Below are 134,946 nucleotides of genomic sequence, written 5' to 3'. Positions count from 1 at the left end.
TGAGCCATCATCAAAGAGATGATGCCAAGCATCTCATCAGTGACTGTTAAGTGCTGCCTGGGCAGCAAGGCGCAGGTGGAGCATCGCATGCTCATGTATCAGGTGATCTCTCACTCGATGTCCTGGTGCTCTCAGGCATGGGACACCTTTTCTTAAAGGTAGGTTATCACATAAAAATAAAAGCCATAGCAATGAGTTTGGTAGTCTTAAACTTTTATTTAAAATAAATTACAAAGGAAAAATTACTGTTAGCATGGATCTTTTTCCCTCACTTATTAACTTAGACAATATTAATATTCTGCAGAAGACAGTTTGGGAACCATTGGGCTAAGAAACAATGAAGAGATCATAAGTGTATTTTTAAGGAAGGGACTTCGAGGTCCCATGGCAGGGGCTGGCAAACTTTTCCCTAAAGGATCATACGGTAAATATTTTTTACTCTATGGGGCCAGACAGTCTGTGTTACAGCCACTCAGTTTTGTAGCTGTGGCAGCAGCCACAGGCAATACGGTAAAGAATGGGCACAGGGGTGTCCCAATGCATCTCTATTTACAAAAGCAGGATGGGGCTAAAATTTACCAACTCCTTTCATGGATACAGTATCCCAGAATCTCTTTTAGCTTTCTGCTGCCTGCTGCCATTAGACACACTCGTTGTTGACACCATTATACATCTGAAAGCTGCTTTCAGGGCTAGCGACTATTCTGATGAGCTATGTCAAAAACACACAAACACAGTTCAAGGTTTTGCAAGACACAGAATTCTGCTGTATCCCAAATACTGTGTGTTAACATTGAAAAATAAACTATAAACTGAAAGTTAGTTACTACTTCTCTGGACTTAAAAGTACGTAAATATTTACAGTATACAGAATAAGACTCATTAAAAGTACTGTATATATTTTACTGGTTACTCTGCATCCCATTATTTTTTTACTGAAGGCTTAACGAAGACCTAATGAAAACATACTCTCTCATTTTAATAGGTTTATTCCTCATATAATAGCTTTTAAAAAGCATAATTAAATGGAAAGGTAATGCAAGTTTTAGGACCTCTAAAGAATGCTGGCTTTGTAAGTTTAGGCATTCAGATTTAGGGTCTGCCTAAACATTGCTACTTTTGATTTAAGCTTTATGATTTGGCTGCAGAGTGAGCACGGGCTCCTCGTGTTAGATCCTGACTCTGAATGGCTTTCCTAATGACAGCTAGAGAGCAAGGTACCTGGGTGAGGAGCCCTTCCTTCTGTAATCACACTCTCTGCCCTAGCAGCTTGAAATGCAGACTCTCAGAAAATAAAATTCAGGGATAGGGTGGAAGGGGAGTAACCAAAAGCCTACAATGAGAAAAAGTTAAAACTAGACACTGCAAAAGCAGAACTAACTACAAACCTCTTAGATGACCATTCCTTACAATTGATTTTAGAGCCAGGCAATGCAAATTCTTCTTCACCGTAATGCCGATCTTAAGAGTGAAGTAGAAGGTGCCTAGCATAAGGGAAACACTAATATTTTTGTCCTGTTTACTACCCAGGTAATTTCATTGCTTTGAAATGCTCCCCCTTCCGCTGACTTCATAGAAAGACATTAAAAACTTTCAGAAATAAACCTAACTTTTTAAAGTACAGCCATACCTTAATGTCTCTAAAATTAAGCATTGAAAGTAATCTAAAATGGAATTATACATAGAAGTGTTACACCATGACTTTTTGCTGTAACGACTCTTGTCTCAATAACCAAGCTCCTAAGGTTACTAATGTTTGAGTGGCCATTGTTTACTACGTGCCAGGAGCTGCTAAATCTTTCATAGATTGGCTCATTTACTCCTCAGAACAAACCTGAGAGTCAGAGACTATCATTTATCCGCCCCCACCAAGCAGGGATAAAGAAATAGACACAGAGGTTAAGCCACCTGCTAAGTTAAAACATCTGTGAAGAACTAAGAACAGAACCCAAAAAGTTCACCTACAGAGCCCACGTGCTAGTCACTGCTGTGTGTCCCTGAACACTCCTAACTTCCCAAGCACTCGAAACACCTGGTACCAGGGGTTGGCTGGTGCAGAGAGAAATGACCAATGATGGGTCGCAGCTGCCAGGAAGTCAAGGGTCTCAAACTGGTGGCAGCAGCGGCAGCAGGCCCTGCTTCTCCATTGCTAGGAGCAAATGAGACTGTCCTTCCACAGTCCCGAACAGAATTTGGTGACAGAGAACTTTATGGAGCCGTTCGCTGGGTGACCTAAAAGCTTAGGATCCCTCTCCTTTGCTGCCCGAGAAGGACGCAGCGGAGTAGGAAGCTTTGTTATCAGGAAGGGGGGCCTCATCCCCACCTCTTTAGAGGTGCTTCCCCGAATCTCTTGAGGACAGAGATCGTCCTCTTTAAAGTTTCTGTTTGACTCCCTGAAAATGGCAGGGTGGGGGGGACCCTCAACTTTTGTCTCTTCCGGTTAAGCTGACAAGTAGCACAACCCACTCACCCCCACCTCAGGCGGTTCTGGCTTTGAAAAACACCCTTGGGGGCAGGAAGGCTGAGGAAGAGCGTAGTCCATTCACAAAGGCAGGATGGGCACGGACACCCCATCCAGCATCTGAATGCTTTTTTCAACAGTCACCTCAAACTGCAGCCTGGGCCAGCTGTCCCTCGGCTTCTCCTTGTCACAGGTGCGAGCTGCCCGCGACAGCTGGGGGCTGGCTTTCCTTCGGCGTCCACCCTCGCCTGCGGAGCTCCTCTTATGTCCCTGGGCGGTGGTCTCAGCTAACAACCACAGGAAAAGGACACTATCTTTCTCCTTCGTCTCCATCAGTGATGGCGAGAACCGTGTGGCTGGGCTGTGGAGCCTGCGGCCGCCCTTTCACAGAGCGCAAGGCAGCCTCTCCAGAGGGCCACCACTGGGCCGCTGCGGGGCTGCGGTCCCTCCCGCATCCGCACCCAGGCCTGAGCAAGGTCAACAGCCAGTCCTCGCAGACGGGAGTGGGGAGGAAAGAAGTGGGGAGGGGAAGCAGGGGGGAAGGGGGAAATGAAAACAAAACAGAGGAAAGAAAGGAGGATTCGGGACCGGGTGATGCTCTCAGCTCGGGGATATTGCCTGTGCCTTCTCCGCAGACATCCATTCGCAGCTGGGGCAGCCGCTCATCTGAAGACACATTTAGCGCTCTGGGGCACCCAGCTTCCCGTCTTGCACTAGCTTCTTGAACTCGCCAAGTTTCGTGATCCTTGCAGCACTAAGTTCTCACACCTTGAGGGTGAAGTCCTCCTCTTCAGGGCTCCTGGCGAGGCTGCGACACCAATAATCCCATCCACACTCTCCCCGGAGAAGGGAGAAGAGATGGTTTAAGGACATTTTCCCGAGTGTGCAAACGGTGTTTCCATTTCTATCTCTGGGGAAATTTTTGTCACTTGACCACATGCAGAGACCTTCAAAGGAGTCTGGAAATTATGATTTCTTTTTTTAAAACTGAAGTAGAGTTGATTTACAATATTGTGTTAGTTTCAGGCATACAGCATAGTGATTATATTTCATTCTGGGTTATTACAAGATATTGGGTATAATTCCCCATGCTGCACTGTAAATTCTCATTGCTTATCCATTTTATGTTCGGTAGCTTGTGTCTGTTAATCCCATATGCCTAATTTGCATCCCCCTTTTTGGTAACCATAAATCTGTTTTCTATATGTGAGCCTCTTTCTGTTTTGTATATAGTTTCATTTCTATTATTTTTTAGATTCCACATGTAAGTGATATCATATAGTATTTGTCATACAGTGTTTGTCTTTCTCTGTCTTACACTGGGTCTATTGAGACTTGTATTTGAGATTCAGATTCTAAAGGTGAGGTGAGACTAGTTCAGAAAGTGCAGTCTTAAACATGCCCAGCAAAGATCATTCCTTACATGGTATGTTCTGGTTACCCATGGCTGCGTGCTAAGCCATCTCAAAGCAATAATCCTCTCTGTGTTCAGGATCCATGGGTCAGGACCTTAGGTAGGACTCAGCTGAGTGATGCTTCTGCTCTCGGGTTTGACTGGGGTCACGCAGTGGCATTCAGCTGGCAGCAGCCAGTCCCTAGTCTGAGGAGGCTTTTTCCACGTGCCCGAGACTCTGGTGGGCACAATATGAAGGTTGGTTGAGTGGGCGTGCTGTCCCTCCCCACGCATTCTCAGGGCTTCTCCACACAGTCTCCCCGGCAGGTAGCTGCTCTCCTACCTGGTGGCTTAGACGCCCAGAGCAGGCGATCTTTGCAAAAGGGGAAACTGTCGGGCTCTTAGCAATCAAACTTTGAAACTGGCATGACAAGCCTTCAAATGCAAGAGAGGAGACATGGGATACAGATGCCCCATCCTGCTGGAGGGATGGCCAGACAACTGTGCCATCCTAAACCCGCCCTCCCGGGGGGGGGGTGCTCGGCAGGGTCCTTGTGCTCACTCTTATGAAGTCTGAATCACAGCGCTCAGACTGTAAAAGCAAATAAATAAATTTTTAAACATCAGATGTAAGAAATACCCTGGAGAGTTTTCCTAGATACAGATGACTTATAAAAAGCTAAGCTATTGGTTGTATCTACATTGTAGGATTTTTCACAGCAGCGGCCAGAGCGCATGCTCAGTGGGGCAGGGGGTTGGGGGAGTGCACGTAAGGCCCAGAGGGCATGCTCCAGACAAATGCACGTGCAAGGCAGGGGCTTGCTGGGAATAGTGGGAACACGTGCGAGGGAGGCATAGGTGGGGAGGGTATTGGGAACACGTGCGAGCTGGGTGGTCAGCTGCAGGCAATCAGGCCTGTGGAGTCCAGCTCACATGAGGAGGCAGTATGGATGTTGAGGACTGAATGTCTGCGTCCCCCGAATTCAGATGTTGAATCCTAACCTCTAAGGTACTAGGTATTAGATGGTAGGGCCTTTGGGAGATGATGCAGTCATGAGGGGGGAGCCCCCTGATGGGATTAGAGCCCTGATAAAAAGAGACACCCCCCCCCAGAGCTCCCTCCATGTATCAAGATGCAGAAATGCCATCTGTGAGCCAGGAAGTGGGTCCTGCTCAGATAATTTGCTGGTGCCTTGAACCTGGACTTCCAGCCTCCAGAACCCTGAGAAAGCAACCTCTGTTACACCCCCCAGTCTGTGGTGGTATTATAGCAGCCCAAATAGACTGAGAAAATAGCCTGAAAGGGAAAGGATGAGAATACAAATTCTTATGGCTTCAGACAATTAACAGAATTTGGGCAAAGACTGATAAGACCAACCTAGAAATTTCCAATCTACACATAGACAGAACTAAATATAGCACATATGCAGAAAATGACAGGTAACCTGTCACCTTAGAAATGATCCTGAAGAACCAAACATAGATAAGGTTCAGCATCCCAAAGTCTCTCAGGCACTTTTATTTTCAATAATCCTTGAGTGAATAATTCTATAAAACCAAGAATCACAGCCTTACTAGCTCCACAGACCAGAGCTTCAGCATAAGGTGATGCACATCCTAAAATTCTGATCGTAGGTTAAAGCAGAGGCAGTGAAAATCAGGTGCAGTCCACAGGGATGCACGAAGACTGAGTAAACTAGATACTTCTAAACCAGCAATACCCTAACTTCCGCTGGGCTTACACAATGACTCTCCAAGGCACAACTAGAAGAATGCCATTCAAACCTGAGGGGTAATTACAAACAGTAAGTGCAAGGCCAGTGATAACCCTTGTGGCCCTTAGAAAGAACTTGATCTACACCTAAGTACACTAATCGCCATACAAAAATGTAGGAGAGAGGGGCTCTTGTTTCTTTGCTTTGCATTAAACATTCCTAACTGCCACATGAAGGGGAAAACAATTTGCTCAATCAGGAAACAAAGCTCTTTAAGAGACCTAGAAGGCCCCAGGGAGATAATATCCTCAAAGAAGGGTTATGAAATAAAAAGCAAAACAAAGCAAAACATTGATACCATGATAGAAATGGCCCTACCACTTGAAAGGCTAGTGTCTCTACTACAACTACAACGGTAAAATAGGCCCGAGGTCCAGCACAGCACCCTAAACCTACGTGGGGTCTTTCTTCAAGTTTTTTCTAAATTTCTACTTAATTAATTCTCAAAATGTCTCTGGGAGAGAAAAGAATTCAATTGTATTGCACTTCTTTTAACAAATAAAGAAAATGAATGCACAGAGGTAAATTTCCACAAAGGTTAAAGATAGGGGTCAAGTACAGTACTGTATTGTTACAACTCTGAACTTTCTTCCAAATTCATCTAAACTGGCATGAGATTAGAGTGCAAGAATGTATTAGACCTATGAAAGTAAGTCATGTCCGAAATGGTGAACTCTACCCAGAACCTGCACAGCCAGAGCTCTAAAGGCCTGTGTTTGAAGCTGCCTGCATGACCAGCACTACAGTGATCTGCTCAAGGTCATGCCCTGGCCACTTGAAGAACCCAACCACATGAGTGAGGCTCAAGCTGGACTAGCTCTCCAGTGAAGTATGTTCTGTGATCATCTGTATCCAGGCAAAATTCCAATACCTACATGATCTCAACTGCTCATCACAAATTCATCCACTTGTGCTGAACCGGCCAGGCTATGGGCTAATGTTTGCAACTCATATACTTGTGTGGTTCTAAAAAAACTTTGGAACAAGAACCCCCAAGATCAGTTTCTGTTTACATAATATTTAGTAAACAAATTTTCACAAGTAAAATTTCTGCTGTGAAACACAAATTTTCAGGAGCCCTGACAAAGTACAAAATGCACACAAATCCACAGAAAACTTGTATTTAGCTTGGTTCCACATTCCAGACACTCCAGTTCCCAGGAACGTGTAGGTCTCAAAATAATAATAAGGTCCCATACACTAACAGTAAGTCTTTGGTCCCGTTTCACAAACCATAAAACACTGCCTTGAAGCAGAAAAAACCCACACCCCTGGGGGCTGGAGGATGGTTAAGAGCATGAATTCTAAAGCCAGACTGCCCAGATCTGCCTCCCTGCTAACTTGAGACAAGTGACCTTAAACTCTCTCAGCTCTAATTTCCTCACTAGTACAATGTGGATGATGACAGTACCTCCCTCCTGGAGTAACGGGGGATAAAATGTTGTCAACATGGAACTCACTGGGGAATGCACAGTAAGCATGTCAGCCATGTGATTAAGTACACAAAATCCACATCAAGGATTTACCAAAAAACAAACAAAAGACTTACCCATCTATAAAGATCACTGCTCTTACCCACCTTTGAGGTATTTAAACAACAAACACTGTTGAGTAGGCATGTGCAAAGGATTTGGTCTGTGACTCTCCAACTTCTCAGGAGAACCCCTCTCATCAAGCCTTCTCCACATGACCCCTCCAGTCTCCAACCCTAGCCATGCAAGATGATGATGGACTAAGGGCTAGGGCTGCATGTCCAGGATTCAAATTACACATATTAAGTCAGGGAAATTAGTGCCGCTCAAACCTCACTGTGTAGGCGACTCATCAATGATCTTGTCAAATGAAGATTCTGTCTTCATGGGTCAAGAGCAAGACCTGAGAAACTGCATTTCCAACAAGCTTGCCTAATGCTGCTTTGGGGTGAGGATGGGGGCTTGAGTGAAAACACCACAGGAACTAAAACTAAATTCAGGTTTGGGGAAATGGGTTGCCTGAGCTCAGGCTCCCAGACCCTCTCCTCAGAGAAATCTATGCCTAGACCCACTCAGGAAAGGTCCTACATACAGAAATTGCCCTACAGGTAAGGTCCTCCAGGAGGCAGATCCAGACACACAGGTTTCATGGTCCCAAATCCTGGCCACTGCCAAGGAGGAGTCCAAGGCACTGACAATCTTGAGCAGACAGGTGTGTCTGTCTGTTTATACCCTGAAGCTGCTGGTCAGAAGCCTTCTCATTAAAAAAAAAGACCACTGCCTACCAGCCCCTCCAAAGCCACAGGCTCACACGCAGCCCGAGACTGAGGCTCCCACCCACATCACTGACAAGAGCCCTTCCCAGCTACAAAGCTGTGTTTGCATCACACTCCAGAGTGTGGGGCCAGCTGCATGCCCCTAGACTGCCAAATCCACAGTGCCACTATTTGTTTTTGGCTTTTCTTTCAATGCAACACATCAAAACATAAAAATAAAACTCAACATAAAGTTATATTAAGGAAATCCATTTTTTCAGAAAGTAATTTAGGGTAACTTTTCCTGGAATTCTTGCTGTTCCTGTTTAGAATGATTTTTTAAAAAAATTATGTTTTAAAATTAGCTTTTATTATGCTGTCTTCCCAATCTATTAAGACTCCAGGAAAAAAAAATCATTATGAATTCCAATTCCATTTTATATCAAGTTAGAAATATGAGTTTCCTGAACATTATAAAACCCTGATAAAAGAAACTGAAGACAAATAAATGGACAGATATTTCATGTTAATAGATCAGAAGTAATATTGGTAAAATGTTCATACTACCCAAAGTCATCTATTTAATGCAATTACTATCAAAATTCTAATGCATTTTTACAGATGTTGAAAAAATAATCTCACAAAACCATAGAAGACCCCAAATAGCCAAAGTAATCCTGAGAAGGAATAACAAAGCTGGAAGCATCCTGCTTCCTAACTTGAAGCTATATTACAAACTTCTAGTAATTAAAACAGTATGTTTTTTGGCATAAACTCAGGCGATTGACAAGTGGAACAGAATTGAGAGCCCAGAAATATACCAAGGCATCAACTAATATTTGACAAAGCAGCCAAGAACACTCAATGGGGAAAAGGTAGTCTCTTTAACAAATGGTGCTGGGAAAGCTGGAAATCTACACACATAAAAATTAAACTGGACCCCATCTTGCCCCACTCACAAAAATTAACTCAAACAGATAAAAGACTTAAATGTAAGACCTGCAACTATAAAACTCTTAGAAGAAAACATAGGGGAAAAGTTCCTTGATGTTGGTCTTGGCAACAAATTTTTGGATAAGACACCAAAAGCACAAGCAACAAAAGCAAAAACAAACAGGACTGTATCAAATAAAAAGCTTCTGCACAGCAAAGAGAGCAGTCAGCAAAATGAAAAGATAACCTATGGAATGGGAGAAGACATTTGCAAACCATCTATCTGGTAAGGGGCTAACATCCAAAATATGTAAGGAACTCATACAACTCAATAGCAAAAATAAATAAATAATCCGACTAAAAGTTGGGTAAGGGACTTGAACAGACATTTTCCTAAAAAGACATACAGATGGCCAACAAATACATGAAAAGATGCTCAACATCACCAATCATCAGGGAAATGCTAATTAAAATCACAATGAGACATCACCTCACACTTGTTAGATGCCTATAAGTAAAAAAAAAAGGGGGGGGGGAGGGTTGACAAGGATGTGGAGAAAAGAGAACCCTTATGCACGGTTGGTGGGAATGTAAATTGGTGGAGCCACTGTGAAGATTCCTTGAAAAAGATAAAAATACAACTACCAGATGATCCAGAAATTCCACTTCTGGGTATTTAACTGAAAAAAAATGAAATCATTTTCTCAAAGAGATATCTATACCCCCATGTTCATTACTGCATTATTTACAATCACTGAGACATGGAAATAACCTAAATATTCACTGACAGCTTAACAGATATAGAAGATATGGTGTATATACACAATGAAATGTTACTTAGTCATAGCAAAGAAGGAAATCCTGTCTTTTGCAACAACATAGGTGGAACTTTCACTTATGCTAAGTGAAATAAGCCAACAGAGAAAGACAAATACTGGATAGTGTCACGTAGATGTGGAAGTTTAAAAAGGCAAAACTCAGAAACAGAGAGTAGAATGATGACTGCCAGAGGCAACCACTGATCTGTTCTGCATTCCTATGGTTTTGTCTTTCCCAGAGTGTCACATGGTGGCACTATACAGAAAGCATTGTTTTGAGACTGGCTACATTTACTCTTACGGTGCCATGGGGGGGTCATCCAGGCTGCCATGTGCATCAATAACTCGCTTGTTTTTACTGCTGAGCAGTATTCCGTGGTATCAATGTACCACAGTTTATCTAGTCACCTTTTTGGGGAAAGTAAATAGAGCTGCTATAAACATTCAAGTACAGGTTTTCATTGGTCATCAGTTTTCACTTTTCTAAAGTATCCAGGACCGGGGACTGCTGGGTCACGTGTTAAGGGTATGTCTACTTTTCTAAGAAACTGCCAAGCTGACTTCCAGAGTGGCTGCACCATTCCACGCCCGCCAGCAATGCATGAGCGTTCCGGTGGCCCCCACCCTCTCCAGCACTTGGTGTTGTCAACATTACGTTATGCCACTTGAGTAGGGCATCTCAGCATGGTTGTAATCTGCATCTCAGTAGGACTAGTCACACTGATCTATCATGTCATACTTATTTGCCAACCTTATATCCTTTGCAATGAAGCATCTGTTCAGGTCTTCTGTCCACTTAAATTGTTTGTTTTCTTAGTATGGAATTTGGGGCTATAAGTCCTTTGTAGAATATGTGATTTGTAAATATTTTCTCCCCATGTGTAGTTTGTGTCTGCATTTTCCTTAACAGTATCTTTTGCAGAGCAGGTTTTTCATTTTGATGAACTCCACTTATGTTTTTCTTTTATGAATCATAATATCATGTCTAAGAACTCTTTGTCTAACCTCAGGTCAAGAGTTTCTGAAAGTTTCAGAGTTTTACATTTAGAGGTAGGATCCACTGAGTTAACTTTTATATAAGGTGTGTTTCTGTTTAACTCATCTGGATGCTCAATGCTTCCATCACCATCTGTTGAAAAGATTGTCTGTTTTTCACTGAACCACTTTCGTGCCTTGTCAAAAATCAATGGCCATCTTTATGTGCTTCTATTTATGAATTCTTCTGTCTATTGACCTATGTTGATCCTGAGCAAATTATAACTTACTACTTACTTTAGTAAATGTTTCTTTGTGGAAAAAAATCTGTCTGGAAGCAAGAACAAACCAGTGATACTCTGTATGATGTTATTCTTCTTGTAAGGAAGGTATGAGGCAGCGCAGCCCCAAGATAGATCAATGCTTTAACGGCTCCCAGGCAAGTAAACATATAAAACTTGAACATGTCTAAGGGGAAAGCAATTCTTTTCAAAATAGCTTCTAAAGGCTATCAATGTGACACAATTTCTCCATAAAAACTCCAACAATTTAACAACAGAATGACATTCATAAAGAACTACTGAATATACTTTAATCTTATAACATAAATGCATCCTCAGGTTAAGATGGTTGGAGCAACACTGACTAGATAGTAAGTGCCTCCAAGGTGCAGCACAAACAGGTGAAAATCTGGGGCTAGTTTCCAGCAGGGAGACCCCACACAAGGATCTAATCTGCTGGAAAGGCAGATCCTGAGAACGACGCTATGACCACAGTGAGAGGCACCAGGCTGAGAATGAGGCTGGTGGCCCAGGGCCTGCACGTGGAGGCCTCAGACCAGATGGCGCTGGCGTCCATTAGCAAGGAGGCCCCATGTTGGGACCAGAGCAAACGGGTACGCAACTGTTTGGGGGAAGTGTAACATTAGTGCACAGCGCAAAGCAAGCATCTAAATAGCACAGTGCCTCATGGGCCACACTGACCCAACAGACAGGTTCTTGCAGACACCCAGGCTCAGTTATTCAGCCCCGGAAAGGCTGGAGTTACAAACTCCCACACTGAGAAGCGTCTCCTGGGGCAGCCCTCAGGGGACTCAAGGCCCCACAGCTCCTTTCCCCGCAAGAGGTGCAGTGAAGGACTTGGATGCCGACTCCCTCTTGTGGCACATGCTCCCTTCAATCCGGTACACCATAAACAACACACGTTCCAGCTTTGATTCATTCAGATCTAGGTTAAACAAGACAACCCACCCTCTGACCAGTGAAGCGAAGGGTCCACTGCAGTCTATAAACAAACACAGAGAAGAAAGACGCTACTGTCTAGTCTATGAAGCACACAGTCCCTGTGAGTTAGATGGGTTTTATCTTTCATTTCTTTGCCTTCAGAGTACTAGAAATCAAATAAAAATAGAAAGACAAGGAACCTGGAAACACAACAAAACAAATGATAATCAAATATCTGGCAGCAGTCATCTTGACGAAGTGTTTATTAGAGGGGGAACATTCCTACCTTAAGGCAGAAATATACACACATCAGCACACACCAGCTAACACGATCAAGATGTTAGTTTGCTGAATCCTCTTCACTGCACCACCACTAACTAGCACAGAACAAAATGCTGACCATACAGTGCAAAGCCCCACAGGACGGCCGCGTTTGGTAACAAACACATGAAGGTATATATTCAAAGTGCTGTCCCTTTCAAAAGGGCCCCACAGAAAATTCTCCTTTCATTCCAATGAATTAATGGCATGGCACCAAACATTTCTGGAATGTTCTCTATGCAACTTTTCCTTCTATCTAAAGTGGCCTAACAAAATTCACAAAATTCTTTGAGCTGGGAAAGACTTCAGAGATCTCCTTATTTAACCATAAATCCGCTCTGCTCAGGTAGGAGGTAAAATAAATGATTCCCAAACCAATGGTCTTTTGACGTGTTGTACCTTGTGTCTAATAATGGTACATCCTCATCTATGAAGGGTTAAATTTTGTAAATAGTTCAGTGTGAGAGAGAACTCTTTCTGGAATTAAACACCAGGTATGAATACAAATTAATGTCCCTGGCTTTTCATATATTGTGGGTAAACTAGGTGAAAGGAATGACAGACGGGAGGAAACTGACTCCTGTGACTCAGTCTGATTCCTCTGGGAAATTCGACTTAGAAAGGGAGCAAACTTTGGGTATTGTGCTCATCCTCCCCAGGGCTAGAAGCGCAGACCTGGTGCCTGAGGGACAAGCTGCAGGGGTGGGCTCCTCGTCACCCCTTGGACCCTAGGGGAGGGGAGGTGGTGTAAAACCAGCGCCTTCCTGTTCCTCCTGCTAATCCTCATCTGTACAGCAGCCCCCTCCTGACACTCCCTGGTTCCCAGGAACAAAGGCAGCTGCCTTCAGTGCCCCAGCCCTCGCAGGTCCTATTCTGGGGGCTCAGTAAACAGCAAGAGCTCCCTGCTCTCTGCCCCTCAGGCCAGGCCCACTCCCGAGGTCATCTGCAGGCATCTGAGGAGGGTCAGCTTACATGCAGAACCTGAGCAGCCCGAAGAAAACATCCTCTCCACCGGCTGGATCCACGTGGACCTGCAGCCATTTTCCTTGCTTCACTGCCCACTAACTACACCTCAGTCACATGGCTCAAGCTGAAAAAAGTGTCCGTTTGAATCTTTCACTGGTGAAGATCAACACTGCAACAGGGACTCTGTGCACATCACCATGAAAAATGAAATAATTAGTTTACCACCGATGATGCGGGTGCGTTTTCATTTTTTTTTAATTGAAGTATAGTTGACTTACAGTGCTGTGTTAGTTTCCAGTGTACATCATAGTGATTCAATTTATATGTTTTTGTGTATATATGTGTATATACACACACATATATATACATATATACACACACACACACATATATACATATTCTCTTTCATTATAAGTTATTACAAGCTATTGAATATAATTCCCTGTGCTCTACAGTAGGACCTTTTGGTTTTGCTTTTCCATTCTTGGTCTAATTTGTAAGCCGACAGCCGCCACCTGTGACCATCCAGCCCTTGCTCAGAACCCAAACTTCAAGAGCGATCAATCGTTACTAGCAGTTGGTAGAGGCTTCCCCCCGGCCCTGAGACACACTCTCCAGGGCCACGTGTAGAATTCCAGCAGGAGACACCGAATGACCAGGACGCACAGAGACAAAATGGCACCAGTTACAGGAATGAGAACCATTTTACTAAGTATCAACCAATGAACAATGTTTACCATGAACACTGATAATAGTAAATATATTTCTAAAATTTAATTGAATTTGTTCCATGATTTGCAAATAACACAGGAGACATCATAAAACTAGGCCTACTGATGATTATGTAAGTCTTTAAACGCCCTTGAACTATTTCTGTCCCTTCATATTTTTATACCAAATAAGCGTAAGGTTAGAGAAGTATAAATAATATCCCTGACAACAGCTGGGATGTCACAAGGACAGAACTTACACCCATAGGTACTGACTGACCCCAGTTTCCCTCTTTCCTCTGTATAAAGACACGGAAGTAACTGTGAGTGAGGCCTGAGTGTGCACCTGCCCCAGTGTCCCCGAGGGTCCCTGCTGCTTCCCCGCACATGCCCTGCAGGGCAAGGGTGCCCCTCCTTCAGCCTTGCCCTGCAGCTCCGGAGAGCTGACATCACCCCACGCACCACAGCAAGCATCCTCCCCGGACCCCTCTGCACCCGCAGTCAAGGCAAGGCTGGAAGAAGCTGACCTAACAGCCAGTCATCCCCAAGGAAAACTCCACGTGTCCTTCCAGACAAGGGGCCAAGGCTGCCCGGTGAATCAGCTCAGGGGTAGGGTTTTTTCTTACGTGAAAAAAAGACAGTGGTGTTTGAGCAGCACTGACTCAGGGATGGCACAGGTGGCCTCCCATCTCACCCCGACAAGGGCAGCTGGAGCAGGGTCCCTGCCTTCCACGATGCCAAGAGACCCTAAATTGAGCATAAGCCTTTGGTTCAGGCCTTAAATCAATGAGCATCACAATATGGACTTTCTCTTCCTTGATCCAAAGGGCCACCCCGCAAAGCACATGCACAATTATGACACATATTTCCCCTGGATGATGATCAAACCCAATCAGGCACCATGGGGACACAGTCAGCGGAACCTGGGTTCCTCGTCCCCTCCTGCCCCTGCCCCTGCTGTGCCTGGAACCGCCCCCACCCCCACATCCTGACCCTCTGCTCTGGTCTCACAGGCTCCTTCCTCAAACTGAAAGGGGCTTGTGTTTTACTTTCTTAAGTGTGAGAATACCCAGGGGAGAATCTTCACTGCTATCCAAACATGACAGCACGTAAACCGAGCAACGTGCCTGCAGTCAGGCGGGGAGTAATCAGGCATCCTTGGCATGGCTAGTGGGTTTGCAGTTTATCTCAAACTGCCACTGGCAAAACACCAGCCCAGGAATGTCTGCCTTTCTCTCAGAGCAGGCCTCCCCCATGGGCACTCTGCAACGCCTTCAAAGTTTCTGCATCAGAGGCAAGCATGATCCCATGTCCCTGCTTCATAAAGCAAAGTGACAAGGCCTTGTGAAACCAGGGCCCCAGAAATGAAGTAAATGAAGGAAGGACAAGCCAGCCCAAATCAGGCTCCACAGACCACTGCCTCTCCTGGTCATGAATTGGGTTCAGAGAGCAGAAGCTGACTTCTCCCTGTGGCAGGACAGACAAAGGCCACCTCCCCTGGCTCTGGGATTCCAGCAGAAGTGACGCTTCGCTGAAACGGTTAGAATTAGCAGCCACGCACACAGAACAGGCAAGGACTCACCAAGACGCCCTGTCTGAACATAACACCTGGCAAAAACAAAAGGTAAAGCACTCCATGGAAGGATCAGCTTACTCGAGAAGGAGTCCCCTCAGTGTCTGTGAGATCCTCGAAACCAGTCTCTCGGCCAGCTCCTGGACTCATGAGGCACGTCCCACACCATAGAACAGCAAGACCAGGATGGCAGAAGAGGGACAAAGCCACATCAAGGCAGTCTCACCACCCTCTTCAAAGCTGGAGGGAGGACTGTGCACCAGCTGACCACCAATGGCTGCTCACCAGCAGGTCACCCAGGGCCACACAGAAGTGCCATCCTGAAAGGGCTGAAGGGACCTCCAGGTCACGTAATCCAGCCACCTCATTTGACAACCGTGGGCCCATGAAACCCAAAGTCCAGCGTGAAGACCTCTGACCTACATGCTCTACCTCCTCCCCACCCACCTCCCATGGTGTGTATGAACACTGAAGAAATATGAATGCCATGAACTTCCAAACAACACATTTAGATTCTGAGCATAAGATGCAAGCTAAAAACGTAAAGATAAATGGTAAGAAACTTTGGAAATTAACCTAAAGACTGTTCACTGAATACCCAAAGTCAAACGTCGTCTTCTAAAAGGAGATCAGATGAATTCAGCCTCAACTATGTCTGAAATTTCACTGAGTATCTGGTGGGATCTACTTCCTTTTTCTCTTTTAACATGATTAACCCAACAACTACTTATTTCATTTCAGGGAAAAGGCTAAAATCATTTTTAAAGGCCCTACCACAAAACACTTATTGTTCATCTGTTGTATAATAAAAGGGGTATTCAGCTTCAAGCGTCTACAACACAGGTTTTGTTAAACAGCGTTTGTGTGAACAGACACGAGAACATGAAGAGACCCTTGGCCGGAGCTCTCAGAACCCACAGAACACGTTTCAGCAGCAAGAGGAAAAGGCACTACAGTGCGGGTCACCTGGAGATTCCTTGTCCTCATTGAAAAAAGCCAAGTAAACGCCCCACGTTCACCAGAAAACAAGGGAATGTATCCCTCAGAAGAGCCATGGTTTCTGCTTCTTTCTCATCACCACCAACCAACAAAAGTGTGCAAGGTAATCCCAACACGTTCAGCCGGTGACACCCCAGAAATTAGGCTGAAGAGTGTACCAACTTGGAGATGGGCTGCGTTGTTTTTAGAATCCAGGCGTGGGCTCTGATAGAAGTAAACACCTTTCATTACTGTGAATGAGGACGCTAAACCCTTCCAGAATTTTCTTTAGGGGGTAAAACCATAGTTTGTGGCAGTTAATCACACCCTTAAAACTTCACTGTCACTGCAGAAACTGGGCAGAGACGCACGCCCAAGTTCTCCTTTCAGAGATCAGCCTCTTCTTAGGGCTCAGATATGAGTATGGTGGTTGTCTGGTTTTTGAGACGAGAAGAAGGGGCATTTTCAAAGCATGATTAAACATCTTTTTCATGCAAAAACAACACTCATAAAGGGACAGTGCTACCAACTTGCCTCACACAGGTCAGCCCCGAAGCCAAAGCCCTCAGAGGCAGCGGCACAAGCCTCGCTCCGGGCACTGTGAGGGTCCGCGTGTGCCTGCGCTCCCTGGGCTCCGGTGGACGGCAGATCCAGCCTGTGGCCCACTCCCAGCGGCAAAGGGGTACGGACCCCTGCTCTCAGAGGAGTGTTTTGAGACATAGCCCACCATGGTGACCTAGGACCAGAGGAGGGAGGCGGAACTGAGAGGGGGCCATTTCATCACACGTAGGCAAGAGGAGCAGCGAGCTGGCGGCCAGTCCGGAGACCTTCTGTGTGTGAGCAGGGCTGGCAGCTCTGAAGACCACTTCCAAACCCGAGTATCCACAATGCCTACACCTGCTGGTCTCAGACCCCACTGACCCCAACATCCAGGAGGAAGGGCTGGACTAGGAAAATAACATTCTCCGAGGGCAGAGGTGGAGGGAGCAGTTTCAGCACAGAGCAGGCAGTCCTGGGGGAGAAGGGCCAAAGCCACGTGATTGCAGGGGAGCCTGAGGCTGACAGAGGGAGGAGAACACGCTCATGGGGGCAGGCGGCCAGAAATCCCTGAAACCCACCCCTCTGGCGTCACCACGGTCAGCATCACTCAGGAACTGAAGGTCTCGGTAACCCCGGGGCTTGGTCATGTCACGACTTCTACCTAGTGCTTCTGGTCCTTGGTAAGTGGAGCTCAGAGGACCCAGGGTGTTGGGTTCAGAGCAAACACTCCAGGTAGCTGCACTTCAAGTATCTGAATAATGAGCAGAATGTCACAATTTGATGGCATGGCAGGAATATTCAACACTGAAGGGTTTTAGGCAGGAGTCAGGGTCAGGGGTTTTCAGGGACCTCACTTCTGCCCAGCACGTGGAGGTGCCAAGACGCTGTCACAACAGTCCTATGCAGGGACAGTGGACAGAATCTGGTCCACCTCCCAGGACACGTGTGATGAGGGCCAGGCAGCAGCTGAGACTGACGGGGCTTCTCGGAAGTACTGGGTGGACGCGACTGCTGTTCCAAGAGGTGGAGAGGCGCGAGGAGCAGGCGGGAGCACCTCGTATCCCAGCTCAGATGTGAGCTGAGACCCAGGGTTCCAGCCACACTGTGCCGAGTGTGACCCCCCCACCCCCGGACTCGCACAGTCCCCGGGGCCACACGGCCGCTGCTCCCAAGCAGAGTTTTGCTCTTTATTTAACTTTCATTAACTTGGATTTGAATGGCCATGCTGGCTGGTGGGCAGCTGGCCCCACTTGGCCTAACCTCCCGAGGCCAGTTTCTCTACTATCAATGGGTGCAGGGCACCAGCCCCCATGTTCAGAGGATCAAGAAGGTACAGTGGGCTAGTGGTTGGAGACAAGCACGCACCTGTGCTGCTCTGGGCCCCACATGGCTGTGTTTCCATGGGCCGGGCTGGGGGTCGGGCACTGCCCACTCCACAGTTCTCAGTGCCTCCTCTCCCTCCCCTCTCTCATGTGGCCAAGGACACATTCCTCTCCAGGACTCAGGAGATCTGTCCCCTTTACCCAAGACCTGCCATGACGGAAGAGAGTAATGCTCACAGGACAACACCCATGAAAACGGGGAAAGTTCCGAAACTGCTGTCTCTGAAGGGCTGCACCTTGAAGAGCAGCTGACATGACACTAGGTCACCTGAGGCAGGTGGAGCAGACCACAGGCCAGGCTTCTTTCTCAGCCACCCGGAGGAGGTGTCTGTGCTGCGGACTGAATGCTGTGTCCCCCAAAATCCACATGTGGAAGCCCGAGCACCAGTGTGATGGAGTCAGGAGGCGGGGCCTCTGGGAAGCAATGAGGTCATGAGGGTGCAGCCCCATGATCGGATCAGCGCCCTTGTAAGAGGAGGCCAGAGAGCCGGCTTCAGTCTCAGTCTGTCTCTGTCTGTCTGTCCCTCTCTCCTCACCACATGAGGACACCACGTGCAGGCAGCTACCCATGGACCAGGAGAGCCCTCACCAGAACTGACCACGTCAGGGCCCTGACCTCCAGAACGATGAGAAATGCCTGCTGTGTGGGGTACTTTGTTATGGCAGCTGAACTGACTGTGACGCCTGGAGGGCTCTGTAAGTGTAGAGGCCCCTGATCACAGCGACACCTCTTCCCCGACTGGCCACGGCACCACCACACCAGGAGCCCCAGCTGACCACGACTCCTCCCGGGTCCTCTTCCTCCTTCTCCGACGACACTCTCCTGGGAGCAGGGAGGTTACTTCTTACGCAGGTTTTGTCATAATCTCCCTTCTTCCATTCTTTCCACCCCCAGAGAAGTGCTGCTAACAAGATAAACAGCTGGAGGCCCGGCAATGGCTCAGGGCCGAGACACTCTGCACCTGGGGCCGCTCACACCTGCAAGGGCTGAGGTACACAGCCTGGTCTTGTGACTACTCAGCAAAGCCTGGAGGATAAAAACCAGCGCGGATAGGCAGATGCAAATGCGCACACAAGAAAGCGATTCCCCAGACCGAGTTGGGATGGGATGCCTCCCTACAGCAAAGGTGGGTTAACGACTGTGAACTTCGGTTCTCCAAGGCTCATTAAAAGGTCTCCCAGGTGTGACCTTCCTGTATGACAAACAGCATCTCAGGCACCAGCTTTACCAAAACACAGGCACGTTTCAGATTAACATGCGAGGCTGGGCTCTGCGGGAAGCATCTGTAGGAAGCATCTGCAACCTCTCATGTGCCCCCAAATGAAGTTACCACTTTGTCTGCTTTACTTCGTGTGCCTAAAAAGAAAAGAAAACAAAAAGGCTGGCTTTTTTTCAGCCAATCACCTACTTTATGGTTACATATTCTAAATTATAACAGTTGATTGTTTCTCAGACAAACGCGACACAAATAACTAGTATCATTATTACCACTCCAAATATTCAGTCGCTTTCCAGATGATCAGGCAACAATAAAAATAAAGCTATATTAAGGTTTACAATACTCAAGAATAATTTAAAAATACACCCATGCTTCAAAAATCACTATTCCTATTTTGGATGCCAAAATGCATATGAAAGAAGTAGACACGCTCTTGATTTTTTAAAAATCTTACATGGAGATGACCACTTTTTTTTTTTTTAATTTTAAGAACCGACTGCTTTTGGAACTACAACAGCTTATGGTTCCAGACCGACGCTGAGGATTGGCCCACTCCGTGTCTCTTCCATGTGAAGCTGGAAAACTAGAAATACGCTTTCCAGACATGACGGTTCCCCATGGGCTCAAACACGTCCGAACACAGTGGGCAGAGGAGTCCTTCCTGCCCACTCTGGCTGGTCTCTGCTGAAGCCACCTGTCAAGTGGATAATAAATGTGAACTTGGGAAGGAGAGACTTTATTTGAAGCTTTATTGCAGCGGGGAGAGGACACTCCTGTCACAGGGGGACAGAACGCTGTGACCCCAAGGCCTGTCAGCTTCTAGGGAGGAGGGGAGGAGTCAGCAGGGCCAGGAAGGAGGTGGGTCAGACACGGGTCAAGGGTGTCACTGAGGCCAGCCTGCTCCAGGGGGATCCTGAGGAGAGGCCGCATGCAGGTCAGGGGAGGGACCTGGGGAAGGAGAGGAGCTAACATCCTGCTCCCACTGGTCACCGCGGAGCAGCATGGCTTCACCCGAGGAGGCACAGACGGGACTGTGAGGGCCTGAAGGGCCTGTGCCAGGTTCCCGGGGCAGCAGGGCCTCACCCAGCTGTCACGGGAAAAGGGTCCCCTGTGGTGAGTGAAGAGGGCAGGGGGACCCTCAGCCATCCTGCCTTGCAAACTCAGGGTGCAGGAGGGGCACACATCCTAACAGCCCTGGGTCCCGGGCCTCCTGCTGAAGTTCCTGGAGGGTTCTGCATGAGCCCCGCCCATGAGTCTCCACACTTTCCCTCACAGCACACAGAGGCGGCCGCGGTTCGGCAACACACACACCCACGACAGCCCCGACGCTGCCACAGAAACATCACCCCACTGGTCGTGGCCCCTTGACGGGCCACAGGGCTTCCCGGACTCCCCACGGGGTGCTCGCAGAATTCCCTGGAAGGTGGAGGAGTGTGGGTGGTGCTCTGGAGCCTTCCTCAGCCCACTTCCTACCCCACAGTGACAATGGTGGTGGTGAAACCCACCAGGCAGGCTATGGGTGTTCACAGCGCTGATGTGAGGGTGGTTTACTCAGGAGCAACCAGCCAGAGCTCGCCCTGCTCCCTACACGATGAAGCAACAGCAAGCAAAACAGACCTGCCCCAGGATGCCCTACACACCAGTCTGCTTGGGAAATGCTTCATGTTCACACTCTAAGCTCCGCCATGTCAATTAATGTACAAAATCTATGCAAACATTATTTGTTACAAAGCACGTAAAATCACAAAAGAAGAACATGCTGCAAAGGATGCAATGTTACTGCTCCAAACAGTAAAGTGGGCGAATTCTGTGTCTCAAACCTCAAACACGGATCAATGCTCATCTAGGACCTTCTTCTATCTCTGAGATTACTTTAATTCCTTATCCTCACAAGCAATGCATAATAATTCCCCAGAGAGATGTGAGCAAGTGTTTCCAACACAATATACATTATTAACAAGACCAGACTATGTGACTGTAATGTCATTTTCTTAAAGGCCAAAATAACAGATCCAAAGAAGACACGCTACTTCTGTCCAATTTTCTCTTCCACCACAGTTTATAAATACCTATCATCTCCTAGAAACCACTTCTCATTATAATTTAAGGCATTTGAAAGGCTGATACAACATGGTCATTTCTAAAACTCAGAGACAATGAACAGAAACGCTGTATTAATTTCCTATTCCTGCTGCTGTAACAAGTTTACAAATTTAGTGGCTTCTGACACCACAAATTCACTTCCTGCAGTTCTGGAGGTTAGAATTCTCCCTGGGTGAACCTCAAGTTGTGGTTAGGGCTGCCTATTGAGGCTCCAGGGGGAGTCTGCCCCTCATTCTTTCCCAGCTCCTGGAGGTACCACACCACCCCGACCCCTGCCCCCAGCACCACCCGGCCCCTGCCCCAAGCACCACCCCGACCCCTGCCCCCAGCACCACCCGGCCCCTGCACATCCCCTTCTTAGATGTGGACCCTCCTCCTCCCTCCAGTAAGAACCCTTGTGATGACTCAGCTCCACCCAAATAACCCAGATCACCTCCCCATGTTGATATCCTTAATTTAGTCACATCTGCAGGGAAACTGCTGGATCACATTGTAGTTCCACTTTACATGTTTTGAGGAACCTCCATACAAGGCCATTGACCCAAGCCCAGGGTGTACCTTCAGGCAACACACCCAAGCCCAGGGTGTGTCTTCAGGGCCATTGACCAAGGCCAAGTGTGTGTCTTCAGCATCAGTGACCCAGGTCAAGGGTGTACCTTCATGACCAGGGGCCCATGATGTGGGTGTGACTTCATGCCAGTGACCCACGTCCACGGTGTACCATCAGCGCCAGTGACCCAGGCCCAGGGTGTGGTTTCAGGGCCACTCACCCAGGCTCAGTGTGTGTTTCAAGACCATTGACACAAGCCCAGGGTGTACCTTCAGGCCACACACCAAGGCCAAGGGTGTGTCTTCAGGACCAGTGACCCAGGCCAAGGGCATGCGTTCAACACCAGTGACACAGGCCCAGGGTGTGTGTCTTCAAGGCCTGACAAACAGGCCAATGGTGTGACTTGAGGGCCTGTGACCTAGGCCAAGATGTGTCTTCAGGGCCAGGTACCCAGGCCCAGGGTGCTGTTTCAGAGCCAGTGACACAGGTCGAGTGTGTGCTCAGGGCCAGTGACCCAGAATCATGGTGTGCCTTCAGGACGATTGACCCAGGCCCAGGGAGTGCCTTGAGTGCCAGTCACCGAGGCCCAGGGTGTGTCTTATCAGGGCCAGTGAACCAGAACAAGTGTGTGTCTTCAGGGCCAGTGACCAAGGTCACGAGTGCATCTTCAAGGCCAGTGGCCAAGAACAAGTGTTGCCATGAATGCCTTGACTCAGGCCCAGGGTGTGCCTTCTGCACCAGTGACCCAAGCCCAGGCTGTGCCTTGAAAGCCAATGACCAATGCCAAGTGTGTGACATTACAGCAGGAGACCCAGGCTATGCGTGTGAATTTAGGGACAGTGATCCATGCCAAGAGTGTATCTTCAGGGCCAGTGACCAGGCCCATGCTCTGTTTGGGGGCCAGTGACACAAGCCAAGAGTGTGTATGTAAGGCCACCGAACAAAGCCAAGTGTGTGTCTTTAGGCCAGTAACCCAGGTCAAGACTGCGTCTTCATAGCGAGTGACCCAGGCCCAGGGTGTGTATCAAGCCAGTGACCCAGGCCAAAAGTGCATATTCAAGGCCAGTGACCCAGGCCCAGGTTTGCAATCGGTGCCAGTGACCCAGGCTTGGGGTATGCCCTCAGCCCCAATGACACTTGCACAGCCTGTTACTTCTGTGCTGGTGACCCAGACCAAGTGTGTGTTCAGGGCCACTGACCGAAGCCAAGTGTATGTCTTCAGGGAGAGTGACCTAGTCTAAGTGTGTTTCTTCAGGGACACTGACCCAGGCCAAGCGTATATGAGCAGCCCCAGTGACACAGTCCCTCGGTGTTCCTAGATACTACGAGAGTGACCGAGGCCCTGGGACTGCTTTCATGTCAAATTACACAGTCCCAGGGTGTGCCTTCAGGGGCAGTGACCCAAGCCCCCGGGGTCTTCTCAAGGCCCGTGACCCAGGCCCAGGGGAGGCTTCTGTGCCAGTGACCCCGGCCCAGGGTTGCAATCGGTGCCCGTGATCCAGGCTCGGGGTATGCTCTCAGCCCCAGTGACACAAGCACAGCGTGTTACTTCTGTGCCAGTGACCCTGGCCAAGTGTGTGTCTTCTGTGACCCAGTCTAAGTGTGTTTCTACAGGGTAACTGACTCAGGCCAAGGGTATGAGTGCAGTACCAGTGACACAGTCCCTCGGTGTTCCTAGATTCTAGGAAAGTGACGAGGCCCTGGGACTCCCCTCATGTTAATTTACACAATCCCAGGCTGTGCCTTCAGGGGCAGTGAACCAGGCCCCCGGGGTCTTCTAAAGGACAGTGACCCAGGCCAACAGTGCATCTTCACAGCCAGTGACTCAGGCCCAGGTTTGCAGTCGGTGCCAGTGACCCAAGCCTGGGTTGTGCCCTCAGCCCAAATGACACTTGCACGGCGTGTTACTTCTGCGCCAGTGACCCAGGCCCAGGGTGTGAATCAGGGCCAGTGACCATGGCCAAGAGTGCCTCTCCACGGCCAGTGTCCCAGACCCAGGGTTGCCATCAGCGCCAGTGAACCTCTCCGCCCACTCACCAGATTGTCCCCCGACCTTAAAGTCGCAGGTCGGGGTGTCTCAGCGCCAGGAGGAGCTTAGGTGGCACCTTAGTAGGATGGAAGGACTGCATAGTGCGGAGAACGACGCAGGGGGCCAACAGGTAGCCCCAGAAAGCAGACAAGACCATCAAGTGAGCCTTGTCCCTGGTGAGCCCGGCCCGGAGAGAGGAAAATTTTCTCTCCAACTTCCCGACTCCGAGCCGGCGTTGGGGGGCGGGGGGCGTGTCCGGGCGCTGGGGCCTAGCGCTGCGGGGCCGGGGCCGGGGCCGGCCGCTTCCCCCTGCAGGTTGCGTGGAGGGGGCGGCGGGCGGAGGCGAGGCCCGCGGGCCCTCTCCTTACTCCACCTCCTAGCCCCGGGTTCCCGGCCGCAAAGACGGCTGCACAGGCGGCCGCGCACGAGCTTCTTCACCGGGTGTGAACTTCCCGGCTATGCTCCTTCGCGAGGCGTGGCGCCGCCCCGCTCTCGGTTTGCAAGCGGGTCGCGCGCGGGACTTCCGCTTTGCGGGCGGGGAGCGCGCGCGACTTCCGGTTTGTGGCGGGCCGCTCGCGCGAGAGCAGGGCAAACCTGAAATCTCGCGCATGCCCTGCCCGCAAAGCGGAAGTCCCGCGCGCGACCCGCTTGCAAACCGAAAGTGGCGCGGCGCCACGCCTCGCGAAGGAGCAGAGCCGGGAAGTTCACTCCCGGTGAAGAAGCTAGTGCGCGGCCGCCTGTTCAGTCGTCTCTGCGGCCGGGAGTCCGGGGTTAGGGGTGGAGGAGGGAGAGGGCCCGCGGGCCTCACTTCCGCCCGCCGCCCCCTCCACGCAACCCGAGTGCAGAAGCAGCCGGCCCCGGCCCCAGCCCCGCAGCGTTAGGCCCGGGAGCCTGGACGCGCGCCCCCCCTCCCCCCCTACGCCGGCTCGGAGTCGGGAAGTTGGAGAGAAAATTTTACTCTCTCCAGGCCTGGCTCGTCAGGGACGAGTCTCACTTGATGGTCTTGTCTGCTTTCTGGCGCTACCTGTTGGCCCCCTGCGTCGTTCTCCGCACTATGCAGTCCTTCCACCCTACCAAGGTGCCAGCTAAGGTCCTGGCGCTGGGACACCCCGACCTGCGACTTTAAGGTCGGGGGACAATCTGGTGAGTGGGCGGAGAGGTTCGCTGGCGCTGATGGCAACCTTGGGTCTGGGACACTAGCCGTGGAGAGGCACTCTTGGCCATGGTGACTGGCCCTAAAGACACACACTTGGCTTTGGTCTGTGGCCATAGAGAAACATTCCTGGCTTGTGTCACTGGCCGCGAAAACACACCCTGGGCCTGGGTCACTGGCGCAGAAGCCATCCACAGGGCCTGAGCCACTGGCCTTGAGAAGACCCCGGGGGCCAGGGTCACTGGCACAGAAGTAACATGCTGTGCTTGTATCACTGGGGTTGAGGGCATACCCCGGTCACTGGCTCCGGTTGCAACCCGCGGCCTGGGTCACTGGCCCTGATACACACCCTGGGCCTGGGTCAGTGGCTGTGAAGACGCACTTTTAGCCTGGGTCACTGGCTCTAAAGACACACACTTGGCTTGGGTCGTTGGCCCTGAACACACTTGGCCTGGGTCACTGGTGCAGAAGTAGCACACCGTGCTTGTGTCACTGGGGCTAAGGGCGTACCCCGGGCCTGGGTCACTGGCCCTGACACACACTCTGTGCCTGGGTCACTGGCCGTGAAGACGCACTCTTGGCCTTGCTCACTGACTGTAAATAGGCACTTTGGCCTGGGACAGTCGCCCTGATACACACCCTGGGCCTGGGTCACTGGCGGTGAAGACGCGCTGTTAGCCTGGGTCACTGGCTCTAAAGACACACACTTGGCTTGGGTCGTTGGCCCTGAACACACTTGGCCTGGGTCACTGGTGCAGAAGTAGCACACCGTGCTTGTGTCACTGGGGCTAAGGGCGTACCCCGGGCCTGGGTCACTGGCCCTGACACACACTCTGTGCCTGGGTCACTGGCCGTGAAGACGCACTCTTGGCCTTGCTCACTGACTGTAAATAGGCACTTTGGCCTGGGACAGTCGCCCTGATACACACCCTGGGCCTGGGTCACTGGCGGTGAAGACGCGCTGTTAGCCTGGGTTAGTGGCCCTGATGCACACCCTGGGCCTGGGTCACTGGCCGTGAAGATGCATCCTTGGCCTGTGTCTGTGACCCTGATACACACCCTGGGCCTGGGTCGCTGGCAGTGATTCCACCCTGGGCCTGGGTCACTGGCACCGATTGCAATTCTGGGACTGGGTCACTGGCCGTGAAAATGCACTCTTGGCCTTGGTCACTGGCTCTGATACATACCCTGGGCCTGGGTCACTGGCCGTGAAGTCACACTCTTGACCTGGGTCATTGGCCTTAAAGACACACACTTGGCTTTGGTCTGTGGCCATAGATACACACTTGTGACTTGGGTCACTGGACCCGAAAACAGCCTGGGTCTGGGTCACTGGCACAAAAGGCATCCCCTGGGACTGGGTCACTGCCTCCCCCCAGGCTCATTTCCATCCACCTTCATGCAGCCTCTAAAACAGGGACACAGACAGTGTCAGCATGTACCTCTGCCTTGCACTCCGCGGGGGGGGACACCATTTCTCTAGAACAGAATGTGGGTTTTATGGAATGCAGCAACCACACCTCTACTGCCCCCTAGCTGCACAAGCCTCCAACAGCCCAAGTCAAGCTCAGGGCCACACACTAACACGCTATCTTTGTTGTTGTCGCTGTGCCTTCAGATGGCACTCCACAGAGCTGGAAGGGGAAAATATATAGCTCGATAGTGGCTTCCCTGCAGTGTGGGGGCGGACAGACCCAAGCCTGAGTGCTGGCCAGGCCACTTACAGGCCGTGACCTTGGGCCGTTCAGCCCCATTTCCAAAGCCTCAGTTTTCATGCTGCTAACCTTGGGGTGATAATGCACACCTTCGTGGCCCCCTAGTGGATATCAGTCACAAAGCTGTGCTCCAGGAACATTTCAAGGGGTTGATAAATGTTAATGTGCGCCATGTTGCATGCTTCTCCTTTTCCTTTTCCTTTTGGAAGCCTCCATTTGGAGCAAGGATGGCCAAGTAGCACCTTGCGGTGAGAGAAACTGCTTAGTGTTGCTGGTAGTGAGTGCAGTAAACATGGATGATTGCAGCTACCCTGGGTCTCAGAAGCTCAGAATGTCCTTTACATTTGGGGGATCGGCTAGCTTCCTTACTTTGGCAAGAAGAGGACCCCAAAGCGTCACATGGGCTTGGCACCCCACCCCAAGGGAAAACCAGCCCACTTAAGGTAACCTGCTGGAGTCCTTTCTACACGATTTAACATCTGACATTTGGCAGTGTCTAGCCAGCCATGGTGCTGTGTTTTATTGCCGGCCATTGAAAATAATTAGTTGGTGGCCCAGAAAACTGACACATAAAATCATTTTAATCACCAATATGGCTTTCAATTATACAGCGTAAACTTATTAACCTTTTTACTGCTGAGACTTGATTTATGGAATTTATCTACATGACCATTATGAGCAGAGATAAAAAGTATATTATCCGAGGTGCTGGCATTAACAATAAAGAACTGCTCTTCCCCGTCAAGGAGGCTTAAGTGGCGATGGTGGCCCCCCTACTAGGTCTCTGAGGATTCATTTGTGTCCTGCGATCATTCCATAATGGTTGGCTGAGGACCTACCGAATCTCTGTGTCGCTTTGTAACTTAACAGGGTAAAGTCCAAATACCTTCACATGGCTCCAGCATTAATTGGAGTTAGTTTAACCCCAACACAAACTTTCCCAGCTTCCTCTCCTAAAAATTCCCCATCCTCCAGCCCATTGTGCTTTTCACTGCTCCATTTCCTGGTCGTGTGTGTTTTCTATTTAAATAGATCCACCTGCTCCTGCCAACAGCCAGGTACACACGTCCACCACCCCATACACGCTCACACAGCCTCTCTCACATAACCCACCACAAAACACCCTTACACAATCCCATGCACACATGCACATGACATCCCCTAGAACACGACACACACAACCCACCACACACATATAATTCTCCACCAAACACCCACAGTCCCCCCACAGACACCACAACCCCTACATACACACCCACGACCCTGCCACACATACAACTTCCTAACTTTGTTAGGTGCCCCCAAACCCACATCAACAACTTCGCACTTACACAATCTCCTTCACACACACAATACACTCAGATGACCCTCCCATACTCACTCACGCACACACCCACCCACAACTCCCGAAACACACACATACACGAAAGACCCTCCCTTTCACACACACCAACGCATACCCCCCTTCTCTGATTAGAAAGCTTCTGCTGATTTGCGGGCATGTGGAATTTCTCCTGTTTCCAGGGCGAGCTGTGTCTCTGTCTCTTTCCTGCTACTTTGCTTTGCTCAGAGAGCTCACTAGGGATCAGAGTGCCTGTCACCCCGGGGACTCCACGTCCACTCCCCATCGTGAGGCATGTGCCTCATTCATCGGTCACGCCCAGGACTTAGCAGAAGGGACTGAGCTGCAGTGAAATGAGGGTACAAAGGCACTGAGCATCAGGATTTTCTCCCAAGAGTCTTCGTCTATTTCAGATGAAAGCGTGTGTCTGTGTAGGCACCTGAAGCAAAATCGAAACAAGCAACAAGAAAACACGTTTTGAATAACATTACACATAAGCTAGAGAGACGAAGGTCACAGTAGTTACAAAACAGAGTTTTTCTACTTCAGTGGTATGCGCAATGATGGCCCAGAGCAGAGAAATGGCCCAAGGAAGGAACCGCAAGAGAAGCATTTGAGTGATGCTTCAGGAAGAACAGGAAGGCTGGCTCACACAGAGGGTCTCCTGCGCATGAGAAACCTGGGAGGTTACAGGTGAGCCAGTGCCCACAGGATATGCCAAGGCTTCATCTTTTATCACCAGGGCTACCGCAAGCTCCAGAATTCCCAGAACTCATGCCCACCATGGCCAGTGTCTCGCACTCATACCCGTGCTCTGTATTGGGTACCCGGGGGCACACCCAGCACCAGGGCAAGTCCCCAGGAGAACCGGGGCCCCAAAGACATTTCAGGGGAATAGTCTCCCAGAATAGTATCACCGTAGTCATCTCAGGAAAAATCAGAATTTTGTTGGTCTTCCTTATAAGTATTTAACATTGATTTCATTCAGAACTTTTATGGGAATGCATGGTGAGGGTGAAACCCTATTCTTTTCACAGCTTAAGGACAGTAAGGTCTGAATCTTGCTGGCATTAAGGTATATATTATACAACATTAATTTTATTAATTTTTTTCACCCCAGCCAGATTTTTTCAATTCTCCAGTGGTAAGAATGGTGCCACAGTTTTCCCTGTCTCCCTATAGCCAGCCCAGGACTGGAATAAATGAACAAATTAGTTATTTACGGTCATAAGTGAACGAGTCATAAAATAAATAAATGAATGAGTACTTGGTATTCTTTTATTAGTCATCTCAAACTCCATTTCCTCCAAGGGACTTCTACAGAATCCCAGTGAAATTAAACCAAATTTTTCAACTTACTGTGTTATATTGTGATTATTAATTTATATGTGTCTCCTGTATAGGGCAACATATTCTGTCAGGGAAATATATATTTTATCATAGGAAACTAAAATCTATAGACTATTGCTATAAACTAGACAGTGAACTAAGTGTTCTACATAAGTTTTTTCATTATTTCTTATACAAACCCTACCACATAGACACTTTAACAGTCCTATTTTACATATGGAGAAACCAAGCATTAAATGATTTAAGTAACATTCAAGAACACACACACAGTAATTGGTTGAGTCTGGGTTTGAACCAAGTAGCCTGGCTCTTCACCATGAACGAATGACTCTATCAGATTAGACTGCCCTTAGAACAAAAAGAATTTCAACACTGATTCATTCCACAAATATTTGGTGCACAGCCTTCCCATGCCAGGAAATGCACTGGTCCTTAGGATAAAACTGTAAATGCCATGTGTGTGCTCCCTGCCTTCAGAGAGCTTGTAGTTCAGTGTGAGCTCAGTGATGAATCAAATAATCACACAAGTTCATGATCATAAACTGTCCTAAGTGCAATCAAAGGAGTGTACAGATGTGACGAGGGGGACGACAGGGGCAGGATGGGAACCCCCAGAAGGGCTTCCCTAATGAAGTGGCGCGTGAGCTCCAGGCTAAAAAATTTGTAGACGTTCATGAGACATTTTGTGCATGGAATTGGAAAAGATTCCAGAGAGATTTTGTTTTGATTGGCTCATTTCCTAATCCACCTTGCTCAAAAAAAAAAAAAAGATTTTTTAAAGTGGTCTGTGGAATTGTATAAAATACCCAATTTCAGGCACTAGAAGTAGAGGAGAAAGGAAAATGGCAGGACCATAAAATATGGGCAATCTAAAACACGTGACTGAGAGTCCCATACCCTTGTCCTAGGGAAACCATGAGCCTGGGGGTCACCATGGCAAGGAAAACTTCTCAATGGCTCAATTCCCAGTGCTCTCAAAATCAAAGCAGACCAGTTGCTCTGGGTGTGCTCCACATTTGGGTCTCGTGGATATGGAAGTGTGAGTCTTTCAGGAGTGGCTAGTCCAGAGGTTTTCTAGATTTTCCTGAGACAGCCTGTGGAGGTCCCAAGGGGTCTGGGCCAGCAGGACAAGGAAGCCAGAGAAGTTTCCAGCCTAGAATGGGGAAGGGCAGTGCTTACTTCAACCAGATATGTTCTGCTCTCCTCTGTTCTACATAGTTCATTTAATTCTGCATCCTATTTTTTTGAAGAAAGACTTTCAGTGCCAAAATCTAAATACATTTGGAAGCCTTGAATTCAACCCAATCCCTTCATTTGGCAGATGAGAGAAGTCAAGATGTCTCACCAAGGCCATTGGCTGGTTAGTGTCAGAGCTGGGACAGGGCCTTCCTGTGGGGCTTCCCGGAACACTCAGCATGGGCAGCATGAGGATTCTGAACCAGACAGAGCTTTCAACGTCAGCTGTCAGTCACATGCTCTGACCCTGGGGTTAACTAGCCACGATTGCATGCCTGGTAAAAACCACTTCCATGCAAACAAATACAGTGGTGCAATTTATTTGGTGTACTGTTTATTCGCCTCACGAAATCACTGTGCTTCCCATTTTCAGGGAAAATAAACATCAGCTCCACACCACCCCTGAGATTAAGGCAGAGGGGGGAACTATGTCTTAATCAGAGAAACAGTTTGCAAGTTATCTCAATAACTCTACCTGCTTGTGGTAAAGAAACACAGGGATTTCTCACTGGTCCAGGAATCCATAGTTTGTCCCATCTACTGACAGGGATTCCATTCTACAAGCCATCCGGTATGGTGGCTGAAAGCACAGCCTTTGAAGCCTGAAGCCAGGCAGGTATGAATTCAGTCCCAGCTCTGCCTCTTTCTAACAGTATGACCTCCTACAAATTCCTGAATCTCTGATACCCAGTTTACTTGGTGAACATACAAATGGTAACCAGAGCTACTGAATTCCAGTGCATTGAATGCAAAACATTTGCCTTTACAGGGTGTTTAGAACACAGGAAGCGCAGTATTTGCTGCCGTTGTAACTCTATCAGTCGCTCGCCTTAGAAATCTACCGCCATTTGTTACAACCCCAACAGAGATGATTCAAGAGATTTTAAGAGATTTTGTGAAACAAGAACAATAAAAAAAAATCAACGGCACCACATAATCCAGTCGGAGTTGACTCCACTCACAAATCATCACTTGTTCAGCAGGGGGAAATTATGAACTGTCTGGAGATAATACAGTAAAGATAGTCAATGACAATTAGAGCATAAAGAGTCTAATATAGACTCAGAGATGAATCTGGATCTTCTGTTCCACTGAAATCCATTTATTATTAAAAAAAATTCTGGAACCACTTTACCATAAGTGGGTACTACTTAGTGCTCAAGTACAATGAAATTCCACTGGAAATACATATTAAATGCAGAACAGCTACTTCAATACGCAGAGAATTTGGTAAGATTGATGTTACTGCAATGACTACCAGGTGAATACTAAGTACTTCCCTTAAAACTCCCTTAAAACTGCGTGCCTTTACTCCAATCATTCCCATTGCAGAGGGTTTCTTGATGGAGCCGGAGGGTGGGCTCAAAATCCATTTTTACTTACTTGTAATCTTGCTTAGAGCTCAATGGCTCTCAAACACTGATTAATCGGGATGCATTGTATAGTAATATTAAAAATCACAGACACTCCACCACCAATTCATTTTCCAAAAGGGTATAGATCTATGTTAACAACGAAATTTGTAAAAAGAGGTAATTTCGGACCAAGCACTAAAAAGACATTTTAATAGCCCCATCATGGATTGAATTTAGCAGAGCAAAGAAACCTCAGTTGAAGAATTAGGACCTGCCCCATTCAGACTGAGGGCTGTTAATGATTCAGGAGTGGCTACGCAGAGTAAAGGAGGTGTCTGCTAACATCCTATTTCAACAAAGTTTACTTGAGCTGAGACTGAACTTCTCCTGCACTCATTTTTTATGCTAATCACCAAGATAAATCTCTTTCTTTCTGGAATATGTGCAAATGTGAGGCCAGATTCCCATTATAAAATTTGAGGCCAAAAAAATAGGTGAAAACCATGGTTTTCTTGCCATTTGTCATGCTGTATTCCTGGGCAAGGAGGCAGGAGGGTATTACCCTGAGCCCAGAGTGGTGGGTCACTGGCCTTCCTAGCAAATGATCCAGATTCAGGTCCCAGTGCAACCACTTAACTGACAGCAAAATTCTCAGACCTTCCATTTCATTTTCAGCAAAATGCCGATAACAACCTCATCAGGTTGTGGGTGGTTCAAGTGAGACACAGCGTGTGAAAGCTCCTAGGACAAGTTTCCTCCTTGAAGGGGACACAGCCAAGCCTTGTTCCTCTTCTGCTGTGAGTTACAGGGGCCAACTTCATAGAAATCCACTGCTGCCTTAGCATCACCATAGGCATTACTCCAGACCCAAGCGCCATCGTGGGCTAGAATCCCTCTCTCTAGTTAAACAGAATCAGTTTCATCCCATGTCATTTGTACACAGACCTCCCTGCAACTTCCTAGTTGCCCACCAGGGTTTTGACCCTGCCTGTCCCCAGCTGGCCAGCCCCCTGCCTTAGGTTCTCAGCACATGGATGCAGACAAGGAACTGGGACCCAGGTCCTCCACTGGACTAGGATGGGCAAGTGGCAAAATTGGAGGAAATCCTAAAGAAAGTCTATGGAAGCTGCTAGGCACCTATCCTGCCATCTACTCTCTTAAAAAAAAAAGTTGATAAAGGTTTAGGCCAGGGTTGAAAATTGGCATTTGAGAACCAGTTACAGCTACCACTCAGAGGGTGGTTTGTTTCATTTGTATGGTAGCTCCATTTTGAAATGAGGAAATCTCACATTTTAAAAATCTAGATTTGGGGTTCATTTCAAAATCAGAAACTCTGTTCTCCACGTATCACCATTGGCTGGAAGTCAGTTGAGGCTGCCCCTTTAAATGGGTCCCACCACCCTGACTATCTCTGCCATCCCAGACATCCCCAAGGCCTCAGAGTTTGGCTGAGTTACCTCACCAAGTTATCAGTCCAGTTCCTGTGTTATTAATAGGAGCTCAATTACTTTGCAAATATTAGTCCCTGCAGAACCTCTGTAGTGCAGTGAAGCAAGACAAAGCCACAACCACAGGAAGGTGACAAGGAAAGAACCCACAGTGCTAAAAAATGAAATATGGATTAAGTCCCCGAAGAAGTTCATTACCTGAAAGACACATTATCCCCCTTCTTTTCCCATGAATCAGCACAGCCAGTAGGCATTCCTGATTGGTTTAAAGCTTTGTATGAAATATTAGGATGCCACGGTACGTGATGACACAGCTGTATCCCTGAGGGGATGGCTGAGACGGATCTGCGCTCAGCGGAGACGGGTGGAGACTAAGGGAGCAGGTGGAAATGGGTTGTAAATAGACTATAACATAAAAAATAATGGGATGTTTTTTTCCCTACAGGTTTCTGGTGCTTCATCACTAATTAAATATTGAAACTGCAAAAGGAGAAATAAAGTTTTGCAGCTCCTTGGATTGGAGGCATAAATGTAAATATTTTGTACCATTAACTGTAGTTTCATTTGAAATACACACTCCCGGTCTGGGAGCACTGAACTGAAGGCATGTGAGCTAAGAAGTGGGTAGATTTAAGAACAAGATAAGTAGCTAATGGTGACATCCTTTTTTTTTTTTTAAGGCCATAAGAGGGGGTCTGGGATTCTGCATTCCAGGGCAGCATTTTTCAAGTTTAGAAAACTGATGAGCCTTTTAAAGAAACGATTGGATTCCCTGTGATAAGGATTGCAGTCAAAATCACATCCCGCAGAGCAGATAGGCTGTCACCAAGTGCAAAGAATCAACTGGCAAATCACTTGGAATTCTTGGGTGATTCACACCAGAGAGCACTCGCTGAATCATTTATGGTTTCCATCCTCCAAGCTCGCAATGGACAGGCACTTGGGACTCTGAGGCATTGATTCTTGATCTTGGCTGGAGTGTAGGATGATCTGTAATTCTGTGAAAGGAAGCAAGATGCTTCTGGAACCACAAGAGTCATAAGTGCTTAGAGGCGGCCATCTTCCACCGTGACTGACTGTGCACTTACCTCCTCACCGTGGCTCACAGGGCAGTGGCTGACCTCATGGACAGCTCCCACTAGGAGGTCATCCTTCCTGTCTGTTCATGCAAAAATCTGTCTCTACCACTTCCCTCTTGGCTCCATGCTGCCTGTCAGATCACACAAGGAAGTGTCTTCCTCCTTCACCTCCATGGGACAACTCCACTGGTGGGACTTAAGAGTCAGAAGACTCAGTCCCCCAGCCCCTGCTCCCGCTCACAGCCAAGGAGCAGCCACTTCCTCACCTGTAAAATGCCTTCCATGACTCCCTCCTGCAGTCTGGTTTGGGGGCAACCTCCAAGTAAGATAAACTGCGAGTATTCTGGCAAATGGGAGCTAGTGTAGGGGTAGCAGGCAGACCCTACGACTCACAGCCAGGTGTCCTTATAAAGGTGAACATACAGCTTCAGTGCGTGATCTGGAGGAAAGCACTAGGGACCCTAAAATAACCAAACTTGTAGAAGCAGAGAGAATGGTGATTGCCAGCAGCTAAGAGAGGAATGAGTAAAAAGGTATCAAGTTTCAGTTTTACAAGATAACTGAGTCCTAGAGGTCCACTGCACAGAACTACAGTTAGCAATTCTCTATATGTACTTTATAAATGTGCCAAGGGGTGGGGGTGGGGTAGGGCTAAGTGGCAGAGCATGTGCTTGGCATGCACGAGGTCCTGGGTTCAATCCCCAGTGCCTCCATTAAGGGAAAAAAATGGGGGAAAATTAAATTAAAATGCTAAAAAAGAAAAAAGAAAGACAGCAAGGAAACTAGTCACTTTTTTTTAAATGCGATAGAAGAATAGATCTTAAGTTTTCTTATCACAAAAAATAATAACAATAATAATAAGGAAGAGGGTGAGAAGAAACTTTTGGGGGTGATGGATTTGTCTGTGGCATAGATGGCAATAATGGTTTCAGGGAAGTCTATCTCCAAAGTCATCAATTTGTATATATTAAATGTGTACGTCTAAATATGTACAGTCTTTTGTATGTCAGTTGTATCTCAATAAATTGGACTTTTTAAAATTCAAGGTATAAGAGTTTGCAAGAAGTGATTTTGTAAGAACTAACGGAGACCGCACATAACATCCCTGGTGTGTGTGGGTGCTCAGCAAGCTTTGGTATTTTCCTTCCCCAAGCGTTGTTATTAGATACGCGAGCTGAGTCCGGCTGAGTGAGCAGGTCTGTAGACGAGACCGTGAAAGTCACAACGTCCTCTGGCACCTGTGGCTGACACTCACGCCCTGTGATCAGAATGCTCCCCCCCCCTGCCATCCTGAGCTGTAGCTCCAGCCTCAGCCTCCTCTCTCCAGTTTAACTCACAGAAAGGGGCCAACAGCAAAGAAGAGCTCAGGCTGGAGGTGCCCAGTACAGACCCCGCCCCACGCTCCTGCCTCCTCGCGGACAGCATCACAGATTTGGTGGTGGGAAGGGTGAAGGGGCTGCCCAGAAGCCATTTGGGGTCTTTTGCCGGGAAGTAGCATGTGGGCTGTACAGACTCTTGGAGTTGGACTACTTTCCAAGTAGGAAGACCCTTGTGCTTGGAAGAGGCAAGAGAGGCCAGGGAAGAATCTCAAGAAAAAGAATCAGGGTGGTTGGGACTAATGTCCCCCTGACGTCTCTTACAGCAGAAGTGGAAAGAGAACCTTGGGGTTTTCCTTCTGTGCTTTCTGGTCCAGGGCTGGAGAGAAGGCAGCAAATAGGGGCAGAAGCCTCATTCAGGAAAAGTGTGTACAAGTGGAGACCCTTCATGGAGCAGGATAAGCAGGGCCCTCAGGCGGACATCCCCAAAGTGGAGAGGAGCAAGGATCTCTGTCATTGCACAGACTTACTGAGCAACTGTGCAGGTGTTAGCACCTCTAGAAGGAGCCAACATCATGACATGCCCAGGTGACAACAACTTATCAACAGTGATGATTAGAATTGTGTGAAGAAAGTTCAGGCCCTTCCATTTGAGCTCCACTGGGGTGAGAGATAGTAGGGAGTGAGTGACGTACAGTGGTTTATCTTGAAGGGTGCAGTCTATAAGATTTGGGTCGCATCTTCAGTGAAGAAGGCCAAATGCAGTGGTCACATCCTTAGGGAAATAACAAAAGTCCTGAGTAGAAAGTAAAGATCAGAGACCATCAAAAGGAAGCATGGGGTTTTCCCACTTTTCAGAGAGGTCAAGTAAGTGTGACTTGTGTGGTGTCACACAGCTAAAAAAGTAGGAAATGGGACTTAACTCTTGGTGTGCTTGGTTCCAAGGCAGTTGTTCTTTCTTTCCTTACCACTGCTTCCCAAAACAGAGAGGGGTGCCTGGAGGTGGTTCCCCTCTCCCCTAATTGGCCATTGTCTGAGACAGACCCTTTGAACACTTAACCCACTGCTAATAATAGACTCACACTGTCTCACCGTACTTTTTAGTCATCAGCTTGGCATTAATTAATGTTGGGAAAGAACAACCAAACATGGTAGACTGCACAGCACAAACCCATTTATTAACATTCCATCTGCATGCCAGGCACACCGCCTGCATTCAACAGAGGGGGCCAGGCTACAGCTCAACTACGGGACAGGCACCAGGCAAAAAAATAAAGCCCCACCCTTCCAAAACAACTCTTAAAATGTTCATTCACACTGGTCACTCACACGCAGCCACAATCTCATTCTCTTACAGAGCAGGGCTCATCTTCCCGACCTCTCTTCGTTGATCCTTCCTGGGTCAGATCACGTGCTCTTGCAGAGGGTGTGATCCCAACAACAACCTGGGGTGGTGGATGCTGGGGTCCCCACTTTATAGGTGTGCCAACTGAACATCAGAGAGGGTGGGGAATGGTCCACAGCCCACAGCAGAGTGTGACAGAGGCAGATTTCCACTTCACCGGGTGCCTCCCCCATCCCTGCTTTCTCCACCACCCCATTCTCCCACTCCGTCCCTCCCTCCCCTTCATTCTTTCCCCCTCTTTTCTATCCTTCCTATCATCTTCTTTGTTAAAGATAATTCTCCTTTCTCCTTGCCTCCCTCATAATTCCTTTGAAGAAGATGCCAGGCTTTGTAAAACTCCAGTTCTAAAATCCTAACAGGAATACAAATTCAAACTATTCCCATATGAGTTAAAAAGTTCCACGAGTTAAGTCGTGTTGTCAATACTGAAGGCTGACTTTTATTCTGCAGGCAGCCAAACATCCATGGATGCAATAAGTCAATCTTGAGCCCCGACTACCCACTACCCCTGGATAGCTCTCCCATGGTCCCATGGCTTTGAGGTAGAAATGTTGCTCAAAATTTTCAAAATAAATTCCTTAAACCAGCCATTCCCCAATTTTTCCACTTAATCCAGTGTTCTGTGTGGTCAAGCTGGAAAAGGCATGTCCGTCCTTTGTTGTTTTCTTTGTATCTTTCAAAGTTTGGTAACTTATCAAATGTCCCATTAGTGTCTTGACCAAACTCAACTTTTAGTGTGTCCTAATATAAAGCAATTGATTATAAATTATACTTTGACTCCTAAAATCCCTTAAGTATATGCAGATTAATGTCTATTGAAAGAAATATTTCTTATCTAGTTTGGGGAAACTTACAGGGAATATGTGGGGCTTTCCTTTTCCATGCTTCTATTACCTAATATTTTAGAATATAAAAGAATTTATGTAACATATACACACATATATATGTGCATGTATGTGTGTGTTTTATGAAGTAAAATAAACAAATCCTGCAAACCCCTCTCCATGGCTAAGGGAAAAAAAATCTCCACTGGTACTATTACTATTCCCCACCCAGTCAAACAACTCCGGAGGTAACCACTAGTATTTTTCATTTTTGTTTATCATTCTCTTACTTTTGTTATTTAACAAAAAAAATATTATTGGATTTTTCTTGTTTTTGAGTTTTATGAAAATATAACCAGACTGTAGTTAGTCTTTGGTAACTTGTTTTCTCACTTACCATTATGTTCCTAAACTTAATCTATGTTGTTTTATTTGCTATTTGTTTTCACTGCTGCATAGTATTCCAGTGTATAGTTATGCCACAGGGACTGGGGGTAGGGGAGACACTGAGTTACTATTAGTTGGATAAATAGTTTCTGTTGGAGAAGATATTTCTGGAGATAAATGGTGGTAATGGTTGCACAACAATGTGAATATACTTAATGCCCATTCGATTTGATCTTATAGATGCAAATCTCTGATACATCCTCTATATTTCCAGCCATTTTCTCCATGTTTTTAAACATTTATATCTGGTTACTTAAAAGTCTTGTTAACTAAGTCCTATAGCTGAATCACATGTGAGTCTGTTCCCTTTAACTATTCTCTTCTTGGTTTTCAGTCATGTGGTCCTGTGTTCTGGCATGTCTAGTAATTGTTGAATTCATGCTTATAAAGCTTGTAAAGACTCCAGGTAATGTTATTTCCCCCCCTAAACCATTTATCCCTCCCTCATTGAGGTAGATAGAGTAATAGTTGATCACCTCAATCTAATCAGAGATGATGCTATAGTAAGGCCGTGTCACCATCAAAGTAAATAAAGCTTAATCTATTTCCTGTTTGCCTTTATTTAAGACACAGCCTTCCAAGAGTTTCACCTAAAAGCCTGACATACTCATAACAACACCTCTCCATGACTTCTGAACGCTAATGTTCATCTCTTGAAACTATGAAGATGGTTGCTTTTTTTTTCCACCAGAGGACTTTCACTTAGATTTTTTACCTCCCACTCCATGCAGTCTTAGAATGCATCTGAGGAGAAAACCAGCTGCATGCACGAGGTCTCCTAAGTCTCTCCCACAAGCTCTACTGGCTTCCCTCTCCCCCAGTAGCAGTGTTCCATCAGGGCAAATCTTGGATTTTCAGCCTCTTGCCTGTACCCAAAACCAGCAAAAGAGGCTGCAGAAGTCAGCTCACTTTCCCAAAGTCTCAGCCACCCTTATCCTTTTTGCCTCAGCAGTTCTGAGCTGCCTCCAAACAGATAATTTCTATATTTTATCCTTTTTTTTTTTCAGTTGTTCTCTACAGGAGCAAAAGTTGCCACCAGCTACTCCTGGTGGTCTCTCAATAAAACTGTTTTTAACTTGCTGATCTACAAATCTGAGGATTCCTCTGCGTCACATCTCCAAATATCCCCTACTGGTAATTAGAGTAAAACTCAAATTACTAGCCTACTTTCTTCTGCAGGTCTGCTCACCATCTTCCCAGACTCACCTTGCGCTCTCTGCATGCCCCACACCTGCTGCCCTGAAGCCCAGCTGCAGATTTTATCCCTCACTCCAGGCCTTGGCATCCATGCTGTTCCCTACCTTGGATGTGCTGCTCAAAAAGCCCTCCTAGAAGAAGAGTCAGGCTTGACAGTATGATTCTCAACCTGATCCCTTGGTTTGGGGGTAGGTAGGGGTGGGGAGGGAGGTCCTTTATTTCCCAATACTCCTTAGGCAATTATTTGCTTTACAGCCTCAGAAAATGTATTATTCTCTCTAAGCCTTAATGCCCACACCTGTAAAAGGAGGAAAACATTCAAAGCTCTTTGTGAGGTCTAAATTAGGTGCTGCATATTTAAATGCCTGCCCCTTCATGACTGTGGGCTTCCCTCTTTATTCTAATGTATATTAACCAACAAGGAATGTTTCCATCAGTAAGATCGGCTTGCGTTTCTATGGCAATCTTCCATTTCCCTTTTCTCAGCAGCCTGGCCTCAGCCATCAGATATGTTTTGAGACATTGTACCGACACACAAACATTCCCATCTTAACAAGAACCATTCCCCCACTTAAAGCCAAGAAGATGCTCCTGTTGTGAGGTGTTATTTCTTGGAGAAACAAGAAAAAAAAAGTCCTCAGGAGCAAGGATGTCTCATATTTTTTAAACATCCTAATCCTTGACTAACTGAAGTATGTCTATAATTGCTTTTTTTTATCCTCATGTTTTATGCCCGTTATGGGGTTCTATTGTTCGGGCATCACTTCAAATGAAATTGTGCCAGTCAAAGGACATGGCATCTTTGGATCCTTTTAGTCCAGCCGTGAACTTTAGACTTAATCCTTTAGGGCACTCTTGTCTGGTAAGGTTTAATTTATATTAAATTTTCTGAAAGGAAAGGCAGAATGGTCAAAGCGAGATAGTGAGGCAGACAAGAGTCTGTTTTTCATAAATTAATAAGCATCACCAACCGCCTTTCTTGACCCTTTAAACTCTGTGAAATTAATATAAGTAGACAACTTAGACCCACTTGCCTTCCTTCAGAGCCTCGCAAGTTCACTTAAGCAATCCAAGTTTCCTTAAAGTTTTATAAGCCAGCTTTTAGAGCAAGTCCTTTGTACTTATTACTGGTGACAGTGAGCATTATGGCGGCCAATGAACCTTACTGACTTACGACCCCAATACGGTCGAACAATGTTATCAAGGGAAATATCAGAATCAATGCTTGTATTATTACACTGAGATCCTGACTTCTGCGAAAGCCCCCTGTAGACCCTTCAGAATATGTCAGGGAAATAAACAGCTAATATCGCGAGACAGTCTCCCCACAATGGTCAGAAAGTGTTTAACCACTTTCAGCCATCCTAACGCTTCTAAAGGGTGTGCGTTTCCAAAAGAAAGAAAACCCAAATTCTCGGGTCCCCAATTCTTTTGCAAGGGAGCCACATTTATGTCCACTTTTTCAAGCAACAACACGTGTGGTCTTGCCGTAGGCAGCAGGGAACACTGTTTCGTCTTCCTCCGCAATTAACAGGCTTGCATTATTAAATAGCTCCGATGGAAGGGATGGAGGTACCACGTCTTTTCTCCCAGGCACCCCCCATGTGAGCTTTCATTTGCAGCCAGAACTCGCTGGAGGAAGGCTGGGCTCACAACCACGTTTTACTTCCTGGAATTAATCATGTCACCGCTTCAATGGGAACCTCTCCTACATATATAATCACCAACTCTGTGCGTGAAATTTTTATGTAACTTTTTAAAAAATTCCATTTCAGTCATATTTGTTTTTTGTTTTTTGTTTTTTCACTACTTAAACACTCTACCAGTCATAAGAGAATAACCTATAATTATTGTGATTTTCAGAGCATAAGATTTTAGAGCTTTTCTTGCCCCCACGATAGCTGGTCAAAGAACTAAAACATCTTACTAGAATACCAAAAATGAATAGGTGAGATACTTCAGATATAAAGAATACATCCTTTCCTTTCCAAGTAACAAGAGGGTAAGCTGAAAGATTTCTGCAGTCCTTTAATGCTGGAATTTTCTCTTGTATTTTTTTTTTAATCTTTTTTTCCCCCTTCAGTCACCATACACCAGGCCACTCAAGTATTGCTATCTGTAGAGGCCGGTTCCTGAGGCTGGAAGTCTGCAGCAACACTGCATGTAAGCTTCGGCCCCAAGCACTACACTCAGTCTGAGCTAATCTGCCCAGAATTCAGCCCGGAAGTCAGAACTGCCCAGGGGTGCTCCGCAGAAGATCAGAAGGTCCTGCCTCCCTCCCTGTGAATCCAATCATCTTGCTTTTGGCAAGAAGTAATTCATATCAATTTAGCCTTTTATTGGGAAGTAGGTACTATTTAATGTTCCTCAAAGGAACCTGTTTGGGCCAATTCAACAGCTGACTTGCTTTAGGCATTTTCTAAAGAGATTTTGCCCTGTCGATGCCAGTGATCACATCTGGGAGTGGCGTGTAGGCTGAGCCCAGAGGACGGAGGGAGATCAGCCCACAGGGCTATGAAGGGCTGCTGTCCTGCTCAAGGTGCCCACAGTGTAACAGCAGAACAAGGAGGGGCAGCCCCGAGGCCCAAGGCTGGGAGGGCTTCTGTGGTCAAGGCTCAAAAGGCAGACTTGCAAATCCCCTGGGTGAGAAGTTGGGCAAAGTTGGGAGAGATGGAGAGCAGAGAGAAAGACCCAGGGCAAAACAGCAGGCCCTCTGCACTCTCTGAAGGCTGCACTCAGAGGCCCAGAAATTATTCTTACTTATATCCAAGCCTGAGTCCCCAAGGGGCAGACTGGATGAGGGTAGACAGCTGACTCAGATGAGCACAAGTGCCCTCACGATACAACGCTTTGACTAAGAACATCCTTCTCCCTGTGAAAGGCACTCTCCGGGAAAGGCGGCATCCTGGCACATCATCACTGAGGCAGCTCTACCTCCACAAAGAAGCCCTAGTAAGGAGAGTCCAGGTCATGTTAAACCACAGCACCAGCAAGCCTCGGACTCCCCAAGACATTGACGACAAACACTGTGTTTTAGGCTGGCTTGAGGGCTTTGGCAAATATTACGGCCCAGGGAATCCTCCAAACCAAGTGAAACAGAATCTCCAGGGGTGCTTTTTAAAATCTTCCAGTGACTCTAATATACAACCATGGCTGAGAACCATTTGTCTAATACAAACCTGATCTAAAGGAAAGATAAGGAAAGGAGATTTCAGATTAACTCCAGTAGAATCCCATGAAGCCCATCAACACAGGTGCCACCTTGGTACCGTGGTTCCGTGGTTCATGCCAGGCACATGCCTGACACCTTCTGACTCAACCAACATCCTGCCTATGGGCTTCTCATCAGGAAAAAAAAAAAAGCATCTATAAAATCAAATTGACTCTGAACACCCACAATTAACGCACCCGTCAGTATATCCCTCTTGAGAATGGGTCTAAAATACCCTGAATCACATCATTTTCTCTTTAAGTTTTTAAATGCCCTTGCATTTAAATGCCCTCCCTACCCCATCCCTAAATACAAACCAAAATCAAAGAGGATCACGTCCCTTGTCATAGAGAAAATTCTCCCCCACCCTGACCTGGGGACCCTCCATCCAGTCTATTAAACCTTGTTTCTCTGAATGACCATTTCAATCGCATTACCCCTTCTGTCTGATTGGCAGGTTCCTACTAATCCTTCAACAACAGTAACAATAAAAACAGTAGCCAGGACCACGATGACAGCTCACATTTTTATAGATAATTTTCTCTGTGCACAGCTCCACATTAAGCATTTTGTTTGCAGTCACCATTTCACTTAAAGCCCACAGGACCCCTCTGATGATGCTTTATGCTCATTGATGAGGGTGGGCATGGCCAAGGTCCCAAAGCTAGGAGGTGGTGGAGCAAACTTACAGACCCACACAGCCCCCTCCAGGCTGAGCTCTTTGCCCTGATACTAAATGCTTCTTTGACAACTCGGCTCAAATGTTACTGTCTTTATAAAGCCCATCCTTTTCCCTTTCAACCACCCAGAAAAGGCTACCTCATTCCGGTAGTATTCCCACCACCTCTACATTGTCTCTCAAATGGCCCTGTAACAGTTTTTTTTGTTTGGACATGTGTATTCGCTACAAGATTGTGAACTACATGTGGTGGGCTCTCAAGTTTATTCATCTTGGTTGATTCCAGAGACAGCACAGGGTCCAGCAGATAATAAGGTTTCAGTGTTTGCTCAGTGAATGAATGAATGGCCAAACAATTCGTTGTTGAGGAAGAGTTCCTCACTGTTAAAACCTAAGCCGTCTATTTATCACAGAAGCCCAGTTTTTTCCCCTTTCCTTTTCCTGCATTTTGACAAAATAAAGAAGAATGCTTTGTTTTTCGCACAATTCCCCACACACCACTGCACTTTTTCTTCTGCTTTGAAATGACAACGATGCTGGCGGAAGCCTCTGGGATCAGAAGGACATCGATCACTTTCACAGCTGGAGGCAGAGCACTTCTCTTAGGGGAAACTTTCAGCAGGGACCAGAACTTGCTTCCTCCTCACCAGGACAGGAGAGGGGTTGGCAAAAGGAAGAGTCAGCATTGCACCACAGGCTTTGATGCCACTCTTGGGGCTGGAGGAGCAAACTTAGTCTTCTACTGAAAAGCTGTCTTCCATTTCCCTTCTAAATTCAAGGAGAACGGAAGACACTGTGAAGCTAGCTCATAACAGAACATGTACTTAACTCCAGTGTCATGCAAATCTGGGTCCCTGGAGGAGAGTTTTCCAGTGGTCTCTTTGCCCTTCCTTCCTTCCTTCCTAGGGCCCAGAACACTGGAGTTCAACTGTTCAAATGCAAAGAAAAGGAAATTGTGGGTGTAGCCATCGGTATTTAAGTTTATAAATTACCAAACACCCTAAAAAAACTGTCGTCTTGGTTCAAACAGTCTTTCAAATGGGGAAGGATTCACAAATCAGGAGACCCCATTGGGAAAAGTTCGGTCAGGCAGGCTATTATCTTCAAGTACTGAAACCAACAAAACTATCTGAGAGTTGTTTCATTCTCAGCAAAATCCTGTTGGCTCCAAGATTACACCTAGAAACCTCAGAGCCACCAACTTCCTTTGGCGGATGGCAGGACCAACTTTTAGGGGCCAGACACTGAGTGCTGCACCCTGGCCTCCCTCCATACACTGCCCTCCCCTGCTGTTGGCCAAAGGCCATTCCACAGATGGGACAAGAACCCCGAGACCTCTCAGAAGTCACACTCACAGAGCCAAGAGCAGGGCCTCTGTGGTCAAGTGGATTGTGATTCAAATCCCGCTTGCTTCTTTTCCAGCTAAGTTTCAGTTTCTGCACATGAACCTCTCAGACACGGTGCACAGGAAGAGGGTCAACTGAAATAGGAATATTTATTTAATTATACGTCTAAATATAGTTTTTAATTACCTTATTGAAGAAAGGCTGTTAGCTCCAAAGGTAATCCTGAAAGTTTTATACCCCCTGGTTTTGTTTTTTCTTTAACTGGAGTAGAGTCAATTTACAGTGTTGTGTTAGTCTCTGGTGTACAGCATAGTGATCCAGTTATACACACATATACATTCATTTTCTTTTTCTTTTTCAGTATAGACTATTATAAGGTATTGAATAGAGTTCCTTGTGCTGTACTGTAGGATATACCCACTGGTTTTAATCAATGCATCTTGAAAGTTCTGGTAGCCTACAGAACATTATTTTTAGAAGAATACCATTATTACCTTATACAAATTTTGCTTGTCTGAATTTAGAACACTCTAACATTTTTAAATCCTGTTTCTCACACCTTCAATAGAAATGTGTCTAAAACAAGAGAGACCTGAGATAACTGTGTTATCACAGCCTGCTTAATTTAATGTATCCTGTTACTTGACACCACAGGGTTTTTCCCATCGTAGCACAGGGCCATTCATCAGAGTGAGATTTGGAAGGGGTGAGAGGTGTGCCTTTCTACTGGAAAGTGGAGAAGGGCTATGGTGAACATGGTCTCCTTCTCAAGCAGAGAGGTTCTAGGACAGCAAATATCTGAAAGTAGGAGATTTGGAAATGGATTCCCTTACAACTGTCCATGTATGAGAACTCCCTGGAAAACCTCCAGCTACCAGGAGCACATTTAAAGATTGCTGCCTGAGACACCATGTGCTTTTACAAGTCTTCTACTTGCCATTTAATCTGCTTAGAATAGATTTCTCTCACTTACATGCTTAGCAAATTCATACTGATCTTTGGGGACACAGTTCAAAGATTCATTAGTGGATGGCCACGATCAGTTGCTTTCCTTTCACTGTACTCCCAAAGCAACTTTCCATCCACCTCCACTTTAGCGTGTACCCTGTGACAATGTAGCTGCCTGTATTCATGTCTGTCTTCTCCATTAGAAGTGAATCCCCAGGGGTGGGGCCCCTGGCGTGCACAGTGTCTGGAATACAGCAGGTGATCAATGAGGGAAGTGGCTGTGACACCGATTCAGACACCACTGAAGAAGTCTTGGCTAAAGTAATGGTAGTTTGGACAACAGCAGTGACGAGGTGATGAGAAACAGTGGGATATGCTCACAGGTCCTATGTGATTTGAGGAAAAGACAGGAGCTACTGGTAACTCCAAGACCTCTGGCTTAACAACTGGGTTAAGGATGGTACAATTTCTTGGTGCAGAGAAGACTAGAGTGGGGAAAATTTAACATGTTGGGTAGGTTATTGGCTATATTAATATGGAGATGAGGGATGGCAGGTCAAGGCTGTAAATATGAATTTAGGATTTAAAAGCATATAGAAAGTATTTAAGACCAGAGGACTGGATAATATCACTAAAGAAAAGGTGTGCAGGAAAAAGAGATGAGAACTCTTGGAAAACTCCAACCTGATGACAAAGGGTATCAGTAAGAATGACATATTCAAGTGTGTGAGCCACTCACTAAATAAAACAGATCAAATTTCTCTGAGCTGGAGATATAGAATTGTTTATTTTTTAAATTGCTATTCTTTATTTATTTTTATTTTTGTGTTTATTTATTTAACAGTTTCCTCTTAAATTATAATTAACAGTGGTTTTCCCCATGTGTTTTGCAGAGAAAAGTATACTTTCATTCCAGTAAATATCATTTTTCTCATTTATTGTCATAATTTGGCCACAGAAACGTCTTTCTTCATGCAAATGTGTCAAACTCATAGGCAGGAAAGTCGTGTGATTTTTCTGACACCACCTGTGAGCTTCCATTATCAAGTCACTACTCGGTCTACAATTGTATCCACGCTCCCATTCCCAAAAAGCAACAGAAAATAGTGTTCTGTGAAATTCTCCTTATAGCACCTCCTTTTCCAGTTTGTGGTTATGACCTGTTTGTACACTTCACTTTGAACAGCCAAAACTCATTAAAAGAATATCAGGTAGTTTTCCCTTTGCTTGTGGAGATTCTGAGGCTCCACGATTAATGGATGGTACTTGCTTGACAGCAATGTTTATTTAAGTCAGTGACAGACCCTGGTTTTGCTTCCCCAGATCAGGAAATCTTATGGAATCTGGAAAAGCCTTGGGACTTGGCTACAGGAGACTAGGTCTTCTGCAGATGACACTTCACCTCAGAACTGGAAAAGAAAAACTTATTTTATCAGTCCCCCAATGATTAATTCATATCGAGAAGAATCCATACTTATGCTCCTTTTTCAGAATCAGCTTTTAGAGACTGAATTAGAACTATTGGCTTGAATTCCTACCACATACCTCTCCCTATCCATTGAATGATTAGCATTATCTGAGGACTTATGAGAATCTCTGCTGGAATGGGCACTATCTGTTACTCAATCTCTTCCTTCTGATCTCACCGAGTTTGAAAGCAGAAATTCAGCAGCTAAGATCATGTGTAAAGATTTGAAGTTAAAAATTGAGAAGTAATCATAGTCCATCAGTTGGAAAGTGATTAACTTTCCATCAAAATTACTTTAGTTCCCCTTGCCATCATTATTTAGACCCCTAGCACCCAGATTGTGGTCTCTAAATACCATTTCCCATTAAAAAAAATAGATCAGGGTTCCTAATTCCAAGTCTGGAGCAGGAAATGGACAAAATGAATCTAGAACATTTTGTATCAGAAAGTTAAAAAATACTCAAACACCAATGTTTGAGTCCAAAAGACACTGAAGCCAGGTTAAAGGACCTTCTACTGGCCAAAGAAGGTACGAATTTAAACATAAGAATAATAACTTCAATAGATTAAAGCCTATCAAATATATTAAGATGAGTTCATAGTGATAATTATTTCTTAAAAACTTACTGGCCATCTTTAGAGGATGTTGGGTCATTACTTCATTGTTTTAAAAGTTGGGAAATAAAAAGGAAGAATCAATTATGCTTCCAGCTTTTCCATATGAACTGTACCTCAAGGTAATCTAATAGTTGATGAGGGGAAGTATCATTTTACAGAGTCATTAAAGCTGCTTTAAAAAAATTTTAATGATAAAATTAGAATAACATCATTTTTAAACCCTTGATGAGCTAGTAGACCTAAGTAACAATCATCAGCAGGCTGTTAAAATTCCAAAAAGAAAGACAACCAGTCATTCTATGCCCACTAATGGTAATACACAACCACTGCTGATAAAATACTTACCAAAAAATTTTTGAATTTGAATAAAATCAAGCCTCTAGAATGATCGGTCTATGGAAAACAGTGGGTACAACAGAAGATGTTAAATGACACTACAAAATGCAATCAATGAAATCCAGACTTGAAATTCTCTAGCAATGCTATTCCAAGTGTGAAACATTGACAATGTAGTCCATATCTGCTTCTGTTTAGGATTTAGAAAACTGCAAAGAATATTACTCCCACACTAAAAACAAGGCAAAAGCTGAGTAATCTACAAAAGCATAAGTTTTCTTGACCCCATCATTAAGCTGTGGTCACTAGGCAGCAAAGTGACCCATTTTCCATGAGTGACTAGCCCTTCCAAGGACATATAAGGCACATGAACTGTTCATATGTGGCAGTGCCTGGAAGAAAGAAGTGAGCACCATATAAGCCTGAAAGAAAGAAGCTGAATAAATCTGAGTGAATTCTTAAAAGCAAGTATGGACTAGCATGTCACTGTGGAATGGCTGGGGCTCCAAATATAAAGGAAGTTCGCAGTTACTCACAAGCTCTTCTCCACCAGCTTCTCATCAGAATGATTGGAGGCTGGACAGGAACCTGGAGAAAGACTCCCTTAATAGCATGCAGGCATGCAGGCATCAGGAGGTGATCAATGGAAGCAAGAAGACAAGTACAAAACCTCACCTTCGTTCCCTCACTTTCCCCTCCTGTGAGTCAAAAGCCTAAGCCATTGGGAAAGGGGTAGGCAGCCCTTTGATTCACAAAGGCATAGACAGAGATCCACAGTTCTGGGAGATAAACAGAAGCAACATTTGTCTACTTTGGAGAAAGGATAGAAACTCTTTCCAAAGCACAGGCAAAACTCCCTTGCTGCTGGAGGAATGGAGACTCAAAATCCTCTGTCCCTGGGAGGGGCAAGAAATAGTCTTCTGCTCAGGATCTTACACTGATACAAAGCAGAGGTATTTTTGTTTTGTTTTGTTTTGTTTTGGGGAGGGGTTGTTTTTTGGTTTTTTTACCACTTGGGAAAGATTATTATACTTTCCCACTCAAGACTAACTATAAATACAAGCAGTGGTGTGTTGATAAATGTCTAAGTACCAGTTAGAAAGCCCAGAATTGCAGTTTTGCAGGAAACTGGCCTGCAGATTTGTAGGAGATGTGGCCATTTTCCATGATGTAAGTATTGCCACCATCTCCTATTTCAAACTATTTCCTATGACATCACAGAACATGGAGTTGGAAGAGAGGTGCACACTGGCTTTCATGAGCCTGGATGAGACTACCTTTCACCCTCCCACCATGCTTCAGCTGTACAGAGATAACATAGCTAATTCAGAAGCAGGAACACTAAGAAAAACCCTTCAACACTCAAATCCCAACTCTAAACACAAAGTAAGAGCAACCAACCACTACAAAAATCGAAGACTTCAATGCACTGAAGGTGACAATAGCAACAGCAAAACTCAGCCCCAGACCAAGTGCTAAATACATTGTCTCAACTCCTCACAATAACAGCCTAACAGCCTAACAGCCCAACAGCCCAGGTATAACAATTTACAGGCATAAATACTAACACCTCAGAATTTACTGTTCTCTACATGTGATGTCTAGCATTCAGTCAAAAATTACATACCATACAAATAAGTGAGGTAAACCAAAGCAGTCAATAGACCAGATGTTGGAACTACTGAACAGCAACTTTAAAATAAGTGTGATTCTAATTATCAGAGAAATGCAAATCAAAACTACGATGAGGTATCACCTCACACCAGTCAGAATGGCCATCACTCAAGTTCATGAAGTTAAATGCTGGAGAGTGTGGAGAAAAGGGAACCCTCTTACACTGCTGGTGGGAATGCAGTTTGGTGCAGCCACTGTGGATAACAGTATGGAGATTCCTCAAAAGACTAGGAATAGACTTACCATATGACCCAGGAATCCCGCTCCTGAGCATATATCCAGAAGGAACCCTACTTCAGGATGACACCTGCACCCAATGTTCATAGCAGCACTATTTTCAATAGCCAAGACATGGAAACAGCCTAAATGTCCATCAACAGATGACTGGATAAAGAAGAAGTGGTACATTTATACAATGGAATGCTATTCAGCCATAAAAAATGACAACATAACGCCATTTGCAACAACATGGATTTTCCTGGGGAATGTCATTCAAAGTGAAGTAAGCCAGAAAGAGAAAGAAATATACCATATGAGATTGCTCATATGTGGAATCTAAAAAAAAAAAAAAAGAACATAAATACAAAACAGAAACAGACTCATAGACATAGAATATAAACTTGTGGTTGCCAAGGGGACGGGGGGATGAGAAAGGACAGACTGGGATTTCAAAATTTGTAGTTACTGACAGGAATGTGCAGAATAGATAAACAAGATTATACTGTATAGCCCAGGGAAATATATACAAGATCTTGTGGTAGCTCACAGCGAAAGAAAAGTGACAATGAATGTATGTATGTTCATGTATAACTGAAAAATTGTGCTCCACATTGGAATTTGATACAACTTTGTAAAATGACTATAACTCAATAAAAAAAAGTTAAAAAAAATAAAATAAATGTGATTAACATGCTACAGGATCCATTCTTAACATATATACGCATATATATGTTAAGACAACATATATAAACAGGTAGGAAATTTCTAATTCATTATCCTCTTCTACTGCCATCAGTAGCAAAATACAATGATTAAGAGTAAGGTTTTGGAGCCAGAGAAGCCTAGAACGGGGTGTGCCACTGACTGTGTGACATTAAGCGAGTTACTTTAACCTCTGAGAATTTCTTTTCATTATTTGTAAATTGCATAACTTTCAGAGAGTTGTTATAAGGATAAAACTACACAGTACACATACTGTTTGTAGCACATATTAAATGCTTAAAAGAAAACGCCCAGTAAACAGTAGCTGATAACACTATTATCATAAGCAATTACAGCGTATGAGTTCATTAAAAAGCAGAACTGGTGTTGACTGGATGAAATGAGTGCTGTAGTTAAGAAGGATGTTTATATCACATATTCAGGCAGTGAGAGGATGGGCTTTATGTCTGGCAGAGGTCAGGGGGAATCCCAGCCCTCCCACGGATGGATGGTGTGGCTCTGGGAAATCCAGTGGCCCCCAAGCCACTGGGCCTTTGAGGATGCTGAGGAAGCAGGCTTTTACACACGTAACCAACGTTAGCTTCTCCCCTTCTTGCCTGCCCCGATTCACCTCCGACTTAGCATAGCCTTGTGAGGCACCTTCACCTTCACGCGCATCCCTGGAAAACAAGACCCGTGCTCCCTGAAGTTTATCAGAGGAGGTTTAGATGAGAACAAGGAATCTAGTCCATCTGGTGAGCTGAAAAAAACTCATAAAAGACAACTCTCAATTTTCTTATTAAAAGCAAAATCTTGTGTTTTGAAGGCGGATGAAATATCCACGTGTGCTGCTTAAAATAACTGTGTTCACCCAGATGTTGCCAAATTCAAAGAAAAAGTGAAAAGAACACGCACATGAATGTTTTGTTTCTTTATTCCAAAAACTAAACTAATTCTCAACACTTTAATTTTGAAATGAACAACTGGAATACACCTCTAATGGGCTGGATAAGGACAGGAAAACAGTTGTCACCTCCAGAGATTACAATAATAAGAAAAAAAAAGACGTCAGCCTTGTACGAGGACATCCTCTTGATAACAGAATGATCTTTGTACTTTTCCATCTGACTAATTTATGATTATTATTATGCTAGAGTATTATACTTTATTGATAATAACAATAACAATAATAATAACACCAGAAATTGGAAGGGAAGGGGAAACTCACACACACACAAAATCTATAAACAGCTTTATTACCTGATTCTTCTGGTTGCCTCCAAAACATTAATGATTTTTTTTTTAAATGTCATGCTATTCTCCAGAATATGTTCTTAAGCACTTGACAGAGTCTAATGCTTGTTTGCTAACAAGGGCAGATAATAAAATGAAAGAATAAGCAGCCAATTAATTTAAAAGAAAAACTCAGAAACATTAATTCTTAGAGTGTGTCAGGAGTTGCAGAGTCTCTATATGGCACGTCCACTTTCTCCTAATACAATCCATTCCAGTTGGCTGGAATTACGTATATTAATGTTAAATGGCTTTCTGCCCCCTCAGCCTGAAGCAGTTGGAAATTTAGACCAGTCGGGGACCTCAGTTTTTCAGGGAACATCTTTACCTGGAAACTCTGGCTAGGATATTCCTCCTCCCACTCCATCTGGCCCCCTGGTGGCCAGATGGGGGAGGGAGCTTATAGGAGGAAGTAAACCCAAGTGCTGGGGAGAAGCAGAAATCCTATCTTCCATCCCCTCTGTTCTCTTCTTCCACGACCTTCCCTCCCATCTGGGAGTGGATGGAGACAGAGCGGAGGCAGATGGAGACTAAGCTGGACAGCCGGGGACACCTCTGTGTCCTGACTTCATGAGCAATGGAGCCCGGCATGGGGGACACGCCCAGCCCCGCCTCACGTCACCACATCCTTGTTGTAGCTGCCCTCAACTTTATGCCAGTGTCTCGTAAAGCTTGATTTACAACCTAAGAAAATGAAAATCAGTCACTAAATGTGAAACCTTACTTGACTAAATTCTTCTAGTCTATTTAACTTAATGAGCAACATATTTTCATGAGAAAAACCAGACAATATCTTAAAATGACCTTAGAAATTTAAAGAGCATTAAAATATAAGTGCTGCGTTGGGATTTTCCCTTTTAATTTCCCATTTGGAATTTGACTTTTACTGGAAATGGAAAAAAATTATACATATATGTATATATATGTATACACACACATATATACACATATATACATATATACATGTTTTTTAAGCAGGGTTTATGAAAACTTTGAAGATCTACCAGCAGCCTGATCTATAGCTGGGAAGTGAAAAGGAGAGGAGGGTGCACTGTGCCTGGAGTCGTGTCCTGCCCCCCTACTCCCACCCCCCTCCCAGGTGCAGGCGCGTCATGGCCCCTCTTAGAATTCGCATTTCTAACACTAGCAGAGGGGACTTCCATGCAAGACTGAGAACGGTGCTCCTGCGTCAGAGTTGATCCAGTGCTGTGGTGACAAATTCCTGCTCCAACAGCTGCTTGCTGTGCTACGCTAGACAAGGGTAACCTCTCTGAGCTGTTACTTCCTCACTGATAGAGTGGGGGGAAGGTCCCTACACCCTGGTGCTGCAGGGCAGATGAAGCAAAATGCCACACAGCCGTGCAGTTCCTGGCATCCTGCAAAAACGCCCTAGGTGGATATTAATGACCTCCCTGAATTAAATAGGTGTGGTGAGAGCAGGCATCCTTGCCATGTCATGTCCCAGTCTTAATTACGATGCATGCAGTCAGTTTTTCTTAGTCAATTTTTCTTAGTTAGCTAGATTTTCCTTTGGCAGGATGGGAGCTGTCATCTCCCTGTCTCGTAAGATTGTTGTCAGAACCAGTGAGAGCATTTTATCATCTATAGGTTACTGTATTCTATAGTTATCAGCACTCATTAACTCCCAGAAAGCAACGGAGCAAAACAAAGAAGGAAAGTATAGAGCAATCCATGAAAATATGTTTGCCGAAATGACACATCGCAAAAATACAAACAGATGATAGTAAACGATTGTTGTTTTTACTAATGAAGTGCTTCTGTTATGTCCTCCATCGGTGGCTATCCTGTCCTGATGAAAACTGATGATCAATTCAGAGCCAAATACCTTTTATTTTAATCAAAGAATGTTTGTAATTTTTAAGAGTCACTTTCCATCAATCCTACACTAAAGAATAAAATTTGAGGCACATTCAGAGTTCATCGTTTTGGCGACACATCCATGGAAGGCTTCCTTCGTGTTCCTGATGGTGGCAGCAGGGGTGTCCCCGCCCCTTCACTCTCAGCCAAGATTCAGGCAGGATTTATGTAGCAGAATGACCTTTCTCCTAAGCCCCGCAGGGAAAGGTCTGTGAGGGGACCTAAATGGTTCCAGGTGGAGACCCTGCACTGCAGGGGACCTGGGGCTGGCCATGAGGAGCCGCCCAGCACACAGCCCCAGCCTGGATCTGGATGGGCCCATGCCTGACGGCCACCTCTCCACTGCACCCTCACAAATGATGGAAAGCGGAAGGCACAGGCTGATGTTAGAACAATTAGGAGGGTTCAACGGAGGTTTAGACATGGACCCATGCTGTGCCCATGAATGGACCCAGATCAGCCCAGATGACATCCAGGTCACAGGGCTCTATCTGGTTCAAAACCCTCATTGACCTGAAATCAGCTAGACTTAGCAAAACTTAGCAAAACTTAGACTTGGCAAAACTGAGTGGAGCTGGGAGGGAAGGAAATAGATCAGGATAGGATCAGCGTCCAAAACTAAATGTGCACAGAGATCGCCATGACTGCATACGATGAAGTCTGAAACACGGCTAAATACAAAGTTCTTTGGGAATGTGGAAAATCAAGACACTATCATAGGAAGGGAAGTGGGGGAAGGAATGAGATTTCCTAGAAGGCCTTGGAAAAGGCTCAAGGATTTCTGGCATAGGTGGACTGAAAATCTAACCATGCGACTTCCTGCTCACAAGGGCCTCCCTCTGGCTTTAGCTCCCAGTATCAGGCTGGCTCTAGTCTCTGGCCTCATCCTAACTCTTCCCCCTTTTCCCTTTGGTACAGTCACTGCTAACCAGGACTTCTAGTCTTTCAATCAGCACACCCAACCCTTCCTTTCTGGGCCTTTGCACATGCTGTTCCCTCTCTCAGAGCACTCACCACACCTCACTTCCCACCCCTGCTTCACCAGGCAAGCACCTGCTCAGCCTGCAGGTTTCAGCTTGAATGATTATTCCTTGGGGCATTTCCACCTCCAGTATACCAGATCCTCCGAGCCCACGCCCCATAATCCTGTCAACATCCAGACTTCTTCCCTAACACCCAGGACTGTGATTTGATTCCTCCTCCTACAAGGATCTTTCCCACCACACTGTGAACTCCATGCATGCAGGGGGCATGTTGGTCTTGCTCATCCCACTATTCCAAGGGCTCAGCACTTCACAGGACTCAACTTGTAGTGAATAGAAGTTAATGATAACGTTTAGTGTGACATATCTGTCAAAGAAATCAAGATGGTCTTGGGATGCATTAAAAGAGGTATATATTCTATGACAAAGGAGGTGATAGATAGGCTTATTTTTGTGCCAGTTAGGTCACACACCAGGGTTCATGTTGGGTGCCACACGAAGATGTTGGCAAAATTAGGGAACTGAAAACCATGCCCTTCCAAGAACAGTAAAGGAACTAAGCACTCTTAGGCTGGAAAAAAGGCAGGGAAGTCATGGCCACTGGATGCAAATATCTGAAGTTCTCTTATGTGACAATGCATGTTATCTACTCAGCAGAGAGAAGCACAGGCATGGGATGATGGAATAACACCTTCTGAGGCTCCCTGTGCTGAAAATGTTCACGCTGAGTCTTCTAAACCCTTGACAAAGTTCCCAGAGTGGGCTGGACTATGAGATATTTTCTTTCTCTCCCATCCTGGGTTGGGAGAGTGGGGACTCTATGTATATCCAATCCATTGCTCAGGGAACTTCATTCTGGACCTCAAGGCTTTAAGGACTAGATGAAAACACTTGGCCAAATTCCCCCTGCAGTGTTCTCTGAGTGTACACTTCTGCTAAGGAGTGACTGGGGATTTATCATCTCTTAATCTGAAATAAGAACTGGCCACTCAAAACTGTTTCTTTAAAATGGCCCTTTTATATCTGGTTTCCAGAAATTAACATTACAGAAAGAAAATGATCAATTGAAATCCAAAGCTCTAACCAAAATATGAATCTCCACCCAACCAGTCATTTGCAAGGCATGACATTAAGGGAAAATGTTCTGTCTCTGTTAGTTTTTGGCCCATGAAGTTTTGGAGTCATGGTAGCGTCCTCCAAATCCTACAAGGACCTTCCAGCTTTAACGGCACCCAAGTGAGAAGCCTAAGGACGTTTTTGTTCCCAATCCCAGGAAGACTCCCTGCAGCTTCCTTCACCATTTTCACGCCAAAACCGGGAGCACTGGAAATCACATTTTAATTTTAGAGTCACATCCCCTACCAGAGATTCAGCACTTTCCTCTCCCCTGGAATGCCAGTCTCCAGCGAAACCTTGGAGATTTGCTGGTCGGTTTTCCTCTTTGCTTTGTCTTCCAGCTGCACACCAGGTTGTCCTTCCTAAAAGTCTGTACACCTGACCCAGGACGTGTCCCTCCCCTCCCTTTACTCTCCCCGAAGTGTTAAAAGGCTACTCTCTACTCCGAGATCCATTTCTCTCTTCCCGCCCCACCTCCCCGCCAAGTACTTTCATCCCCATTTGTAACAGCTCCTAATATGCACTTCTATTCGATTTTCCTCACCCAGCTTGAAATCCTCTCATTCTAATTACCGTTTCAGTTTCCTTCTATTTCTCCCTTGAGATGTCTCAATTAGTGTACTTTTTCATACCGCCTGTCACCTCTGAGCTGCAAGGTGGGTCTAACTCTAACCGAAACCAGGCAGAAAATAAACGAGGAGCCGTTCCGGGCGGCCGGGCCGAAGGTGGGATTACTTTACAAACTAGTGCACCTTTAATTGATGATAAATGGACAGGAAAGTAGCCTTATTAATACAGCAGCCCCGATTCGGTTGGCATGCGATGTCCTTTCATTACTCAAAGATACAGGAGAGGCTGGCCACGCTCAGTCCTGGGCGAGGAACTTCCATTCAGAGAAGGAGGGAGCAGGAGGCTAATTAACATAGTTTTGGTCAAAGTCGGAAATTAACTCGCCTCTTTAAGACCACAGCCACACATGCCATTTGTCTTCTCTGTAATTACACGTACAGGTAATTACACCCCATGGCAGCATACAGCAAGTTAAACCAAGGGAGGGCATCCCCCTCGTCACGTAACTCTTTTCATTCCAGCCCTGTCAGAAGACTAAACAAAAATAAAGGTGCCTGGCTAGGTATCCTTCTTCCATTAATGAGTGCTTTGTTGTCTTAAGGCTTCTCAAGGAAGTGGCAATTGTGTGGTGTTTATTCTTTCACTCCCCTGGGCGTCCAGAGTCCTGAGCCAAACCTTTCAGAATTTAGAAATACGCAGAAGGCAAGTTGGACTTGAAAGCATTCTCCCACCCATTAGTATGTGCTTCTGTCCATCAGGGAAGGCATAAAGGTCAAGGACAGGGAAGTCACCCTCCCCCTCTCTCCTCGGCTGTGCAGTGTTTAGATCTTGCTGACACATCGTCTCTAACTGAAACCAGGATACAACCTCCTCCTGTCCCCTTAACTCTCTTCTGTTACCATCATCTTCCCAAGGCTCTCTGAGGGGCCAAGAAGTGAGAGCGTGCACACAGAGGGGCAGCACTGAGCCCCAGCCCAGCTGGCCAGGAGCACACAGCCCTTGCATCTGAGACATGAATGTGGGGCTCATTAGCGGTGGGCTGGCCCAGCCCTCTGGGGAGCCGTGGATGTGGCTGGCAGGATCCCACTGCCCACGTGCTGCTGGGCAGAGAGTGGGAGCCCCTTCAGAATTCCACAGCTCCCTAGAGGATGTGGTGGGATCCTCAACTAGTCCCATAAATTAGTCCCTCAAGAACCCAAAGGGACCAGTTTCCAGTGGGAAAGAATTTAGGACGAGCAAAGGAGACTTTGGGGGCCCCCACACGTGGCGTTTCCTGCCTGTTTCATCCCCTCTTGCCTTCTTGTTGGTTTCATGCTATCAGGATTTCCTCCTCCACTTGCTTCCTCCTGCTCACCCACCCCCAAACCCACCCAGGTCCCATTTCGCCTCTCTCATACTTTTGCAAATTCTTCCGATGGACAGTGAAGTTTTGGCTGAGAGATCAACCTGGGCTTGTCGAAATCCCCACTTGCTTTCAGTCTTGATCTGAAGCCACTCTGCAGCCCAGAGGTGGCATACGTCTTGCCTCTGACTTCCATCTCACTGAGCTGAGTGGTTCCCATGAAGACATTCAGAATGAAAAAATAAATATCTCTAGTCACACATTTGCTGGATAATTACTTGTACAGCCCTCTCATGAAGCAATTTGGCAATCTGCAGGAAGAGCAATAAAAATATTGACTGAAACTTTCATGAGGAAAGAATCTTTAATTCAGAAAAACGTACAATATCGTGTAATAATATTACAGCAAACAGCTGCGACAAAAAAAGCAAATAACCTAAGTGTTCAGAATTGGAACATGTTCCAGTAAGTGGCACATTGACCTGATGGATCATTATGTGACTATTCAAAAGGATGATTGTGGAGACTGGGCAAAATCTGGACAATTGGTTTACAATACTGGGTTTAGAAATTCAGGATATATGAAGTATCACCTGACACCAGTCAGTATGGTCACCATTAAAAAGTCCATAAATGAAAAATGCTAGAGAGAGTGTGGAGAAAAAGGGAACCCTCTGACACTGCTGGTGGGAATGTAGCTTGGTGCAGCCATTATGGAAAACAGTATGGAGAGTTCTTAAAAAATGAAAAGTAGACTTACCCTATGATCCAGCAATCCCACTTCTGGGCATATATCTGGAGGGAACTCTAATTTGAAAAGACACATGCACCCTAATGTTCATAGCAGCACTATATACTATAGGCAAGACATGGAAACAACCTAAATGTCCATCAACAGATGACTGGATTAAGAAGTTGTGGTATATTTATACAATGGAATACTACTCAGCCATAAAAAAGAATAAAACATCACTTGCAACAACATGGATGAACCTGGAGATTGTTGTTCTAAGTGCAGTAAGTCAGAAAGAGAAAGAAAAATACCATATGGTACTACTTACATGTGGAATCTAAAAAAAGACACTAATGAACTTATCTACAAAACAGAAACAGACTCATGATATAGAAAACAAACTTATAGTTACCAGGGGAGAAAGAGGGTGGAAAGGGATGAATTGGGAGTTAGAGATTTGCAGATACACACTACTATATATAAAATAGATAACAAGTTTCGACTGTAGAGCACAAGGAACTATATTCAATACCTTGTGGTAACCTATAATGAAAAAGAATATGAAAATGAATATATGTATGAAACTTTATGCTATACCCCAGAAATTGACACAACATTGTAAATTGACTCTACTTCAATTTAAAAATAATAATAATAATAAACTTTTTAAATTAAAAAATTCAGGATATAAATTAGAAAAAAAAAACATGATCACAAAAGTCATACCAAAATACGAATAGCGACTGGGTTAAGTGAAGAGAATTATGGTTGATAATTTTCCCTTTCCTCTAGTTTCCAAACTTTCTGCTATGTGTTTATATTCTTTCTGATGAAAAAAAAATATATATGTAAAAATCTGATACAAAAAAAAGAAAATCCATAACTCATAAATGTGACTTAGCAGTTTGATTGATGGATCCACCCCTGAACTGGGGTTGCTGAGACCTGTCACCTGCCTCCTCTTCCACAGACAAGCCGGGTGACCTGAGGGAATCACTGAGTTCTCTAACTCCCATCTCATCGTGAAAAGCAACAAAGTTCTCAAAGGTGGCTGCCCGCTCTCTGACTCTCCCTCCATCTCCTGGGCCGCCCCTTCCCAATCACTTTTGTGGAATCCTTTCCTCTGTCCACCCATTAAAAGTTGGCATCTGCCAGGATTCTATCCTGTTCCTTCTCTCCCTCTTCCCATGCCCAAGGTGTCACCAGCCCACCATCCACAACTCATCTACTCTGTCATCTACTCTGTCACAGATCTCCGGAGCATCAGACCCGAATTTCCAGAGACCACCTGGCTATCTGCACCCAGCATCTTCAAAACCAAACTCCTGATCTTTCCCCAGCAAGCCTATTTCTGACCCCACAAGCTAAATCTAACAACAGAACCATCATCCATTTTCTTGTCTGACTTCAGAAAGCTGGAATTCCACTGGGTCCTGACCCATCTCCTCCGAAACAGCCTGCTGACAATCACATCGTTTCTGTCCCTTGTCTATCCAATCATCTTCTCAACCGCCTCCAGAGGGAATGTTTCTAAAGTACAAATCAGCCTGGTCATTCACCACCCAACACCACTGAGTGTTTCCTGATCAAGTGCAGAGGGAAATCCCAGGTCTAGGTCATGACTTGGCACAAGGCTCTTCCTCCAGCCCCAGCCCTCTGACCTCTCGCCTCTCAACCTCACTCTCCTGGATGGCCTTTCACCTCTTTCACCTTGCTCGTCTCTCATCAAGCTGGTCCTCCTGGTGCCTCCACCAGTGATCAGGCAGTCCTGAATACTGGAGGTGGTGCTATAATGGCCCTGCCTCCCAATAAAACCCAAGTGGGTACACAGCCACCTCCCCTCCCCAGTTCTCTCCGCTATGAGAAGGTACTCCACCCAGCCTCACCCCTTAGGAAATCACTGGTCCAGTGCAGCGTGGGGCTGAGCCTTCTCAATGATGTCACATTTTCTGTGACCCTGAGCACACACCATACCCCCAAGGGTGGAATCTTCCCAGTGATGCTGTGGTTGGAGAGCCAGCCTGAGTCTGGTAGGATGTGCTCAGCCCGTCCCATCTACAGGGTGGGGCTTCAGGGAGTTGTCAAGGGGCTGGTCAACACCGTGCAGCCCCTCCCTCCCCAATAACCAGAACAGAAAATTGAGAAGCAGGAGGACAAGTTCCTCCTCTGTGATCTTTCCTGTCCCTGGGACCTTCGCCCAGGAACCTTAGCACAAAGATGGGGCTTTACTACCTAAAATGCTTGGGCTGGGGCCTGGGGCAGGAGAAGGGGAGACTCTAGCCCTGGGAGGCTCAGGTCACATAACTGGTCATTCCAGCCACTGGGTCTTAAATGCAATCCCATCCCCCTTCCAACGCCCATGTCTCTCTACCTTGTGACCCTGTCCGATAATTTGCAGCACTCCTGAAGCTCTGATAAAACCTTCCTTATTTGTCTCTGCTATTTATCACTATTCAGCACCTTGTAGAGGCTCAAATATCTGTCTATGAATAAATATTCACTGTCCCCTGAAAGCTACATGCTCTCTGGTCACAAGGTCCTCACCCCCAGTGCCTCCTCTGCCTAACGTTCCCTTATCATTGCCCTGGACCACTCAGGAAAGTCCCGCTCATCCCCGAGCAAACGCAGATCAGCCTCTAGCCCTCAGGGACCCTCTCCCTGTGCTTACTCCCCGAACGGGAGTCTCACCGTCCCCTCTGCAGCCTCCTGTCACCTACAAAGTGACACCCGCATCTCAGCCCCCACTGCCGTGGTGGCCCTTCATACAGGTAATCGTCACTCTTGATTTTAGTCCTCACCTTAAGGAGACTCTGAACCTCACCAGGCCACTGTGCCTTATTGGAGTGTCCCAGGACCCAGCGTACATCAGCCACAAAGCAGGCGCTCGGTAAATGTTGGCTGGAGGGGTTAATGGCTGACCCAGCGGGGGCGGTCACCTCTCCCTGAGGGCAGAGTGCTGGGGGCACTGTCACTTTCCAGGTCACACAACTAAGTAACGGGGAAGCAGCTGTCACTGGAGGTCCTGCTAAGTGACAATCACTGCTTTAGAAATAACAGTTCTCTGAAAGGGTCCACCAGGCCCACTCTGTCTTATCTGCACGGGGCAAGTCTTCCCTTGGTAGATGATGCCCCGGGGAAACTTCAGCCTAGCCTGGTCAGTTGTTCAGATTCCAGATTAATGAGGTCTTACGATGCACAAGGTTAATTACCTCCTTCCTGAAGATGTTCTATTTCATCTAGCGTGTGCTTCCTTACAAAGTGATCAAGGTCCCACTAACCGCAGGACACAGTGTATCTAGTGGAAATGACGTGGGCTCTGAAACAAGACAGATTTGTGTTCAGATGTGCTACCTTTATGACTCTGGACAAGTTACCTAACCTCTCTGAGCCTCAGTGTATTGTATGTAAAATGGGGGTAATACCCACTTCAAAAATGTGTTGCAAAGACTGACTGTGGCATATACTCAACTGTGAGGCACTAACACGGAGCAGGTGCGTGGGTGATCAGCACGAGTCAGTTCTGGTCACGCTCCTCCTTGTGCCAAATCTTTATTTTTCTCTCTCAGGAAAGAGAAGAGGAGGCTGAGAGCAGGGTTCCCAACTCCAGCACTACTGGCATTTGGGGGCCTGGCCATTCTTTGTTGTAGGGGACTGCCCCGTGCACTAGAGGGTGTTTAGCGGCCTCACTGACTGCTTAACCCAGTAAATGTCAGCGGCACCCCTCTCCCCAGCTGTGACAACCAAACAATGTCTCCAGACTTTGCCAAATACCCCTTAGAGGCAAAATTTCCCCCAATTGAGAACCACTGCCCTGGGGTTCTATAACTCAAATGTCGGGTGGAGGGTATAGCTCACGTGGTAGGGTGCATGTTTAGCATGCACGAGGTCCCAGTTTCAATCCCCGTACCTCCTCCAAATATAAATAAATTAAACCTAATTACCTCCCCCCACATAAAAAAAGAAATATTAAAAAAATATAGCTTCCATATAACTCAGATGTCACCTAGAAAATAAAATTCCTTGATTTTCATTTTGGGTTTGTCTGAAAGGTGAAAAAGTCACATGTGATGGAGTCCCTGCCCGTCAACGTTTAGGACAAGAGAGGACACATTCCTGATGCCACTGCAGTAAGATGTCACTGCTCTCAACAGCAACCTCATTCTCCATGAACTGAATTTTATCCCCACCCCCCCCCAAAATTATATGTTAAAACTCTAACTCCCAATGTGATCAGATTTGGAGGTAGAGCCAGTAGGAGGTAATTAAGGTTAAATGAGGTCATAAGGGTGGGACCCTAAACTGATGGTGTTAGTGTCCTTCTAAGAAGAGACAGCAGAGAGTTTGTGCTCTTCCCACGCACACACCGAGAAAATTCCATTTAAGGTCATGATGAGAAGGTGGCCATCTGCAAGCCAGGTAGAGAGTTCTCACCAGAAACCAAATTGGCCAGCACCTTGACCTTGGATTTCTCAATCTCCAGAAATGTGAGAAAATATATTTCTGTTGGCTAAGCCACCCCACGTGTGGTATTGTGTTCAAGCAGCCCCTGCAGACTCAAACATCAGCCTTGCAAACTGAACATGGAATCACTCCATCTCGTGGCCCTCCCAACACACGCCTGTTTGGTCAGCACCTTTTCACGGATCGCGTGCTGAGTGCCAGGCCCCTGTGCTAGGTGCTGGGGATACAGGGAGGGCCTCCTCTAGTGGGGGCTACAGAAAACACCTAAAGGATAGGTAATCAGATGTCAGGGAGAGATCAACGATCTCTCATGTACCTCATAAGTGAGGAAGAGGCCTAAAGCAGGGCCGGGGAGACCTTCAGCGATTGGGGGTGGTCCCTTCTGTAGGAAACCATCCATCTTCTCCCTTCTGTGAGTGAGGACAGCACCCGATATGTGTGCACCCCAAGATCTTGACCTTGCCTGAAGAGTGCCCCTACTTGCAGTCACTAAGGTTTAATTAAGATGAGTCACCAGGGTCTGCCAAAGAAAGAAAAATTCTGCTTTGTCCCTGCACCCAGCCTGCAACATGTTAGAGGCACCAAGTTGTCAAAATTGTCTTAGAGGAAAAAAACTAAAAAACACATCAAAGTGCATGGGTGTCAATGCAGCCTGGTTTATTCAATGTAAGTGGTATCATAACCATAGCTGTGCTGCTAAAAAAAAAAAACAAAAAACTGGAATTAACAGTTGGGCTGCTTTTGATTGGTGGGATTATAGTTGATTTTTACAAATTCATTTTATCTTTATTGTTTAAAATGTCTACAAGGAGCATTATTTCTTATAATTAAAAAGTCTCATAAACTTCCTTAAAGGGGGGTGGGGGTTCCACCGTGTCTGGTTTGATTCTGATTTATAACCAGGGTTTCCCATCAATGAAGGAGGTTGCCACAGGAGGGAGGTGATTTATGACAGAGCTTTGTCATGTTTAAACATACAACATAGAAATGGAACTTTTAAAGCTTGAATTATTGGGGCCAACCCAGTGGAGTCATTGGACCCATTAGTGAGAAAACAGAGTGCACTTTTTAAAGCCTTTTGATGTGAAAGATTCCAGCATCTCCTTTGAAAACTATTGCAATGACAATTTAAAATGGAAATCCTTTTTAATTTGCAAGTTATTGACCCTGGAGCACCTCGGGCAGTGTCACAGACAGCCCCCCGCGTGGGCTGGAGGCTGGGTGGCGGGACCCTCTGAGGGGCTCAGTCCCACGCACATCTTGCCTCAGTTCAGGTGGGACCAGGGAAAGGCCTCACCAGCCGTCTCCAAGCTGAGAGTAGATTTTTTTTTCCAGGAAGCCATGTCTCTCCATACGTACTGTAGCCATTGGACTCAGAAGAAAAACTTCATTTTCTGTCCTTCTTTTCAGTGGCCAATAACTTCCAGTTTGCAGCGCACACTAAAGGACAAAAATGCATGCTCTGAAATACAGAAACCAGAGGAAGGAGGGGCGCCCCGCCTGCAACGTTTAAGTTCTCCTGCCAGCTTCTCCTGAGCCTGGCCAGGCACTGTGCCTGCGGCCTGGGGCTGCAGGGCTCCTGATATCAGGCCTTTGGTGGTGGCCCCAGGGCCAGGGCCCTCATGGGGGACTGGAGCATCCGGGATGGCGTCTTCAGGGGCTTAGTCCTCTCCCCCCAAGTGCAGCTCCCAGAACAGCTTCCGCATTTATACAGCCAGATGTAGGCTGACTCCAACCACTCCGCCTTCACCTGCCAGCCTCCGGGAACCCCACTGCGGACATGGCTGCTCCTCTCTGCCCTAGTGGGACCTTTGGGGACATCAGAACCCAGGGACTCTGTTCTCTGTTCTGTTTCCTGTGCAGCATACCAGCTGCTAGTCTGCACGGGACTTTAAGAGTATAATTATTTTAAGTGTTATCCTGACGCACTTCCCAGGAAAATATCAGTATGAATTATGCTGGCATGGAAAGAGAAAAAGCAAAAAAAAATTTATTATTGTTTCCCATTAATGTCCTCATTGTTTCTTTTTCACTAACTAGCCAAAAAGAACCTGAAGTGAGCCCACTTTTAAAAGTTGCTCAGTTGTGATGTAAAATTCTTGCCAACCATCTGTCTTTTTCCCTGACTTGACTCTGATTATTTCTTTAGCTCGTCCTACACTAACACATTTCCGCCCAGAGCATCTTGCTCCTAGAACCACTGTCCAGTTCCATATGTCTCTCCACTAAACCAGGAGGTCCTTGAGGGAGATGCTTTCTCTCAGTCCCCTCTGTTTTCTCCACACCAAGAACGAGGTCTGAGATGTGCAAAGGGCTCAAAAGCCACCAAATGAGCAGATGATCAAACGACAGCCCTTGGATTTCCTTATTTGAAATTGATAATGTAGTGGAAGCCATTTTGATAAAAATAGCAACAACTATCAAAGCCACTTTTTTAATTAGAAGAAGCGAAGTGAGATTATTGCCACTGGATGGAAAAGGGTAAAGTGCAACCGGAGGGGATATTCTAAACCCTCATCTCAGCCTGGTGGTTCTTGCAAACATGGGGATCCCTCCTTTCCATGAGGACATCTGGATCCATCGCCTGAACCAAGAGCCACAACCAGGAGCACCAGTCCTAGCTCTCTGGGTGGCTCAGGACAGGGCCACACTGACTCTGTAGGAGTCCAGGTAAGTGCTGAGCCCTAAACTTAATCCTAAGCAGAATCACTGAAGTTCATTCCTAAAAAGCCACAGGGTGGAAGTGAAAAGAACAGAGACTCGGGAATTGAGTAGATACAGGTTCAAATCCCAAGTCTGCCACTTACGAGAAGTGTAGCCTCTTCGTGTGCCTCAGCTTTCTCATCTGTAAAATGGGATAATAATGCAGGCTCCAAGTTTTAAGATGTTTCCAAGAGTTGGATACACCGTCACCCTTATCTGCCAAGAGAGTCTTTCCATCCCATGAGAAGGCATCTGGGGTGAGCTTTGAAGGCTGACTGTGAGGACATGAGGCAACAGGGGAAGAGAATATTACTTCAGTGGTCCTTTCTGCCCCAGAGTGATCAGACCTGCACCAGTACTGAGATGTATGTGAGGACAGGGGCCCCACCTCCAAGTGACTGGCCACGTGGTCAGTAACTGACCCTCTTGCTCACAGCCCAGAAGGGAAGGCAGACAAGTGAGGGGGGTATAACACAGCCCAGTGAGGGTCCAAGAAGGACAGTCCATCATGATGCGTACGGGGCTCATTAAAGCCACTGTGTGACATTTTCTACCCTGTCAGATACATTCTCGTCTTACAGCTGAGGGTAGAGCTACAGTCACAACAAACTTGAAACTGGTCCATTCATTTCATCCTCACGGTCAAAACTAATCACTGAACTACAACTATGTAAACGTCAAGAGCATTAAAACCATCCATATTTATTTTGCCCAGTAATTTTTCTTGCGGAGTTCACCTGGAGGAAATAATCAGGGGTTCACTCAGAGATGTGCATATAAAACAGGGTTTCATCTCAGCATTATTTATAAAATGAACCAACACCTGGAAACAGCACAAATGCCTGACGAGAGGAGACTGATTTTTAAAATATCCACAGGAGGAAATACTGTGCAGTCATCAAACACTTAGAATAACTATTGATACATAAAGCGACATGACTAAGCACACTGCGAACCAGCACCTGAATTTGTAAATATATATTTATGCACATTTGCAGAGAAAGGAAACTACGTGGTATCTGCAGTTTCCCTTGGAGACACTAGAGCTGCGCAGCTGAAAAAGCAGGTCCCAGAGCCAGACTGCCAGGGTTGAATCCTGACTCCATCACTTCTGAGTTTGCGACCCTGGAAAAGTTGCTTAACATCCTTGCCTCCACTTCCTCAAATGGTTGCTAATTTTTTCCTGTTTCATAGAGCGTGAGATTAATGTGCTAACAGGGCACAGTACCTGCAAGCACTTGTAAATGTCATCTGTTGTTATAAATTATTATTTGAGGTGGAATCACTGGTCATTTCAAGTCTCTACTCTTTCTAGTTTCTGCATGGAACTGTACGACCCTTACAATCATAGAAACAAAGAACTTTTTAATCCATTTCTGTCAATGAGATGAATTCAATGAAGAGATTAGTGAGAGCGCCTTTGCAGTAATTGACACAATGTCTGCCATTTCTGGGGCTAAATCAAATAAAATACAGTCAACTCTCGATTCCACACAAGGCGCGTTCATTTATCTGCAGCTAATCTTGCCTTCCTGTTTTTAGCAGCTTCATTAAGCATTGGGTATAACATCATATGTTACAGCTCTATCTAGTGTCTGTTTACTTTCTCCCCCACAGCCAACAGCTCAGCAAGAGCCTTATAAACCAATTCTCTTAATGATCTTCCCAGCCGGGGAAGGTGAGAATCAATGATACCGGGACTCAGAGGCGAGGCCAACGGCTCTAACCCAGAGTGGGGCCGATGTGGCGCCAGTTCCCACAGTTGGGACGGATGGCTGAGTGGCCAATTTGTGGGCATCTCGGTCCTGTCAGAGCCACCTCGTCCATGTCCACCTGGCCACATAGAGCCGTGCCTGAAGGTGGAGAGTCTTTAACTTTACATCGTATGGAGATCAAAGGTGTATGGAGAATGACTGGCCCCCGCATCCGTGATCAAGGTTCACGCTCCTTAGGACACGTGGATTTTTATAATGCATGTGTTAAAATGCGCACTCTCCAGTGAGTTTCTGATAGCACTCTCCCTCCCTCTCTATTAAGTGTTCTGTTCATCCCTCTCTATTACGTATCAAGCTCTTAGAGCAAACCTGAAGGCGGGATGTTGCTTCTCATTTCAAAGCCCATGTCACCAGATTCTTCATCTTCGTATCCTCCGAAGTCAGCATTCCCCTGAAAAAGATTTTGCTGGGAGCTTTCATCACCTTCCTCTTCTATGTCCATCTCTCTCTGATGAAAGAGACCAGCCCTGTGTCTCGGCCCCCACTGTTGTTCTGTGTGCTGTGGAGATAAGGGAGGTTATCCCAGGCTATGTACCAGCTACGCCATCCTCTCGTGAAGTCAGTGTGCACCTGCTCCTGGCTGCAGCAGGCTCGCTGGATTAACCATCCTCCCCAGAAGTGCTGGGCTAGCACATCGCCTCTTGACAAGCAATAGGGGCAAGGGCTCTGGAGACACATAAAACTCACAGGAAATGCGATTCTTATGTTTGGTAATTGGTCCTCTACACGACACTGGTTGTTTGAACAAGAGCCAATTATTCGATCCCAGTTTCCTCAACTGCAATGGTAATAATGGTGCCAGTGTCTGTGATACAGCTCAAATACCCCAGGCGAAAGCCCAGTTTCTGGCTCATGGTAGACACTCCAGAGAAATGCATTTTTCTTCTCAGCTCTCTACTACTCAGCTTTTCGTCATGATGTTCCATCTGAAAGTGTATTTATTAATAAATATTTGGCTGCAAGTAACAGATAACCTACTAGTGGCTTAAACAAATAGGGGTTGGCTTCCCCCCATAATTAAAAAAAAATCTAGAGGCAAGTCACTTCTGGGATTAACTTGTTTAATCCAGGGTTTCTCCTTTTCTCTTAGCCTTAACCTCAAGGTTGCAAGATAGCTGCATGAGTTCCAGGCATCACATCCACATTTAAGGCAAGAAGAAAGGGAAGTGGTGGTGGTCTTCCACATCTGTCCCTTTTAACAGAATGAAAAGGCTCTTCCTTACATTATATTGACTAGTTCTGCATCACGTGGCCTCCCTCACTGCATCACGTGCTTATTTTGTTTCCTCAGTTTCTGTACTAGGAGGGGTCAAGTCGGTGAGTGGCTGTCAGGCCAGGCAACCTGCAGTTTTCCCAAAGGATTTAGATATTTATTTTCAGGTTAGAACTACCCAGGAAAATGTTAAGTAAAATAAAAATGAACACACAAATGATAAACATTTGAAAGCCAGATGTATATGGTTTACCACCTACTGAGTAAGGCTCTGTCCTTCCTTGGTTTATATCAGTTCTCCAGCAAGGCTGCACATTAGAATCACCAGGGAACCTGTAACACTCACTCATCCACAGCTGCGGCTCTTCTCATAGCAACAAACCCTGTGGGCGTGGGGCCGGTGGATGGGGGAAAGCTCTGGATCACTAGGAGTCCACGGAGAGTATTAGGTGAACCACAAGAGGGCGCAAGAGATAACTCAGCCCTGAGGAATCCTCTGTCAAGGAGCCCGCAGAACAGAGATCCAGGTCTCTGGCAGCTTCCCATTTACCTGCAGATGGTACCAAAGGCCAAAAAAAGAGGCATCCCAACCTTCATAAATGCACCATCTCCCAGAATCACTCACTAAGTCTTACTGAAGCCTGGCCACGTAGAATATACTGTGTTGCTATTTTGTACTTTTGGTAATTTGGTAAACTAAGTCCAGGAAGGCACAGAAGCCCACCCCACAAGATCTGTGTCATCAGCAAGGACTCCAAATGGCAGGCATCCTCTCCTTGTTGCCTCCCCCTCCATCCCACAGAGAGCAGCCTGTCCCCTGGGTGCACCCAGCCATGCCTGCTGCTCCTGGCTGCATTCATCAGCTGAAGCTCCAGGCACCCCCTGCAGCCGCAGCAGGGCAACGGCGGCGGCTTCCCGGCACAAATCGCCTTCATCTCCATCAGCAGCTAGTTTGCTAATGCGGCCAGGAAGCTCACCTCCCGGTTTCTAGCTGTAGTTTCTCCAGCAGAGGGAAACAGTGCTAAGAAGCCTTGCCCAGCACACAGCACTAATTCTGATACCCATGCAGGAAGCTCCCAACACTTAACAGTTTCTGCAAAGCTGCAAAGCCAGCCTGAGAAGATCTAATTACCATGTGAATTAGTAAAACAAAAAAATAGATGCGAGGTTTACAGAAATGCCTGCGAGGGCTTAGGAAATGGCCACAATTGATAGAGAGATTGCAAAGGCTGGCTCAAGGCACAGTCGCAACCCAAAAAGTGCTGTCAACAGAGGTGCACTCCCACCCCCACCCACCCATCCCCCAACCCCCCAGTTCTGTTAAGCAAAAGAGCTAGAAAAATCGTCTGCAGGCAGCCATTTAATAGTCTGGTCCATGTGAACTGCAATTACCAACAAGCGCCACCCACAGATGCCGCAGGTATGTGTTCATGGATAATCATCTCGATTGATCACTGTTTAAAAAACCTGTTTTCTAAACAGTTCCTCCCTAAAGGGTGTTTTTGCAGGCTGCTAGAAAACAGAGGACTAATTCGAGCTTTTAATTTAAATCCAAGCAGGGGGATGCAAGCATGTAGGGAAACGCATGCGGAGAGGAGCGCGGACATTAGGACCCCGCCTCCCTGCCTCCCTGGGTAGCAAGGCTAAAGCTGACACACTCCCATAATGATCTCCTGATGCCTCCTTTCATTCTTCAGATTAAGAAGCCAGGGTGCCCAGGTCAGATGAGGACATCAGGGAGGCAGCCCACGGATAATACAGATTATGGGGCTGTTTGAGTTGCCTGGTGCTGTTAAATTGATCAGCTCCATTTCAGCACCTTGCGAACTGGGATAGGAAATCGATGGTTGGCAGATGGGTTAGGTGCCGAGATAAGTGACCAGAGAGTATTTTTGTCATCTCCTTACAGAGAATAATGATCTCAACCGCGCCGAGTGCTCTAAATCTAAGCAAAATACACATCGCAAATCCAATTCCAGCCGGGTATGACACAGAAGGGTCAGGGAGATTATGTGACTGTGGTGCCATCTCCAGAGGTTAAGGTACTTTCTAAACGTGGCCACACCAGGGTGGGAGGAAACGGACCCAGGAGCAGCACAGAGGTTCTGCTTTATTCATCTCAGCTTTCCACCTGCTGCCAGTGCTGGGGGTTAGCACAGCAACAGGAAAACCTCTGCCCTTCACCAGCTGAGGCTGCTAGTGCCAAGGCACCTCTCACACGCAGTGGAGCAGAGCCTGGTACCCAGAGAAGTAAGCTGTGCATGTCCTGGGCATCACCTGCCTCTCCGGCAAATCCTCAGCTTCACCTCTCAGAGCTCCCGTAGAGTGACAAGCGCCCACTGTGCCCATCATTTCTCATGAGGTTGGGTATGGGGGTGTCTTTGATGCCTGCCCAGCTCAGGAACCCCACCCTTCCTGAATGCAGAGACTGCAAAGGTCCCTCAAATGTCCCATCAGTCACAGACGACAGAACACCATTGAACAAGAGCCATTAATAAAAGGAAACACAAATTTTGGGGTGCAGTCGCACATGAAATTTCTGCAGGAACAAATCCAAAAACCTCAGGAATCCAAATCAGAAACATCTGTTACTCCGAAATGGCTCAAACCAAAGGAAATTGAAAATTTTCAGGGATGCTGATGTAAGAGTTTCAATTCCCAATTGATAAGCCATTTTGAGGTTCAGATTGCATCAGGTGCAAATAATACTTACATAGGATACAAAGCTAGTCTTATGTGTCTCCAAAAACCGAAAAGAGAAACTGAAATTTCTTTTTTTTTTACATTTTTTATTGATTCATAATCATTTTACAGTGTTGTGTCAAATTCCAGTGTTCAGCACAATTTTTCAGTCATTCATAGACATATACACACTCATTGTCACATTTTTTTCTCTGTGATTTATCATAACATTTTGTGTATATTTCCCTGTGCTACACAGTGTAATCTTGTTTATCTATTCTACAATTTTGAAATCCCAGTCTATCCCTTACCGCCCTCTACCCCCCCCCAGTAACCACAAGTCTGTATTCTCTGTCCATGAGTCTATTTCTGTCCTGTATTTATGCTTTGTTTTTGTTTGTTTTTGTTTTTTAGATTCCACATATGAGCGATCTCATATGGTATTTTTCTTTCTCTTTCTGGCTTACTTCACTTAGAATGACATTCTCTAGGAGCATCCATGTTGCTGCAAATGGCAATATGTTGTCGGCTTTTATGGCTGAGTAGTATTCCATTGTATAAATATACCACCTCTTCTTTATCCAGTCACCTGTTGATGGACATTTAGGTTGTTTCCATGTTTTGGCTATTGTAAATAGTGTTGCTATGAACATTGGGGTGCAGGTGTCATCCTGAAGTAGATTTCCTTCTGGGTACAAGCCCAGGAGTGGGATTCCTGGGTCACATGGTAAGTCTATTCCTAGTCTTTTGAGGAATCTCCACACTGTTTTCCATAGTGGCTGCACCAAACTGCATTCCCACCAGCAGTGTAGGAGGGTTCCCCTTTCTCCACAGCCTCTCCAGCATTTGTCATTTGTGGATTTTTGAATGACGGCCATTCTGACTGGTGTGAGGTGATACCTCATTGCAGTTTTGATTTGCATTTCTCTGATAATTAGTGATACTGAACATTTTTTTCATGTGCTTTTTGATCATTTGCATGTCTTCCTTGGAGAGTTGCTTGTTTAGGTCTTCTCCCCATTTTTGGATTGGGTTGTTTATTTTTTCCTTATTGAGTCGTATGAGCTGCTTATATATTTTGGAGATCAAGCCTTTGTCGGTTTCACTTGCAAAAATTTTCTCCCATTCCGTAGGTTTTCTTCTTGTTTTATTTCTGGTTTCCTTTGCTCTGCAGAAGCTTGTAAGTTTCATTAGGTCCCATTTGTTTATTCTTGCTTTTGTTTCTTCTAGGAGAAAATTTTTGAAATGTATGTCAGATAATGTTTTGCCTATGTTTTCCTCTAGGAGGTTTATTGTATCTTGTCTTATGTTTAAGTCTTTAATCCATTTTGAGTTGACTTTTGTATATGGTGTAAGGGAGTGTTCTAGCTTCATTGTTTTACATGCTGCTGTCCAGTTTTCCCAACACCATTTGCTGAAGAGACTGTCTTTATTCCATTGTATATTCTTGCCTCCTTTGTCGAAGATGAGTTGACCAAAAGTTTGTGGGTTCATTTCTGGGCTCTCTATTCTGTTCCATTGGTCTATATGTCTGTTTTGGTACCAATACCATGCTGTCTTGATGACTGTAGCTCTATAGTATTGTCTGAAGTCTGGGAGAGTTATTCCTCCAGCCTCTTTCTTTCTCTTCAGTAATGCTTTAGCAATTATAGGTCTTTGATGGTTCCATATAAATTTTATTATGATTTGTTCTAGTTCTGTGAAATATGTCCTGGGTAGTTGGATAGGGATTGCATTAAATCTGTAGATTGCCTTGGGCAGTGTGACCATTTTAACAATATTGATTCTTCCAATCCAAGAGCATGGAATATCTTTCCATTTTTTAAAGTCTTCTTTAATTTCCTTCATCAATGGTTTATAGTTTTCTGTGTATAATTCTTTCGCCTCCTTGGTTAGATTTATTCCCAGATATTTTATTACTTTGGGTGCTATTTTAAAGGGGATTGTTTCTTTACTTTCTTTTTCTGTTGATTTATCGTTAGTGTAAAGAAAGGCAACTGATTTTTGAACATTAATTTTGTAACCTGCTACCTTGCTGAATTCTTCGATCAGCTCTAGTAGCTTTTATGTGGACCTTTTAGGGTTTTCTATATATAGTAACATGTCGTCAGCATATAATGACACTTTTACCTCTTCTTTTCCAATTTGGATCCCTTTTATTTCTTTCTCTTGCCTGACTGCTGTGGCTAGGACTTCCAGGACTGTATTGAATAGGAGTGGTGATAGTGGGCATCCTTGTCTTGTCCCAGATTTTAGTGGGAAGCTTTTGAGTTTTTCACCATTGAGAACTATGCTGGCTGTAGGTTTGTCATATATAGCTTTTATTATGTTGAGATATGTTCCCTCTATACCCACTTTGGCGAGAGTTTTTATCATAAATGGGTGTTGAATTTTATCAAATGCTTTTTCTGCATCGATTGAGATGATCATGTGGTTTTTGTCCTTTCTCTTGTTGATGTGATGTATTACATTGATTGATTTGCGTATGTTGAACCAGCCTTGTGTCCCTGGGATGAACCCCACTTGGTCATGATGTATAATCTTTTTATGTGTTGTTGGATTCTATTTGCTAAAATTTTGGTGAGGATTTTGGCGTCTATGTTCATCAGTGATACTGGCCTATAATTCTCTTTTTTTGTAGTGTCTTTGCCTGGTTTTGGTATCAGGGTGATGGTGGCTTCACAGAATGAGTTTGGGAGTATTCTCTCCTTTTCAATCATCTGGAAGAGTTTGAGAAGGACTGGTATGAGTTCTTCTTTGTATGTTTGGTAGAATTCCCCGGTGAAGCCATCGGTCCTGGACTTTTATTTGTAGGGAGGTTTTTAATTGCTATTTCTATTTCCTTTCTAGTGATCGGATTGTTCAAGTGTTCAGTTTCTTCTTGATTCAGTTTTGGTGGACAGTATGTTTCCAGAAACTTGTCCATCTCCTCTAGGTTATCCAGTTTGGTTCCATATAGTTTTTCATAATATTCTCGTATGATATTCTGTATTTCTATTTCGTTTGTTGTAATTTCTCCATTTTCCTTTCTTAATTTGCTAATTTGTGCTCTCTCTTTTTTCTTCTTTGTGAGTTTGGCCAGAGGTTTGTCGATTTTATTTACTTTTTCAAAAAACCAGCTTTTGGTTTGGTTGATTTTTTCTATGGTCTTGTTAATCTCTATTGTATTTAATTCCTCTCTGATCTTTATTATTTCCTTCCTTCTGCTGCTTTTTGGGGCTTTTTGTTCTTCTTTTTCTAATTGACTCAGGTGGTGGGTTAACTTGTTTATTTGAGATTGTTCTTCTTTTTTGAGGAAGGCCTGTATCGCTATAAACTTCCCTCTTAGCACTGCCTTTGCTGTGTCCCATAGGTTTTGAGTGGTTGTGCTTTCATTATCATTTGTCTCAAGGTATTTTTTAATTTCAGCTTTGATTTCCTCATTGATCCATTGTTTTTTCAATAACATATTGTTTAATCTCCATGCTTTTCTTTTTTTCTCCTTTGTTTCTCTGTTGTTGATTTCCAGTTTCATGGCATTGTGGTCAGTAAAGATGCTTGAGATAATTTCTATCTTCTTAAATTTGTTGAGGTTTCTTTTGTGTCCAAGTACATGATCGATCCTGGAAAATGTTCCATGTGCACTTGAAAAGAATGTATATTCTATTTTTTTGGGGTGTAAAGCTCTGAAAATATCCACCAAATCTAGTTTTTCTATTGTAGTACTTAATTTCTCTGTTGCCTTGTTTATTTTCTGTCTGGAAGATCTGTCTAGTGATGTTAATGCAGTGTTAAAATCTCCAACTATGATTGTATTCCCATCAATATCCCCCTTTATCTCTGTTAGTAATTCTTGTATGTACTTAGGTGCTCCTATATTGGGTGCATATATATTAACGAGTGTAATATCTTCATCTTGTATCACTCCTTTAATCATTATAAAATGTCCTTCTTTATCTTTCTTTATGGCCTTTGTTTTAAAGTCTATTTTGTCTGAAATCAGTACTGCAACACCTGCTTTTTTGGCTTTTCCATTTGCATGGAATATCCTTTTCCATCCTTTCACTCTCAATCTATATGTGTCCTTCTCCCTAAAGTGGGTCTCTTGTATGCAGCATATTGAAGGTTCTTGCTTTATTATCCACTCTGCCACTCTATGTCTTTTGACTGGAGCATTTAGTCCATTAACATTTACAGTAATTAATGATAGATGTGTGTTTATTGCCATTTTGAACTTATCTTTGCAGTTGAATTGCTATATCCTCTTTGTTCCTTTCTTCTTCCTTTTGTGGTTTGGTAATTTTCCTTTGTATTATCATGGATTTTATTTAATTTTTGTGACTCCCTTGTAAATTTTTGACTTGTGGTTACCCTTTTTTGTAAATCTATTAACCTATACCCGTTTTTAATAAACTGATAATAACATGATCTCAAACCCATCCTACTGTTAAAAAAATTTAAAAAAAGAAAGAAAAATAATTCTATATTTCCCTGCCTCCCTCTCCCACTCTCAGTGATTTGTATGTCTTCTTTTATAATTTCGTGTTTTCTTTATTTGTAATTCATGAGTTATCACCTTTCCAGTTGTACGTTTCTCATTTCTGTAGCATCCTGCTGCTTTTCTATTTAGAATAGCCCTTTCAATATTTCTTTTAGCATGGGTTTAGTGTTGCTAAACTCCTGCAGCTTTTTTTTTTTGTCTGTGAAACTCTTTATTTCTCCTTCTATCCTAAAGGATAGCCTTGCTGGATAAAGTATCCTAGGCTGCATCTTTTTTTCATTCAGGGCTTTGAATATATCTTGCCACTCCCTTCTGGCCTGTAGTGTTTGTGTAGAGAAATCAGCTGAGAGCCTTATGGGGGTTCCCTTGTAGTTCACTCTTTGCTTTTCTCTTGCTGCCTTTAGAATCATTTCTTTATCCTTGACTCTGGCCATCTTGATTATGATATGTCTTGGTGTGGGTCTATTTGAGTTCTTCCTGTTTGGGACCCTCTGAGCTTCCTGTACTTGTATATCTGATTCCTTCTTTAAGTTTGGGAAGTTTTCAGTCATGATTTCTTCAAAAACCTTTTCAATCCCCTTTGATCCTTCTTCCCCTTCTGAGACCCCTATTATGCAAAGATTGGGATGCTTTATATTATCCCATAGGTCCCTTATGCTATTATCATTATTTTTTATTTGCTTATCTTGTAGTTCTTCTGAATGGGTGCTTTCTGTTGCCCTGTCTTCTAGATCACTAATTCTTTCCTCTGCATTAACTAGTCGGCTTTGCACAGCTGTTAGATCATTCCTCATCTCTGTCAATGAGTTTTCCCATTTTGCTTGGCTCTTCTTTATAGCTTCAATTTCATTTTTGACATATTTTATTTCTCTAAGCATTATCTCTTTTAATTCCTTCAGCAATTTGATCACTCCTTTTTTGAAATCTTGATCTAGTAGGCTATCAATGTCTATTTCATTGAGCTTTCTTTCAGGGGATTCCTCTTGTTCTTTTAATTGGGAAAGGTTTCTCTGCTTCTTCATCTTGCTCATACCTCTCTGGCACTGTGGTTTATGGAGTATCAGTTGTCTATTTTGGATCTTAAGGATTTTATCTATCTAATGCCTATTTAGGAATAGAACTTAGGAAAAAAAAAAAGAAAAAAGAAAAAAAAGAGAAAAAGAGAGAGAGAGAGAAAGATTTTTAAAAGAAGGGAGAAAGAGGGTTTGAAAACAATGTATAATGAATAATAGAAGAGCGGGTTGAAGCAGAGTATTAATCGGGTGGAGACGTCCTTTTAAAACCTTTAAAAAAAAATGGGTGTGGGGAGATGAATATATGTGTTTGAAGCCTGTGTCTAATCAATAACAGGACATCAAAACCCAAGAGAAATAGAAATGAATTAAGAAGTAAAAATTAAGAGAGTAATTGAAAATAGAACAGGTAAAAAGAGATAAAACAAAAACAAAAACAAAAAACAAAAAAACAAAACAAAACAAAACAAAAACCAAAAAAAAAAAAAACGGGGGGGGGGTTTGTCGGTGTTCTCCTGGAGTCTGTGTGCTTTTAATGTGAAGTCCTTCTGTCTTTGTCCTGTTTTGGAAGCTCAGCTTGTTTTCATAGGCCCTCCGTTGGCGCCCTCTTCTGTGCTGCTCCCAGCACCTGTCGGCAAGCAGATCGCGCCTCCTCCTAACACGGGGTCAGATGCAGCTCTCCTCTGCTGCGGGCGGGCGGGTCACTGCCCCTCCGGATGCCGCAGTCAGATGTTGCAGACTGGCCAGGCAGGAGGGCGGGGCGTGCCCCCTCCCAGCACCTCGGTCAGGGGTTGTGTTCCTGCCCGACAGGCGGGGGCCGCTCTCCCCCTGCCTGCGCCGTCGGTAGCTCCTCTGCTCTGTGCGGCTGCGCGCTCCGCCCTGGTCGCGCTCCGCGGGTGGGCTCGGGGAAGACCGAGGGGCAGCCTCGTCCCTCCTCCGAGCCAAGACCCAGCTGCTTGTTTGTCTTTGTGGAGCAAGTTCTCTGGGGGACCAGAATGGAAGGATCCTATCTGCCCCGGGCTGTAGGCCCGTCTCAGTCTGGCCCTTGAGGCTGCTAAGCCCTTCGGTGCGGACGCAGGTTTCGCCTCTGCCCCCGCCTGGGTGCTCAGCGCCGGAGAATATGGCGGCTCTGCCTGGGCCTGCCCCTCTTCCCCTGAAAAGTTTCCGCGGGTTTTCAGAGATGGGGGTATGCACCCTTCCCCCGAGAGCACATCAACCTTGCTGTTTTATGGAGGGCCCAGGTTGTTCTGTCCTGTACACCCACAGCCCCGGCGCCCAGCCCCTTGCAGTCCCCCGGAGCTGCCTCCGTGCAGCCGCCCCCGTCCTCCGCCCGGCTTGTGCAGCCTGGCCCTGCCCGCCGCTGCCGGCCCGCGTCTCAGGCTGGGTGTCGGGGGGACGCTCTGTGCCCGTTTAACTTAGTTCTGTCAGACAAGGGCTGCTCTGTACAGATCCGAGCCTCGGAGGCTCCCCCTCCGTCCCGCTGGCCTCTCAATTGGAGAGGGGAGACCCAGCGAGCGAGCGCCAGTCCTCCTTTGCCGCTCCCTCCCCGCGGGACCCGTCCCGCGCTGCTTTGCCTTTTGTTCTTTCTTTTTTCCTTTTCTCCTACCAGATTTTTGGCGTCTTTATGTTTCGAAGAGGGCGATGATCTGTTGGAGTTCCGCAGGTGCTCTGGTTGGCTGAGTGGGTCTGTAGATGTGGGTCTTGGTGTATTTATGGGAGAGGGTGACTTACAAGCGTCCTTCTACTCCGCCATCTTGCCCGGAAGTCCTGAAATTTCTAAACAAGTGTTTCCACGCAGTTTTTTCTGCCTGTGGTCTCTGCCAGCCCATATCCAGAGTTGTATTAAATCCATCTCTACCTCAGCCTCATAAGGAAATACAAACCAAGGTATCACCATCTGATACCAAAGTGCAAGTGCTTTCCTCCAAATGGAAAGTGAATATCAAAAAATCCGGAGGGTAGGGAGAAGACACTCTTTGGTTAGTGTCTGCAATGCGACTGCTTCACTGGGAAATTGTAGGGCTGGGACTAGAATATAAACATCACAACAACCACAGTTCTACAGGAAAGAGGGAGACTTTTAACAGGAGCAGGACTGCATCAAAGCAACTCATAATTAGGTTTAAAAAGTACAAGAGAAAAAATATGTTTCTGCTGAAATAATCATTCCCCAAAATACAATGACTTAAATTTAAAAATTTTTGAATTTTACATGGAAGCAATCTAAATTTCCAGTGACAGATGACTGGATGAAGAAGTTGTGGTAGCAAATGACAAATGCTGGAGAGGCTTTGGAGAAAGGGGAACCCTCCTACACTAATGATGGGAATGCAGTTTGTTGCAGCCACTGTGGAAAACAGCATGGAGATTCCTCAAAAGACTAGGAATAGATTTACCATATGATCCAGCAATCCCACTCCTGGTCATATATCCAGAAGGAACCCTACTTCAAAATGACACCTGCACCCCCAATGTTCATAGCAGCACTATTTACAACAGCCAAGACATGGAAAGAGCTTAAATGTCCATCAACAGATGACTGGATAAAGAACGTGTGGTACATTTATACAATGGAATACTATTTAGCCATGAAAGTGACAACATGACACCATTTGCAGCAACATGGATGTTGCTGGAGAATGTCTTTCTAAGTGAAGGAAGCCAGAAAGAGAAAGAAAAATACCATATGAGATCGCTCATATGTGGAATCTAAATAAATAAATTAATTAATTAATACAAAATACAAAACAGAAACAGACTCATAGACATAGAATACAAACTTGTGGTTGCCAAGGGGGCAGAGGTGGGAAGAGACAGACTGAGATTTCAAAATTTGTAGATACTGACAGGCATATGCAGAATAGATAAACAAGATTATACTATATAGCACAGGGAAATATATACAAGATCTTGTGGTAGCTCACAGCGAAAAAAAAGTGTGACAACAAATATATGTATGTTCATGTATAACTGAAAAAATGTGCTCTACTCAGGAATTTGACACAACATTGTAAAATGACTATAACTCAATAAAAAATGTTAAAAAAAAGAAGTTGTGGTATAGTTAAATGATGGAATACTACTCAGGCAGAAAAAAGAATGAAATAATGCCGTCTGCAGAAACAGATGAACGTGGAGATTGTCATACTAAATGAAGTAAGGAAGAAAGAGAAAGAAAAATACCATATGATATCACTTATAGGTGGAATCTAAAAAAATGACACAAAACTTATTTACAAAACAGAAACAGACTCACAGACATAGAAAAGAAACTCATAGTTACTAGGGGAGAAGTGGGTGGGGTGGAGGGACAAATTGGGAGTTCAGGATTTGTAGATACTAACTACTGTATATAAAATAGATAAACAACAAGGTCCTCCTGTATAGCACAGGGAACCATAGGCAATATCTTGTAATAGCCTATAATGAAAAAGAATATGAAAAGGAACATATATATGTATGTATAACTGAACCACCATGCTGTATACCAGCAACTAGCACAACATTGTTAACCTACATGTCAATAAAAAATAATATTTTAAATTTTAAATTTAAAAAATTTTAGTAATAGAATAACCTGAAAATATGCCTAAGCTGTAAGTGGAGAAAGCAGAGTGCTGGATGGCAGAATCAGCATGTGATGCAGACCAAAATGTGGCTGCTTCTATTTCTGGGATGCGATCGTGGAAGACTCTCCTTCTAGCTCATCTGTGTTTTCTAACTTGTATGGTGCTTGTATTTAGTCCGTGGATGTCAGTTTCTATTTTGAAACTGAGTAGCTGTCTGATCCTCTTAACGAGTGAAGGGAGTGTGGCTGGTTCTGTGTGTGTGCTTCGCCCTCACCCTGCCTCCACCCCAGCACAGCAGAGAATTCCAGCGGCCCAGCACAGACCCTGCAGATGGCCTGGGTCAGAGCACAGAGCTGGCACGGTGGGCAGGTCACTGATAAACAGTTAGTGGCCCGCGATTCTCAGAGCACTTTGGAAGATATTAACGCCTCCTTGTAAGCCTCACAAACAAGACTACAGACTTGGAACTTTGAGCAAGTTCAAGCACAGACATCCACAGGGAACAATCCAGCCCCTGAGAGTTTGCTTCAATCCAGAACAGCATGAAACCCAAGGAAAAGAACACGGAGGACCCAGGAGAGAGCAGAGGGATCCGGACAAGCCCTGCTCCTTTGAGAAGGGTGTCAGCTGCGTCTCAGCGAGGAAGAGCCGGATGCTTCCATCGGACTGGACTTCTCCGCTTGTATGGTCTATGGCACGTGGGCTCCGAGCTGTTGGATTGTTACAAATGGATCAATAGACCCACCTGATTTGGGCAGATCTATTGATCAACTGCTTTGGAATCCAGAATAAGTAAAGGAGGCAAGAATGGCCCCTTACAATCTGTTGCTTCAGCAAGAATTATTTCTACCAGGATATATCATGCTTTACAAAAAAATCTTTGTTAAAGTGAAGATTCTACATAAGCAGATTCTTATTTTACCTTTATTTTCTTTTTCTGGAAAGGCATAAATTTGGCCACTGATTCTGTGTTCACTTGAACAGGAGTGTGGGATTGACTGAAATAAAATGCACAACCTAAAAGTGGAGAGTGAAGTTTTATTTGGCGGACATTTCTAAGGACCTAAGCCCAGGATGACAGCCTCTCAGATCGCTCTGAGGGATTGCTCCAAAGTGGCAAGGGAGAAGCCAGGATATATGAGTTTTTGCAACAGAGACCAGGTAAGGCAGAACATCAAAAGACTACTGTTAATGAAAACCAGACATCTCACGTTAAGGAATTTAGTGCTTTTCTATGTATGGGAAGATACAAAAGTCTGGGCTCATTGAAATCATTCCTTTTATGTGCACCTTAGCTATCCAGGGCCAGTATCTTGTTCTTTCCCATCCTGAGTTCCCTCAGGGGGCACTGTTGTGGGTGACTGCAGGGGCAGGGCTGCCTGCCTGTCTCCATCCTGAGATCCCTCCGCTCGGCACCAGGGGTAGAGGTAGCGGCTGATGATTTGATGGCCACAGCCTCCTTTGTTTACTGATATGGCTTGCAATATTTTTCATTCACAGTGGGAAGAGAGGGTCCCCAAGCACCTGTCCAGCTGGGAGGATCACCGGGACCTGGACCCTGAATGGCAGGGGGCCACAGGGTTGCTGTGACACTGCTGCTTCAGAAGGTGGCAAAGCCTCAGCTGGAAATGCAAGTCCCCCCCCCCCCCCCGCCAGAGGAGTGATCAGCACTGCAAAGTGACTGCAGCAAAATAAAGTAAAATAAAATAAATGCAAAAAGAAAGAATGGGACAAGGAAATGAAAGTCGTCTTCCAGATTAGGTTACTCAAAATAAAATGGGAAAGGATTTTTTTTAGCTATGCTTAAAGCTCCCCAGAATCCCCCAGACCTCAAAGGGAAAACTGATGTCCGTGACTCCTCCACTCAATGATGCTACGATGGTCTGACTTTTCCTGGGAAGGGAGGGTGCATCATTACCGCAGCTTCACAAATGGGAACTGGAGCTCCCAATCCTTAACTGGACCAGGTCTTCCAGACCCAAATGCCTGGCTGCCTAGGAGCCACCCCCTACCCCCAGAAACTAAGACTCCAGAAACAGCATCAGATTTTTCCACCCCATGCAAAGAACTTTTAAGAACAGTATAACATAATATTAAGTGATTTTTTTTGTATGAGTTGCAAATAGTAGGCACTTGACCTGAAAGGCTCAGAGAGACTGACAGATTCAAATCACTGTATCATTCAACTCCTTGGGTTTTGTGTGTTACAGCCACCCCCTAACTTCAGCAGGTCACTCTAACCTCCTTTGTGAAGTTTCTTCATACATAACAAAATCCCTCTCCATCCAGTAATGCAGAAGCCTTGTGACCTCGGCTCTTGGTGCTCCGGGACATTGGTGTTCAACAGTCAGCTGAGAATCCAACCCAAAAATGCAGGCTCCACCTCCCAGAATTTCTATTCTGTTAAGTCTAGGGGGGGCCTGGAGACCTGCATTTTTATAACAAGCATCTCTGAAAGTGTGGAGGCAGGTGGTCAGAGAACTTCATATGAAAGAACAGCAGTTCGTGCCTTTTTCTCATCCAACATTCTGTTGATCAAAATAATTTGTAAACTATGGAGAAGAGAAAGTAACAGAAGGGGTAAAAACAAATCAACAGTGTCTGCCTAACTTGTCCCTCTCATAGAGAAGGTGAAGCAAGTACTAAGCATGGCAAACAGTAGGAACTGAATAAGTGCTGAATAGATGAATCTTCCTTTTTTCAATACTTTTTTTCTCATTTCCATATTCCCCTGCTCTAAAACACTAAATTACTTACCATCAGCAAAAGCAAGTTGAAGTAAGATTACGCAGGTCCAAGCAAAACGGACAGACTGGCTTTCACACACAATTGCTCTCAAAGAGAATTTTGACCCAACACCAATGACCTAACCCCAAGCTGTCATTTTCCAGCTCACAGGTGACAAAGGTGACGGGAAATGTGCATCTAAATCCCCTGCCAGCAGTGAGACCCAGGCTGAAGTTACATGGACTTTGCATCTCATGCACACTCTCTTCTGTTCTTGTCATTATCCATAACATTGGGGTCGGTCACAGGGAAATGCCACAAAACAGGACTGGAAAGGACAGGAAAGGGAGGGGTGGGGGTGAGGGTGCCCTGCTCTCCCAGGCCTCCCTGGCTTCTGACTTTTTTTGCTAGAACCCTCAGTGGCCATGAGGAAAGGGAGGCGCCCAGTTCTCTTACTGGTCGTACCACAGCACGGAAATGAAGGAAGATTGGCCAAAGGAGAAGAGGCAACGACTTTTCCGAGCCCACTGTAGCCAGTCCTCTCCTTTGGGCAGAAGACAGCGGAAGCTTCATCCCGGATAAAGGGAAGGCTTCAGGGATGCCCCGACTGGAGGTGTTGATGGGAACCTGGAGGCCATTAACTAGAAGGGGAGCGCCCTACCTGATTGGTGAGGGGAATGTATCTGCCTTTCCTTCTCTAATTAGTCCTAAATTGGAAGTGACGATACAATTAAGTGAAGCTGTACATCATTAACAAGACCAGGCCGTTTGGGGCCAATCGTCCTGGATGGTGACTAGACATGGCCTCCTGCAAGTCTGGCTGGTAGCAGGCTGGCTTTCTGGGCTGGGTATTATAGACACTGGGTTGGTTTCTGGGGCAGGTTGCTACAGGTGGTGGCCAGAGTTCTACTTTTATATGTGGTCTGGCCATTGTCCATTCGTATTTTCAGGAGCTCAGCTCTACCGAACAATCCTAGCTGTAGCAAAGACCCCTGGATAAAGTCCCAGCAAAAGGACAGCCACCCCTAGACTCTGCTCTGCAAACTACACCTGTCACCCAGGCAGGAACTGAGACATGGGGGACTTCAAAGCTGGGCAAAGCAGGAGTCAGCTCCCCACTGCCTCGTGTCATAGGTGAGGGTCCTGATCACCAGCAGGGGATGGCCGTGCAGGACTGGAACCCCAGCCTCCTGACTCCCAGTCAGTGCTCCCCAGATCACCAGGTGGAGCCTGTGATTCTGATAAGAGATGTCACTATTTGTTGTGAATACACAGACACGTCCAGAGTTCCGGAACTCCAAGAGAGCCACATTCTGGAGAGCACGTTAGGGAATACTGTGTTACAAATCGTCGAGCACTCCAAATCCCTCTTCCTTCTCCGGGAAGTTACGGGGCTGAATGAATACATTTCTAAGGAGCTTTCCAGGCTAACCCACTGTGATGCTATGATCTAAATGTGTCTACTGCGAGTGTTTCCAAGGAAATTCCTTCTGTCAGGAGCAACTAAAGTTGCCAATGGGACTAAAACATTCTACTCACTTTGCCTCAGCTCATCCCAGTAGCTGCCCATTTCAAAATGTGGCTGTAAAAATACAATCCCCACTGACCTCCCATGAATGAAGCAACCTCCAAAAACAGAACAATTTAATATTCCACCCTAACGGTGACACCCATGGCCATGCAAAGACTAAGGCTTTCCCAACAAGAGCAAACAACAGGCAATGTAAGGGGGAAAAAAATAAGTAAAATTTAAAAAATAATAATAATAAAGGGCATCTCTAAATATCACATAAAACTTTGACTCTCTCTCTTCATCTGTTTGCTTCTCAAAAAGAGTAAATTTCACCTAGTCTCCTGTCCCATCAGATCAGATAGTCAAGGAAAAAGAAGGTATGTGTAGTTCAAGTTTGAGCGATTATCTCTGTTTTATCCAATTCTGTTTTCCAACTGCAGGACTGTGGAGCTCACTAACAGACGCTTACTGTGTATAAACTGACAGCAGCTTGCAGTTACATGGTCCCTGAGTCAGAGAAAGGAGTAGGTTTTTTATGTATCTTGTCCACATGTTGAGAACTTGGAGTCCAGAAATGTTCCTTTCATATATGAGATGGCAATAGGGAGAACCCCATTTATTGCTTTAGACAAATTCTCTGCTCGTCTTGGATCTTTACATCTTCTTATTCTTTAAGTTCTTATTTCCTTTTCCCTTTCAGTTTTGACCACCTCCCTACTTAGATCCATTGTCACTCTATCCTTTCATCTTTTCATTTCTTTTATCCTTTCCAAAAAAGAATATCTCCCTTCAAATTGCTGGAGTACAGAACACAAACATTAAAATCTAAAATAAGCAACACACACACAAAAATACTTAACAAATAGCCATGTGGATAAATCTAAGTAAGCATGGATTGACCAAAGATGATGATGGCGACGTGGCATCTAATGTGGGAGATCTAAACTAAAAAGGAATTAAATCCTAGAAAGTGTAACATGGAAGATGAAGAAATGGGAAAGGAACTTAAAGCAGTCTAAGGCCTTTGTATGCTTCAGGAGAAGGGATGCCGTGACCACTATCTTTAGACTTGTTAAGTCAAACTGGCACCGTACTAATTTAAGGGTAGGAAAGAAAAACAATCCATAACTTCAAAACAAGTAGATGAGGAAAAGGAAATTTTTTAAAATCCTTAGGTTCTAATAGAAAACAAAAAGTGTTTAAAGCAAAGCATAATAAATAGAACACCAAAAGAAAGTATAGAAATACATCTAAAGATATTCATAATAAATGTAAATGGATTAAACTCTCCAGTTAAAGATCATTTTTTTCCAGACTGGATACTTTTATTCAGCTACATGTAAAAATGAATCTACTAGATTTACTTATAAACACATTAATAAATAGCATAAATACAGTGTTCAGTGAAAAAAGAAAATGATAAAAGAATAGAACATTACCCAATTGTGTACACTTTTAAATGCATTAAATGATACTGATAGATTGTTTTTACATTTTTTTATTGAGTTATAGTCATTTTACAATGTTGTGTCAAATTCCAGTGTAGAGCACAATTTTTCAGTTGTACATGAACATACATACATTCATTGCCACATTCTCTTTAGCTGTTAGCCACCACAAGATCCTGTATATATTTCCCTCTGCTACACAGTATAATCTTGTTTATCTATTCTACATTTTGAAATCCTGGTCTGTCCCTTCCCACCCCCCACCCCCACCCCCCTGGCAACCACAAGTTTGTATTCTATGTCTTTGAGTCTGTTTCTGTTTTGTATTTATGTTTTTTGGTTTTTTTTTTTAGATTCCACATATGAGTGATCTTATCTGGTATTTTTCTTTCTCTTTCTGGCTTACTTCACTTAGAATGACATTCTCCAGGAACATCCATGTTGCTGCAAATAGCGTTATATTGTTGGTTTTTATGGCTGAATAGTATTCCATTGTATAAATATACCACATCTTTATCCAGTCATCTGTTGGTGGGTATTTAGGCTGTTTCCATGTCTTGGCTATCATAAATAGTACTGCTATGAACATTGGGGTGCAGGTGTCATGCTGAAGTAGGGTTCCTTCTGGATATATGCCCAGAAGCATAATTTTATTTTTATATATTCAATCCTTTTTTGTTGTTATTTAAAATGTTTTTTGGGGGGTGAGATAATTAGGTTTTTATTTATTTTTAAATTTTTTTAAATGATGGTACTGGGGGCTGAACCCAGGACCTCATGCTGAACACTTGCTCTGCTACTGAGCTATACCTCCCCCACCACTTTTTTTGGTGTTATTTTAAGGGTTGTTTTCTTCCACTATATTTTCTAATCTATATATAGGAAATATAACAATTTTGTATATTAACTTTGTAATCAGATAACTTAATAAATTTTCATATTGTTTGTACTGTTTTCAGTTGATTCTTTTTAGGTTTGTCAGTTATACAATTATAGTACCTGCCTTTAGTGATCCTTTTGCTCCATTCTTTACAATTTGTATACTCTGATTTCATTCTCATGTTTAATTGCATCATATAGTTAAATTGTAGTGGAGAGGAAGTCAGAGTTCTGTCATAACTGAGGGCACGTTCAGTTGGGTAATACCAGGACAGTTTAATAAGTGGGCTGCTTCCCAAATATGAACAAGATGTAGGGACACAGGAGTGGTACAGGGCTCTGGCTTGCAACAGTGGGAAACTCTTGGCATCTCTGGGCCTGATGGGGTAAAGGGAGGGAGGAGCTTTGGAGCCAGAGAGGGCTGTGTGGAAGGGGTCATCAGATAGGAGTGGTGGCCTTTAGTTGAGGGACACATCCAGCCTGCTATGACAGGGAGAGATTGGATAAATGGTGCCCACCCCTGCTCTCCTCCACACCCCACCTTGCCCTTCTGCCAGTGTGTCCCCTTGGCTGGACCCAATCAGTAGCCAGAGGTAAGTCATCCTTTCCTACATACTCGGTCTACATAGTGAGCTTCCCTGGTAAGGGCTGTGTCAGAAGAATACAGTAGATCTGGAGGGGCAAAGAGGAGAGAAACCAGCACAGGGAACATCCCTGTCTTGTTCCTGACATTAGTACCAATGAAGCATATATGTGTGTATGTATATACAGGCATATGTCAAACAACAGATGTAATGATTCATGTGTCTCAGCGCGTGTCCAGAGAACAAGAAAAAAAGCCAAAAGAGGCAGAATCAAGCAGCGTTGGCACTACCTGATCTCTCTTCTTCCGTGTGAAATGACATGTGTCATTTTTGTTTAAGCCACTTCTCCTCATGGCGCTGGTGACTTCCTGATCTGAGCAGAAGAAAAAAGTGTCCTCTTCGGAGTGATACTGATTTTGATTATGTCTTTGAGTGTCCTGGATGATACTGTAATAAGCAGAGGAACGGATCAGAATGTAAACAAATAATTCACCCCGTGGAAACCGGCAGTTGGCCCAGCCCCCACGATCACTGTGGGTGCAAATCTTTGCCCACTGTCAGGGAGGGGAAAGCACTTTGTACCTTCATATAAAATAAAAAGCAGTCATTCTGCCTGTTTTCAGTCTCTAAAGAACAAAATCTTGAGCATTGCCTCTAAGCCTGGACTCCCAGCAGGAACCCCCTCATCCCGGGCTTTTGGGTGAATGTCTGAGACTTTAACACGACGTCTGGATATGAGGAGCTGGTCTTTTCCCATCATGAAGAGAGAGATGTCAACATGGTGATCTTCGGGGTTTTTGTCACGTTAGCTACATATTGGATCTTTCATTGGATGAGCTAGTCTTACTGAAGGGCTCCCTTGCCTTTTTGCATATAAAAATTTTTTGTTTGTTTGTTTTGAAATACTTTTTGCCTCTGAACCTTGCCTTGACAGATCTAATGAATGAATTTGATTTCACAGTTTGGAAAAGCATACATGTTGCTTTTTGTAGAACCACGTGGAGTATTTAAGGGGCCCAGAGCCCCACTGTTTATTTTGCCACCATTCCATCCCAGTGCCAGCACTCTCCTGCCCCATAAACCTGGCATCAAGGCCCTGTCTGACCAGGCACAAGGGACAGGAACAGCCTCACCGGACACATGGGAACACCAGGGTCTGCCTCATTTGTGTATTCCATGCAACTGACAGTGCTCAGCTTCATCTCCTTACAGGAGTGTCTAGCGCTGGGGTTGCAGGTGGGCAAGGTCCAGGAGGACTCTGGTGACCTTCAAACCAAGTCTCCATCCCCTAGGGCCATTTGTAGTGGATCCATGTGTGTGGAAGGTGATCCGGAGATGCGTAGCCGAATCCCTGGACCAGCCATAGCCTATTTGAAAGCAACTCTGCACTGCAAATCCAGGGCTGCACTCATCACTGCTGTGTGACGTCCCTCGGGGCTCCTGAACCCGGGAGACTGTCTTCACTGGGGGAGGCTGTACAGGTGTCCTCTCCTCTCTGAAGGCACGTCGTCTTGTCGGTGTGTCTCTGGTTCCACGTCGCAGCGACGACATTTGTGGGGGCCCCTCCCCATGCCCATGGCCTCAAGGCAGCAGGCTCTATCATGCCTGCATTCCTCCGTAATTGAAGCTTTTCCCCAGCGGCAGGGGTTTGCCAGCAGAGCACCTGCCGCGTGCGTGCTGTTCACCTTCAATGCGAGGACCTGAGTGCGGACACTCCCCACGTGGACCCTTCAGTCGCAGCGAGGAGAAGAGCTGCGCGCAGCCCTGGGGAAGTCTCCTCACGCCCCACTCCTTCCTCCCCACTCTCGCGTCCTCCCTTGGCCGCCCACCCCACTGTCCACCCCTCCAGCACTCGCCTGCCTGCCTTTCTACCCATCCCTGGGTGCCCGGGGAGGGGGCGGAACGTCCCTGCTCTCGGACCAGGTCAGGGCGTCCTCAGTAGGCGAGTTGCGTGTAATTTGTCGTCCTAAGAGTAAACCGTCTGGTGGTAAGCGACTGAGTGGGTGTATACAGAGTTAAATGATCACTTTACTAATGTCATTCCTGCTTGCTGGTCAGTGAGCTTTCCACCTTCCCTGAGACAGAGGGAAGGGCTGAATTTACGGCGTCGGGTTGTGGGGCTGGGGAATAGCTGGGCCCCGGCGCACCTGGGGAGGCTGAATCAGAGGTGCTCCTGGCGTCTCCCCTGAGCCCCTGTCCTGGTCATGCAGCCTCCAGCCTTCCATCGTGTCCCGTGGGGGCCCCGCCCGCCCGAGGCGCGGGCCCGCCGGGACCTGCGGGGACCGGGCAGCCAGCGGGGCGGCGACGGGAGCAGCCGCTGTCCTGTGCTCCGCCTCCTGCGCGCAGCCCGCCGCTCCCTCCCGGGCCCTTCCTGGCGGCTTCCGGGGCCTCCCGCGGGGTGCTCGCCAGGTGGTTCCTGCAGCCCCTGCACCGCCCCCAGCGCAAGAACCACGGACACTCCCCTGAGCTCTCTGGGCACTGGAGCCACTGGGGTGGCCAGAGTTCTCTCGGTCTGGTGCGTGAGAAAACCAGAGATACAGACGGGATAGCAGGACAGGTCGGGATAGAAAAAGACTAAGGGAGCACCTTGAGCCAACGGATGCAAGATGAGCTGCCCTCTTCCCGCCCCATCAGATCAGGGAACTGATCATCAAATAAATGTCCCCTTGATCCGGATTCATCTGATTCAACATCCCAACTGCTTGGCACATGGCAAGGGTCGTTCAGGGCTGTCAACACCTGTTTTGGAACCATCCTTTAATGCACAGGGTGGGGGCGAGGACTGGGGCATAGATGTTGATGGATGTTGGGGGAAGGACTGTGTCTGTTCTGTTCCACAAGGAGACAAAGAAAGTGCTGCTTGTGACGTAGCTCTGTTTTTCACATGCTCTGCTGTTCCCAGTGTGTGTGCCTCTGGTGCATTTCAGACCTCCCCACGGAGAATCTAACCGGACAAGAAAAAGCAAATATTTGAGCCTGAAAAAGAAAGATGCTTTCCGGAAGTTATGACATCATCCCATTGCACGTGTGGGGGACCTGTCCTTATGTGGTGAAGAAAGTGGACGGTTATAATTGGATACAGACTGTGGGTGGCCTATTTCCTTGCAAGTCACCGTAAGTGGAAGGCCTAATTGCTTCTCCATCAAGTGATTTTCCTCAAATTTGTTTGCAAAAAAAAAAACAACAAAAACAAAAAAATCCCCCAAAACCTCCCAGAGTTTCTCTGCAAAGAAAGAACACATCATATTATTTCATAGAAGGGCAAACACGAATCGAGAATTTCTAGCCCCCTAAGCCTTGTCTGCCGCAGCCTTCCACATCCCTGGCGCACGCCTGCACCTGCTCTGTGCTCGCCATTGCAGGGAGGCTGGGGCTGGGGAGGGTCACCTCCCTTTCCAGCCTCCATGCTCACTCTTTTAGGGCACAGATTGGGGAGGTGTGAAGTGTACTCCCAGGTCTTCCTCCTCAACACAAAGGTCCTAGTCTACTGCATTTTGGATGTGACTACCAGTGACATAACTATGTCTACAAAAACGGCCCCTGGTCACAATAGACTGAGCCCAGGAAGGCACTAGGGCCAGAGGTCCACTTGGCTACCATGAGATGTATCCTTAAGGCCACAGAACAGCCTCAGCTGGGTTCCCACTGAGTTTCTTCTTCTAGCCCAGATTCCCCATCAGAAATCTAGTGTTTAAGGTGGGAGGAGGGACTTGCCAAGGAGGAGTCAGCTTGGTTAGTGCATCTTCATTTCAGTCTAAGAAATAAGTGAGATCAGTTTTGGTTCATCCTATCTGACCTTCAGCCTTAACAGGAACTGGCCACCCTACTGCCACAGGTGGAGGAGCCGTTACTTATAGAAAGTTCTCTATAAGGGAAAGCACAGGTATTTATTTGGAAGCACATGACCATAAGCTGCTCGACCCACAGATGGGAAAAGGGCCAGTGAGAGGGAAAAAAGATCCCTCTGTATTGGCCCTAATCTTCAATAAAATACACTTTATTTAGAAATTCACCAAATGCTCAAAGTAAGTGAATTTCTGGTTGGGCAGCTGCAGAGGCTCAGTTCTGCCAGGGGGCCGGCACATGCCGCATGCACTAATGGTAGGAATTGGAGGTGGGGTGGTGGGGGTGGGGGTCAAGGATGTCAGGATGGGCCCCAAGATTGACAGTGGGGTTGGAAGTGGGGCTCAGCCAAACTTAGACCTATGGTGTAAGAGGGCACCAGCGAACATCTGTGTTCTATCACAAATAAAGAAGTGAATTTGGAATGAAAAGCAAAATCAGCCTGTAGTTTCTTTTTTGTGCTCCTTAAGAACGTCACCCATTTCAGAGCCCTGGACTTTGGTCTTTGAGTGTGTTCATGCTGGAAGATGTGTCCAACATTCCAGAGAGAACACCATCCCCTACACACCCACGTCGATCATGTAACACCTCCCTGTCCGTGGCAGATGGAGTACAGCCTGTCTCCCTGCCTGAGAAGTCACACCCTGGGAGAAAACACATTGTACCTCCAAACATCTCCAACTTCCTCAGGGTGACTTGTGTTTCCTCACGAATCTTGTAGGACCCCGCTTTGCCTTTTTCTCAATTTTCCCTCCCCCACAGTTGGGTCAGTGTGTCTCAAGTTTTGGGGGTGCATAGTATCACCTATTGAAATGCAGATTCTAATTCAGTAGATCTGGGTGGTCTGAGATTGTACCTTGTAACATGCTCCAGGTGAGGCAATGCTGCTGGTCTGTGGACCACGGTTTAAGCCTGACCCTCTAAGTCCCCGTTCAATCTGCTCAACCCAGTATGGCCCTCAGGCTGTCGGCATCGGAGTTCCCTGAGGTGCATGGGCTCCAACCGGTCAGAATTGAGGAGAGGGTGTGACACCTGCAGTTGAATAAAGCCCCAGATGACGCTCATGCAGACAGACTTTGGTGAGCAGCTGCTCCAGGAACAGGAAGACTTACAGCCCCTGGGGAGATCTGAGGTCTCCACGGCCCATGGGCTTGTGCTGCTGCTGTGTGCACAGCCTCCTTCCTTTGGGTCCCCGGGGTTTTAGCCTGCCGACTCCTGGAAGTAGGAGATGGTCTTTGTGGAATGGCTTTGATAAGTAGCACTTCAGATCTTGGCATAATGAAGCCCTTGAGGGAACTGACGTCTAAAGGAGAAATCACCCAGGAGAGCATTGGATTGGGGCAGGGTGCAGAGGGACCCTCACCTGACTTTGTTTCCTGGAACGTCACTTGCGTCTCCAGCACGTGGCACAGAGGAATTACCCAAGCCATTGATGAGGCCATGAGGCTGGTGAACTGTGCAGAGCCGGCAGGCAGGACCCTGGCTGCTAACTCATGATGCTGCCTTCGGGCAGCACCCGGGCTCCTGGTGAAGGATCGCAGAATCTCCCAGCAGATCCACCATCCCATAGAGCCGACAAATGGGGTTTAGCACAGCAGACGCTGCTCCTGCCCCAGCCCCCAGCAGACAGTGCACTGGCTTCTATGCCTAAAAATCACAGGGGACAAATCATGGACAGATCTAATTACATGAGCAGATAATGTGGTCCCCTTGACACTCACACATGGTGGTAGCTGAAACCCTAGTGAGAGAACGTAATTAGGCTGTAATTACACCACCTTGGCATCATATATTTATTTCTCTTGTCAAGTGAGAAGTCTCACCCTTAACAAATGGCTTTATCTTCCACGAAGGTCATCTGCCTGCTCAGTGTGGAACTGCGGATGACTTCCGCTTCCATTTTAATACAGATAAAACAACGACCCTAATATTACCACCACCTCTGACAGCAAGGATGGAGTCCCTCCTGTGTGGGACAACCTGCCCTTCGGAAGCTGGAAGCTCGTTCCACAGCACCAGCTCTGCGGAGGCCCGGAGCCGCCTCCCTCTTCCCGACTTTCTCCCCGCGGAACGCACAGGGCCTCGCTCCATGCGAGGGGCAGTGCAGAGGGAAGCGGCAGCTCCTGATGTCAGAGAGGGCACAGAGCGGTGGCAGAGATGGGCAGCTGGAGCCACGGTGATGAGCCCAGTGAGCATAGTATGGTGGCGGGAGGGAGGCTTCTGGAAGCCACGATGCATGCAGTGAGCCCTGGCGACCGAGCCGGAGTTTGCTAGGGAAATACACCAAGGGGGGAAGTTGTCTACACGCAGGGAACTGGAAGCAGCACGGTACTGCATGGGCTCAGGAGGGGAGGCTAGAAAGGCCGGCAGGGGCCAGACTGGGAAAGGTTTTCTATGTCCTTCCCAGGGAGGGTTGACTTCCCGCCCCCCATCACCCCCAACACCCCCACGCAGGAGCCCCTTTGGCAGAGGAGCCTTTAGGCGTGGGCGCTGGAGGACACATGGGCAGCTGCCGGCCTGGCAGGGAAGGTCCAGCGGGTGAGATGGTTGCCGGCTTAAGTGCTCATCTCCTCGCAGGTCAGTTCTCATGCGACCCTTCATGCCCTAGTTGGTGCCCTGAATACATCTATTCAATGAAGACAGAGTCCACTGTATGTCTGGGATGCAGGTGGTAGGACTGATGGAACCCAGCCACCAAATTCATGTTCAGACAATGGATGGGGAGACTACGGCCCAGATTAAAGCAATGGTTCATGTAGTCCCATGGAAGACAATGGAAAATTGACTTTAAGAAAAACCCGATAGAAAAACAGGAGAAGGATATATATAAACAACAAATTTAAGATGGGAGAAGGGATATAGCTCAGTGGTAGAGCACATGCTTAGCACATAGAAGGTCCTGGGTTCAATCCCCAGTCCCTCCATTAAAAAAATAAATAATATATAGAAACGCAAGAACGTAAATGTATAAACCAGTACACATAAAAATATTTAACACTATTTGAGATCAAAGTCATGACCCTTTAAACAAGGAGTTGCCACTGTTTCTGTAGCAAATTGGCTCTATTTAAGAATCAAATGCCCAAGTACTGGGGAGAGGGGTGAGGTGGGCCCCCCAACACTGCTGGGGACAGAGGAATCGGAAACTTTCCTGAAAGCCATTTGGGAGATTAAACCGAAAGCCATAACCATCGCTTGTTCTGTGATTTCACTTACAGGAACTTATCTTAAGGGAACAATAAACGAGGCGGCAGATGCGTCCTCCGGAACACTGCTGTGTTAAGTGGTGAGGCTTGGAGCATAGACATCGAGCGTTTGAAAGAAAAACAAAACAAGAAATATAAGAAGTCATCTACGTGGAAACATTTCAGGCCAGGGGACAGGCCAAGGGGGTGTGCAGGCCATGGGCCACCAGCTCGTGCCTGGACGGAAGCCTGTCTCAGCCTGTGTGCCCGGCAGAGGCAGGGGCAGCCGATGCCAGCCTGGACCCACGACCCCGAAGGGTTAGTGGCTGGTTCTGAACACCTGTCCCAGGGACCCTGGGTGTGGTTGGGATCAGCCCTGGGCCTCCCTGAGGAGCTGACTTCTTCCAGGGAGCAGTTGGATTTAGGTGATGTTCATTAGTTTTGCCGAGTGCTGGCACTATCCCGGGCCCCGGGCAAACCCACGGGGCAGGGGGGCTTGTCTGTTTTGCTGCCTGCCATATCTTGGGGGCCCAGAAGAGTGTCTGCCAGTGCAAGCCCACAGCCAGCGCCAGGGCTAGGTCCTAGGGGCCTGATGCTTATGTGGTTTTGGAGGACCTCTCCGAGAAAAGGAATTCAAATTTTTAAAAAAAAAATTGGTTCCAAATAAATTATTTCTTTAGAATGAGAGAACAAAACAAGTGATAAGATTTTAAAAGCCTTCAAGGGTAAAATGAAAAAGACTTAAAAAGCCAACAAAGGTCACAAATATACAAGATACAGGAAGTTAGAATCCTATTAACTAGCCGACTGACCCATCTCTAACACCTTGACATGGACCAGCTTCTGCCGCCATATGTTCTGAGGGTGGTGCTCCACCTCTGGCCACATTCTTCCAGTGCTCGGCTCCATGAAGCCCCTCTTGTCATGATGCAGCGCAGGTGCTGTGGGGCAGCCTCAGGGGCCCAGCAAGTCAGCACCTGGGGTGGGGGGCGGCCATTCGGGGGCCATCCCCAACATGACTAGCAATGTTGTAGGTGACCACATAAGTAATCCCCCCAGCCCCCAACTCAAACTCAGTGTCCCAGTCTCAACATCCCACAAGCCAGACCCCAAATTACTGGCAGCCACCCCCATTCCATATCAGGGGAAATGTGCTAGAGGGAGAGCTGTGGTTAAAATAGCTCACTTTTGCAAATTTTCCCCAAATCTGTGACTGTCTAAAAATGTCACTAGAGTCCCTCCCAGAGCTTTGACAGGGACCAGGGCAAGTGGGGGTCCCTGAAGCAGAGGCACAATTAGCTTTACCTTAAAGCCACCTCTATGCTTAGTGAACACTTGTTGAATTGAGTAAAGGACTGTGATATGGTGATTTATAATAAGAAATATACATTTGGTCTTTGTCCCTGTTTCTGGCTCACAGCTCCCAAACCCCGTGGAATTCCCTGAGCAGTAAGAGCAGCGGGGGCATCTTTTGTTTTATTTGGTCTCTTGTCCCCAGTTCCTGAAATCACTTCTGAGCCTTAAAGGTGAAATGTGTGTCTTGTTATTCACAATGAGCCCCTTTCCACCACTACTGGATGTATGTCAATGAGGTGACTTTTGAAAAGCACCTACGGATGGCGGCTGTTGCTGGGGTCACCAACTGTGGACAGAAGGGTGGGACCCAAAGTCCCACCCCCTGATTTCCTGGGAGGAGACAGGCTGGAGACTGACTCAGTCATCAATGGCCAATGACTTTATCAATCCCTCCCATGTAATGAAGCCTCCGTAAACCCCCAAAAGGATGGGGTTTGGAGAGCTTCCTGGTGGCAGGGGAGAGTGACACATCTGGAGAGAGCGTGGAAGCGCCACTTTCCCTGCACCTTGCCCTCCGTCTCCTCCATCTGGCTGTTCCTGACTTACATCCTTTTTACTAAACTGGTGATCTAGTAAGTAAAGTGTTTCTCTGACTTCTGTGAGCTGCTGAAGCAAGTTAATCAAACCTGAGGAGGGGGTCTGTGGAACCTCCAAATTATAGCCAGTTGGTCAGAAGCACAGGTGACAACCTGCACATGTTACTGGTGTCTGAAGTGAGGGGCAGTCTTATGTGGCTGAGCCCTTAACCTGTGGGATCTGACATTATTTCAGGTAGAACTGAGTTGAATTGTAGGACACCCAGCCAGTTGCCCCACCAGAGTTGTCCCGCTGTCCCACCAAAGCACTGCTGGTTGGAATTGGTACCAGAATCATCAGACATGCACCCAGCCCTTGAGAAGCTCAGGTTCCAGTGAAGAGATCCAAACCTGTGGGACCCAGGGCGAGCATCTTGTCCACATTGGATTCCTGAGACTTCCCGGGCATCGCCTGGGCACCAGGGGCCCTGGAGCTGACCCCAGAGTCAGCAAAGGCCTGGCGCACTCCGAATACGGAACACCATTCACAAGAGGTACTTGGGGTCACTCACTGCCTTGAGTCTTGCTCCAGGGCGAGTCTTCACGTTTACATCTGGGAACTCAGCCAGTAGGCCTGAGGCTGGGGACTCTTGTTCCTTCCAACTTCTCCAACTTGTGTGGCAGGTGGAAGGGGAGACGGGGGAGGTGGCACGTTTGTTCAAAGGAACTTGTCAAATCTGAAGTCTCAGATTCCTGGGCTCTGAGTGGAAACCAGAGCCCTATTGGGCCCTTGGGTTAAGAAGGCCAGAGCCGGGAAGGTATTCTCATGGGCTCCTGGGTGAGTTTGGGAATCAAGATCACAATGATTTAACTGTAGTGGGTGCAGAGGGGCCGGGGGTCAGGGCCAGGGAGAGGAAAGCCATGCGGTTTGCTTCCAACCATGATTTGGCTGGTATCTGCCGGCACCCCTGGAGCAGGAGGCTTTGCCCAGCATAACCAGTTGTCTGACTTGCTGGCAGGAGAGCAATTCAGGTGCTCTTCCTCCAGCCTCCAAGAGGGAGGTGGCCCTGAAGGTCCTCAGAGGTTGGGTACTGTTCTCTGGGGACCACAAACCCTGGGTCGTATGAGTGTAGGTACCACCCTCCCCCCAGCCTCGCACTCACCCTGACAGACGCCTGCATCACTGTTCAGTCAGGGAGCGGGATGGGACACGGATCACAACATGGTGGCTGCGTCCTCCCTGGGGGCCTTCAGTGGACAGCCCCGGACCCCCCCACCCCACGTTGCCCTGGCCCAGCTGTGCCCTTACTTCTCACAGGACTGAGGGATGGGCTAGGACCTGGTCAGCTGCTCACTGCAGTTGGGTCTCGGTGCTAGCCTCACATTCTGGTTGACACCTGTGGGGCTGCAGACAGTGGTAAACAGTGATGGGGACACAAGGTGGCAGTGTTCTGTGGGCCAAGACTCACACTGAAAGCAGCCCCCTGCTGAGCACACGAGCGGGCCATGCAGGTGCTCAGTGGACAGCGGGTCAGCATCTTTTAGGCCTCAGATCTTCTCCATGGGCGATGAGTTTCTGTTTCAGACCACGGTCCTGGGTGCTTTATGAGCTGCCTGGGTTTATGCAGAATACCATCAGGCAGTGATTATTGCCGTTAGAATAAACTCTACCGGCCACTTTTCAGATACATCCCCCAGTCAAGTACCCACGCCTGTTTCTCCGGGGAAGCCAGGTCCAGACTTCAGCCCCTGTCAGTGAGAAGGTGCTGAGTTGGCATTCTTGGTTGGCCAAGGTGCCCAGAGGGGACCAGGTTGAAGGTGGTGTCAAATCAGAAAGCTGAAAATGGGGTTCCAGATTCTCAAAAACATCAAGCCATCAGTCTCTTCAGGAACTCTTTTTTTCAGCATCTCAGTCCTTTACACATCCCCCGAACTTAGTTTCCTAACCTCTAAGAAAATTCTTGTCATGTGTTGACCATTGTTGTCAAAAACCCCAAATCTAACTCCAAAAGAGAGCAGATTAATCTGAACATCTTCAGTCCTATTTGGGCTTGGCCCAATGCTTTTATTTCATGCAAAGCAACCATTGAAGAAGGACTTTAAAAACTCTCCCCTTTCTCATGTTAGTCACTCCTTTCATGTCCAGGGGCCCTGAGCCCCTCCAGAGATGTTTGGAGCTATTTATAAATGTGACACCTGAGGATACCCGCCTTGACCAGTGGGTCACAGAGAACTTGAAGTTTTGAGAGGATGGAACGGTCTGAATCTAATATATCTCATGATATCACTTGCATTCTAATTTGAGGTGGCCTGCTGTCCAGGGAACACCATCTGAGCCCTTGCGGGAGCCAGGGCCCCACGGGGAAATTCATTCCCTGAGGACCCCAGCTGGGAGGTTTGGAAGCGTCTGGACCAGCCACATGCACTGGGGTGGGGAAGGCTCCAGTACTCGGTTTTGTCCATTTCTGCACCTGGAGAAGCCCTCACATGTTATAACGGAAATTAGAGTTTCTCTTGGCCGCACCATCCTCGGCCTCGGCCTCGGCCTTTTAGGCGCCAGCATCACCTAAGGCAGAACAAGATGCACTCACTGCCCAGACTCCAGACCCAGATGATCTACCACTGGGCCTTCTGAAGACCTTCCTGGATTTAATTTGGAACACTTTTTGGGGGTGATTTTTAAGGAACCATAGAGAACGGTAGAAACATCAAAAAGATTAGAATCAGACAAGCATTTGTTTTTAAAGGAACATATAATAGATCCTAAGAAACTGTAGGTGTGCTTGACAGTGCTCAGAGAACTCTGGGTGTTGGCCATTGAACATACGATTTGTGACCATTACAGAAAGGATACAGAGATGGCTGGGCGTCCACTAGTGCAGCTCATGCCAAACTCTCCCCACTCCTTGTTTGGATCCCAGTGCTGAGTGAACACCTCAGAGGAGGCCCATAGAGAACATTTTTGCACTCTCATAAACTCTTCCATGTGCAGTAGGGAAATATATGGCTTGAGTATTAGCACAATTAGGTCCACGGTGAATTGGTTGAACAATTGCATTAAAAACTGGACGGATGTCATAGGGAGAGTGGAACGCTCTGCTCTTGCTCCTCAGTGTCTGGAAGTGGAAGATGTGCTTGCTAAATCTGGACAGACGGGATCCAGAACTGATCAGGAAAGCTGGTGTGTAGACCAAACTCAGCACATCAGTGCGGCAGCCTGGAACGGTGGGCTCAGGTCGACGAGGAAGACAGCAGCCAGGTGAATGTCCAGTTTGGGTTTAAATGTTTAAATATGAGAAAAGCATCTCAGCCATTCATGTGAAAAATAATTGGGGCATTAAATAGATCACAGTGTGATGTGATTAAAAAAAACATACACTAACCTGCACCGCCTGCCCAGAGCAGCTGTGTCGAGATCAAGTCTAAGTCATTATATATGACGACTAGTTTCCACCCCGTTTCTGTTAAGCCACATCTCAGTTCAATTCTGGGATTTACAATCAGGGTCAGTGACAATCCAGAGAACATGGAGGTGACCAGAAAAAGGAGGCATCCCGGAACAGTCATTTTCAAACAGAGGATGAGCCTGCGGGAGAGAGGAATCCGAGCAGCATGCAGCTTCTGAGGTGCAGTTTCCCCATTGCTGAAACAAAAGGCTTGGCTCGATGGTCCTCAGGCCATGTCCGGTGTTACGAATGACTTACTGATGGGACATGACTGTTTCCAAGTAGCTGAAAGGCTGCGAGGAAACCCAAGGGAGTAGACTGATCAACGCAGTTCCAGACTCCAGAAGATGAGACTAGAATCAGGGGGTGGAGTGACAGGTAAACTGAGAAAACTTCACAAGTGATTAGAACTACCCCCAAATAGGGTATTCCATGAGCCCCAGCCCCTAGAGTGCCTCACTAATCCAGACTCCCATTTATTAAGAAATTGCATTTCTTGAGAAAGGAAATCCTAAAGTGTTAGAAATGTTGAAGTAATTTCTTGCTCTGCATAAAGAATCTTAAACACATAGAAGGAAAAAGTTCTCAAATTCCAAGTCCTTTTTGAAGGGAAAGCCCAAAGAATTGGAGATCTTTCCCACCCACCTTCAAGTTTCTGATCAAGCTACACGTGTCAATATAGAAAGTTTTCTGTTTTTTTTTATAGCAATTTTAACTATGAAAGTGTGGTAACGTTCCTTAATCTTATGCTTTTCTGCATCAGATGCATTTTAATTTGCATTATATGTTGCATCAACATCCAGAAAAGAATAGCTCTTTCAAAACTCTAGTTCAAAAATGTTCACAAAAACTTCCCCCTCCTACTGTCCTCCTTCCTTTCTTTTCTTTCTTTTTTTTTTAATTGAAGCATAGTCCGTTACAATGTGTCAATATCTGGTGCACAGCATGATGTTTCAGTCATCCATATCCATATATATATATTCATTTTCATATTCTTTTTCATTACAGATTATTACAAGATATTGAATTTGAGTCTGCCCTCCTTCTTGCTCTTTCCTTTCTGCTTTTAATTGTTCAGGGAAGAGTGATTTAGTATATTTTGAATTCCATTGTAAATTACACTGAGGTCAATGGCAGGGTTGGAAATTCAGTGATGTCTGGGAGAGTAACTGCCCCAGATGGCAGTGCCTGGTCCCTGGTCTCACCGCCATCTCAGGCGGGCTGCTGGAAGCAGGGAGCCCTTTAGAGCTCCCGCCTGGCCCTCCTTGCATGTCCCCAGCCCTCTGTGGCCTTTCCTCCCTCCACCTTTCCCCATTGCCTCTGCCTGGGGCAAGTATCCTCAAAATGTTTGCACAGCTTCGGTTTCCTCCCAAATGTCCCTTCTTCAGAGAAGTCTCCCTTCCAGTTCACATTCTCTTCCACACTGGGAATTACCCAGGCCACCTGGCTGCTGGTTTCTTCTGTGTCCTCCTTGAGGGCGGGTTTTTTTTCTCATTGTCACATCTGTTCCTACACCAGTGCCAGGCACACACGGGGGGCTCACCTGCTTCAACTGAGCGATTGTTTCCGGTTCCTGCCTCAGACTTGGTGGGCTGGAGGGAGAGGAGGCAGCCCTGACCCTACAAGGGAGATCTGACCGCCGGGTGCTAGCCAACGTGGCCGGGGTGGGGAGAGTGCTCAGGGTCTCCTATGAGAAGCAGTGCAGGGGCTGGAGGACCAAAGGCCTGGATGGAGTTTAGGGACAAGTCGGGGCTTACCCACTGGCAACAGTAGGAAGGGCTCCAGGTGGAGAGGTGCGGAAGGACTGTGTGTGCAGGTTCAGGTGCGCAGACGCAGTGCTCAGCCAACACCCATGTGCTCTCCTGCATTTTCCTTTGTGGTTGGTTGAGTTCATGCAACCAGATCTAAAAAGGATGTATGTCACTTCACGGCCGTGGATGTTTGGAGCTGGCATGTCTCCTCCATCTCTGTGAAATAATAGAATATCTGTCTGTCTATCTGTCTGTCTATCTGTCTATCATCTCTGTCCCTGGTTCCAGTCACAGAACTCCTAAAAATCCATGTAATTTTCTAAGTGAAAAGAACACTAGGAGCATCTTTTGTTCTAATATTTGCTCTTTGACCTTGGTTCCTGACACAGAGCCCCTAAATCTTACGGAATTCCGTGGGTGATAGGAGTCTATTGTTCTAATGGGGCGACTCTTGGTGGGTCCCTGGATGGCTCCCGATGAGGGCTGGTCGCCAGAAGGACCAAGCCCTTCTAGTCATACTTAGAACTTGCACCTTATGCTCACATCCCCTGGGAGGAAAGAGAGGTTGAGACTGATTAGTGATGTCTCGTGACTCTGTGATAAAATCTGTATTAAAATGTGTGGGGTTCTGAGAGCTTCCGGGCCGATGAATACATCTATGTGCAAGAAGGGTGGTGCCCCCCAGCTCCACAGGGACAGAAACACCTGTGCTTGGGATTCCTCTGGCCCTTACCTTATGTGTCTTCATATACTCTATTATACCCTTTTAATTTTTATTATTACTTTTTAAAAATTTTTAATCTTTTTATATTTTATATGTATATATTTTATTGAGGTATAGTCAGTTTACAATGTTGCATCAATTTCTGGTGTACAGCATAAAGCTTCAGTCATACATGAACATACATAGAGTCGTTTTCATATGCTTTTTCACCATAAGTTACTACAAGATATTGACTAGAGTTCCCTGTGTTCTACAGTATGAACTTCCTGTTTACCTATTTTATGTATATTAGTATCTGCAAATCTCAAACTCCCAATTTATTTCCCACGCCCCCCCCCCAGTAACCATAATTATTGTTTTTTAAAATGGAGGGACTGGGAATTGAACTCAGGACCTCATGCAGGCTAAGCACATGCTCTACTACTGAGCTATTCTACCCCCCCAATTATATTCTTTATAATAAACCAGTTAATATAAGTGTTTTGCTGAGTTCTGTGAGTCATTCTAGCAAATGATCAAATCCAAGGAGGGTTACGAGAATCTCCAATTTGTACCCAAGTCGGACAGAAGTTGTAGGTAACCTGGGGACATGCTACCTGCTATTGGCATCTGAAGTAGGGGCAGGCTTATGGCACTGAACTCTTAGCCTGTAGGATCTGGGTCAGAACTGAACCGAACTGTAGGACACCCAGCTGGTGTCGCACAATTGCTTGATGTACAGAAAACCTACATGTCTGCTGTCAGAAGTGTTGTGAGTCCAGTGTATTGTAAGAGTAAAGGGAAAACACACAGGGAGTGCTTTTTGCCAACTAAGTCCTCCCCCTTCCCGTCTCCTTGTGACCTGGAAGCTCCACTTTAGGATAGCTGTGTCACAGAGTGAACGGATCTTGTATCTCTAACTGATTGTGGGGAGAACAGCCCCTCTTTGTCTGAGTGAGAAATAGAATTCTATTGTTTTCAGATGCTGAGATTTTTGCATTTATCTCCTGTGAAAGCTGGTGGACTTGTCCCATTTAATACACTGACCAAGTGGGAAATGTTCATGGGGATGATTATCCTTGTCCAGATGAGATGGATGGGCAATAACAACCTTATCAGAGTTCCCTACTTTTCTAGGGAGTGAGGATTGTCACCTTGGTTTCATTGATCTGTTTCACTTGTTTAAGCTCCCTTGATCAGATTTTTTTTTTAGTGAAATGCTTCTGCTGTTTTTTTCAAAAGGCATAAAATAAATAAAAATTTCTAGCATTTATGGGAGACTTGTGGAGTCTGTCATCTTGTTCACATCTTGTTCACAACAACTCTCTGACTTAGATGTTATTACCATGCACATCTTTCAGGTTTGGAAGCTAAGGTTAACAGAGGCAGATGGCTACCCTGGGACACCCTAGAGGGAGGTGAGGAAGCTGGGTTTTCAGCCCCGGTCTGTCTGAGTGCAGAGCCCCCACTCCTAATGGCTAAGTGACTCCACCGATCTAATTCAGTCCTCGACTAACACTTGAGTCCCCAACAAGGGCCTTCTATAGTCTAGCTGGTGGAGCAGCCAATCACATTACCGGTGCATTGTAATTTGTAAGAGAGTTCTTTACCCTGATATGAAATCTGAGTCCCAAGCCTCCAATAAATGCTTCATGAGTCAAGTCATCATGGTCCTTCTACACTACATTATATATGCCTCTTTCCATTTTAAGAAGACAAAGGGTCTGTACAGGAAAAGGAAAGAGCTAAAGAAGAGTTTCCAACCATTCTTCCACTGCAGAGAGAGGTATCACACCACAGTACAGGGGATTACTACATAGTGCGTCTCAGCATCATGGCGAGGAGGGAAGGATGATGTCGGCCATTTTGCTTTCAGAATCTGCAGCTCCCCTCGTGTTGCATTTTTCTTGCTATTTTAACATTGTGTAAATCTAAATTATATATCTGAAACATCTTCATTGTGAATCATAGACAGTATTCTTCTGAATCGTCTCTGGGGGTGAGGGCAGTTAGGCTCTCACAGAATGTAACCTGTTTTCTTCCATGTGAATGAGCAAAATGAAGGAGTAAATTCTGCAGCTGTCAATAAGGGTGTGATCTTGGGAAACTCAACGACTTTTGCTAGGACCTTATATATGTGTTCTCAGCTTTTAAGACTAAAAGGATGTGGAGTAACCAATATCTAAGCAGCCTTTGAATTTCCAGGGACCATAAAGGATGATTTGCTATATCTAATTTCACTCTCACCATCCCCCATTCCCACCAGTAGGGATTGTAATTTAACTTTTCAGCCCTGATCAGAAGGCTTAGATACTTTTTCTCTACTTTCTATGCTTTTTAATTGAAATTTCTTGATGACCTGTGGACTTGTGTTTAATCTCAAGTAGTGAGAAGTTAGGGAGCACAGTCTACAAGACCACCTTCCACTTGGACACTAATTGCAAATTTGAGACTCCCCAAAGTCTACCCTTAGGTTTGATAATTCTCTAGATGGGTTCATAGAACTCATTGAAAGCTGCTATACTCATGGTGACAGATTATAACAGCCAAAAGATGTAGATTAAAATAAGTGGAGAAAGGCGTGAGTGGAGTCCAGGAAGGCTCCCAGCTCAGGTCTTCCAGCCATCCTCTCCCCACGGAGTCATGGACAGCATTAACTCCTCCCAGCAGTGATGTGTGACAGCACTTGGGCAATATTGTCTACCAGGAAGTTCACCAAGCCTTGGTGTCCAGAATCTTCACTGGGCCTCCATGGTCACCTGCCCACATGGCTGACTTCAGTCTGTAGGCCTTCTGGAGTCTGAGCTGATACTGCGTGACTCAAAAGCCTCCACAATCAATCACATTGTTAGACACTCTGGTGAGAGCCAAAACTCTCAGGGAAGCCACGACACTTACTGGGTAGGACATTCCAAGGGCTTAGAAATTATCCACCAGGGGATGAGGGCAAAGGCCAGACCTCCTCCTGGTCAATGTTAAAATCCTTTCTACCTATGTAGAAAAGTTTCCTTTTAGATAAGCTTGCAAATACCAGTCTTTTTTTTTTTTCAATTGAAGTACAGTCAGTTACAATGTGTCAATTTCTGGTGTGCAGCACAATGTCCCAGTCTTGCACATGCATATATATATATTCATTTTCATATTTTTTAAAATCTTGTTTTCTATTTGAGACGAAACAGAGTCAACTGCATCATCCACAGTAAATGCATTTTGAACATCTACTATTGCGCTTGGAAACTCCTGCAATAATTGTTGACATATTTTATCTTACACGTCTTAGCCATGTCTTATCTATTGGCAGAAGGCACTGTCTTATCTGTGCGTGTGACATGCTTATACAGAGGGTCAAGGTTTAGCCTGGCTTCTGACCAGTACTGTTATTTGGGGCATGGTTGCCATGTCCCTGGGTTCTGAAAAAAAGGCACAATGAGATGTTCGATGACGTCAGCAGCCTGCAAATCTGCAGCTGATTTGTCACTGTCACTCAGTTGCCTTTCACATAACCACTTTCTCCTTCTCTCCAGGCTCAGAAAATGGGCAACCCTCTGGCTCCCAAGGCTGAGACCTCTGACTGTGCATGAACTCTCACTTACTGCATTTTTAGGTCCCTTCTCTCCTCAGTTTTTCCCCCTTCACCAAATATGAACAAATTACTCCTGTCTTTGATAAACACTTAATTTTGACCTAATTATATCCCTGGAACCCTGGAACTTTAAATGAGCCTGGAGGTTGAGACTTGAGTCCTTCACATGTCCTGCCCTCAGCACAGCTGGGCCACTGGAGGACCTGGGTCTTTTAGGTTTCCTTCCTTGAGCACAGCGCTGGGCACGCAGCAAGTTCTCAGTAACGTGCATGGGATTGAATTCCACTGGAATTTAGCAGCTCTGTCACGGCCTGGGATGCTGAGGTCCCTGTCGTTACCAGCCTGTCTTCATTCCATTCAAAGACGTCTACTGTTAAAAGATTTCTCAAATCATGTCTTTTGTCCAATAACAATATTTCAAAGCTGAGTATCCCAAATCCTGCATTGGAAAAGGATGCTGATTATATCAATCAAACTGCCTTACGATCTTACTGCTAGCTGACGACCACACAGGTGGAGGGGCTGACTGCTTATATGACAACCCTGCCTTCACTTGAGCACCTTAAAATAACAGCAGCTTGCGGGGTGGGGGGTGGGGGGGTGGTACAGCTCAGTGGTACAGTGCATGCCCAGCATGCACAAAGGCCTGGGTTCAGTCCCCAGTCCCTCCATCCAAAAAAGAACCCCCAATTATTTCTCCCAAAATAAAAAATAAAATTTAAAAAAATATAGTGAAGGGAAAAAATTAAAAAGATACAATAAATAAGCAAAAATAATGTCACCTACCATGCAAAGAATGGAAACACAAACTACTTCTGTAAAACCCTTCTATTTGTGGTTTATTAACACCCATCCCCAACTGAAAAAGGATTTATGCACATTTAGATTCTGATTTCTAATTAAGGTATTTAAAGTATCTTCTGTATCTTATATGTCTATGTGAGATCTGTGTAGTTTTACATTATATATTCCTGCAAGTCTCATGGAATTAAAAAGTCCCCATTTTACATGAATTCTGGAGAATTAAAAACAATCTTCAAACACTTAGAAAAGGATTTAAGTGGGCTTCCAAAATACACATAACAGAAGAGGATCAAGTCACTCAAAGAGGAAATCAGAGCAAGGACAAGAATATAAAATAGAATAAAGCTGTGAAATGATAATACACAAAAGTAGGCCACACACTTGGCTCTGTGCTTTACAGCAGCTGAAGAAGCAAAAAACAAAAACAAAAACAAAAAAACACAGAATCTTCACTGTCCAAAATATAAAAAGCAAGACAAGACTGAGACAGATTTCTCCCATGGTCTTTCACAAGGGGATAATGGGTGAAGTGTGGACCAGGGCATCTCCCTTCACAGATTTAACCAGGTTAGGCTGTTGCTTGCAGAGGGCCTCAGCAAAGCCAACAGTCTGACACCCAAGTGCAATTCAGAAAAAGCAACTCTGCAAGGGGCTGGAGCAATGCTCTTGAAGTTAGCTGTTTTCTAATAAAATTGGCTAGAATGCAAAGAAAAAAAAAAGAATTTGGAATCCTAGAGCGATGGAGTGAGTGCATACTCATTAGGCAGTCCTCCATGAAGGAGATTTTCTGGTTCCCCAGCCTGGCAGAGTTGGAGGCTCTGTTTTCTAGGGGCCAAACCTGAAGTGTGGATAGTTTACGCTGCTCAACTAAGTGCATGGTAGATTGTCCATCCTCTCATGAAAATGACGAAGCCTCAGAAAAAGATGGGTATCCTGATGTGGTGGCCATGGGCTGATGGAATGTATGCAGCCTGGCCAAGAATTTCTTCAGATATGCCCACAACTAGGCAGCCCGGGGCTCAGCATTCCACCTCGTGGAGCAAGGATTCCAGAATGAGAGTCTGGGTGTGCTCTCAAAGCAGGCATTCCCGAGGCTGCCAGATGAGACCACGGAGAGAATTTCATGTTCTGAAAATTTGCCATGGTAATCACACTGTTTTTCTGGATTTAATGGCTTATTATCTAGTAGTCAAGGTAACTGGGGATATTTTTGCTTCTTTGTTAGATGGGACCGAGAGTGGGAACACCAGGGGAGGGGGATTGTTCTGGAGGGAGACAGAGGCATTCTGCTAGGAGTAGGGGGAAGGCGGGGGTTGGGGGTGGTAGGGAGAGCGTGTGGGGTGTTCAGTAAAGGCACTGGGAGATAAAATGCAGTGGTGGTGGAGAAAGAGCAGAGGACGTAGGCTGCTATGGTCTGAATGTTCATATCCCCCTGAAATTCATCTGTTGAAACCAACCCCCCAAGGTGATGGTACTGAAGTGAGGACTTTGGGTGGTGATTCAGTCCTCAGGGTGGAGCGCTCACGAATGCGATTCAAGCTCTTATAAAAGAGGCTCCAGAAGGCTCCATCCTGCCTTCCACCACATGAGGATGCAGTTTAGGAGGGAAGAAGGTGATTCTCCCCAGAAAGCAACCATACTGGCACCTTGATAGCAGTGCTGTCAGAAATAAATGTCTGTCATTTACAAGCTGCCCAGTGGGTGGTACTTCGTTATAGTGAAATATGGTGATATGCAGTTATATATATATCAGTCTGAGATGGGGGCTTCACCTGAGAGCCAGTCCCGGGGCTGAGTAGTCTCTCAGAGAGGAGCTCAACTGGGGCTCAAGGTCATGATCTGTGGTCCGTGGGTCCTGGCACAGAACCTCTCTTTGCCTCTTGTCATGAAGTAAAGAACTGAGGCTAGTTTCCCTGCTGGGACTACGGAACCTCCCCAGGCAAGCAGGAGTCAGGCAACGTGACTCGGCACAGAGACCATTCTGCACAGAGGCTGGGGTTCGCTGCTCTAGAACCCTCTTCCCATTAACAGGGTTCCAGGCAATCAGACATCCCCAGGCTTCTGGGTGGGAACTCTAGCTAAATACATTATTGTTTTCAGTGCATATTCTTGATTTTCCTGTGGCTGGTATGGCCTTGAGACATAAGGTGATGACCATGGGACTAACCCAGTGAAACAAATAGCTCGCCCAGATCTTGTCATGTAAAAGGAACTGTCCATATGCATTTTTCTATATGACAGTCCCTGGTTACATCTATTGTAGGCAAGAAGAGAAAGAGGGCAGGTAACAGTACTGAGCTGTACTTGAGGGTTTTTTTTTTCAATGGGGGTACTGGATATTGAATCCAGGACCTCGTGCATGCTAAGCACACACTCTACGCCTGAGTTATACTACCCCCCACCCCTGTAATAATTTTTTTTAATGTTATTTTTCTTTGCCGTGATTCAGCAATCTGGATCAGCCTGCAGCTCTGACAGCACCCCCAGGGCCAGGGGAGTGGCTTCCCTTGCACTCTTGCATGGGGGCAGTGCTGGGATGTAGTAACTCAGCCAAGCCTGCCCTGGCTGCAGACCTGTTATTTGGATCAGGTGCTTGCTCTCTGCAGGGCTATGAATGGGGCTTGATGCTTGTGAGTGTGCCTCCATCCCCAATGAAGGTGATAAGGGCAGGGGGTGGATATGGTCTCCCTACCAAGTGATTGCATGTTTGAACACAGGCTGAAAGATGACTCTGACATTGTGACCTTGCAACTGAGAGGATGAAAATGCTATTAATAGATACAGGGAGCAGGGACCAAGGGTTTGCTGGGGATAGTAAGATGGTAAATAGGAACACCAAATATGCGCTGTTGGCAAGCTATGCACAGGGGAGAATGGCCAGTAAGCTAGCAGGTGGCTCGGCCTCTGCAGGGGGATGGAGCATGGAGATATTAATGCCACCATAGAAAGAGGAGTAACCATTGCTATGTTGTCCCATGTGGAGAGATGGTGGGTGGAGAGAGGAGAAGAATGGGGAATCCTTAGTTTAAAAAAGAGGAGGAGCACTAGGAAGCTGCCAAGGAAACAGGAAGCTGATCACAGAGGGGGAAGGAGTCGAGACAGTCCAGGGTTTGAAACACAGCCCTTGATTGCTGTCAGAGAAATCAACTCTGCTAATTTTAGGAGAAAAGACACAGATTCAAAAGTTGCTTGAGGGGGCTTCTAGAATCTCTGGAACAGGTTTGGAGCTCTGAGAGGAAGAACATTTTTGGAGACCAGTGTGTCCTGCATCCCTGACACCACTGGCTCTGGAAAGTGGTATTTCTTATGCAATGGGGCCACTGCCGCTCCAAGAACTTGGTCCTGAAATTGGCATTTCAGCCAGACAAATCCTCCTGGTCTTTGCTTCTGTGCACCAGTAGATCCTGATTCTAAGCCTGGGGGCAGCAGTATCTGATTAACAGAGTTTAGGTCTCATGATTGCCTTCTAGCTGCCAGGGATGCTGGGGGAAATATTTAGCACCTGTAGCTTCTACCCTGGGAGGTGGGCTTATAAAAAGGGTACAGTGGAGAAGGGACTCCTGAGTATATTTGTGTTTGGAGAGAGGGAGAAAGGGAAAGGAAGAGGGTGGGGAAGAGCGCAGTCCAGAGACAAATGGGCAGATGGTGGCTGATGCAGGTAGGACTGGTGCGGGGGGGTGATCAGGAGAGGCAGGAGGGGAGCCCACAACATGGAAAGAACATATTCTCTGAAGGAAGGAAGGAAGAGTGAAGTCGAGGAAGCTCTTGGAAGACGGCTTCCCTAGGCTCAGAAGGACACAGTTATTGACAAAGTATAGGATGGTGCCTCGAGGTGAGGGACAGACAGTGCCACAGGCCTATGATGGCAGGGCTCTGGAAGCAGAGGTGCAGGAAGTTTAGCCCAGCACCCCTGAAGGAGGACAGCCTGCAGAGCTCATCTCTTGTGAGGCTGCCATTCCAGTGCTGCCGGACCTAGCTGCTAGCAGGCTTTCTTATATGGAATCTGTAAGCCTATGAACTAAATCTCTATTATTTTTCTATGATCTTTCAGGAGTCCAGCACCAGACCTTCCTTTCTATTGGCTCCCCAATCTCCCTCCCAGAGGCCCTGCCTCTCACTGAAGGCTCACTCTACCAAAGTCAAAGGGCAGCTCCTTCCTCTCCTGTCCATGCTGGGACCCTGCTGCCAGGCCTCTGGGGTCCCCTGAGTGCCTGCTCATTTCCTATCCTCCTGATTTCTCCTGTGAGCTTCTTAGGCCATTCCTAAAATTTCTCTCTTGCTTAAGAAACCAGTTGCAGGGGGGTGGATGAGGGTAGAGCTCAGTGGTAGAGCGAGTGCTTAGCATGCATGCACGAGGTCCTGGGTTCAATCCTCGGCACCTCCATTAAAAAAAAGAAGGGGGACGGGGAGGAGAAGAAGAAATCAGTTGCAACTTTACAATATTTGCCACAGTTACATCTTGTAATCTCTGCTCATTAGTCCTGATTCCCCCTGTAGAATAAATCAACACCCACTGGCACTCCTTCAGTGTTGTATGAACAGAGGATTCTTTACAGGAAAGGTTTGCCTCTCCTGATATAGAAATATAGTTTTGTAGATACTGCTCACAATTGCATTCAATTTCTTAACAGCTGTACCTTACTTATGGTCAATGACATTCCAGAAGGTCCCCCCTACAAGTGCTGTCAAATTAGATCTTTCTCATCCTGTTCTTTTAAACACAAAAATGAATATATCAATGGGCATATGTTGCTTTGTCTGCCTACTGCTCCTTCCTCAGTGAAGCCACTTCCTTGTTCCGTGTGGTTCTCCTAAGGCTGTCAATCTCAGCCTATCCCCATCTGCAGGGATGGGCAGGTGACCTACACTTGGCCAATCATACTACCTTCAGCCCCTGGCAACAGCTAAGCATGTAACGGAAGAATCTTTCTCTATAAACGGAACATCGAGAAGTTCTCTTTTGCTGATAGTTCTCAGCTGAGACAACATAAGGTTGGGGTACAACTGGCACTTTGTCTAGCTGTGTGGAGGGAATCACTGCAGGGAGAGAAGACGCCAGCCCCCAGGAGGAAAGCAGAGCTCTGACAGAGAGAAAGAAGGAGTCTCGATGACACTGATTGGATCACTGGGTCTAGCTCTGCTAGAGCCAATAAATTTCAATTCAAAGCTAGCTGACTTGGATTTTTGTCACTTCCAAGTGGATGAGCCCTGACTAATAACACTTCAAAAAATTAGAATGAATGTAATACACTTAGTTGTGCAAAATAAGGAAAAGAGACCATTTCTAGTCCTATCTTTCAGTTAAACAAAAAGTGGTATCATACCTTACATACTTCATATGTGTGTTTGTGCGATTGTAAAATATGACCACAAATCCCTCTACCCAGTACGCACGCGCCCCTTTGTAAGGTAAGCGTCCTGCTGCTCCTCTTATGCAGAGGTGGAGTATGTTTCTCTCCCCTGAATCTGGGCTGGCCTGTGACTTATCTGAGCGTTAGAATGCAGCAAAAGAGATGCACATGACCTTCAGAGGCCTTCCAGCTTCTGCTATTAACCTCTTGGAAGAGAGGACCAGGTGAAGAAGCCAAGCTAACCTCCTGGAGGATCAGACCACAGGGAGGAGATTAAGCCAGCCCCACTGCCAAGCATGTGAGTGAGGCCACCTCGAACCTCCCAGCCCAGCTCTCCCTCCAACGGAATGCAACTGAATAAGTGAGTTTTAACCAGCGGAGGGACAGCAGCAGTGGAGCTGCCCAGCTAACCTGCAGAGCTGTGAGAAATAATAAATCTTAGTTCTTTTAAACTGCAAGTTTTGGGGTGGTTAATTATGCAGCCAAGGCTAACGGAAACAGATTGTGTTCTGAACTTTCCACATAACTGCACAGCATCATTGCCATGCTATTAATATATTTATTAAACTTCTTTAGTTTGCAACCGTGGAAAATCAGTTTAAAGAAAGGGAGAGGCATTAGAATGTTCCTGGGGTGCTTTAAGCTACGGAAGGTAAAGTTGGGGAGAGAAGTGAGGGCCACTGTGAGCGTCTCTCCAGAAAACTGCCATTAACAATCAATGTTAATGACTTCTGGACTGCTAACTTCAAGTTCTCAGGGACCCTAAGGACTCCTCCACCTTGGGCAGCACCTACTTCCGGAACAGTTAGCTATGATGGGGGAGGGGCAGGACACGGAGACAGGAGACAGACGGGAAACCAGCTGTAAACTGGTGGAAATCTAGTGTGGAAGCCAGAACCAGGTAACTCATCACGGCCCAGGCCTGCTTTTCCACTGCTATGTTTTGATTTTCCCAAACTTCTTTTCCTTCAAATCTTTTTGTAACTAATGTACCAAGTCTCCTTTTAATAAAGGGGGAGATTCTGCATGGGGCCACTTTGGAAGCTGTAACAACTAGAGCAACGTTGTATATTTGGCACAACGCAACTGAGTCTGTCCAGGTTTTCTGTGCCAACGGGTCTCTGAGAGGGCGGCTTGGCAGTTTTACTCAATGGCTTTATTTCTGTCATTTGAGCCAGCTGTACACTCCATTAAAGCGCCGCTGGCTACGTCCTGGGTTCAGTGCCTTGGGGCATTGGTGGCCTCTGAGGCACTGAACTCCCATCTGTTTATTTCTGAGCACCCATTTGTTTAGGAGAGGAGCCCAGCTTTCGTTAGCTTCTCCCAGGTGGCCGCAAGGGGTTAAGAAGCACTGAGCTAAGCGTTCTGTATTGTGAATGGGGCCATTGTTTTCTGTATTAGCTCCCTGACCTCCCCGTGCTGTCCCTGAAGAATATTTTGCATTTGTTTATGCAGGCTGTTGCGTAACTCCTAGCTGGTGGGATAATAGTCCTTGTAAATGCTGGATCCTCTTTGCTTCTTGTCTCCCACTCAGCACAGAGCACCATTCCTCAGGCCGCTGCTGTGTGCTGGAGGAGCCAGAGTTGGAAAATGGCTCTTGCCACTTTGCATTTCGAATGTGCATCTGCTGCTGCAGCCATGGCCCCACCTTCTCCCCTGCCTGGAGTATCGCAGAGTTGGGGGCTCTCAGCGCGTGAGGCGGGTGGGTGGTGGCTGATGCCAAGGGCCAGGTTGAATGGATGCCTCAGATAATGCCTGGCATAACCCCTGGCTTCTCCCTGTTCCTCTCCAACGTTGACCAGACACCATCTGACATCAATCAATTTTAAAGAGATTCTAGTGAGAAAGATAACTAAATAACTAAAATTATTGAGAGCTTGTCCAGTCACTGACCGTAGAATATAGATTTTCTCATTGAGCATTCAAAACAATTCTAAAAGGTAGGACCATAGTTTTTCTCAATTTTATACATGAAGAAAGGGCAGGTCAGGATAAATGATCAGTGACTTTATGTTTCCGTGTTTACCGAATTGTAAGTGGTTCGCAAACTCGCATCAGACTCGTCCTAGCTTTTCTGTGAGACGCGAGGAGAGGAGGTGTGGCCTGCGAGCCAGGCTGCCTTGGTCTCGTGCTGCTTTCAGCTGGTCTCAGTTCATCACCTGTGGCACAGCCGCCGCTCGTCCTTCCGTTACTTGTGACTTCCCACCAGTTCCTGACCTTTGGTGGAAATTTGAACCACAGAAGGGGGAGAGGGTAGGGGCACTGACCCACCAGCCCGACTCTGAGTTGTTCCTTATGGGGCTGAGTGGGCTCTTCTCTCCCCAGCTCTTCTCCTTCATGGTTTGTGAAACAGCTGTCAGCTGTTGCCATGCATAATAGAAGCAGTTTTTAGATAGCATTGTGGAATGGATGTAGCCTGTCTTTGCAAGAGTTCGTGCGTATTTTGGTTTCCTTAGGGACGCTGAATCCTCTCAGGGACTAAGGTGATTTATTTCTTCTCTGCTACTATGTCTGGTTTAGGCATCAGGGAGAAGAAAGGATGTTTCTGCTTTCAGGACTCCCAAACCCAGCATCTCTGGCTTTGCTCTTGCCTGCCACAGCCCCCGTTGACACCTGTGTCTGGCAGGAATGGAAGTCCTTGTCTTTAAGTGGACGGTTTTATATATCACAACGATGAGCACTTGAGTTTCTGTAAAACATACACAGTTAGGTTTTGTTCTCACTGTATGTATACATAGAATCACTTCATTCTGTATGGCTTAGTACAAGGGTGCAGTAGCCCCCTCCCCTCCCCGCACCGCACTCACACACCAATTGCCTTCTCCCTAAGCGACCGCTCCTGACTCCGCTGGTTCCTCCTTTGGTGTGTGTTTCTGTTTTTCTGAGTAATCTGGCTTTTATTGACACTTCTTGATTTTTTCAGTTTTTAGCATCCTGTTTTAGCTTTCGTTCTTTTCATCGATCTCCTAACCCAGACACCTGGCCCATCCCCACACTGCTCAGTGCAGTCATAGAGTTTGTCAGATTCACAGTTAGTCCCTGCAGTATTGTGCCCGTGGAAGAGGTTGCTACAGCTGCCCTATATTGTTTGCCACAATTCCTTTTTCTTTCTTTCAAAATATCATCAACACATCGGGTTCCCTATCACTCTCGACATCTTATGACATCCCTCCTGGGGCCTCTGACCTACTTCTGTCTGACCTGGTAGCTGCTGCCCCATTGCATCTTGGGAAGCCCTGGGCCTCTACCCTGGGGACCCCCTGGCTGCTTTCTTGGGCAGGTCCCTCTGTTGTGTGGCTCTCACATCCTCTTTCCTGGTTTACACCCCCCTCCTCCAGGTGGAGATTATCTGAGAGAAAGTGTGTGACAGATTATTTTTCAGAGAACTTCCGTGTGCAAACATTCTGCCCTCACAGTTGAGTGAGTTGTGGCTGGGCATGGAATCCTCGGCTGGAAGTAATGGTCTCTGAAAAGTGGAGGCCTTGTTGTCTGGTGCTGCAACTTCTGATGTCACTGTCACAGTCCTGTGGCATTCTGACTCTTAATCCTTTGCTTTTGGGGTCCTCTCTTTGTCCTCTGTGTTCTGAAAACTCTCTTTGATTGAGGCCTGTTTTCCTCCATTGTGCTTAATGCATCCTTGCAGTCCAGCTCATGTTTTGTAATTCTGGGACGTTTTCTTGAATTGTTTTCTCTTTCTTTCTTCCTCCTTCCTTCCTCCTTTCTTCCTCCTTTTTTCCTTTCTTTCCTTCCTTCTCTTTCTTTCCTTCCTTTTCTTTCTGTTCCTTTCCATTTCTTTCTATTCCTTTCTTTCTCTTTTTTCTCTCCCTTTCTTTCTGAACTCCTTAGTTGGATGTTGGACTTCCACAAATTTATCCTGTAAGTTTCCACCCCCAACCCACTCCCTTTTCCATCTGTCTTTCTCTTTTTTTTTCTGGGCAGTAATCTCAGCCCTCCAGCTCTTCTATTTCTCATGTGTGGGATCCTATTTATTTTTTAATATAAGAGCTGTTGAATTGTTTTCTGGGCTTTCCTCCCTCCCTCCCTCTCCCTCTTTTCATTTCTCTTTTAAAAAATTGTATTCTTCTCTTGATCTGTGTGTACCTCCTCTTCTCTTGATGAGGATATTACTAGAATTGTTCGTTCATTTTCTTGTGTGTTTCTTAGGCACAGTCTCTGTTTCCCCTCCCTCGCCCCACATTTGTTTCTTTTGCTTGTAATCATGAATTTCATGTTGGAGACTTTTCTCAAATGTCTAATGATCCTTGGCTTCTCATTCTCATTTAAGAGATGGGTCCTAAAAAGCTTTATGAAGTTCCCTGTGTGTTGGATGTGGGGGTGGAAATGCTAGTTAGCTGTGACGTTCCTTCTCTTTGCTGCCAACAACACTTAGAAGGGCATCTACAATGTCTCCAATTCCTTTCTTCATATTCACATTTCTTTTTAAATGAAATGTTATTTTTAACTAGTTACACATATGTATAATTTTAAAAAAATACACTTAAAATGAAAAAGTGATCCTGAGCCATTCCCCACCCGTGCCGCTTGCTCCCCAGGGGGCTCCTCTCAGCTCTTCACGTTTCCTTCCAGCACTGCGGCCAGTGCTTTTCTCATTCATGCCAATCTGCTGGCTTTTTCATTTTAAACAATTATGTATTGACGTCCCTGTCATGGGAGATGATTTAGTGATGATTTAGTGCAAGATCTTAGCTTGGCCACCTCCATCCCCAGACATACACCAGGGCCTTTTTGTCCCATGCTATTATTAACCATATAACTATGTCATTTAAGCACTATTCTGTGCTTGGATGATCAATGCTGTGTAAATGTTATTTTACAGGTAATCCATGTAGTACATTCTGATTACATTTTCTTTGTTATTTATGTTTTTCCTGGAGTTCATCATTGCTTGACTTTTATTGTATTTATTTTTTGGTGCTCTCATGACTGACTCAGCCAGGAATAGTCTAGTAGTCCTGTGAAACTTGGCATATGCTCGACATATTAAATGTTCTACTCGTTTCATTATTTTCCTCACAGACTTTTTTTTGTTTGTTTGTTCTTTGGAACCCTTGACTTTCCTGTTTTAATTTTGACTTCATGCTGTCCAAAATGACACAGCTGTCAAATGGGGGCATCTCTTCGCTGTTTGCCTGAGTATTTCTTCTGTGTACCTTCTCTGTGTGACCCCTAACTTCCAACTCTCAGGTCTCCCTGTGTGTGGCATGTCCCTTTCTTTTGGTGGAGGGCATCCTCTATAAATCTTGAGAAATGTTGAAGGAGAAGGAAAATTTTGTCGCCTTGAATGTCTCAACCGTGCCATTATCCAAAGGCCGGATTGCCATTTTGGCAAGAGAGAGAATTCCTAGCTTGGAATTGTCAGTGTTTGAAGGCATTACGTCACTGAGTCCTGGGTTTTGGCCTCACTGTTGAGAAGTGCCATGCCATTCTGACACTTTGTTTATATGACCTTTCTTTTTTGAGGGGAAGTTTTAGGCATTCTCTTTATCCTAAGCGTTCTAAAATTCTATGTTTGTGTCACTTCATTCATTGGGCTGACAACTTGGTGGGCCTTTTTCATCTGGAAATGTTTCTTTCAGTTCAGTGATATTTTCTAGTACTGTTTAAAAAGATTTACTCAGCCTTATTCATTTTTTTCTTTCTATAATCATTTTTAGTTGGATGGTGTACCTCCTGAATCAAACCTAACATTTTTATTTAAACATTTTTTGATATTGGAATTTTTGGTTCTGTTTTCTGGGAGAACTCTTCAATTTTGTCTTCTAAATTTTCTATTGAAATTTTAAATTCTACCATTCTACTTTTTAATTTCAGAGAGATTACGTTTTTTTCTTTCTGTCCCAAGTGTTCTTTAAAAAAAAATTTACATCCTATTCTTCCTGGATTTCTTTTAATTGTGCCCCCAAAAAGGTTCTTAAACATCCTTTGAGAGCATGGTTATATTCCCAGCCTAGTCTTTTTCTCTATATTTTGTTCTCTTTCTTATTATAGGGTGTACTCAGTGTTTGCTCTTCGCTTGTCTGCTTATATTTAAGAGTGAAGCTTGAAGATTTCCAGTCAAGATAGTGGAGTGGTAGGACCATGAGTTTGCCTCTCCTCATGACTATGACAAAACCACAACTGAATGCTAAGCAACCATCAAAAAAAGCATGGAACCTAGAAAAAAGATCTGTAACTGGTAACATAAAGAGGGAACCACAGCAGGATGGTAGGAGAGGCATTCTCAGGATACAATTGGGCCCCATACCCCTGGGTGGGTGACCCGCAAGCTGAAGATTTGCTATGTCACAGAGGCCCTCCCACAGGAGTGAGAGCTCTAAGCCCCATGTCAGGCTCCTCAGCTCAGGTCCTGGCACTGGGAAGAGAAAGAGACCCCAAGACATCTGGTTTTGAAGGCCAGGGGGGCTTGGCTCTAGGAGCCTCATGGGATTGGGGGAAACAGACTCCATTCACTTGGGGAGCATACATGGAAATTCACGTGCACCAGGTCCAAGGGCAGAGGCAGTGATGTCATAGGAACCTGGGCCGGACCTGCCTGCTGGATTTGGAAGGTCTTCTGGGGACATGGTGGACAGCTGAGGCTCACTCAGGGGACTTAAAAGCTGGTCGCAGACATTCTGGGAGTGTTCATCTACATGAGCTTTCCTGGAGACTGACATCTTGATTGGATCATTAGCACCAAGACCCAGCCTCACCCAACAGCCTATAGGGAAGCCTCAGGCCAAACAACATGCAGGTTGGGAACACGGCCCCACCCATCAGCAGACTTCCTAAGCCACAGAGGCCTCTGGACACAGCCCTACCCACCAGAGGTCCAGGACCAAGCTGCGCCCAGCAGTGGGCAGGCACGTGCTCCTCCTGCCAGGAAACCTTCTTAGGCCTCTAGTCCAGCCCCATCCACCAGGGACAGATACTAGAAACAAGAAAACAACAATCCCAAAGCCTGTGGAAGGAATCCACAAACACATAGAAAGATAGACAATATGAAGTGGCAAAGGAATATCTCCCAGGCCAACGCACAAGATCAAGTCCCAGAAGAAAAAATAAGTGATGAGGAGATAAGTAACTTATCTGACAAAGAGTTTAAAGTAATGATGGCCAAGATGTTAGAGAACTCAAGAGGAGTATAGATGCACAGAGTGAAGTTTTTAGCAAAGAGTTGGAAAATATAAAGAATACCCAAACAGAGCTGAATAAAATCACTGAAATAAACAATACACTAGAAGGAACCAAGAATAGACTAAATGAGGCAGGAGAACAGATCAGTGAGCTAGAAGACAGTTTCGTGGAAATCACTACTGCAGAACAGAAAAAAGAAAAAGGAATGAAAAGGAATGAGGCTAGTTTAAGAGAACTCTGGGACAACATGAAGCACTCTAACGTTTGCATTACAGGGCTCCCAGAAAGAGAAGGGACAGAGAAAGCACCTGAGAAAAATTTTGGAGAGATGATCATTGAAAACTTCCCCACCTTGGGAAAGGAAACAGCACCACCATTGTTCAGTAAACAAACATTTCTTAAGCAGGGCTATATTATATGCAAAGCACTGTGAATATTTCTGTACTTGGGTTTCTGGAGATTCTTCTTCAAACAGGATGAAAGATTCTGATTCAGAGATCTGACTCTTAGCTCAGCTGATCTATACACAGGATGCTTTGTTCAGGAAAGGCACCTCTCAGGTTACTCGGAAGTGCAACTTCAACAACAGGGCTCTAAACAATGCATCTACACTGTCATCTAAAGACTGTGGCCCAGCTGACCCCCACATTAAATCAGAACTTCTCAGGAGGAGCTGCTCACACTGCAGACCACGTGTGAAGCTGTGAGGTACTCAGCAGTTCGGATCAGCATTGTGACCCAAATGTATGCAGTTTTTTTTTTTTTTTTTACCTATTATTTTTCAACCATGTTGCTCAGCTCTGGAAAGAAAGTAAAAGCAAGAAGAGAAATTCCCTTACCATATTATGTTTGCATCTTTATAGTGAGGAGAGATGGTAAGAAAATAAGCATTTATTTACTTTTGAGATAATTGAAATAAATACTATGAAGATAATAGATTTGAGTTGTCAATAACCCCAAATTTTTGAGAAAGTGATAAATAAGCTGACCTCTGGGAAGTCATGTGACAATGTGGGCAGAGAGGACATTCCCCTCCACCTCCTCTGCTCTGGAGTATCCACAGTTGCAGACAAAGCAGTTCAGAAAACCTTGCCTCTCTCAGGCCTCCTGGTCACATTCTTACGTCATTGGTTTCAAACCATGTTTAATTCTGGAAGGTCCTTTAAAAGTGCATGAGGCCTTCTTCATGACTGCTCACCATCTAAGTCTCTTCTACCTTGATCATTTTGGAAATTCATTCTAGTTTTTAGCTGCTTGTTTTTCATTTTGTTTATTTGAAAAGTTCTCAGTATCATGCTTTACTTTTTAACGAAAGGATGCATTTCTCAGAGGGGAAACAATTACATACCATGTGGGGGGCACTGATCCCTCTCCACAAGTCAGAGATGTGGGAAGGAGACCTGGGCCCTAAACACGGTGCTCTCGGTCCCTGGTTCAGCTAGGTGATTGGTTCGGTGCTGGGCCCATGATCTAACACATTCCCACCATGACTTGCCATGAAGATTTTTTCTAGACTTTAATAATAGGCTTTTTCTAGCATGTTCAAAGCTGGAAGCTTAGGGGTCAGGAAGTGTATTTCCTGCCACAGGGAATATCACTGTCTAATCAACAAAGAAAGAAGAATCCTCCACATGATTCCTATTTACATCAGTAAACAAATTCCCTTTTAAATTGTTACATAAGCTGATTTGACATATTTCTAGCTGCACAAAAAGCAATCTTCATACACTCATTTTTTCAAAGCCAAATCGCATAAAATGAACCAATTGACTTTTTTAAATAAATGTATTTCCCATATTCAAGACTTCAGACACTGCATTGTTTGACAGTATAATATTACATAGAAAATAATTTTTTTTTTCATTTTATTTCACATCCCCTCTTGCCCTGCTCTAGTAAGGCAATCAAGAGGAGAGTGCTGAAAACTTACTTCACAACAGTACTGGGTTTGGGTAACAGTTCACCTAATGAATATGGCAAGTCTTGGATTCTAACCTGTGAATCAAAGTTTATATAAATAAAATATGTATACTTTTCTATTAAATCATTATTTTGTATTTGTTTATATTTAAGCTTCTATGAAATTTCTCTCTATATTTCAAGAAAACATTCAGTTGTTTATTCTTATTTTGCCAGTTCACTGTGTACTCCGTTATTTAAATAATTCACTAAAATGTTGAATCAGACTACCCCCCCCAAAAAAAAGATTTCAGCACCACCAAACCAGCTTTACAACAAATGTTAAAGGACCTTCTCTAGTCATCAAATCGTAAGAAAAGAGAACAAAAAGAAGAAAGAGAAAAAAAGAGAAACCTATTGATTACTTTGGCTGTTTGGGGTTTTTGTGGTTCCTTAGAAATTTTGGAATTGTTTGTTCTAGTTCTTGAGGAATGTTGTGAGTATTTTGATGGGGGTTGCATTGGATCTGTGGATTGCTTTGGGGAGTGCAGCCATTTTGATAATGTTGATTCTTCCAATCCAAGAGCACAAGAAATCTTTCCATTTCTTGTGTCATTTCAGTTTTCAGAGTATAGGTAACCTCCTTAGCTAAGTTTATTTCTAAGTATTTTGTTGTTTTTTATGTAATGGAAGTGTTTCTGCCAGTTATAAAATTCTGACTGCAAATGGCAAAATATCCTTTTTCATGGGTGAGTTGTATTCCACTATATATATATATATATATATATATATATATATATATATGTATATTGCATCTTCATTATTCAACTATTGATGTGCACTTAGGATGCTTCCACATCTTGGCAATTATAAATAATTTTGCTGTTAACAGTAGGGTGTATGTATCTTTTTGAATTAATTCTCATTTTGTGGTTGGCTTTATTCCTTTGATAACTACGTAAGTTTAAAAAGCTAAAGCTCTAAACATTCTTAGAAACAATGAAGAGTAAATGTCTGTAAATTTAAAAAAATGATCTATCAAGCCACAAAAGACATGGAAGAAACTTAAAACTTACTACTAAATGAAAGAAGCAAGTGTGAAAAGGGTACAAACTGTACGATTCCAACCAAATGACATTCTGGAAAAGGCACAGCTACAGAAACAATAAAGAGATCGTGGTGTCCAGGGGACTGGGGAGAGGGAGGGAGGGAGGGATGAACAGATGGAGCACAAGGGAGTTTTAGGATGATGAAATTACTCTGTATGATACTATAGTGGTGGCTATATGTCATTATGCATTTGTCGAAACCCATAGAATGTACAACATCAAGAGTGAACCCTAATGTAAACAATGTAAAATGGTTGATAATAATGTGCCCATTGATTGTACCAAATTTGCCACACTGATGAGGGATGTTGAGGGTAGGGGAGTATATGTGTGTGGGTGGGGAGGGCTACATACAGACTCTTCGTATTTTCTGCCCGATTCTGCTGTGAACCTGAAACTACTCTAAAAGAATAAAGTCTATTAAAAAAAAAAAAGAGTGAGGCTTGAGGAGCTTCTGGGGACTCACGCTCTGGGGGCTTCCAACATTAATATGTGCCCATTTCTCGTGTGACTTCTCCAGACAGTGCTCCTCCATCCTTCTGCCTGGGAGGGTACAGGCCTGGCTGTTAGAATTCTGGGAGTAGAGTTGGGGAAAGGGAGGAGAGATCCCATTCTTTACCATGTAAGCCTATTTCCGGGAAGGTGTCACCCCTTACTTCCACTGTGCTGGGTGCCCCAAGTCCATACCCACTCTAGTTCTCCCTCTCCAGACTGCAACCCATCTGCTTTCTGGAGGAGAGAGGTGGCATCACCTGGCACAGGGACTGGAGGAAGGGCTACTGAACAAATATCCATTGCTGCATAACAGAATTACCCTGAAAACCAATGTTTTAAATAAACTTCAGTTCTTACTTCTTACTGCTCATGGTTTTTGTAGGGTGAGATTTGACCTGGGCACAGGGGCGTATGTGCCTTTTGTCTGCTGCCCGCTAACTGCGACCTCTACTGACAGCTTCAGGGCTGCGGGCTGTCTCCTAGGACACTCACATGTGACATCCTCATGCGCCTGACCTTCCTCATAACATGCAGGATGGCTCTCCTCCCGAGAGAGAGCTGGGCAGGTGCTGTGTTACCCTTTATGACTTCTCACCAGGAGGCACGTGGTCCCTCTTTCACCCACTCTGTGCCCAGGTTCAAGGGGAAGAAGCACGGACCCTGGTCCTCAGCAGAGGCACATTCATGTTATGTTGTCAGAGGAGCATGTGGGCTGGGGCACTGGGGGAAAGGCGGTCTGTCCCACTGGCCTTCTGAGGAATCGTATTCCTCAGTTCCCGTTCCTTCTGGGGTTCAGCTATGTCCTGTGGCCTTTCTCCTGCAGGGAGTTGGCATTCATCCTGCTCAATCCAGTGAGTTACTTCTATCTCTGCTACTTTTTATCTTCCCAAATTTGTCTGGCATCATTGCCTCCCTTGCCCTTCTCCTGTGGGTTTATACCTTTTTCCTGCCCTTTAGTGAGGTTTTGGGAGGAAGGCACCATATGCACGTGTTGCCAGTGCACATGTAACACAGTTGGTTCATTTATTCTATTTTTACTTATTTTTATTTTTCACTTTTTTTTCTTTCTTTATTAGTCTTGCTAAAAGTTTGTGAATTCTATTATTTTTTTTCCCAAACCCTTGGCTATGCTATGTTTTTTAAATTATATATTTATTAATTTATGATCTTTTTCCTTACTCTAGTTTTTTTCCGCTTCTTTTTATAACTTTTTAAGATGGATGCTTACCTTTGATTTTTTGTTTCCCTGCCTTTTTTTCCCCCGGTATATTGATTTTAAGGCTATAGATTTCCCTTTGACTACTGCTTTAGCTACATTGTGCTTAATGAGGAAACTTTCAAAACATGTCTAAATAAAAGCAGGATTAAGAAAGGAATGCCAAGACTACTTTTAAAAAAAAATTTAAATTGTAAAATGCACACAAAACAACTTATCATTTTAACCATTTTCAAGTGTATACTTCAGTGATATTGAGTATATTCACTCTTTTTGTGCAACTGTATGATTTGTTTTTGACCCATGAATTATTTAGAAATGTTTTTACGGGGACAGGATAAATTAGGAGCATGGGATTAACAAACTACTGTATATAAAACAGGTACATAACAAGGATTTATTGTATAGCCTAGGGAACTATATTCAATATTTTGTAACAACCTGTAATGGAAAAGAATCTGTATACACGTGTATATGTATACATGTATGTATAACTGAATCACTTTGCTGTACGCCTGAAACTAACACAGTATTGTAAATCAACTATACTTCAGTTATAAACAATTGTTTTTAAATTTCAAAACTAGAGATTTTATATTTGCAAACAGAGCAACCAACAAGGGAGTAATTTCCAAAATAGGCAAACAGCTGGTATAGCTCAATATCCAAAAAGAAAAAGAAAACCCAATCAAAAAATGGGCAGAAGACCTAAATAGACATTTCTCCAAAGAAGACATACAGATGGCCAACAGGCACATGAAAAGATGCTCAGTATTGCTGATATTAGAGAAATGCAAATCAAAACTACAATGAGGTATCACCTGACACCAAACACTGGAGAGTGTAGAGAAAAAGGAACCCTCCTTCACTGTTGGTGGGAATGTAAATTGATGCAGCCACTATGAAGAACAGTATGGGGAGGCTCCTTAAAAAAATTAAAATTGTGTTACCATATGATCCAGCAATCCCACTCCTGGGCATATATCTGGAGAAAACTCTAATTTAAAAAGATACATGCACCCCAGTGTTCAGAGCAGCGCTATTTACAACAGCCAAGACATGGAAGCAACCTAAATGTCCATTAATAGAGGACTGGATAAAGAAGTTGTGGTATATTTATACAATGGAATACTACTTAGCTACAAAAAAGAATAAAATAATGCCATTTGCAGCAGCATGGATGGACCTAGAGATGATCATACTAAGTAAGACAGAGAAAGACAAATATCATATGATATCATATAATATCATTTATGTGGCATCTTAAAATATGATACAAATGAACTTATTTACAAACTAGAAATAGACTCACAAACATAGAAAACAAACTTATGGTTTCCAAAGGGGGAAGGAAGGAGAGGGATAAATTAGGAGTTTGAGATTAACATATACACACTACTATACATAAATTAGATAACCAACTGGGTCCTACTGTACAGCACAGGGAACTATCTTCAGTATCTTGTAATAAGCTATAATCAAAAAGAATCTGAAAAACAATAGGTATATATATACATAAAAATATATAACTGAATCACTGTGCTGTACACCTGAAACTAATACAGCATTGTAAATCAACTATAGTTAAAAAAACCAAAAATCAAAAAAACTGGAGATTTTAAAAAGTAATTTTTTGTTGTTGTATCTAGCTTTACACGATGGTCCGAGAATACATTCTATATGATTTTAATTTTGTAAATGTGTCAAGATTTGCTTTATGGCCTGGGGTATGTCAATTCTTGTAAACGTTCCATATGCGCTTGACAGCATCGTACATTCTGCAGTCGTTGGGCGCAGTGTTCTGTATATACCCATCGAGTCAAATATGTGAATTCTGTTGTTGAAATACTTTAAGAGATGAGTCTGTTCAACCAGACTTTCTGTGATGACGGACAGGTCCTCTGTCCCATCCAGCATGGTTGCCACTAGCTACATGTGGGTACTGAACGCCTGAACTCTGATGAGTGTAACTGAGGGAACGGAATACTTATTTTTGCTTAACTTAAGTTAATTTAAACTTATATTTATTAGCCACATGTGGTTAGTGGCTTTTGTATGGAGTAGCATAGTCCTAAATCAAGACTGTTTATTTTTGTCGGTTATGGAGGGGTAATATGATCTTCCACAGGAACTGGTGGTGAACACTGTTTTTGTTTGTCTAAATATGTCTTGATTTGAAACTTCATTCTTTTGAATAGGATTTTGAAAACACATACTTATATACACTTATCTTGTAACAGGCAATATTTCAAGAGGTTTATAAATATTTTATAGTGATAAGTTCTGTTTCTTCTGTATTTTCCATCTTTTGTCTCCTGCTACAGGTATTTTTGAGCTCCTGTATTTTCTTTGAGTACAGAGAGTAAACCCAGTTGCATTACTGACGGTCTGTCGGTGATGATTCCTTTATCTCAAGTCTTCTACTCCTGTCTTGTCTCCTTGTGGGCCTGGTCATCGTTTGCAGGACACTCAGTCACTGTGTTTGGAAAATTATCTGTAGGAATAATCTGAGGCCTAGGATCCCCAGAGAGGATTTTAGTTTCTTGGGTTGGGTGCCTCTGGACACTACAGGGTTTTTTTTGCTGTTGTTGTTTATAAATTTTTGAGAGGGGAGGTGATTAGGTTTATTTAAAATTTTTTCTCTTTTTAATGGATGCACTAGGGATTGAACCCAGGACCTCGTACGTGCTAGGCACACGCTCTACCACTGAGCTGTCCCCTCTCCCGACACTACTGTTTTTAACGTCCACCCTTTTAATAATATGTAGTGAGGACTGTGGGTCCACTAACCCACTGTTACCAGCCCTGGGTTCTCTGCTCCTCACTCTGCAGCCTGCTGTGACCTGGTCCTCCCACCCCGTAGTCCCCTGTCACCCGCGAGACAACTATCACTCGTATTCTGAGATTAAGCTTCTCAATTAAATATTAAAAGTTGTTGATTTTAAAATGGGATAGACTGAAAATTATTATACTGATTTGCTTCTGTACTTCTGTTTTAAGTGAAACTTGTGAATTGAACTATAAGTGAAAAAGCTACTTTAATGAAGCATTATGACTTTTTCATCCCAAATATTTAAAGTAAATACATGCAAATCTACTTTTAAAGCATTCATCTTGTTTTATCTCCTTTTTAAAAAAGCACTGCCAGCGAAAGACTTAAAGGAAAAATGGCTCAGGACCAAAGAGACTGTCAGATTACGCAGCAGTACCAAGCCTCGGCTGCGACCAAGTGCCTTACTTGCTAGAAGAAGTCGGAAAGCAGCCAAGAACCCTCAGAGATCATCAAGTGAAATAAGAGAAAACAAGCATCCATTTGCTCTTTATGGGTGGGGAGAGAAACAGATAGATAGGGGAAGCCAGAAAACTCACGTCTGTGCTTCTGCACCGGTGCACGAGGTGGGTTCTGGCGACCCTGCTTTTCTGCTCTCCCGGGGAAGGGGAGGGCTGGCCACGTTCCTGTCACTGGCTGTCATCTCCTGTGGTCACTGCGATGCTTTGAGACAGGCTAGGTCTTAGCAGGTGGTAGAGTGAGTGGGCCAAGCACAGCCCAGAACTGGGCATTTGATTTGCAAACAGGATTCAGAATGTTCGCTGCCTGGAGGGAGGTCAAGGGGCTTTGCTGGAAGTTAGCTGGTACCTGGGGGGTGTACAGACACCGAGCCAGGGGGGGAAGCAGTGGGAGTCGGGGTTCTCAAGCTCCTGGGGGGCTGGGAGGTGCAGCCCAGGCTGGAGGCTGCCGTTCTAGGTTTGCCCCCAGCCCTGAGAGGCCCTGGCTCCGCCAGCCGTGATAGTTGGTACTCACCGCCGGCCGCTGTGTTACTGCTGGTTAGATGGCATCTCCTGCAGTTCCCAGCATCTGTCTAGACTCCCCTTTCCTCTTCAGGCTGAATTAGGAGAGTTTCAGTTTCCCCTGCTCACCCTGCCCCTCCAAGCTCTGGTTCTCTGGCTCAGCCCCGGCCCCTCCCTGTGCCAAGTCCTGCGTGCGGGGCTGCACAACAATGACTGTGTTAGCATGAACACTGTCACCACAGCCCAGAGACACGAATGAATGAAAAGAAGCAGGAAGTGCAAACTGTTTGATTTCTGATCACATTTTTACCGAACAGACTTCTGAGCTGTAGCAGGTGGTGGTGTTTGGAGTGATGGCTGAGACAACGGAGCTGGCCTCTGGCAACGCCGTGGGATTAAGCTGTACAGGGTTCATTGAAGGTCTTAGGTGGGAAAACCCCTTGAGACTCGTTTTAGTATTTTACTGTAAAGCATTTACATTTCTTCAGTGGAATACTTATCCATGCTTTATGCTAAGCAGTTCCAATAGTTTTCCAGAGCCAGTTTCTCAAGGCACATGCAGATTAGTTGCTTACATCTTTTTTCATTTACATCTGAAAGTTAGTCCAGTGGACATTTTCTGTTGCTTAGTGTCTTTATGGCTGACATTTGGGTAAGACAGAAGCCAGGGGGAATGGCTTTCCTGGAGAAGCTTTTATGCACAGAAGTCATCACAATGGTGAGGCCGGCTTGCCTCTGCCCTGCTCCAGGTGACCTGCAGGAAGCTCCATTGTGAATGTTGTGAAAATTAGTGCAAAAGCCACTTGAGTTGACTGTACTTTTATTCTGACTCCACTCAGATTCATGAATCAGCATTGCGAGCCAGGAACAGGAGGCAGGTGGAGAAAAGGAGACTGGTGGCTCAGAGGCCGAGCACTCACTCTGCAGACGTGGAGAAAAACAGAAGGAGACAGCCGGCCTCCCCGGACAACACGTGGATGACAGGGTATATGAGACGCTACTCGGCAAGGGCTTAAAGGAAGAGACAAGCAGCTACTCTGACAGCCTCTTTTCAACAGTGCAAATGAAAAGAAGGAAAAATAAAACAAAACAAAGGAAACTGGGCACAGGTTCAAGAAACCAGCTGATTATGCAGGGTTCTCCTTAGGGATTTTCCAGAAGATTGTTCCATTGTGACGAATCCTGGTCATCTACCTTGGCAGCAGGGCGACAGCTGAAGCCACAGACATTTGGTTATATACCAAGGGAATTCCCTAAATCTTTGATATTCTTGTAAGGGTCTTGTTTTAAAGCATCTTAATCTTTTAAGATACACCGAATGCCTTTAAATGGCTTAGAGATGCTTCACATGCAGTGTTCTTCCGTACGTTTATTTTCATCCTGTTCTAGGTAACTTCTCAGATTCCATAGCTGGTTAAGATCATTCCGGCTTGCAGCATAAGACTCATTTTCCTTATGTGTAGTTTTTTTTGTGTGAAAGATTATCAAGTTAAAAGTGAGTTTCAGCACTAACACTGGTTCCACGTACAGTCAAACTAGAACCTCGGTAGCTCCTAGAAAATTAAACTTTGTATTTCAGTTCAGCACCACTTCATGTAGCCTGTGATGTTTAAGAGTTATCCGGGCTGGTCGAAGATCATCTTTCCTCTTTAAATGATCATTTAGGCCGTGAATAGTAGTTTAATATTTCAGGTGCATTTCAGTAGACCAAGTGCCGATGCAGTGTGTTTAGAAGTAGTACTGAAGTTTCTCTTGAGTCCCAGATAGTCACTTTTTACTGTGAGATTTTTTTTTAGAACACATAATGGGGTATTAGTCACTTGCCGCATGCTGGCCTTTTGACACACACCCTCTCTGGACTTTTGCCTCTTCTATAAGAGCTTGGCAATGACATTTAGAACTGATAATCTGAAGTTTCATTTAATACATTGAGATTGTCTTGCTCACTGGGGATGGAGGCCGAGCATGAAGACACCCCTTAGAGAGGTGGACCACCCCTGCTTTCTCTGGGTTTTCCTCTATAGAGCGCACTTGTGACACAGCCTTGATTGATGGACATTGTCCAGACTTCTGGTTGAAATATGTTTCTCCTAGCTTCCTAGCCGGTCGATCTTAGGTAGAACTTCATGTGAGAGGATGGTGGTGTGGGAACAGGCACAGATGTAAGTATGTAAATAAAGTGCTCCTTCTCATTCATACATTTGCTTTGGAGGTAAAAAGTGGTTTTGTGAAACACTTGTTTCCATCCAGCAGAGAGAGGGATCCAGAGGAAGGGTGAGTGCTAAACTCCTTACAGAGGAGAAGAAAGGTATTTTGCCAGCTTAGCATGTGGAGATGTGTGAATGAAGCACGTGGAGACGTGTGAGTGAAACCCTGGTGGTCGCTGTGAGACTGAGCACTTCCTTGATATTTTTACTCTGGGTCTTTGAAGTTTGATGGTCGATTTTTGGAACACATGTTTTTGTTCCTCATTAAACCTTCACACAGTATCATCTTACACAACTGTATTAAAGCTTTGCAGAGTCATACTGAAGAATCATGAACATTTTTTTTAACTTTAAAAATATTTGCATTGTTTTGAAGTGAATATGTAGAGAGCTCTCCTAGTCACTGAGATGTATATTTAATAAGAGGAAGTTTTATATGTTGTCCAAAACAAACTTGCTAGTAATTCTGGTGAATTTTGCTGTTATTATGGTCCTTAAACGTTACGGGCACTTACAGATGAAATTACCCTGGCGTTGTGATGGTGCAGCTGATTGTGGAAACTGTTCCTTTAAAACCGCCTCCTGCATGTTCAGTTTTAACCACCCGCCTCCAGTGTTCACAGCGTTGCATCTGACAATCTGAGAGAAGAGAGCCCTGCCTAGTAGCGCAGGCCCCACGCTGACGAGCTGCCTTAGGAAGCCAGCTCCCTCTAGACTTTGAAAGAGCTAGACTCGCTCTCCTTTGGACAAGAGACTCATATTTACTACTGCAAACTCTAGGCAGAGATCTGGGAGAACCTAGCAGGCAATATTGGCCAGTTTTTTCTCTTTTTAAGTAGAGGACAGATGAACAAGATTTTTAAAGTACCTTTAATGTGCATGAGCAATGAATGAATCACTGTGAATTAATTGAGTCCCCCTCCTATGTCCAAGTCATTAGTTAGAGTTTCTTTTCTTTGTTTCCCTTTGGGGGTAAAAGTTACCTCTTGAGCCCACAAATTTTTTTTGTTTTAACAATTTGATGTCCTCCTTTTTCCTTCTCATTCTGGGAACTAATGTGGTTGTGATCATGCTCCCATTTCTTGGGACAACTTACAAGACAGCAAACTAGTTTAAAGTTACCTTTCATGTTGAAAAATTTGAAACTGAAAATCCAGTGATATTTAAAATATAGAATTAAAAAATTGCTACATAAGACTCTCTTAAAAAGTTTGGTTTTAAGTTCTTAAGTAAACCAATACGCCAAAAATATGCTTTCTGTGTTACATTATTAAAAGCAGCAGTAGCATACTGAGTAACATGTAGCACTCTGCTAGTCCCAGGTGAAGGAGAGTAAGTAGGAATCTGTTGTTTTTCTTCCTTTTAAAATCTGAAAAACTGCTCTTAGTAGGTGTAAAAATCCGGGTCACATCTGGTTCTGTGTATACTCCCTCACGGCTGTAAAATTTCTAAGCATATATTTGTGTGTATATACATATATATATATATATATATATATATATGTATACACACACACATGCATATACATATACATACACACACATTCTTAAAATTTGGTAAAAAAAGCATATCGGTTGTCTTAATTGCTCACAATGTAGTGAGCACACATGGCTCTTATGTAATAGCCTTGTCATCGTTGCATCAAAGAGAAATTACTAGTGACCTGAAAGGTGTGTCTGTGGGATCAAACTCAGCTAACTGAATTGCATGGAAGAAGGGTGAACGAACTAGGTCACTGAAGTGTTCAGACATGTTACTGGCGGAGGGAGAGGGGCCAACCACGTGTTAGGAGTAAAAGACAACTTTTCTTGTCATCGGCTTCAGTGAAAAACAGTTTGGTGGATAGTTCTACATTTCACTGGACTAGGTAAAAAAAAAAAACTGGTGCTAATATTTACGTGGTCTGATTGTGTCAGTTTGGTATCAAACTGCCAATGCTTGACTCATAAGGTCCTTACAGTAGTCTTGTGATCAGTTACATAATATTTAAAAAGTGACCCAGAGTGTGGCCCAGTCATTTCCAAATGCTTGCACTTGACATGGGTGTTTGTACGATCGTATGAATAGGGGCTGTCCGGTGTAAGTTTGAGCTTAGTAGCACATTGTGTGCAAGGGGCTCTGTCTAGATTTCTGACCCAGATTTGCTCCCTTCAAGCCAGCTAGAATGAGATCGGGGGAGAGTTGTAGCTTTAGTACATATTTCCATTTTGAAAGCCAGGACACCTGACTGAAGACAGGAGAGGTCTCTTCTTGGATTTCTTTTATAATGAGCAGCACTGTACTTAGGGGCAGTCTCCCCGTGTTGTATGTTTATTTTGACTATTCATTCACTCTCACATTCTGAAGGAACGAGGGCTGGGCTCTTGTAACCACAAAGCTCAGGCAATGGAAATTTGGGGTTGTATTTTCTTAAAACTATGTATTGCTTTTAACTTATGTTTAATATTGCAGTTACTTGTTGAAAAAATGTGAATAAAATTCATTAATATTACAGGCTGAAACTTCTGTTTTGTGGGAAATAATTCTGATTAGTACATCAGTGGTTGAAGAAAACGGGTGATCGCATTGACTCTTAAGTGGATTTTTCACTAGATGAACGTTTAACAAGATACGTTAGGTACACCCAGGGAAAGACACCTTCTGTGTGTACACTTTGAGTTAGCTCCACATTGCTCCCAGTCTTCCCCTCACTCCTTCTTACTGTTTTGAAAATTACCACAGTAGTAGCTTGTGGTTAAAATAACTCAAAGAGAAGTATAGAGTAAAAAGTGGAAGTTCCTTTCAATATCACTCCCTCACCAAAATTCTGTACCCCTTCTTAGAGGACAGCAGTGTTAAGTTTGATATGTAAACTTCCAGACCTTTTTTCTAGGCACTTCTGTGGAGGTACATATATACTGTGTTTTCCCCCACAAATGTGAAATAATGCTGTACACTTCTGTAAGTTTTTTCTCATTTAGTAGCTAAGGGAAAATGTGGGTTCTGGATAAGATGGGGTTAACACATACCCTCCTTTTCTCACCAAACACAGCTATGAAATCTGGACAGGATGAAGGCACAGCTATTTGAGGGCTCCAAGAACTAAACAGTAACATACAGATTGGGGAGGAACACCAGAATTCTAAGGACCACTGAAGTGGTGAGTTTACCTGTTTTAAATTCCTCTCTCAGCCTGAACAGAAAACACCTCTCCTAAAAACCATCTCTGTAACCTATGTATCAATAAAGACTTTCTTTTTCCCCACAAAAAACAAACAAGTGAACACAGTGGTGCAGAGATCCTGGAAAAAGTCTATCTTGACAAACAGGATAGGAGCAGATAAAGCTTAGAGAACGTGGGGGAGATGCCCTGTCTTCCCTCTCCTTTTTTCCACTTTTCACATAGGAGCCCCCAGGTACTCCCCAGGCTGCAGGTGGGAGCCTGCAGGAGCCTGGAGTCTGAGGGAGGGAACTTCCTCTCCATTTGGCAGTGCTGGGGTGCCTCACTGGATAGAATCAAGAGCAGATTGAAGATGACAAAAGATACAGACCAACACAAATCATCCAGTCCAAACAGCAGGAAAAAGGACTGGAAAAAGTTTCTGGGCTGTGTCATAGGAATCAAAGAGGGATGAGAGACAGAGTAGTGCTTTAAAACATCTGCAGAAACAATGCCTAAAAACCTCCCAAGTAAGCTGAGTGAACCTGAAACAGGGCAAATCCAAAGAAATCTAAGCCCAGATACATAACTTCAGAAACTGTTGAAAACTAAAAGACATCTTGAAAGTAGCCAGAGAAAAATGAAAGATTACCTACTGGGGAGCAACAATTTAAATGCCAGTCTGTGTTTTCATCAGAAATTATGGAACCAGAAGGAAATGTCACATTTCTTAAAGGGCTGAAAGAAAACAGCTGTCAACTCAGAATTCTATACCCAGCACAATATCCCTCAGGAATGAGGGCAAAATAAAGACATTCTCAGATGAAGAGAATTGATAGCCAGAAGATCTGCTTTTAAAGAAATAGTGAAAGGATGTGCTTCAGGCAGAAGAGAAGTGGTACCAAAGGGAAACTGGGAACGCTGTGAATGAAAACAACAGTTCTCATATTTGGTTTTTTGTCCTCGGTTCCTGAAGCAGCTCCAGAATCATAAAGGTGAAAGGAGTGGCTTGTTATTCATAACAAGCCCCTTTCAGACACACCTTTTAAAGTGACTCTGGAAAGCCACTAAGAGTCGGGGCTGGTTGTCAGGGAAGCCAACTGGGACTAGAGGGATGGAAGTTTCAGTCCCACCTGGGCAGGGAGAGAGGGGCTGGAGACCGAGTAAATCATCACTGGCCAGTGACCTAATTGTCTGTGCTTATGTAATGA

The 134,946-nt window shown here is 45.3% G+C and overlaps 1 protein-coding gene across 1 annotated transcript; it reads left to right on the top strand.

Annotated features, from left to right (window-relative positions):
- Positions 1-24,635: 24,635 nt before the first annotated feature.
- LOC140691410 (centriole, cilia and spindle-associated protein-like) lies at positions 24,636-129,405 on the top strand. Its single transcript, XM_072954976.1, has 3 exons — positions 24,636-24,954; positions 127,740-127,996; positions 129,229-129,405. The coding sequence occupies exons 1-3, from the start codon at positions 24,636-24,638 to the stop codon at positions 129,403-129,405; spliced, it is 753 nt and encodes a 250-aa protein (XP_072811077.1).
- The last annotated feature ends 5,541 nt before the right edge of the window (positions 129,406-134,946 follow it).

Source organism: Vicugna pacos, chromosome 35, assembly GCF_048564905.1.
Source record: "Vicugna pacos chromosome 35, VicPac4, whole genome shotgun sequence".
In the NCBI taxonomy this organism is placed as follows: Eukaryota; Metazoa; Chordata; class Mammalia; order Artiodactyla; family Camelidae; genus Vicugna; species Vicugna pacos.
This window is presented reverse-complemented; position numbering and strand designations above follow the sequence as displayed.

Excerpts from the sequence above, each read along its gene's own strand:
- LOC140691410 (XM_072954976.1), top strand. The coding sequence starts at position 24,636 with ATGCTCCTTCGCGAGGCGTGGCGCCGCCCCGCTCTCGGTTTGCAAGCG. Across the intron at positions 24,955-127,739 it reads CCGGGAGTCCGGGGTTAGGG|CACTGCCAGCGAAAGACTTA; the intron begins GTGGAGGAGGGA and ends TTTTTAAAAAAG. Across the intron at positions 127,997-129,228 it reads CTTCTGCACCGGTGCACGAG|ATTCATGAATCAGCATTGCG; the intron begins GTGGGTTCTGGC and ends GACTCCACTCAG.